This window comes from Myzus persicae, unplaced genomic scaffold (assembly GCF_001856785.1).
Source record: "Myzus persicae strain clone G006 unplaced genomic scaffold, MPER_G0061.0, whole genome shotgun sequence".
Lineage (NCBI taxonomy): Eukaryota > Metazoa > Arthropoda > Insecta > Hemiptera > Aphididae > Myzus > Myzus persicae.
This window is the reverse complement of record NW_019101928.1, coordinates 1-144,070: the sequence shown is the minus strand read 5'-3', so window position 1 is coordinate 144,070 and position 144,070 is coordinate 1. Positions and strand designations below refer to the sequence as shown.

At 31.6% G+C, this 144,070-nt stretch overlaps 3 protein-coding genes and 1 long non-coding RNA gene across 7 annotated transcripts; 2 read left to right on the top strand and 2 right to left on the bottom strand.

Moving 5' to 3' along the window:
* Positions 1 to 42,503: 42,503 nt before the first annotated feature.
* On the top strand, positions 42,504 to 104,867 carry LOC111030799 (LIM/homeobox protein Awh). 3 transcript variants are annotated; one of them, XM_022310484.1, is made up of 7 exons: positions 42,504 to 43,108; positions 60,550 to 60,651; positions 75,758 to 75,939; positions 96,256 to 96,473; positions 102,051 to 102,305; positions 103,202 to 103,339; positions 103,470 to 104,867. In XM_022310484.1, the coding sequence occupies exons 1-7, from the start codon at positions 43,046 to 43,048 to the stop codon at positions 103,550 to 103,552; spliced, it is 1,041 nt and encodes a 346-aa protein (XP_022166176.1). In that variant the 5' UTR covers positions 42,504 to 43,045; the 3' UTR covers positions 103,553 to 104,867. The 3 variants fall into 3 exon arrangements, with proteins under 3 accessions (XP_022166176.1, XP_022166178.1, XP_022166177.1); XM_022310485.1 differs by lacking the exon at positions 42,504 to 43,108 and adding an exon at positions 47,881 to 48,013; XM_022310486.1 differs by lacking the exon at positions 60,550 to 60,651.
* A 6,303-nt stretch (positions 104,868 to 111,170) lies between these two features.
* Positions 111,171 to 114,052, bottom strand: LOC111030801. Its single transcript, XM_022310487.1, has 3 exons — positions 113,398 to 114,052; positions 112,374 to 112,600; positions 111,171 to 111,471 (listed from the first exon to the last, which is right to left on the bottom strand). The coding sequence occupies exons 1-3, from the start codon at positions 113,435 to 113,437 to the stop codon at positions 111,352 to 111,354; spliced, it is 387 nt and encodes a 128-aa protein (XP_022166179.1). The 5' UTR covers positions 113,438 to 114,052; the 3' UTR covers positions 111,171 to 111,351.
* Positions 114,053 to 119,324: 5,272 nt separating this feature from the next.
* LOC111030798 (protein zer-1 homolog) lies at positions 119,325 to 126,472 on the top strand. The gene is made up of 10 exons (XM_022310483.1): positions 119,325 to 120,851; positions 120,930 to 121,069; positions 121,132 to 121,283; positions 121,359 to 121,561; positions 121,625 to 121,802; positions 124,931 to 125,092; positions 125,154 to 125,315; positions 125,375 to 125,524; positions 125,581 to 125,833; positions 126,046 to 126,472. The coding sequence occupies exons 1-10, from the start codon at positions 120,082 to 120,084 to the stop codon at positions 126,225 to 126,227; spliced, it is 2,352 nt and encodes a 783-aa protein (XP_022166175.1). The 5' UTR covers positions 119,325 to 120,081; the 3' UTR covers positions 126,228 to 126,472.
* On the bottom strand, positions 121,188 to 131,960 carry LOC111030802. 2 transcript variants are annotated; one of them, XR_002604135.1, is made up of 3 exons: positions 131,616 to 131,960; positions 124,491 to 124,668; positions 121,188 to 121,272 (listed from the first exon to the last, which is right to left on the bottom strand). It is a non-coding gene; the product is annotated as an uncharacterized LOC111030802 (long non-coding RNA). The 2 variants fall into 2 exon arrangements; XR_002604136.1 differs by lacking the exon at positions 121,188 to 121,272 and adding an exon at positions 122,280 to 123,698.
* Between the last annotated feature and the right edge of the window lie 12,110 nt (positions 131,961 to 144,070).

Here is a 144,070-nt window from a genome sequence, read left to right as displayed (position 1 = left end):
ATCAATAGTAGCTGCAGATTAGCTACACATTTTTTTGAAACAATAATGAGAATAAATACAAATTGTTTTATAAACTATAGGTAATAAATTATTACGAACTATTATAATTTATAACAAATAAGTAATAATTGTTAATAGTACGAGTACTTACATAATTTTTACTTTAAGTTACAGATATGACGTCTTTAAAATATAAGAATTAACCAAGTCGTTAATTTAAAATGTTTACACTGGTAAATTTGGTTCAAATGGGCTGTCTGAAAAAACATATCTTTTTAATTTTGGTACAAATGGCCTGTACCCAAAACGAATTAATTTTTTTTGGCGCAAATGGGCGATGTCCCGTATAATGTGTAAAATAAAAAATACTAGCCGAATGGTCGGCTTCGCCCTTGTGTATTTTTGTTTTTTTCATATTTACAATATATCCCTATAACAGGGGTGGAAAATCCATGGCACGCGTGCCCGAGGTGGCACGCGAAAAGATTTTGGGGGCACTCGAAAATTTTTACTATTATATATTATATAATATATAATATTATAGGCAATAGGTAAAAAGCATATGGCTTTTATCGGTCATTAACGATTAACTGATGAATGTAGTGCCGCATGTACTTAATTAAAAGTTACTAATTATATACAAAATATCAACGAATTGGCATCAAGTGTTCAACAACAAAAATCACATCAAAATAAATAATTAACAAAGCAATAATATTACAATTATTATGTACCTAAACTATAACCTTTTTATACTAATACCACAGATTATATTAATATAATCTGTGCTAATACATTAATTATAAAGTCAAATTATAGTATAACAAAATATAATATTTTTAATATATTTTTTCATGGCACTCTCCAAAAAAAAAAAGATGTAATTTTGGGCTCGCAGTGTTCAAAAGGTTTGTCATTCCTGCCCCTTAACTTCTCGGAACAATTCTCAACATTTTTGAAAATCTTTTCTTATCGCGCGGTAAAAAATACGAGAAGAACCTCTGTTCCAAATTTCAAGTCCATGCGTTTCGTAGTTTTTGAGTTACAGCGATCAGTGACGTGAGTGGTATTTGGATTTTATGTATTCAGATATCCGTTGGCCGAATAGTATTGGTAGGTATTAATCTGTTCGGCGCACATACACCTCCTATGCCTAATATTATACGACGACGTGTGCACTCCGGTCGAGTATAATATATATAGTGACGAATAGTAAAAAAAAAAAAAATAATAATAATAATAATAATAACAATAAACAGCTGCATCACCTCGTAATAATATTATTTTGTGTACCTCCTATATCGGTATGGGTACGTAGCCTCATGCAGATGTAAATGATTTTACGCTCGCTCGGTACACGCTTATACTCACATTTGTACGTATAAATATGTGTGTGCGTGTGTGTGTGTGTGTGTGTGTGTGTGTGTGTGAGTATAATGTATGTGTATAATAATAATAATATATATGTACCTAATAATAAGTATAACCGGGTCCCGCGTCGTAGTGTCGCATTCCTAAAATATTCATACGGTCATGGTCGGAACATCAATCATACGACGTGTGTGTGTGCGTGTGTGTGTGTGTGTGTGTGTGTGTGTGTGTGTGTGTGTGCGAGCGTAGTAAAGTGTAAGTGGTGCAGCGGCGAGCATTTGTCATCGCCGCCGACTGCCGGATAGCCGGCGTGTTCTCCGGGCGATCTGCGAGCACACGGGGCATCAAGCACGTCAATCAAAAACGTAAAATAAAAACGATAATAATAATGGTAAAAATATAAACATCACATACGTCTTACAATCCGCGTGTCCCACGGTCGCGCGTCTTGTATTATATTTTTCCCCGCAAAGTGTGTGCACGTATAAACGTCTCGACGATTCGTCCGTGTCGTACGCCCGCCACGCGAATTCCCATCCAAAAAAGCTGAGATATATATATGTATATTGTTTATACAGGTGAGCTCATCGCGCAATGGACACAAAGAGCCCCGCCGCCGGGACCCTTATTCGTCGAAAAATGTCCAATTAAAAAACGATTGTCCGAAACACGTTCAAATTCAAATCGCACATACTATACGAATGTATACATAATATATTATATTGTCAAGTTACCCGGCGGCTGGCACAATATATTATATTACGTATAGGTCGGTCGGTAAAGTGGACCGCACACTATATGTATGCATACAGATCGATATGAGTCGAGAAAAATATTTTACGTGTGAGCTCACACGTGTCTGTTCCAAGACGTTTTCGACTTACCTGCGATTTCGGACATGACAGACTATACGTATAATATATCTGCAGCTATTATATTATAATAGTAGGTCTACATCGAACGTTCTAGCTTTGTATAACATTTATAAATGTATTGAAAACTGGAAACTGTAGAATTTCTGAAAGGATGAAAAAAATTATTTTAATAATGTCGAAATCTTAATGATTTAATATTTTGTTAACTATAGAGCTAACCCAACGAACCGCATTGAATGTTGTCCAACAATCTCCAACAACCCTCTAACAAATTCCTTAGAGAGTTTCTGCATATGACCAATTCGTTTGAGTCTGGCATTTGGCATTTACATCGAGATCTGTTTATGATTTTATACACGTCTATATATTTTATTCTATCGTCTTATCTGTGTGTGTTTATATTTTGTGCCTGTTCATTAGGTAAATGGGCCTTATAAAGTCTTTTTTACATAATTATTGGCGGTCCGCACAACTAAAAAGTTTGGAGACAGCGGCTTTAGACTGTTTTAAAAGTTGACTGGTAATCTTATGCTGCTAAATGCACATGGATGCACAGCGATTTATCGTTCAGCAGACAGATCACTGCAACCGCGCTTCGGACTCAGCGAATGAAGTCTCGCCGGTTAACGGGTATTCATCGTATAACCAACTGATACCACAACCGCGGTAGGGTCTGCTGCAACTCGTCGGACACCTGTGGCTGTCGACTGTTAGCCGTCATCGACCATAATCGGTTTTCGCGACAGGCATACCTAAGTCCACCGTGTCTTCATCGCCTGTGAAAGCTGTGACGGACAACGCTATTGAATGAGAAAATGGGGAAATAATTAAGGAAGTATAACTGTCACTCGATGTACAGTAGGTGTCGAGAGTACTTCGTTCACCATTGAGTCTATTTTATTGTAATTGATATTACTTGAATGTATGTATCAAATTTGATGAATTCGATAATAAATTATTGTACACCTCGAAAAACGATTTGGAGCGGAAATTAATTTAGCAGAAAGAGTGTGGTGACTTACAGAATCAATAAAAAAAAAATAAATAAAAAGAAGTAGGCCGTGTCCCCTTTTCTGGATTCAAGCTATCTCTTACCTGATTTTATCAATATTGGTCCAGTGATCGACTGTAGACTGAGCTATACTTTTTTGTTTAATATAATAAGTATAGATTTTAATTATTTATTCTTATTAATTTGAATGTTCTGTAATAATTTAAGAAACTGAATAATTCGTTTGCCAATAGTGAGGAGATCGTTATTAATCGAAACACTGTGGCGCGTTATACGCTATACATTAATATCCATTCAGCGGAAATTAGCTTAGATAAATGTGCACGCATTCTGTTTCTATTTTTTATAGGCCTTGGCGCTTTAAGTAGGTGTCTCATTTATAGACGCTAGAAAATGTTATCGATTGAAATTACTTTTATACAAATTGCTAATTTTAAAATTAAATATATGCATGTAATTACGAATTTCTGTTAAACTAATTAACAGGATTAATACGTTTGATAATTAAAATCATCAAAGTGAAACTATTATTATGTTGACAGATTCTTTAAACTGTAAAAGACGCTGTGACTGTGCAGCGCGCTATGTACATAAAACGCGTTTATGCAAAACGATACTTATAACTTATTAGTCTGTGTTAATGTGCATTAACACGAGAGTAGAGTAATCGCCGTACATACCTCGTTAAATTTTAAAATGGTCTCTATTTAATATAAAATTTACTTAACGTTAAAAAAAAAGTGTAATTTTATGCAAAAAGTGTAATTCGTTGAAATCGTCGTTTGCAGTGTCGCTATTCATTTAAATCACAATTTTTTTAAAACCTTTCCACCGTCTGAAAATTGAAATAAGCGCTTTACAAACTGAATATCTTTTCGTCGCTGTTGACAAGAACACCAACGAGAATTCGAACAGAATCCAACTAGACCGCACCCGCACGGGCCGCAATAGGGATCCTGTCGTACAATAATAACTGGCAAGGAAGAGATCTTTTCAAAGACTTCGACATTATAATATTATACAATAGCGCGCGGAGCAGTGTAATGTTGATTGGTGAATATACTTACTTTACAGTATAATATTTCAATAATATATTATATAATAATATGTATACAGCCGGAAGTCGTCCTGAACAACGCCTCCGCAGACGATTCGACCGACTTATATTATTCCTCTGACGCGCCCCCCGCGCGCCTATCTCGCTGAAAAAGATCGCGACGACCGTTACACTCCACTCCCCCCTCACAAACTATACTCATTACGTATATATATACCCTCGAGTTGGGGGGGGGGGGCAACCGGAATATTTAAACCGAGCGGAACTTTTTCTCTTTACGCGTTCGTCATTAACGGCCCGACTCGTATATTTTATTTACGCAAATAACGCAATATAATATCGTATATAAAAGAAAAAGAGAGAGAAACGAGACGGAGAGAGAGAGAGAGAGCGAATCTCGATCAACGCAGGCGTTTTCGGTGGGAAGGGTTCGGTGTGCCGATTTGCATATTATATATACATCGCGGGTTTCGCGCCTCGGAGCGGTTTTTCCGACGACGACGATTCGCCCGTTTGTGCGGACTTGACGCGCCGCCGCCACTTTTTCCGCTCGTGATGACTAATTTCCCGCGTGACGAGGGACAAAGTTTTTCCGCTTCCCGCGGGTTCACTGGCATATCTATATATTATGTGTGAGCCCTTTGACAAATCTTTACCAGTCGACTCTCCGTCTGTACATCAGTCGCCGGCTGGTATATACAATATATATAAATGCCGCTCGTCGTACATATATATTGTATTATGTATCTGCCGTATCGAGTTTTGAATGTTTGCTTTCGGCGATTTCGTTCGTTAACTCTTCGTGCGACTGTTTATTTCGTCGCCGTGTTGTATACAGTGGGTTTGTGGGTAGGTACCTATATTATATATGTAAGCTGGCAAACAGACGTTTCCGCCGGAACGAAATTCAAAAAATCAATATAATAATATACGTATATAATATATATATTCTCACCATAATACATAATCCATACATGTCGCACCAATAAGCCATAATATATACATACACTTATACACACGTACTATGTAGGACATGTATAGGTACTAGAAAAGAAAAATAAATGTGTAAAGTACCTACACAAAAACGTTCATTTATTTTTATTTTGGATACGATTTAAATATATTTTACAAATTATTTGTATTGTTTGTTCAAAATGAATCACGAATTTTGATAAATGTTGCGTATTGTGTATAATTCAAAGAATCAAATAAACACTCGAGTTTGATGCATTTACAATAAATGCGTAATATGGGATTTATAATTGTGCAAGGTTTAAAATCTTTACATTTAGTCGAAAAACGGTTTCTCGGGCCCTTTTTTGTATTCCTTAATTATACATTTTTGAAAATAAATATAAACAAATATTTATTCATTAGTGGAATGTGCATATTTGCAGTGTTCAATGTGGGTGTGGTTGGGCCTCCTTGGGTAATTGTGGTATGGTGATATGGGGGGATACCATGAAACGATGTTGAATAATAAAAATATTATGTTCTTAAAATATTAACAATTGACAACGAAGTCGGTTGACTAAAATGTCTCATAGTCACTGAAGTTATAATTTTGCATTATCTTCAAAAACCATACGCAATCAACTATCAGTTTTCTTTTATAACTGAGATAGATTATAGAGCAGAATCATACCAATTCAATAGCTTTACTGGAGTCTATAGTCACGCACAGTATATAAGAATTAACTAGATTAGTTCTAGATAAACCTTGTTTAAATGTTTAATCATTAGCTATAAGAAATAAACACTTATAAAATAGTTTGCAAATGTTCATAATTTTGATGTACTTATTATTTGGTCAAAGTTTGAATTTAAATTCCTATAAAAAAAACTGTGCCTGTGTATCAATGTATCATTAATGTTTTCAAACAGCCATTATACAAATGTATGAACTTTGTACTATATTTTTAAGCTTTTTGACAATGCAAAATTTTTTTTTATCAATACTCACAGTAAAAAAGTGCCTATAAATGGCTCGGAGAGTCAAAATATTTTGAAAATTTTATCTTGAATGGGAAATAGTCATTTAAAATTTGTTGAAAATTTAAAGTAACTATGGTTTTTAAGTTATTACAAAAAAATAAAAACAATTTTATCAAAAACTCTAGATTTTCGTAAAATGGACATTTTTTTGGCCCCGATGCTTTGAAAACTACTGGTAACTTTTAAAAGTACCTTTTCTAGAAACCATCCCCAAAGTTTACAATTGAAGCATTTTCCGACTAATAATTGTGCACACAGACACAAAAAAAAAAAATAAAAATACACATCATGGTAAAATCAATACATTCACTTAGAATTTAAAACTGTGAATAAAACATTATGATAATTAATAAGTGAGTATTTGTTCATTTCTTCGTAAATACTAAATCTGTATTAATATTGTATTCTATATAATTTGTTTTATACTTCTAGCACAAACGTGTGGATGGCTTAAGGGTCAGTGCAAAAATTCTTTTCAGTGGTTTGTGGAAAAAAAAATTAAGAAAGTAGGTATCCCTACGTTTAATTGTGATTAATTTATCTAGTAGACTAAATAATAAATGTAAAAAACTAAATGTGGTTTGTGGTAGGGAATGTCGTAACAACAAATGGATATGCGATGCACGCATGAATATAATATTTTTTACCCTTTATCCCAACACAAATTTGATCTTAATTATTAAGCCACTGTTAGTACACATTCAGAGATCGTCACCGTGACCAGCAATCAGACAAAAAAAAAGGAGCACATATTACTCCTTCTTGGCGAAAAGGTCAGCCGTTCGATGGAAGCTATAAGACTGCGAATCGACTAACATGTAACTATAACAATAACTATAACAATAAAATATAGAGCCACGGAGGGATGAGTAATATATCTGATAACGAAGACGACGACCACTATGGACGACGGCGTGCGTCTGGCTGTAGGGTGTCGGACACAATATTTCGAAACTATTATTTAGTATATATAATATGTTAATATATATTATTATTCTAGTATATTATGGACCACCGCTTTCGCGATCCAAAACGAACGACCGCCACCCGCCGAGTCGTCGCCGCCGGCTGAAGACGACGAAGGACGTCGTGATATTCCCTCAGGACTTAAAATATATATACATACCCACACAGCTACATGCGTTGTCGAGGGGGTAAGGGGTAGAAAAGGGAGTGGTAGATGACTGTGGCAGGACACTAGCGGGAGGAGAGGGAAAAAGGTACTGAGGGTCGTCCCTTGATTGTCGCTCTTGTTCAAACCACCGCCGTCGCCTTTCATTCAATCACTCCAAACATCGTCCATAATCCCCCGGCTGCAGTGGCTTCCTAGGTATTATTATTTATATATATAATCGTATATTATACATCTCTTTCGTATTTTTTATTTCGTGGTAACTTTTTACACGGGCAACATTTTATTTACAAATATACATATGTAATGTGTTTGGAAATAAATTTGTCATGAATTAATGTATTATATTTTCAATGTTGAAAAATATTATAATATTATATTTTGTTAACATGGATAGCTACCTACCTATATTCGTTTGAATGTTTATTCATAAGTCCGACTGTAAACTTTGTATTAGTTCATATTTCGCGACGAGATATTTCTCGAATTATTTTTTTCATCACATACCTATTATATATAAATACTTTATTACAATATTACATTTCTTTATTGAAATCATCTGAAATCAATCTGAAATCAAAAACATGAAAACTTTTGCAGAAGAAAATGACGTTACTAAGCCAGTCCTTGGAGCTTGCAGCATCATATTGCAAATTCTGATTCATCGGAAGACAAAGAATACTGCATGGTGGACAAAGTAGCATAGACGCCAGAAGATAATGAACGCATGGCGGACGATCCTACACTGACCACGAGGCCGAAAATTGTGTGTGCTATTAGTGAGATTCCTGACCAACAGCTGACCACATAGACTTCGGCAGATTTCAAGATGTTGAACGAGCTGACTCAAGACTTACTGGTGGCCGCCGTTCAGAGATCATTAAATGTACCTCCCTTCTCTCTAGGTCCGAATGACGAACAGTCGTCGTCTATTTCACTTGATGATAGCAGTATTGTGTCATCAGAAATGAATGTACCTTGCAGTATTTTAACGAGGGTTTTGGACAAGTTTTGGTAGAGTTTGACGAAGTTTCGTCAGAAATTCGAAACGCAAACACAGATTACGGTAAGCACCTTCACCTTGACTTCTGTGTTCTGTGTCTCAGCAGTGGAACACTGCTTGAACACTTGTCACCAATTCACCAATTGCATGTAATATTGAAGATAGTTGGGTGGCATCTGACCATTTGACTATAATAACAAGCAACTTTTAACAACGACTGAGTGAAGAATTCACTTAACGCGGTTGCCATGCCACCCTATTCCGAGGACAATCGAAAGTTAACTGTACATGACCTCGGATACACATATATTACAGTTAGTTTTTTTTTCAATTCGTTGCTACGAGAACAAACAAATCATATATTAATTTAAATACTCGATAAAATAGCCATAGTACCTGTACGTCTGATGGCTTCGCCGATCGAAAGATTTGTTGAAAATACGCTTTCCAAAAGCTAAGCCCTCTGAAGCCAACTGTAGTAGGAGGTGTAAGTGTGGCTGGAGAGTTAGATTAGGGGTCCACATATCTTTTTCGCATTTCTTGTTCAGTAAGTTTTAGAAAAAAATGTCTATTTTATCCGGTCTGCGTGAACTAGTCGCTTTTAATCAACAGGTAATTAACGTCCGTCGTTCGATCCCCGGCCAATGACAAAATGTTTGCAATTTTTTTTCTACTAATTTTTTTTTTGTTTATCGATTGACGTTATATTACTGTTACGCTGTATGGTAACTATTAAAATGTTGCCTGTCTCGGAGGTACGATGATGTATCAGTGACAGATTAATACCAAACAGGGGAATATGCGGAAGGATTTTGATGTCAACAATATTGGAAATAAAATGTCAATATAATAATATACATTTTACTTTATCGATGACTTGCAGGCGTAGCAGCACATGGAGTAATCATTGAAACCTGCAGACTATTAATTTGATATCAGTTCCGAATAGGATAAGTATACCGGCCCACCGAGTTTTAGAACATTTACTGGCCCGAAACCTGTTAAATTGGATTTGAACAAGTAAGTTGAATACAAAATCTACCAAAATATAATCAGGCCCACCGAAATAGTAATAGTTACACGATTGTGTAAATGTACCATGAAAGTATGAACGCGTACTGCGTGCTCGTTGCATGTGGCAACGAACTTACTAGCTTTATTGCTCCTATATGCACATTATACTCTAAAACGGAATGTAAAAACGCACATCAAATAATGCATTGATATTTTCCAATGATGTCTTTTTAACCAACACTGATATTTAAGCGATTAGAGAGTACGTGGATAACGCTCTGCTGTACATTAGGTGTCTATATAGGGAGTCACAGTACAATGGATGTGTTGAATATTTGAATTCAAAGATAAACTACCAAAAAATATTATGAGTGAAGATGATCTGTCAGCCTATAATATTATTCAGTTGGTATATTTTAAGATATTATTGCGATATTAGAGTAATTTATTTTACTATGAGCCATTATAATTTATAAGTACTACGGTAGGTTAAATTAATTTATGTCGAAAAAATGGATTTTGAAAATAATATCATTGTGTATAATATATTGATATGTAATACTATACCTACTCTAAAAGTTCAAGTTCCCAGTTTCCCACGAATGATATTTTTAAACTACAACAAAATAACTAGAATCGTTATTCATGGGTGTAAAATGAAATTTCGTCCAAATTTGAACTTAAAATAAAAAAAACTGTGTTATATAATTTTTAGATTTTTTAGATTTATGGTTGTAGAACGAACTACTCACGTGGGACCTTATTTTAAATTTTCAATCCTTAGCTGATGTACAACAGACATTCAGTATACGCTTACCAAATTAGAGTATCTCTTATTATCGATTGTTGTCGTAGACCTTATACTCATTGGCTATCGGGTGTTGTACACATCTCGTACCTATGTCGTCCGACATTTTTTTTTGTCTAATTGTATTATAGAATAATTTGCATAGTGTATACTGTAGGCCGCGTACAGGAACATCTATTATTTGGGCCTTGGGGACGTCATTAATATATTTTAGAAACTCAGCGAGTCACTGGCCATAATATCATGTCCACCATGGTGTATAAGGGACAAGAAATATGCTCAATGATAAGACTGCGCATATTTTTTTAAGGGGCAATGTGTGATCAATATGATATGCAGCCTACAATAAACTCAAGGTGACTTTACCCGCATACATATTTTAATCTTATGCAATGCAGTGTGCACAAAAACACTAGACGACACACATGCACGAACTAGAACGAAAACAAGCTATAAAAAAAAAAATAGGTCCGTATCGAGCATACTTCTTATTAATTGATATACTACGATGTCTACTACACAACGCACACATGCAGTATGGTAATTGATTGGATTTTTATTTTACATTTGAATCCGTGTTAAACATCGTTAATACAATAAAGTGGCGTAACAAGACGATGATATTTTAGAAAAATATAGATTGTATAAATATGAAATATGAAATATTACTGAGGGTTACCGCCGCTTCATTACTATTATTGTATTTATTAATTACCTATATTATATTATTTTGAACTGTAATGGCCATCGGAGTATGTATTTGTAAAATTCAAGTTAAACGTTGGCATACAACGGCCACGTCAGTCCGTCGATTTGTATCTACTGCGTAGTACCTTTCTACTTACATTTCAGACGAAAATAATATCGCCCTCTCTATAAATAAGTCTCTGACACTAACTTTATATGTAAACAAACCGCCGACTTACTATATCATTTTTATATGATTGTGTCCCACAAATGATGATGTTAGTTCTGCAGGGCGCGAGCGGAATAAATATTATCGCCGGCGTGTGTGTGTGTGTGTGTGTAAATGTGATACATATTATGGCAGATGTCGTCGTCAATCGTTTAGTCGGAACTTTGCTCTATAAAAGGATTTGATCGTCGGACTGTCGACAGACGGAAGGCAAACGGCACAGAGCAAATAGAAAAGTAATAATCGCGTGACGATATAATAAATATATTATGTGTGTATGTGTGCGTCGTGCAATTGTATGCGGTGCAGTGCAAGTGAGTTTTTACAAATGTCCAAAATCGAAATGGTATGCACCCCAGTGCGGGCGGGGGACCGCGAAACGGGATTATTATTATTACCGGCGTGTATATATGTGGCGTTGTGTTGCCGGGGCCCTTTGAACTCTGCGTAAAAAAAGACCCCTTCGTCAGCGTACATATAGTCGGAGGATTTTCGTTTTTTATTTTTTTTTTTTTTTACTTGTAGTCCGCTCAACCGTACACGCGCGCCCGCGTCGTATTCATCAATCCCACTGTGCCGCCGTCCAATATCGATTCGCCGTTTCCTTTATTACAATTAGCTACAAAATATTTTGACCCGACTGATGTTGAAAAAAATATAAAAAAGTACGACCCCCCCCCCCCTCTAACTTTTGTAATTGGCTTTACGTATTATACATATAATACCGATTACCGATATATGCCGAGAGACATGCAGTGGGAGGTGGGGGGGGGGGAACAAAGATATACGTACTGCCTATAACTGTGTGACACAAGATAATTATTTTTACTATTTTCGCGGGAAACGGAACAATATTTAATAACGGCAAACGCGCACCAGACGATTTATTTAGTGATCGTGCTGTACATAAATATTTTGTAAAATACCTCCATGTTGTAGAGTTCGTTGCAAATATCTATAACGAATCTTACAATCACTCTATTTCTTATTTGTTTTCCGACGTCAACTATATACGCACTAAAGACACCAATAGATACCTCCGTTTCGCCGATTTTTATCTATCGCCACTTACAAGTTACAGCACTATATATTAAAAAATATTTTAAAAATGTATAAGTACTGCAGGCTATTTTTATTTTCATTTGTTTTTTTTTATTGAATATTACGCCTATTATTGGGGTCAACGCGGTGCATACAGCAAATACAATATCATACTTAATAACTGATTATAATGTAGCATGAACATTATGATGAATGAAAAAAGTTTAAATTAATATTTGTATTTAAGTGAACTTATATAAGAATGCGAGTAGACTCTATATTAGACTTTTTAACCCTGGTTTAGTCGTCATTAAAAAAATCAAAATGTTTGAACAAGTTGGCTGTATAGTCAGCATTCTATTAATTGGAGCGAAACGACTGTAGTTTACACTGTAGAAGAGTGTAGGAGTGTACAATAATGTACGTACACTTCCTCGTATCAATTTTCACCAATTTTTTAAAAAATATGTGTTAACAAAAGGGACATTCAAAGGTTTAGATTAGGCTTAGAAGTTCGGGACAGTCGATTTGAGAATCCAATAGTTTTGACACTATATGTAGTCGTCAAACACGTCTGGTTGAATACCACAACACGAATTTGTACAAATCACATATCGATAGTTGTATGATACAACTCGACGAACAAAAATTTATTGCAGTTTTCTCAAGTTTGCAGGTGAGTAGCAAACGCGATGATGACGTACGTTATTGAATGTGTTCAGGTGTGTAGAAAATTTTATCCGTTTCATCGCCAGGCGTTTTTCTGATTATTAATTATATTATTTAATCTCGGCCTGAATATTAACTGTTTTAATTCATTATGCATAGTAACGATGATATCCTTTATTAATCCTTGTGCGCCTACAACTGAATAAGTTTGCCGTGTAAATAAGCACAGTTGGGGAGCTCCGGCGCTCCGCCTATCGGGCTCATTCGAGAATGTAACGACTGTACCGGGTTCACACACACGGCACACACACACACACACACACACACACACACAGACGTCAAACACACATATATATATACGTGTATGCGAGCACACGCGATTTGGGTGCGAAAGTTTTGTCTTTGTTACTGCTACACATCTCCTCCGCTNCACACACACACACACACACACACACACACACACACACACACACATATATATATATACGTGTATGCGAGCACACGCGATTTGGGTGCGAAAGTTTTGTCTTTGTTACTGCTACACATCTCCTCCGCTACTCATCGCTTACACACACACACACACACGTACATATGTATATTATGTATACATGCGGGACTCGTCGATATGGCCGGGGAAAATCTGAACTCAAACAACCAAAGGAACTGTTACACTGTGTATAACCTTGTTTACTCTCTTTCTCTCACTCCATCACTCCCCCCCCCCTTCTCAGCCGGCAAACGTTACGCACAAATACGCGCATTACGAGCCCTAACTAGATATGAATAAACAATACTTGTATACACACAAGGCCAACACGCCGCATCGCGCATTTTGGGCGTTCTCGCGTTTATTCTTCTGCGTGTATATATATATATATATATGTATAATATGTGCTCAAAATAAACTATATATTTTATGTATATATCTATATATTATGTACTCTGGTCCCTTCATATATTGCAATACCGCACAATAATATGCGATGACATTGTATATGTGCATAAAACGTTGAGTATCGCGTTTTTAACGAATAAAACGAGTTAACGCGTTTACCGACACGTCGGAGACGATGATGATGTTGATTATTATTATTATTATTATTTATCATGTTATTTATTTATCGAAATCGTGACACGTCTGAGATGTCCGCCCCGAATAACGACAAACACGAAGGTCCAATGTAATATTACAGTGTTGTACTTATAATAATATGACGTAGTCTACAAGCGTCAATCACCACCTGCAGTCGCCACCACCCGAGATCGGGTCCGTTCCGGGATATCGATTTAAAACTTGCGACAGGTAAACATAACGAATAATACTCAGGAGTAGGGTTCGGGACTTCTTGCACTTAAGATTATCGAAATATGCATGGAAATATGCAGTCAAAATCGTCAAAATATGCTTTAAAATATGCAGCTAATTTTTATTTTGTTTTTAAAAAACGCATAAGGTATATTGTAAATTATTATTATAAAAATAAAAATTTAAAAATTAGGTAGGTACTTAATATAATAAAAATGTTTTTTACACGGGTTACTCATCTCCATCTGTATCAACCTAGGATTCATTAGGTTTTGCCACAAATATACAATTGTCGATATTGTCGATAAAAAGGTTGATTATTAAGCGATAAAGAGACTATCATCGTAAACGTCTGTGTTAGATACGAAAGACTACGACCATCCAATTATGATTTTTCCCGACAGTTTTACATTTATAAAAATATAAAAATGTAAAATATGCCCAAATATGTTTAAAATTGCTCAAATATTTGCTTTTCTTAAATACGAAATATGCAAATTCAAACTTAGTATTTAATTTCGTCATTTCATAAAACACATTTATAACTCACTTAGAATAGACTACGACTACTACAAAAAACATGCAAATGCAAGAAGTCTCAAACCCTACTCAGGAGTATACGGTAAGTGCGTAGACTTTGTTCAGTTGATTTTATGCGTACGAGGTACCTACATCTGTTTTTAGATTCTGAGCAGAGTGATGATTTTGTGTGTGTATTTTTTTCGTGTCTGTCATAACATTTAGGAAAAGTAAAAAAGGTTCAATCTTCGATTTCGAGAGTGGGTTCATTATATGCAAATAGGATCTAGTTGGTACTTTTTCAGAAGTTTAATATCCTCAGTACTTTTAAAATTAGGTATGGTACAATGGGAATATTTGCACAAAACCATGTTAGCAAAAATGTTATTTTATTGTTTTCAAAAAATATTTATCACAATAGGTCCTCACCTAGGTTAGGTTGAAACCTTGAAAACTCGAAATTTTCGACCATTATGTATATTCGGACAATTAAATATTTAAAACAATATTTAGAATAGTTTTGAGCTATTTAGAAATAATCAAATTAATAATACAACGACATTTACACTAATTACACCGTTGTACCATACAAATATATTATTGTTGGCTATTTAAGTTTATAACAATAATGCAGTTAAACTTGGTTAACTCTTACTTTTTTAACTCGAAATCGTCGATAACTCAAACTTTTTCCTAGTCCCAGAATTGTATTGTATTATTCTTGGATAACTCAAACTTTTTGGCTGGACCCTTCAACTTCGAGTTAACTGAGTCCGACTGTATGCGATATAATACCTATAACAATAATTATTACAGTGTATAATAAATCATATGTTTTTACCAAAAATTAGTCCGACCTACCGAATTACTTAAAGAAAAAAAAAATTACAAATAACTATAGAAATAAATTATAAAATATCCTTAGAATTATAGTGGTGATATTGCACCATCTCCTCTCACAGCCGTTTTTCGTATACAATGATTTTTCTTTGAGTTCAAATGGTAGCGATCTACTCAATGATGATGTTGGCACTATAGGTAGGTAGACTCGAAACTTACTATCGACTTATCGACTATAATGCAGAGTGACTTCTTCAGATTTTTTAATTTTATCATCAGTTAATAAATCATTAATTTTTATTCAGTTATAAATTATAATTCGTACTAATTACGTAATAATAAAGTATTTTTCAGTCACGTTTTATAATATTAAAATGTCAACTTTGTGTAAATCGGTCGATCCGCTCTGTAGGTACTATGCAAAATATCACCTATTATGGCATAATGTGCAATATTATTACCACAATATATTGTATATAATATATACCCTCTCCGTTGTCACTTGTGTCGTGTCGTCCGTCACATTCGCATCAGTTAACTCGTCTAATTTAATATTTAACATGATATCAAACATCTAAAAGCTGCGGTGTGACAGCAGGCGAGAACAGGAGTATATCGTGGGGTGTACAGCGCGGTATGGGTCGATCTATATGCTTATAATACAATAAAAAACCGCATCCGTGTGTGTGGGTGCACCTGAACTCTGGTCCTGGATTCGTCTCTGCGGATTCAAATGTATCATATCGCATGCACGGGTGACCGTTGTGTGCTATAAATATATCATCATACGCATCTCGTATATTATTATATACACAATAAAATACAACGCGCGTACACACACAGGTGGGCACATCGCGCGGTTTATCGGACTTTGGTATCGATATCGAGCGGTGGCCGCGGGCAGACGTAATAATACGGATACGGATACGGATACGAATACGAATACGAATAATAATATGTAAGCGCTCGGGACTTATAACGAGATTACTCGCGCTCAGGGCGAAGGGTGCGACTCGACCCTTCCGGACCCGACTAACACGCGCGACATACGCGACTCGTCGACGACGACGCCGCCGTGTAATCCCATCATTGTCTATACACAATATTATGTACAGTAGCCACACACACACACACACACACACACACAAATAAATATGTATATAATATATGTGTATGTATGCGTGTCGTGAGCAGGCCTTACCGCGATATGGTATTGTATGTGAATATTGTGTAATGCACTCGTCACCGTATATATATATCCGTACGTCGCGTACACGTCGTGTAATAATTATACATGTATGTGTACGACATTTATATATAGCGACAGGACGTTTAAACCGGTAGTCAAATAACATGTGCGTCGCGCAGTAGCCGTATATACAGTGCGGGACAGGGATGACGATAAATAGTATATATAGGTACACCTACGCGTGTGCGACGTATTTTAAACGATTTAACAGACGGCAATGGCAAAAACAGAGATACGCGCCGTATTCACGCATTGTTGTGTCTTGTTTGACAGCTATATATAAATATATTATGTATATTACAATCGTTTCTGGTGCAGCGGAAGCGTATACCTATATGATATCACACGTGTTGTAGAATGTGGACAACTATAGGACGAGGGCACGATACGTATATAGCTACACGGGGGGCGGGGGCGTATAAAGGCCCACTGCGGCGATGTTTTTCATCGTATTGTTATTCGTATCTGGCGCCATTATAAAGGAACTTTTTTGAAATAAATCTCTGCAACCTAATAAAGCAATATTTGCAGTATATACATATGTTACGGTCCTGGAGGACAAATCAGTCATTGTAATGCAATGCCCGGACATTGTAAACTGCAGTGTCCAAGATATTTGGACAAAGTAAATAATACATTTTTAATTCCCATATAGACTATAATGCCTGGTCATTATGTAACAATACTAAAACTGGCGTTGGCAATGTGAATATTAGTCGTTTTAGAGTGTTATATTTTATAATTTCTTTTTGGCACTAGCCGCGTCCGAATGGTTACGATAACTTTTATCAGTAGTGGCGTTAGTGTATAATCAGAAATTTGGAGGCATTTTCAAAATACCGATATACGGTATAAAAAAATGACGGTTATTCGTTGCCCATCAATAACGAATAATTTATATCGCAATTATTATTGTCTTGGGACCCCATGTGACTATGAAGCCATATTTACCATAACCGACAGTACCTATGTACTGCCGTTTAGTGCTGTGTTATGTAATTGTGTATTATTTGTGCGTGTTGTTTTTAAAATGGAAAATAAATTTATGAATCGTTTAAATAATATTTTAGATGTTAAAATACCTAACAGTACAAGTAAACTTAAATATGATGAACTTATATTAAATTTAAAAAAAAAACAGAAATTCCAAATTATTATAAATTGATTAAGTATGATACAATAAAAGTGTGTATTGTGGAAAAACTTGTTGTCCCGATAAATGAAGGTAACCAAAAAATATACTACTTGCATAATGACAAACTTTTTAACACCCTCCATTAAACTAATTTTTTAATCGGGCACGGAGGTCGTAGTAGTATATAAAAATAAATAGTACATGGTAAGGCTCGCCATTCTCAAAGTCAAGGATTTGTATAACGTACCAACGAGACATCGAGAATATGTAAGGAATATGTATAAAACCCAAAAATGGAGTGAAGGCATACAATTCATAAAATTCTAAAAAATCGAGCTTTTCACCATGGCATTCAAACTTCATCGTAAGAAGCTGTATGTTTGGCTCTAAGGCTAAAATTGGATTAAATAATTGTATACTCCTAATGCACGTAGTAGCAAAATTAAAAACAGAAAATGATTTAGAAAAAGCCTTAAACACTATTGAAGAGGAAGAAAAAAAATAAAAAAATAGGGAAGACAATGAAATGATTACAATAGAAATGAAGAAAATTACAATTCTGAGGATGTTTTAAACTGTAAATAATTTCTATTCACATAAAAAGAAATGAATCTGCACATCATTTAGAAATGTTAGCAACTAAAATAAAATCTATGTCTGAACGAAGATTTTGTGAAGGCAACGTTGGAGAATCGGTATAAGTACCAGGCGTAGATAGACCTTGAAGCGCCTTACGATTAATTTTGGTAGTAATTAATGTCTGGCTTGTTACTATATAAGTATAAGGTATGTACTCGTATATTATTATACCCAAAAAGAGGGAAAGTAAGTAACCGACAAAAGAAAAACAGAACATTTCAAATGCCTATTATAATTAGTTTAAAAAGAAAAAATCATATTAAGTCATGAAAATTCTAGTATGATGGTGAAGATTTCAAGTATGTACTGTTCGTTTTTGGATAACAACAAAATAACAAAATTGATTTGATCAAAAACCGATTTTGCTTAAAAATTCCCGTTTTCCAATTTCTAAGAAAAGTACTAGGCGTTTTTTACGTTTGACCACCCAAAAAAATCAAATTTTCTACCAGTATTTTCTAATTTTACTGTTCCAAAAGAACAACACCAGACACAAAAAACAACATACCTACATCTTTATAAATGTATTGTAAAATCAATACATTCATATCTCTCTGCTCAGAATCTAAAAATGTGTTATTTTATAAAAATTGTTTATTATATTTAAGTCAATGAACTAAATCAGGGGCTAAATAATACAATATAAAAAAAAATCAATAATATTGTGTCCATAATAGTATATACTCGAACATAATATTATATAAGAGTAAAAACGCATTGGAAAAGTATAATATGCATGATAATATTAATAAAAAAAAATATAGTTAATTATAAGCAGATTCTATGAGTATTATTCAATTTTATAAATATTGAAATTTCCACCCTCAAGGTAAGTGTTTTTATACAATTTAAAACATTTAGTCTAACAACGATACTATTATAATAATAGTATTTATACTCTAATTAATTAATTAATTTTAGTACTTTAGTACAAATCATCAATATTTATTAGTGCAGTTATTATCAGTATATGAACTACGATTATTATATCATTGTGATTCAACTCACGGTAATGTCAGAATCAATTTGATATCTTGATCCACCTTTTAGAAAAGAGGGAGGGTTATGTAATTCACCCATTTAATTTAAACAGTGAACCCGTAGTACACATTAGATCAGGCTTGTCTAACCTTTTGTAATTAGCGGCCAATTTACACATTTATTATCATTAAGGGGCCTCAAAAAATTAAAAAAAATATATTTTTATTCGTATTTTATTTTATAACCAAAATATTACAATGAAAAATATAATACACAAGTTATCAGACTATAGAATATGTATAGACGAGTACTGCCAAAGTGCCATTTCCTATCACTTGAGTTTTTTTTTTGAATTGATCACACTTTAAACGCTAAAATTATTAAATATATGATTCCTAAAGAGGGCAAAAAAGGCTTGGAGGGCCGCATTCGGCCAGTGGACCACCCTGTAATAGATTTTTCAATTATTATTAATTTTTTTATATTTGAAAATACTTGGACAAGTTCGTCGACCACTATAGAATATAATATAGGTAATAGGTATAACATGCTATTATATGAACATCAATTGACAATATGTGTTAAAATAACGTCACAAAATCAACAACAAATTGTAAGCCGCGAAAGACAAAAAATATTTTCAAAAATACTGTAAAACTATTGAAAAAGTGACTATTCAATATTATGTAACATTTATACACAATATTCAATATTACGTAACATTTATACACAGTATTCAATATTATGTAACATTTAAACACAGTGAGAACACAAAGTATAACTACAGGGATGCGTACACATTAAATTATATAATAATATATTGTGTATTGTCGGTATGGTTCAATAATACTTTTATTATCGAAAGAGGTATAGCTGTTCTACAGAGATCATCCCATGGCGATTTAAAAAATATTTTTCTGTTTTCATTTTTTTTTTTTATTTTTTTTTATTGTGTTCCTTTGATTTATGGCCAGTGTTTAGAGTAGAAAATAATGCGTCTTACGCGTGTCACGCTGTTCCAGGGCAAACAGACAAACCAGAAACCTATTATGTAAGTAAACGCGGCGTGTGGTCGCGGTTGAATGGGTTTTACTTTTTAGCCGAAAAGACCCTGCAGCAAGGCGCAATTGAATATGAATAATATATATATATATAGCTGCTATATACCTACTGTTTAAAATAAGATTTAATTCATACCACTATTTCGCGGTAGTTAAAGATACTCCAGCAGAACACTTTGCGATCCTGCTCTTCCAGCTGTACATCAGGCAATTATTTGCTATTTCATCATTCGAATCCTTTATATAGGTAAGCCTTATTTCTGCAGCAGTCTATCTTAAATTAAATGTACACGAGGACTGAGGAGTGATGACTTTAATATTGGCTATAATATAATAATAATATATAATGTAAATTTAAAACAGACTGCGCGAATATCATAATAGTTCGTAGTTTCTTATCATCATTAAATAATTAATTATTATTGCACATCGGCGCGGTTACATTTTATTGTAAAAACATATAAAATCAAAGCGCACGACAAATAATAAACATAGGTATAACTTAGGTCTTGACGTGGAGCGTGACAGCGCGGGAACTGGTCCACGAGCACGCGCACACGACGGGTCGACGGTTAACACTAATAACTAATACTGCAATTACTATGAGCACTATCACTTATTTACACCTGTTATCACTTCTTGCTACAATAGCTATAAGACAAGTGCAACAGTGACACAACAGCAGGACTCAGTAGAGATCAGAGTGTGCGGTCGCAAAGGAAATTCAAATTGATTTAATGAAAACTCGAAAGTGTAAATAGTATGCTTGTTTTAAAAAATATATAAAAAGGAGAGTACATTTGAGACCATGAGTTCTTTGAGTCTTTGACGGTCTTACTCAAAAGTCAAAATAGGCACTATTTGCTATATGCAGTGGTCGAAGTGGCTCAAAATAAGTGGAGCGATGATTAAATTTTTATAGTTTCCTTATATTATTCTACAGTTTAAGTTTATATATTATAGTTTTAAACATTTTTACAAACAACACATCCGAATTTTTGGTTTTTCACCACTAGCCATGGATATTTAGCACAAAATGTTGAGTACATTTCATTAATCCAAACACTTGTTTGACACGTCGAGTGTTCAAATTTAAATGAGTAAAAAAATACTTAATTCATATAAAAAAAACAACATTGTATTCTTATAAAAATAATTAAAAAATCATAGTAAAAAAATAGAATTTTTATGAAAAACACCGATATAAACCGATAATCTTTATATATAATTATATGGGGGATGCGTTATTTTGAAAAAAATAAAAGAAGGGATAGAAAATGCGAATTATAAAAAGTGGAGGAATGCCATTCCTATACGGGCCGCACATACAAATTTATTGAAAAAAAAACATTTTATGCAAATATTTAATTGTATTCATTACTTATATAATAATTATTCAATTACAGTTTATCAGAAGATAAAACAGAAAAGTAACATAATGTATACCTAAATCTCACTAACAAGTAGTTAGTTAGTTGTGACACGAAAGGAAAATTGTATAATTTTTTTTCTAATTCATTTTTCATTATAGTTGCTATCCGCGGGCCTTAAAAAAATTAGCCAGAAGTCGCATGCAATTGTATACAATATGCATACAAGTATCCGTACCCTTGTGTAGTTGTATAATACTTATTATACTCATAGGTGTTACTTAGGTACATCTAAATAATTATTATAATAATGTATATGACGTTCGGCTTATTAATATCGTAGATTTGCTAATATCTAACGCATTAAGCTTCGGTAAAATGGTTTCATTTTACGCTCCCCTAAAATATTTACAGTAAAATATAATTTTATATGAAATATGTAAATAGTATATACCTATTTGCTTTAAATTATTATTGTTTTATTTTTTAGTTATTACATCGTGCGAGTGTACTTATTATACATAATGTATAGTTCGCCATTGCAGGTAGGAGCAGTAGAGAAACCACATTTCCGACCTCCGGATGCCCTGCAGAGAAGTCGTATACAGTGGTTAGGGAAGCGGTCGAAGGGGCGGTTCAGGGGATTGTTTTTCCTTATAAATTTTCCAAATAAAACCACCGAGGGGGGAGTGGCCAACGTCCGGCGACAAAGTTACCGTGGTAACGACACGATGACTCTGTACACACACCTATATATACCTCGTGGAGGGTACGGTGGAAGGGGGCGAGAGGGATGGTTGGAGCGCATTCGGCCGTCCGTCGAGGCCGCCGGCGGTGTTTGACGTGCCAAAAACCGCGACGGCGGCGCTGCTGATGTAAATGAAACACGTCTTCCTGTATCGTCGTGCCCTTCGGCCATCATTTTATGTATATATTATATTTGTTTAAAATTCATAATAATAATAATAATAATATTATAATATATTCGGCGAGCAAACAGCCAAACCTCTGGGCGCGACGACGATTGGCGTTAGTGATGGGAGGAAGAGGATGCCGAGGGGACGAGGAAATTGCGGCTTTTTAGTTTTATTGTTTTTTTTTTTTAACGCACGACCGTAATCCCCTCCACTGTCCCCGAACTATCAATCGTTGCGGTAAAATATACATATATATGTACACTACCGTTTTTGTTTCGGTTCGAAATTATTTCCCTTTCCACGTATTGAATTATACTACGACGTGGCTGTAAAAAAAAAATAATTGTATTTTAATATAAACGACCCTCCCTACGCCAATTTTTTTGAGGAATTAACGTTTGGTGCAAAAAAAAAATAACCATTCGTCATTTTCAAGTAAAAATACTCGGGGTTTTTTTTTCGAGAAATATTAATTATACGAATAGATTTTAATATTTTACTGAAAATCGTACCTCCGTGTCAGACTTTTCATTTTTTTTCAACCCCCGTATAAATTTAATTTTAATTCGCAGTTTGTATTTTGAACTATTCGAATAATCGTCAAAATCGTTAGACCGTCGACCGCAGCTACTATTGGTTTTTCGTACACAATATTTCCGCACACAATTATTACAATAATGCAATACATTGTTCGTATAACGTGTGGTATACTGGTATTGGCGTTTAGCATTGTACACACTATAATATGTCTACCTAAAAATTCAAGCCTGAATGATGCGATAGGGAATGATATTGGTAATTAATAACAATTATAGGTGCTTCCAACAATATTAATTAATAATGATTAATTGTCAGGTATCAAAATTTGATTTTTGAATTGAACAATCGTAACCCTTTAAGGATATAACGCTCAGTCTCACTGGACTGATTATTCGTCGATTATTCGACTTCCCCTCTCAAATGCTGAACTTCCCGGAATTATATTTAAAAACCATACCATTATAATGGTTTTAAGTATATAAATTTATGTTCAATGAAAATCATTAATGTCAAATGAATATCCCCTTTTGTCATATGATTATCTTTTTTGTTTGGTTCACGCATAGGAAATAATTCGATTGTAAGGGATTAATAACACATAGGTAGATACTACATCAGCTTTAGTCTATTGTCAATACTTAGCCATTTTTAATAGCCAAGTTACTAGAGTAATTCATTATAATTATAAATTATACAATTTAGTAGTTAAATAAAATATAGGATATAAATTGTAATATTGTCAACTTAAGTTTACTTAATATCTAAATTAACATAATATTTTTTTTCGATTAAATTAATAGATAATTTTAAGAACTTTTTCCTGTTGTAAATTTAAAAAAAACTGAGGAAATTGAGTACTGAGTAGGTTATTTGAATACCTTATAATATCTACTTTCTTTAATATACAAATGCTACAAAGTATAGAAAGTATGTTAAGAAGTAAGAATCCAGGAAATTATCTTTCCAAAACTATTGTATAAAAGCTTATTAAAAATAGAAAATGGATTCTAGTTGTACTTATAATACTTAGTTTTTATACTTATATAGTTATATTTCTAATTTACTAAGTAGCTGAATTTTAATAAAAACTAAAGTACCTTGGTAGAATTTTTTTTGAAAATTGTAATTATATAATACAAACATTATTGAAGAAAAGGCACTTTTAATCGAGTATTCTTAGTGCTTACATTAAATGCTGGTGGCTAAATTGTTAAAGCTGGACTTATTTAGAACCATATAAAGTTGATATTATTTTCAGTTTTCCACCAACGCAAGAATGCAGGATCCACCACCAATATTGTTATTAACTTTTTATACATTTATAAATTATAAGTAAAGAATCATAATCATAAGTTATTACTTTTAAGTTATAAAGTCTAAGTATATATAGATTTACTTAATTGCTTTAATGTTTGGTATACCCACCAGGCCATCATACACTGTTGATTTATATAGTACTAGCTGAATTACCCGGCTTCGGCCGTGTGTAGTTTTTGTTTTATCAAGATTAAATTCTTAAATCAACACAAATTGTTGTGTTTTAAAGAATTATAAATACAACAAAAATAATAATAGTAGTAGTTACAAATGATACTAATGATTCTAATGATTTTATACACGTATTTTTATTAAAAAATGTTTCTATAATTATACATAACATTTTTTATGAATATTTACACATGATACGTAGTTGCTTAATTTTAATATGGCTCAAGTCTAAAACTCTTGGTATACCACATTTAGAGTTTTATTTTGTGGTGCATAAACGTACAAATGGTCAGGTCTTCCAACTCTAGAAAATTCCACATACAATTGTCCGTGTGAGAAACAGTTATTTTCTAAATCTATACCTCAATAAGTTAAAGTCTGACCTTGAGCTTTGTTTATTGTCATTGCAAAACAGACTTTTATTGGAAACTGAACTCTTCTAAACTTAACTGGAAAATCGTTGGGGTATAATGATATTTTCGGTAAAAATATTTTTTCTCCCTTAGCACATCCGGTCAAAATTTCAGCTTCGATTACATTTTTTGTAAGAGAAGTGACACGAAGCCTAGTCCCGTTACCGTTAATCTAGGAAAATTCAAACTTCTCAATAATATGATTGGAACCCTCACCTTCAGTGATATTTTATGAGGAGGCATACCAGATGGTGTTTGTGAATTTAAGAACTCTGTAGGAAAATGTACCGATTCTTCACTATCAATAACCGTATCGATAGAAAAGTAATCCATTTCTAGTGCTTGAAATCCACTAAGTACTAACTATTAGTGAGTTTATTGTGTCAGCTCGGTTATTTGTAGTTGTTAAACTAACGCGTTCGCATAACCATTCACTATTCAGATTTTTCAAATTCCCAAAATCTTGGTACATACTTTGTATCAGTTGTTCCAATGAATTTGTCGATACTGCTAGTTTTTTTACAATTGTTATGTACCCATCCTTATCATTTACAGTTCCACTACCAATATTTAAGAGTAATGTAGAAAATTCTCCTGCGTGTATATCTCCTGATAATTTGGTTCGCATATTTACAGTAAGAGACAATTTTTTTACTTTCAACCATATCGTAGATGATTTTATTATTTTTTATTAATATTATTATTATTTTTATTATTATTATTATTTATTATTATTTATTATTATTTATTATTATTTATGCCAAACTCAACCCTTTAAAATCGGGCGATATAATAGGTAGATTGTAGAATTTTACTTCTCTGAACAATTTATATTTACATGCCGATCAAACACAAAGTTAGACGAACAAAAAGTTATGGTTGCATGTCGTTATGAAACCCACAGGTCGCCAAACTGTAAAATATATATATAGATATGCAATTTGCACGTAAACAATTTATTTTGACAGATTTCAACCCTTTAAAATCAAAATTTTAAAAATTGGGCGACGTGGTGACACTTACGAAGGTATTTGGAACAACTTTGTGAAAAAAAATTGGAAAAAAGTTAAATAGCGTCGTCACAAAATTGGTACATAAAAAGGCCTGTTCTTTTATATATATAAGGATATTATTAAGTAGCTGGTCCGTTGGTGTGTAACATTCTTGTTAACTATTTAATGTTTATAATACACAGTTGAAATTTTTCATAAGGTACTTAATTATAATTCATTTATAACTACATAAGTATTATTTTTAAGTGGTGTAATGATATGTTCACACATCATTATAACAAATAACCCAACATTTAAAATGACTAATAAGTAACTGTTAGACTGTCGCACGTAGAAATAATAATAAACTTTTTACTACAGAGATGAGTAATGAAGTTTCTAAATATTTTAAGGGTGATAAGTTTATTTCCAAAAATGAGTATGCTTATCAAATTATCATCCACCGAAAAAAGTTTACTTTTTATAATCATCTAAACTTTAAAAGAGAGTAGGAAAATACTTTTTTTGTGGATAAACTTAAATATTGTTGTCTGTGGTTTCAGTAAGTATCTACGGTTTTATTTTTTTATTCGTTCAAACTTATTAGACATTATAGGGAAAGAAACTGTAGCACTAAATAAATAAAGTACAAAGCACCATTATTAATTTAAATTGCTTTAAAACACTGTTAACAATTTTTCTAACACTTCATAAAAAGATTTTCAACAATTTTAAAATGCTCATGCAGCTTGTCTTAAAATATCAAAAAGGCTATGTGGAGTCCTAAATAATATATTCTTACCTTTAAATTTAATACACTGCACATACACACATACATATACTAATTTCCATGCGTTTAAATATGAATGTATTAAATATTTTGGCTATTAGCAATAAATTACCAATCTATCATCATCACGATAATTTCTTAGTAGACAATAATATAAGATTTTCTCAAAGTGTTATAAAATTATGCGTGTCTTAATAAAATAATATAATGATTTAACAGGAAAAACCGGGGAAAATGCCTACCTTGGAACCCCTAAAATGACACCACTGAAGACATCATTATATAATATGTAAATTTTATAAAACGCAATATACTCGTCGGGATTGCTATAACGACAATAATATATTATATATATTACATAGGCGTGATGTCTTTTGCCGGATTGTCACCAATATATAGATTGCTGCTGTGTACACATGATACAGATGTGTGTGTGTGTGTGTGTGTGTGTGTGTGTGTGTGTGTGTGTTTCAATTACTATACAGTGTGATTGCTATATGTGCACATCATATCATAGTTGTATCTATATATATATATATATATGCGGTGGCACTTCGGAGAATGGGTTGAAAAACGCGAAAGGCGCCGAAAACAAACTGATGACCTGTGGTGTAATTGGTATTCCCGAATGACTGTAATGTACATGATAATAATAAAATATATAATACATCCGACTGCGTATTGATGCGTAGTATATACCATACATATATATATATGTATACAGACGTTAAGTATATATAGTAAATACAATATTATATATAATAATATTATGCGTGTATTATAAGGGTGTGGGTCTCGGACGATGTGCTTGTTATATATGAATGTATATCCATCGACCCTACGGACAAAATGTATACACATATATAGGATATTATATGTACGCGAGAGGGAGCTATGCAATCATGGTGTTTCGATTGACCCCGCGGTCGCACTCTTTCATTAGCCTCGGCGGGTTGATTACATTACACCGGAGACCGATCGTACATTTTTTCACTGACCGACACCACTTGTCGTTCCGTAAACCGTAATAATTGCGTATAATATGTGGGTGCATCGTCAAAAGCTTCGATACGACGGCCACGCATTTTGGGTGGACCGCTCGTATACCGCGTGATCATATCATATTATTTTGATAAATTTTTAGAGACCACGACGTCATACGGGTACCTATGTGTCATATACCCCGCGAGCGCAGTAACCGCGCGCAGGTACACATGGTCAAGTATATTACTATTATCAAGCCGTATTAAGAAATGTACGTCACGACTTTTCTAGAAATATAATATGCACCAGCACCGCATGGATCGCGAGGAAAATAAAATAAAATTAGCGAGCACGTTATTATGTATATGTAATGATTATCTCGACGTACGATCGTTGAACGGCTATAGTATACAAGCTGAATCGTCTCGGTGGTGTGCACTGTGCAGGCTATATTCACGCCCACGTAGTTATAGTATAAGTATAAGTATTTTATGCGGGAATAGGTAAATTGCGAAATCACTAAAAATAACACTCGTTTGTTTATTCTACATCAGCTCATCGATACCAAATGCTGCAGATTTACCATCAAACAAATACGCCATCCTGCAACTCGGCGTGTGCGCCTACTCGTTATTGTTTTATATACATTTTATCGCGGCGGCACGCATGAATTCACATTATTTTTTTAGCTATATTATTTAACTTTATATTTTAAGCCTACACAAGTACAAACTATGGAAATTCCATACACTATACACCTCGTTTTGGAGTAAACATATAGGACATGGACCTACAGGTATACTTACACGCGTTCCGACGCACCTACACTGACTCCAGTCTTACTCCAATGAGAATTCGGAAAACGTATTCGAATATACTATGAAGTCTATTTTGAACCCTTGGAGTGAGAATTATAAAAAAAGTGTATAACAGTTTTTTAGATTCTGAGCCATGGATTTATTGATTTTACAATGACGCGTTTTTGTTTGTCATCGCTTTTTGGGTCAGTAAAAATTTCGATTTTCTACTCCAGCATATTTTCTGGTATAGGAATGTGACTCTAGTTCTTACTTTGGAGCGGGGGGGGGGGCTCAATTGGCTTCAGAGGGATTAGCTTTCGGATAGCGTATTTAGTCACAACATCTCTTTACATCGATGATACCTTACAGACGTACAAGTGGTTCAGCTATAGGTTCATTGCAGGTATTTAAACACCTTTTATTTGTTCCCTTGGTGGTTAATTTAATAAACGATTTAAGTGTGTAAAATTGAGTAAAATATCTATACATGTATACAATAGCGAATAGCCGATGCAAAGAATTTTATGTTTTAGTCTCTTCAAAAGAATATCACAATAATGGGCTCAAATTTACGTGGGCCCGCCCACCCCTACACAGCCACTTAGGTCTACGGGCACTCAGTTACGCACTTATACCATGGCCGCCGTCAAGACTATTTTGGTTTCCGACGTCTAATGGATCAATCGGTCCTGCTTTTTTCCATTGAAATTTCTAAAAATCAGAGATTTTTTTTGAATTACAAGTGAGATTTTTTCTGCTATTAATTCTTATTAATAAATTTAAAATGTGGATCGACGGATCCAAAATAGTCTGTGTTGTAAATTCAAATATGTTTTCAAAATATTATAACCGGAATAACACTCAAGTCAGTACGCCGGAACACGTATTATATATGTGTATTTTACACCAAAAGACGAAAGTGTAGAATCCGGCCCTTATACTAACTATATATAATTATTAAACTTGAATAAAGTACCCCCTCGATTGGCCCATTTCGTCTCAAGACGGATTCGTCGATATGACGTGGTATACAATTTCTAGGCCATACACTCGGGTATTTACAATTTAATGGAATATAAATAATTATCCTCTAATAATACAACTGCGTGTAAATTCTGTAAATATATAATGTACATGGTATAAATGTGTACCGGTGTGTGTGGCTATGTAGACAGATGTACATGTACATACGGAGAAGTTTTTACGACGTAAAACGCGAAATAATAATAATAATAATAATAATATTATATATGTACACTTTGGTCGGGCACACACGAGGCAATAAAAATTGAAGAAAAAAAAAACACCTAACCTCGATTTCGGACGCGGATTGCGCGCGCACGGTAGCCGGAGTCGTAACAACCACTATATACATGTGTGTGTGTGTGTGTGTGTGTGTGTGTGTGTGTGTGTGTTTTTATGAATATAGTCGTATATATTGGTATGATAAGTACCTATGATGTATATATATTTCTTTTTTTTATACACAGCGTTCACATCGATCGGAGATTTATATTCTAATTTTATTTTCGTGTCGTTTTTGCGAGCGTGACGCATTGCAATGCGCGTGGGAACTTATTTTTCGACGATTGCATAATATTATTATATTATATTATATTATATTATAGACTCCGCGGGCGATCTCTCGATGTGCCCCGAGGAGTCGCGTGCGACTCCGCAGTCGGAGGCCAGCGCACGTCGTACACGGTTGGCAGTAGTCGTCGGCTATTCCTGCGTATCCTTTTTGCGCATAACGCGATCATTCCAGTCCGCCGACCGTTTCCCAGTGCGGTGACATCGCACTCGATACACATAATGTCACGTTACATGGATATGTGTGTGTGTGTGTGTGTATGTGTGTGTATAATATTCGGGGGACAGTGCAGGGGGAGAGGGTGGAGGAAAAAAAGAGACTTTTTCCACCTGACCTGAGTCTTTCGACGCGCGATTTCCGGCACGCACAGACACGTGCGCCACGCAACCGCCGCCGTATATTCATAATAATAATAATATAACAGGAGCTGCAGGAGTTACAATAATAATATGACGATAAATAATAATAATACGAGCGTGGTTTTTTACTCTCTTCAAAAGACACGTCACAATAATGCCGTAAATACTGCAATGTATATAATACGAGTATAATGCAATATAATTTAGTCTGCTAATCTTCTATGTACGCCATCCCGTCCTCCCCAATCCGTACATAGATGCCTACGTATATTGACAACCTCGTATATAACCACTCTTCGTCGTTCTGCGGGCTGTCTACGCATATTATAATCATAATATTAGTACCCTTTATACAGAGTGATTTTTTAAACATGACCATCCTATTTTTATGCTTAAATGAGGCATATATTTAAATTCAGAATTTCGGAATTTTTAAGTAGGTACACTTGAAGACCATTTTTTTGAATCATTCAAATGTTTTGTACCACTCAAAGATGATCCTGTGATAATACAAACTTCATTTGTCCAAATAAGAACCTCTCTATCTCATTTTTAATTATTAAGCAGATATTTTTTTGAGAGTTTTGATGTATTTAAATCAAAATCTAGCTGTAAGTAATTTTTGAGTTATGTAACCTTGTGTTATAAGGACTTAGGAAAATATGTCTAATGTCTATGGTAATGTATAAATGGATAGGACGCTTAGATAATTTGAAAAAGTTAGCAATTATTATTGATTTATCAATATGAGTAATTAATAATTTGTAAAAATGATCCAAGTATAATAAATATTGAATACTTCATCTAATACTGCATATAGTTTTTATTTTTATAAAATAATTTTTAAGGTTTATACTTATCTTCAGAATAAACATTATAATAACTCAGAAACTACTCATTAGAATTTTGATTTAGATACATTAACATTTTCAAAAAATAATTTTTAGTCAAAAGGGCAGGGAAATTTATATCCCCACTGGATACTCAAAAATATCAGAAATTTGAAACTATGATGTTTAGGTCTACCTAAAAATTGTAAATATCAGAATTTGATTAAATGTACTATTAAAGAGAAAAATTGGTGTTACTATGCTTAAGACATCACCTGTTTATAGCAGTCTATAACGCACAGCGTCGAGTCCTGCTCCTGCAATAACACTGCAGCAGTATATACTGGTGATACTGCGATAGGTATACGATTTAATACAATCATTAATCATTTAACAAAATCACGTAGAGATTTTTAATAAGAGATAGATAACTGGCCGTGAAAGATGACATTTTTTTAAATATAAATTCTAAAAAAATAAAAATGAAGGCTTATTGTTAGGTATAGCATTCATATTTGAAATATTTATTTGTATTTTTTTAATAATTTATGGTGTGGAACTAAGTAGAACAACGTAAACAACATTATTTTATTGATAAAAACTGTTAGGTTAATAGGTAGTTAATATTAGGTATACAAGGGTACAACACATTATCATAGTTAAACCACGTATAAGTGTATGGTTGCGGTATTTCGTTAAATTTTAAATTTTCTAGTCACGTTGCACTATTGCGCGAACGAGGTCTTGGATGTACAATTCACCGAAAGCGAATTTAAAGTTGTCCTGTAGACTCTCCAATTTTAAACTCAGTTATTTAGGATGGATGTTTGTTATTCAGTTTTGTTGCCAGAACAAACGTGTTCATCATAGGAAATACATTTGGTCTATTTAGAGGCTGGCAAATAAAATATATTTTGGGTGTTATGTATGCACTTGAGCTCCAACAGTCTTAAGTCTATGTACCTTGCTATTGTTTGTGTGAAGATTATATAATATAAAACTTTATACTCATGATTGGATAGAAGTACAGTTTTGAATAACACTTAAACGAAATATTTAAACACATTAATATAATATTGAGTAAAAACTAATAAACTGATAGCTTTAGTATGTAGGTAACCTAACCACATATACAATACGTAATTTATTCTAAAAAAGACTTAAGATTTTTTTATTTGACTATTTATTCATCTACACCTCTAAACGCTAATTTTAAAAGTTGACTAACATTTCGTTTGATTGATGAAATAGGTAGGTATATTAAGACTGACTTATTTATAAATATAAATTTAACATATTTCACTTTTACTAGAACGGCCTCTTAGTATTATGTACAATTTAATATATAAATTTACCATGGTCAGGTATAGGTGTAAATAATAAAATAGTATGACAATAATTTTAGCTCCAAGTTATGCTGTGCCAGATTTCGTGCAATCCAAGCATTGTGCTTTGTGGATTATACTTAATAATAAAATCCACTTTGAGAAAATAATCGGCAATTTACAAACGTTAACGATTTATTGATTAATGTGTATCCCTATTACAATATGTGGGTGAAATAATTAATAAAATAAATATGTATTACGAAATATTTAAGTGCATTCGACGTGGTGTACGTGTGATATTTTATAAATTATAAATTTATAGACGCATGCCACTTGACACTTATTGATTTCGGTTTTTGACGAGTATAAGAATAAAATAAAACATTTTTATATAAAATTAATATAATTACTATAATGCATCATTTTTAGTTTTTTTTAGTAGTAAATCATTGAAATATCGTTGTGCTAATTTTGAAAAACATACTGATTTATGTCTGCACTCCCGCTGGGTTTCCATTAATGTCTTTGTTTATATACATTCCGAGATAAAAACGATCGTCTCGTACTAGCACACATGTACATGTATAATATAATGTATCCTTTGTTCGTCTCGGGGGTTGTTTAAGTCGCCATTTTTCCCCTCTATCGGATTCTTTTTTTTTCTCGTTGTTTTCTTCGGTGTGCGTGTACACTGCATGTATACATGTATATAGTACCTACATAAGTATATACACAACGCGCGCGCGCACACACACACACACACACACACACACACACACACACACACACACACACTGGCGCGCACGTAAAGTTTTGTGCCCCGTTTGAAAACCCCGCGAAAAGGGACGAGAAAGAGAACAACCCCAGAGTTTGTGTGCCGGCAATCCCGTATTCCGAGCAAATCGCACGGCAAATTGAATCAACCAGCTCTGGGAAATCCGTCGAGCTGTTCGGTCGACTGGAAAAGGCGTGAACTAAATGCTGACGAAGGCTTCTGATACAATACGCACCGCGTGCTCTCTCTGCCGGGACATCCCGGCCCCGTATTTCCAAAACTCCTCAAAAACAAAATCATAATGTCGTTACCGTTGTACACGTGCCGGCGTAATGCGTGCGTAAGGGTCGAGGTATATGGACGTACGCGTAATAATTGTACTGCAAAATACGCTCGTCCGCATTATCTGAAAGAACGTAGGTATTATAATAAAATATGGTTGAGGCAATCGTTTCGCGAACAATCGCGTCAAGTACATTATAATTCGTATTGATCGGTCACTATCTGCAGTAACTATACCTCTATATAGAAAAACAAATACGAAATATAATATATATTTTTTTTTTTTGGATTAAGGCTTCGACTACTAAAGGTCATTAGCCTAATTATTGTATATAAATATTATATGTATACCTATAGCAGATGCGAATTCAAACTTTTTCATCTCGCCTCCACTACGGCTTCTTTGTGTGTTCTCAATATTTCGACGGCTCAAAAATTGCTTAGGGAAATTTAAAACAATATACTCGTACGTAGCTTGTACGGGTGATAATAACAATAGTTAGCAATAATTTTATTAGTATTAGATAAATAAAATTAATTCAAAGGGGATCCTGTGTTTCGTTATCGTTCCTTAATCGTTCTAATGATTAATATAATACTTACATTAATAATTTTAGTTTCCGGTTATTTGCCAACCCTCACGACGCCCCACGGTTTCGATACCTCGGCTGTTGTATAGAAACGGTTTAAAAATATTTTGAGTTTTGACGGTGAGTTATGATTTAAATATTTTATATAGTTTTTGCAAATATAGCAAAACAATGTTGTGCCTGAAGCAGTATTCTTAAACTTATACATACTTCAGGTTAATTATAAGGTATAATATTCCTTTTAGGAAAACATTAATATAGGTAAGGCAATTGCGTAAAGGAGTGAATAATAGACCGCTGTAGACGTACATTTACATTCCTACATTATTTAATTTCTTATTTCATATTTTATATTAATTCAATACATTAAATACTAATATATACTATAAAGTAGATATCCAATTAAAAACTCAAGAAATTCAAACTCAAACATTATTGTAATGGTTAAGAGATTTTTTTCAATTTTGTTGATAACATTTAACCGAAAATAGAGAAATTGCTTTGTTAAACTCATATAGTCATATATAATAACACATTTTATTTTAGTATTTTACTAATCGATTTAATTTTATATGGTTTAACAATTCAAACCAACTACAGGATTATTGAAGCATCTAAATAAACGTTCAAAATTCACACGGAGTGGCAGACTAAATTTTTTCATACGTTTTTTAAAATGTATAGATCGCAACGTTTGATTACTGTATTTATATGTGTCGAATTTCACGAGTAGTACTAAACCTGAGACGCAAATCGTAATCTTTTGGATCATTTCACGTTTTTTCAAGAATATAGTGCATACCAAAAATACCTAACACATATATTCAGGGATTGATAAAAAAGAATGTTTACGTTTTTTAAACTAAATTAATTGTAAATAATTTTTAAAATTCGTAATAACCCGTAATATTGACCATAATATTATGTAGTATCTATACTTGAATCTTCGTTTTATGTTGTGTACCAATATTGTGTAGTCTGGATTAATATATAACTAAACACCCAAAATATAATATTGGTATGCGAAAATGATAATGGCGAAAATCTAATTTAAAAAATATTTAAATAAATAAATAAAATAAAATCTATAAATAAATGATAATTTAAATATTGTTTATATTGAAATTGTTTCCAGTACGAATGTGAGAAATCCAAAAACTCTCTTTGGAGATATCCACGTAGTAACATTGCAACTTGTTTTTCGTTTTATATTTTAATACCTACCCATATGAGTTCTGTAGAGGTACAAAATATGTTGTTATACCTATAGGTACCTAAATATTTTAAAAGATGGTTTTAATCTTTGCATAATTTAAAATGGACCCTAAATTCTTTGCCATGTCTTTTAAACAAGTAAATAATAAACACAACATTCACCGTGGTCCGTGAGTTATACAATATTATACAATGTTATATCCTGTTATGGTACAATTAAATCTATTATCCATAAAAATGAATCAATATTAGCTACCAATAGTAAATACTCTGCCGAAGAACATATTTTAATACTTTTCAAAACCAATGTACCGTATATCCGTAAAATGTAACATATTATAATGTAACATATGTCGTGGGGAACCTTTATGCATATATTATATTAATGCGTTTAGTATATATATACCCATATTTACCGTATGGTACAATGCGGAATGAATAAACTATAAAGTAGATATATAAACAAATACACAACGTATAATATTATAATACAGCGCTTATAGAAACTCCCTTCAAGTTTCATATTATGATATGATTATTTATAAATATATCTAAAATACCTATATATTTACCATATTATAATATATTTTCTTAAAATCTGTCATCTCGAAGGGTTTTATACATTGATATCGTTGGTGACGAAGTGGGTGTTATATACTTATATTGAGTTATATGGGTATAGGTACCTCACAAAATTGTCATATACTCGCCATACTTAAGTGCTATAATAGTTACCATACCTATACTGCAAAGACCAAAACAAATTTAGAGATTTGTTCGCAGGTTATGTATAAACTACAAAATGGATACCTTATACTATACGCTTTATTAGTTTTATAATTTTATGGGTTACACTGCAAGTTTTAATATTTTAGGATTGTTTAGTTGATGAGTTGAGCGTGATTTTATTGATCGCAATGAAAAACATGGTATTTTCATAAGTACAATATAGGGCCCTGGCTAGCTAAGACATAGTATAAGAGTGCGATATATTTAGTATACTATAAAGAGTACGTGTAATGATGGGGGATCGATATTACTAGTTCCCCTTCCAAATTGTGGTCGACGACAAACGACAACAAAAGCTTATATGAACTACTATTGTCACCGCTTAACAATCGTGATCGTATAGCATATTTTAACTACGAACAATATCATTTATTAATTTGGTAAACATTTTAATATTTAAATAGGTACATGTTAAATATTTTATACTTACATCTTTTGATTATACAATGCCGGGGTAAATAAATTTGATTTTATTGGAATATATTTTCTAATTTTTATAAGTACTTATCTAGCGAACAGTTATTTGATATTCTCCTTCCCCCACACCATTGTAATGATAACAGAAAGTTAATATATAACAATTACCTACCTATACAATTGTATGACTGTTATTAAAGACATTTTCAAGAACATTGGAATCTAAAGAAATAAATAATAACAACTTATTTTATAAAAACTAATAAGTCAATATAAAGGTTTTTTAAAACTATTATTTTCATCAATCAACTAAAAAATAACCAGGCCTACATTCCAGTGTCAATATTAACATTTCACAAGTTGTGAAATTTTTGGAAAACACTGGTATAACACTGACCTCCCTGTATTATTATTTTAAAGTATTTGGTATATAAGGTATATATAAGTGGCCGCCAGGAATTTATTTTATGTTTACATATTAATTTTCTCATTTTGTGTAAGAATAGTTGACCCCTAGATCCCTCAAATAAAAACCAATCAAATCGAGCTCAAGGGTAAAATATATTGTTATTGATTACAAGGTTTGGCATGACATTGTATGTTGTAATTAATGTTAAATCAAAAATGTATTGACCTTGCGTGCACCTACACAAAACTACACTTGTACCATTGTATACTTCGCAGAATACTATAGGTTCTTCGTTTGAAGTTCAATATTAATTATTATATTATACTCCAATATGATGCATCTATGTCTTAATATATACAATATATGTAATATGTATAGTACAAATTAACTTTGTGTGAGACAAATGACAATGTGCAGATTAGAAGCTATACTGTAATTATATGTACTGCACGCAGTTCTATTACCATTATTAGTCAGGTACCTACCATTACAATTTGAGCTTAACTGCATAATACTATATATATGAATATTACTCATATGAGTATAATACTATAATGTGACGTTTCAAATGCAATACTGCTAAATAAATATTTTAATAGTCCGATCAGACTTCCGGATCATATTATTTATTGGCACTCCATTGGCCATCATATGGGTTAGCAGATAAAAAGCGTAACACATAAATTATTGCATTACTCATACCTTATGAGTTATAACTGTTTACTTTGGACGTGCGCGTTATAAATGCGTTATTAATAAGCCGATGTATAATATTATATTGTTATTCATTATGGTCGTCCGAACGTCCGAAACGCGACAAATCGTCACAATAAATTTATAAAAGCATATGCGACTGTAAACAAACGCTATGTTTTTATAAATGACAGCGAGATTCGTATGTCATACGTGTAAGAGACGATCACGCGGTCTCCCCCGAGGCTCAGTCGACCCATTTAACGGCTATTCACCGTTCAATAACACGTCGAGAGAGCACCACAAACTACACTGCTGCAGCTTCTCGGGGACCAAACGATGTATAGGGGACATTATATTCCGTATATACGTTTATGCATGTGTCGATGCACATTTACTGCACTGTGCAATTTGTGTTTAACCACCGCGAGCATGTGCGTTTAACGCGTCAAAAATATAATAATAACAACATATGATTTAATTTCACGCCAAATAATCGGGTACTATATGCATACATAGCATGGATATTTTAGATTATATTTTATGGGTATTGATGTAAGACACTCGTGTACTGTAGGCTTGCACAATGGTATGGTAATAAAGGTATATTATAGGTACCTATGTAGGACCTATATATAGTCAAATAATAGATGTATACAATTATGTAGAGCCCATACACATTGCGTATTACAATGTAATCATAATAATATATTAAACGTATAAAACAATGTAACATATTATATAGGTAGGTATATAATTAAGTATATAATATATTATTGCATGTAGCACCTATCATATCAATTCGTTGTTATATGGTCAAATAATATGCATAAATGCCTGATTTAAAGATTTTGGAAGAGCTGTGCACTTCTGTATAAATAGAATACTGTAGCTGTAGTTTTTTATTCCTTCAATTGAATTTTAATAGGTAGGTATACTTTATTTATATACATTACTGCGTGAACCATATAAAATATTATGTAGGAATCAGGAATGTATTTTTAAAAACTTATTTGTTAGGACTCATAAATTCATAATAATTAATTATATCGTTATGGTTCTTATTCAATCTGTTCAGTATAATTCAATTAATTTTAGTAATATTCGTTGATATATTCATCAGGTATAATATTGAATAATATTATATATGTATATATAGTGTATACATTCATATATATATACTTTTCTGTCAGTAGATTATTGCAATGAAATGATGCGATGTTAATATATAATATGTATAGGTACATGTATAAATAATAATAATAAATAATAAATAATAATATAATATAATATAGGTGGTTAATTAAATAATATATGTACCTATAATATGTACGCTTTTTTCGTTGTCCTCTTGTAAATTTGAATACTGATAGATTATTTATTGTTTATAATGTATTATAGGTACTTGGTATAAAGGGTGTGCCGTGCTGTATTTCAATTTATTTATTCGTGTCAAAACGACACACAAATCAACAATCGGATCGTCAAAATGTTAAAAAAGCGATTCGTGTAACTGTTTTATATTGTTCAGTTATCACGACGTATATACCTATATAATATTATTTTTTACGATTGAAATACTAAAAATATACATTTGAATAACAAATATTCGTTTCGCGTTTTTACTATTTACACTATAGGGGAATGTATTATCAAATATTGTGTGTATACACATATAGTTGATGTAGGTAGAGGTCCCTGTGTATACACAGCAAATATAGGTATATATATATTATAAGAATAGCTAAACGATGTGCCGATGTGAAATTATATACATATATATGGTTGCGGGGAGTGTTGCGGAAGCTGTGCAGTGCGGTGCTTTATTATAATCGAAAACAGAGTTTTACATATTATTATAATATTAATACGAATATACGATATTATAATATAATATTGTACTTGGTAAATCGCGATGTCCTTGTGCCGTTGCTACTGTAGTTGTTGTTATTCCACTGTGGCGAGTTTACTCGAAACAGTCTGACGTTTTGAAAACCGAACTCGCGAATCCTTCTCATCTCGTCCTGCATAGGTAAGTGTAATAAATATCAATATTTTATAGGTATTTGAATTCCTATACAGCCATATATATATAGTTAGTAGGTACTAATCTGGTAGTATACATATGGTGGTGTATATAGTAAGGACGAGGGTCTCCAGTAGTTACGTCCAAGTTAGTATGGGCACAGATGTGAATCATTACGAATCAAACGAAGGCTACAGAACTGACCGATGACGATTGATCAACGTATAGACCTAAAACCGCATGATAGCTAGAGACTTGAAATTTTAATGGTATACTGTATAGATACCCCCGGTACCATTGTAGAGATAAAGTATACTGAGAAAAGATTTCCCAAAATGCACATTAAAAAAAAGTGATCACACAACGATTTTGAGATTCACAATGAAAATCGAACATTATTTGTTTTGTTTGTAAATGGTTGCCAATGGTGGTTGAGACTTGGGCAGATTAGGTAAAATCGTGCATAAAATCGTCAAGTTTATGGCCTCGAATAAGGAAATTATATCTTAAAACAAATATGAAAGTTGAATCTAGGTATATACCTATGTCTGCCGCTTATACCTATACTAAAAACGGCTAGAATTTATGAAAATTTCAAACTGTTCTTAAATATATCAGGAAAGTTTATGGCGTAGTTCGAACCACGTTCGAAAATATACCGAGTGCTATAATATATGCAATCTGTCCCTGAGAAATTGTTCATCAAAATTTGTTCACAAAGCGATTGGTAGGTACACCGACGACGACGGTGACGTCGCGCCAATTTGTCCTTAATCTGATGTACGAGGAGTACACCAAAATCAAGCGATACACTTTGTATTTTATATTTATTAATCTTTCAAGGGCGAAGTCTGGTTATATACAGATAGTATATATTATACATGTGCCGTATTTTGTAGTAACCCACCCAACCCAGCTCAATCGAACATGTCTGTAGACGCCGTCGGAGGCGTTCATGAAATAATCGTGCCGATATACTAGCTTTACCTATATAATATTATATAGTTTATAATATTTCCCATTTTATGATGTACATACGCGTGCACACTTCTGTATAATATTATTTTATGTAATCCAATAAACTCGAAAACCGTAACGGCCGTAATATAATACGCTCTTCTTCATACATACGATGACACTGCTGTTACTTATATATTTATATATACTTTATTCTACATGTATTTGTTTGTTCTCTGACTTCGTAAAACACACATGGGCACGTAATACAATAATATTATTACTATTATTATTATTTATATAGGCGTGACGAGGGGCGAGGGAGGTGCGTGTGTACAAAATACATTACACGTCATCTTGTCTCGCGTAAACACTGCAGCTTATGTGTTGTATACTTATATATATATATTATATATATATATATTATATATATATTATATACATAATAAACGATCGTCCCTGCTGCATATGCTCGATGGGGCTTTTATATTTTTTGTTGTCGTTTTGTTTTTTATTCCCCCCCTCAGATCAGGTCCAAGAAAATACAATACGTAAGACACACAATACGCAGGTATGTGTATATATATAATATATTATATATATGTAGTGTACAATAATATATATATATACATACCCTATACCACCTAATATCCATATGTTTATAATGTGACGACTGACGTAGGTACCCATACATACCAGCACCTACTATAAGTCCTTACCGCAGTTACTTGCAGCTTCATGTCGTACAACATACGTACCTATATGTGCGACTATTACGGTCGGATGTGCAGGAGACACAGAGAAAACGGCAAAAAAATAAATAAAATAAAGGCGGTTGTTGGCCCAGTCGTTAAAATAGTACATATACCAATATACATATATATATATATATATATATATATATGTACATAGGTATTATATAATAAAAGCAATGATAATAATAATAATAATAATAATAATAATAATATTTTCGTCTGCGTCCGGTCGGAAGAATGTACGAGGAAACGAAAAAGAAAAAAATTCGTACGGTACCTACCTACCTCATCTATATACAATAATAGTAATAATAGTTGCTATATATATACCTTATAATACCTGTATATACCTATGTACATATATATATATCGGTTCCGGATCCTTTGCCGGCTCGCGGGGCGTGGTAGACGGAGCGGACCGAGACCACTCCCCTCCGACCAATCGGCGGCGATCCCCGTCCGCTAACGCCCGCCCACCGAACGGAACGCGCGCAGAATCCATGGCCCGCGTCCGCTACGCGGGCGCCGTGGTCATCTCTGCCGCCCGTCAGTTTGGATCGCTCCGCGGCGAACGGCCCACACACACATCGGTGGCGGCAGTGCGCGCTCCTTCGTGTACATTTAAAAGCGTATAATATTATTAATATTCTGTGCGAAAATTTGTAATATTGTATCATATTTATTGTTATACGATCAACCAAGTTTTTATTATAATACTGTAAACAATTGTAACAGCGTGTTCGCCGTACCGGCGTAGTGCAGTGGCGACGGCGGCGGCGGCGGGACCATCATCGTAGGCATATGATACAGACGAAGGCGTAATTTTTTTCACGCAAATAATTTTATTATACGGCATAGACGCGTGCGGGTTTTTTCCGTTTTTTTGCACCCAAAATCTTATTTCCCGTCGTGATTTTACGGAAATGTTTCGAAAACTCTTTTGAAAGCGAGGTCGGAGAGACGCGGTGCACTCTCAGCTGCAGTGGTCATCTGACGGTGCGGATTTTCTTCGGATTTATCTTAACGTCTTATAATATAATATAGAGTACTATCTATATTATATATATACTGTCCACTGGTTCGAATACACGTACAGCCCGACTGCAGATATGATCCAAGAAAACCGTTTCGAGTTGTGCGGTTTTCCGACTACGTACATCAAGAACATTAAGGTAAATTGTTTTGAACTTTTTTCACTCATTCACATGCGTTATTTGCTCTCTGCGAGTGAGTACATCTAGGCTAATCGCGCTATTAAATAATTAGTAGAAAATTACTGTAATATCGTCTACATATAGCTACAATATCTACATATATGTATATATACTGTAAACATATATATTTATACTATTATACGTTATTCACATTAATATAATGTAGGTATAGTGTTGTGTATATAGTGTATATACAATTTTTAACTAAATAGAGCTTAGATATACGTATTTTAAGTTAAATTTAAACATATTGAAACGAATGTTTATTAAAATTTATTATAACATCCAAATAGAAATTTTAACGAGTAGTTTCTGAGTTATTACGCTTAATGTAGATACTATTATAGGATAATAATATTATATTCCTGCTAAAAGCTATATAGTCTTAAATAAAATAGGCTGTTTAAAATCACGGAGGTCATGGGATATGTGATCATATATGACCATGTTTTTAATTCTTATACTCAAAGCTGTAATGATCGGTTTCCTCTGCAATAATGTAAGAGTAATGGATAATGATGTAACTCAAAGTGTCACGAGGGAAAATAATAATCAATGTTCCAGTAAATAAATAAAAGTATTAACTATTAGTTCATTATATTTGATAGTTAAATGTATTTTTTTTCATAATTTTTCAATGTGCTTATATAATATACCTGTGATCTTCACATTGCTCAAAACCACTTGAACATTGTACAAAATGACCTGGCTCTTTGAGAAAATAAAGACATTTTCTTACTTAGCATAGAGGTATACGTCAGTTTAAATCTAGGGCATTGTGCACATTACCCGGGCACTTCTCACAAAGACCAATGATAGTGACTTTATATACTTATGAGTTGTGGCACGTAACATATAGGTATGTATATAATACATAATATATAAGTATGTCTTATTATTTGTTTACTCTAAAATGATTTAATAGTGCATTTTTCACAACTTTTCCACTACGCATATATTGAAAGAATTATATTAATCGACTACAACTCAGTAACTGTAATTATAGAACTTAATATTTAATTGAGATCTTGGATTGATACCGCACGAGCTAAAGTTTGAGAGAACATTCGGGGAATCTATAATTATACTGTATATTAGAAATTAGTAATTAAATTTCGGAAATATAATATGAATAAAAAATATAATACAATGTTAGCAGGTGTCTTTGTTAATTTACTTATTATAGTAAGGATGATATAGTTTTAGAAAGTATTTTGACGAGGGTTGCCACAGTTGCCAAAGGGGAAAGTATATTAATATCTTTACTAATCTTCAGTATTTAAAATATTGAAACGGAAAATACAAAATAAATATTTCAAACGAGTAGACCAGTTGCAAAAGGTAATCTGATTTTGTCAACAAAAAAAAAAACATGGTCGATTACAGGTCTTGAGATTTGTTCAGTAGTAAAGACGACAGTAGAACTACCAATGTCAAAATACCCATTATAGATTTTGTGATAACGAACATACCTTTTGCATTGCCTGGTTGGCTCATGTACAAATAAAGATAAAACTTAAATGAAAAATTATAAGGGTAATTATAGTAATTACATAATAATTTAAATTAAAACTACATTTTTCATAATGCGGGTTCATAAGATGCCTTATTTACATATTATGTGAAAAGTTGCCCTCTGGCCACTAGTACTTTTTAGTTTTAAGTACATAGATTATACCTCCATTCTTGCTGATCTACTATTTAAATAGAAATTTACTATAGTACTATAGATAATGTTTTCTTATTGAACATATTATTGTGTGTGTGTACAGTAGGTAGGTATAGTGACTTAGATATAAATTATACTTTTAGTTTCTTCGAATATCTATCACAAATAAATGTTTATTCATTAATAATTTGCAAAAAAATATTTGATTGTCAGTAAGACGATAGACGCCTTAATTACTGTATTTTAATCTAAAAATGATTCTGGCTAAAATCAAGATATGATAATGTTAAGAATTGACATTTCAGTTGAACATTGGTTTGAGAGTAGGACAATTAATTAATCTTATGACCTTAAAATATCCTAAAAATTTGATTCGCACGTTTGCAAATTGCCAATTATGATTTATGAACCTATATATTACATTTGATTTGGTTTGAGTTCATTATTTGTGCTTTCGAATTTTGATCACTTTTAAATTTCAAAAAATAAAGTATACTGTATACTAATCTAGATTCATAAATATCTTAAATCAACGTACAAGTATAAAATATTCAACATACTTATTATCAATACAAATATTTAATTATAAGTAATATTTTAAATTTACAATTATACTTAAAAAAATAATTTTATTTTTTCATATAATCAATTATTTTTAGATTTTTTTACCTTACAAAATTGTGTCCATTGAGAAAGGTAGAAAAAGTCGTCTTTAGCTCATAATTTTAATTAGGAACCTGCTGATGGTTTTTTCTTAAATGTAACTCCACTATATAGACACTAGGTAGTAGGTATAAACATACAATAATATTATATAAGTTATAACTTATAGGTTTAAAATGTATATCTATTAATTACGAAAGTTAAATTCAAATATTATACCAAAATATACCAACACAGGCACACATTTATATATATATATATATATATATATATGGGTAGTTAACCTATTGGCTAGTTGTATACTTGTATGAATAAATTATATTGACATATTGTGATCTATTACCAACTAAAAAAAAATTGTGTTATTATATTATTTTCACAGACACTCACATTAAAAAAATAATACCATACATATTTTGCATTAGGCCGTATACTAATAGTATAATATATAATGTTCCTATCGGGTGGGCTATTCAAATATATAATACTAAAGAAACATGTCAGTTTGACATTTTTATTCTTAAATATTTAAATTGAACAAACCAAAGCCAATGTTTGTATTATTATTACTGAACACATAATGTACATAATATATCTATATATAAATGTATATATTAGATTTATTTACCTGCTGAACGTGTTAAATATATTTCTATTCGATCAATAGTATAATAGTAAAAACTCAGAATTTGAGTCTTGAACTGTTAGCATTTTAAGGAATGTAGTTTTGTATCAAAAGAAAAATACGTGTTATGTATGCGTTGTATTTGAATATCGATTTGTCAAACAAAACCTTCAGTTTTTTTGTTAAAAAAATAAGTATAACAATGTACAAAAGACAATAGCAAAGACAGAATTTACGACTACGCCTTGAAACTTATTATTTAAAATGTAAACCTCTTTGTTTTAAAGAAATATTTAAATTAATTCTAAATAACAACTTTTTTTCAACACCATGAAAACAAAAAGCTTTTGAATATTATTTCAATTTTCAATTATCATTAACATACAATCTAAAATATGTATTAATAAAAATGTATGTTGAACAATATAAAAATATTTTGAACTATAGTTTACATTTTAAAAAAAAATCCTTAATATTAGTCAATAATAATGATAATATAAGATTGATTGTATATTATAGAACTTTTCATGTTCAAACTCACGAAATATTGATAACAGTTCACAGTTGGATAATATTGTATTGAGCCAAGAAATACTTTTAATAATTATAAAAAATAATTCTAAAAATGCAAAATAGATTAAAAATGTATAAAAATAGTATATATTGATGAGCATTTTTTTCTCAAACAAATTTATAATACAATGGTTCGCAAAAAATAATTCATAATTAATGGGTGAAATGCGATTGAGGATGCTTTACCTTTTTTGCGATCCGATTGAGGATGATCACTGTAACGCAAAAGGTATTATTTTCAATTTTGTACTCAAAAAATTATACGATTCCGGTCAAAATTTGGTGAAACATTGCCAAGTTGTGCGTCGTAGTCCACCTACAACCATCATTAATTTTATACTAATTTTTCTCTTTAATGAGAACAAATTGTTTTTAAATACTTAAATACGTTTTGGTGATTTTTATAATCTTTATAGCTCTGAATAGTTAATTTAATTCTATCTTAATCTTTTTTTTCCACCGATTTTTCTCGAACTTTGATTATTGATGAAATTATTGTCAGAAATATAACAGAAATTACTTTAACATACTTCAATTAATACATTCAGAATTCCCAAATTCCCAGATCATCGAAGCATTATATATACATTTGGCAAAATGTGCCACAATTGTGTCATTTTCGGGGGTCCACTGTTGAATTTTAAACGTTCGTAATCATGTTATTAAAAAGGTCGCCCTGATAGATACCGTCCGCAATCGTGCATCACCGAAATGGTTCTCAAGTCCAATAAGATTAAGACGTGTAAGACCTGTGTTCTTAGTAATAATGTATAGGTATATAGGTAATAGGTATATATGTATATAGGTATATAGGTATATAGGTATATAGGTATATAGGTATATAGGTATACAGGTATATAGGTATATAGGTATGGGTTATACTGGTTATAGGTACAATAGGTACAGGTATATTACATATTAGTACATATAGTACATATTATGTAACAACATTTATCTTATGATTAAACAATGAAGTGACCCCCATATTTATCATACATTTGTGTAAATATTTTTTTAGTTATTGTTCATTTTTTTTTTTTTTTGTGACATTGTTTATTCTACTTTTTATTTCCGTTTTTTACTTAAATGAATTTTCCTGGTAGTTAAATACAAATTAATTTATGAATGGTGATTTAATTGAGCAATAATGCATTGTTTTTGTTGCAGTATAGCCAGCACAACCAGTTATAAAATATATATTATAATTTATAATATATTATCTTATGAAAGTAGTTATTAGTATCAGAATATTGTATATTACGATTTTTGACATCACACAATGCAAGTGAAGATGTGTAAAATTCAATGTGAGGAAACTACCTATAATGTTAACGTGAGTCTTTTATAAATTACTGTATATTGTATAATATCATAGTAAAACCACTAAAATCTAATTTTTTTTTAGCTTAGCAGACTATTAAAAACAAATTAACTCATTTATTTTAATTTATATTTAACATTATGACTAGAGCTTAAACAATTTGTTTACATTAAAATTGAGTTTCTACAAGGTTTTCATCAAAATTATTATTTTTACTATTAATTTTTTTTTATATACTTCAAAATCATAAAAATGTTCTATATTATAACGATATAGGAATATATTAAAAGCATTTAAAATACATAGTAGATATATAAACGTATATGATCATTTTAATAGTATATGGTTAGTATGCATTGTTTTACAGCAATCATTATTTATTATTAAATAATGATGAATAAAAAAATAAAACCATATAGTATTTATATATTTAAAGTCTAAAAAACAATCACATTATAATATTGTATATGTCCCACCAGTATGAAATAACTAACTATTTTAATTTTAAGTCAAATTAAGGTTCATATTGTAAAATATATATTGGTGCCATCATAAAAGAAATAGCTTTGGAAAACTGAAATGTAAAATATCAATATGTTTTCGTCAAGTTTATATTTGAATAGTATTCGAATGTAAACGCATTATTTTGATGTTGTGTATAATATATAAGTAACTCATATCAATATACCGACCTATAAGTACCTATGTAAAATAATAAACATGCCTATCTAATACTGCAGTTTCACATTGGCGAAACCACATCGGTTACGAATATAATATAATGTACATACATTATGCCTACTATCTAATTCCAATACTTATATGTATTAGACGCAAGTCTTCGTGAAAGTCTAAAACACACTATAATGACCGTGTATGCTCTCAGCGTATAGTATATTTTGAAAATCTAATATATTACAACAACACGACACGCGCCATTACGTCTGTGCGGAGGTCTATATATTATATGCTGTTAATACACGAGCTCGGTTTACTGGCTACTACTACCTAGGTTATAAAATGTATACCATGTACTATAATATATATATAGTATATACATAACCTATAAATATATATACTCGAAGGCGCCTTGGAATTATATACATGTACTATGTAACTATATAAGTGTGGATACGTGTTTTATTTTTTATTATAGTACCTAGTTGTATACTTATATATATGTGTATATATATATAGCCATATAGGTAATGTTACCGACGAAACGCGTATATACTATTTTATATTTTATCATTATTATTATTCGGATTTTCATACTTCACCGGACATCGTCGTTTTGTTACACTCGTCCGTACGACTACAATATATATATTCTTATGTGTATAAGTTTAAGCTGCAACAGTTATAGGTATATATATAATATTATATACTATGTACGTTATAACGTACACGCATAGCGTATACATACGCCAGTGTATGTATATACAATTGGGTATTGTACAGGACGCGCGCACTTGTTTGGGCGTGTGTGGTCGGCGTCTGTCCTTTTGTCCCGTACTATATTATTTATATTATATATGTATATACCTATATAGTCCTCCAGCACAATCGGAAAAAAAAGAAATTTCCTGCTTATAAAATATATTATTTAGTTCGGGTTATCATACATGTAGACATGTAGTGTTCATTAATTTTCCATTTGCGGCATCGCCGTCTTTGGGGCGACGCCGATAAAAAAAAATATTCTTTAGATTTATATATACTATAAACATATTACTATATTACTATCACTACTAATATATTACCATTACTATAAGTACTACTATTACTACAAAACTATCATAGCTACTACTACTACTACTACTACTACTATATATTACTATTACTATATCACCTACTACTATTACTGCTATGGTCTATATAATACTGTTAGTACTACTATAATATACTTATGCGGGCTTTATATAATATTATGTCGTGTCATATTTTGTGCTGCACAGATGGATATAAAATATGTATAATATATACCTATACAGTGGTTGTTTAACGATAAACGGACATAATATAATAATGTTTTCAAAAGTATTGAGTATTGTCAATCATTTTCAGTTTTCTTTTCGGAAAATCAAAAATTCAATAGCATCCGCTTATCTTCGAGGTATCTAAGAAAATCCGGTCGTTATATTCGGATGACAAAAACATATTGCACTTGAGATATAAAACCGACCAAGTACATATTTGGGAATCGTTTTATCTGGAATATCGTTGTTCATAAGCCAACATAATAGGCGGAATGTACTAAGTACAGTAGACGCTATTTAAATGACTTTAAATTTTTAAATAACAAATTCTAATAATTTCATAATCTGAAATATTAAATACAAATAATAGTAATATTAAACGAATATTTTTTTTGTTTTATCAGTAAAATAATAGCTATCGGAAGTTTGAACGAGTCGAGTAAAATTATAAGTGCACCACAATAAGTTTACGGGGTTCCAAAATACCTAATATACTTACCCCTCATTGCATTATCACATATTTCCATATTACCTTATTCAAACTTTAAGCAATACATGCACTCGATATTTATATACCCTATATCATAGTTTACGTATATGAATAAAGTATTATCCTTAAATATATAAAAGAACAGGCCTTTTTTATGTACCAATTTTGTGACGACGCTATTTAACTTTTTTCCAATTTTTTTTTCACAAAGTTGTTCCAAATACCTTCGTGAGTGTCACCACGTCTCCCGATTTTTAAAATTTTGATTTTAAAGGGTTAAAATCGGTCAAAATAAATTGTTTACGTGCAAATTGCATATCTATATATATATTTTACAGTTTGGCGACCTGTGGGTTTCATAACGACATGCAACCATAACTTTTTGTTCATCTAACTTTGTGTTTGATCGGCATGTAAATATAAATTGTTCAGAGAAGTAAAATTCTACAATCTACCTATTATATAGCCCGATTTTAAAGGGTTGAGTTTGGCATAAATAATAATAAATAATAATAAATAATAATAAATAACAATAATAATAAAAATAATAATAATATTAATAAAAAATAATAAAATCATCTACGATATGGTTGAAAGTAAAAAAATTGTCTCTTACTGTAAATATGCGAACCAAATTATCAGGAGATATACACGCAGGAGAATTTTCTATATTACTCTTAAATATTGGTAGTGGAACTGTAAATGATAAGGATGGGTACATAACAATTGTAAAAAAACTAGCAGTATCGACAAATTCATTGGAACAACTGATACAAAGTGTGTACCAAGGTATTGGGAATTTGAAAAATATGAATAGTGAATGGTTATGCGAACGCGTTAGTTTAACAACTACAAATAACCGAGCTGACACAATAAACTCACTAATAGTTAGTACTTAGTGGATTTCAAGCACTAGAAATGGATTACTTTTCTATCGATACGGTTATTGATAGTGAAGAATCGGTACATTTTCCTACAGAGTTCTTAAATTCACAAACACCATCTGGTATGCCTCCTCATAAAATATCACTGAAGGTGGGGGTTCCAATCATATTATTGAGAAGTTTGAATTTTCCTAGATTAACGGTAACGGGACTAGGCTTCGTGTCACTTCTCTTACAAAAAATGTAATCGAAGCTGAAATTTTGACCGGATGTGCTAAGGGAGAAAAAATATTTTTACCGAAAATATCATTATACCCCAACGATTTTCCAGTTAAGTTTAGAAGAGTTCAGTTTCCAATAAAAGTCTGTTTTGCAATGACAATAAACAAAGCTCAAGGTCAGACTTTAACTTATTGAGGTATAGATTTAGAAAATAACTGTTTCTCACACGGACAATTGTATGTGGAATTTTCTAGAGTTGGAAGACCTGACCATTTGTACGTTTATGCACCACAAAATAAAACTCTAAATGTGGTATACCAAGAGTTTTAGACTTTAGCCATATTAAAATTAAGCAACTACGTATCATGTGTAAATATTCATAAAAAATGTTATGTATAATTATAGAAACATTTTTTAATAAAAATACGTGTATAAAATCATTAGAATCATTAGTATCATTTGTAACTACTACTATTATTATTTTTGTTGTATTTATAATTCTTTAAAACACAACAATTTGTGTTGATTTAAGAATTTAATCTTGATAAAACAAAAACTACACACGGGCGAAGCCGGGTAATTCAGCTAGTACAATATATATTTCTGTCTCAATTTTTTCTTCTTTGCGTGTTTCAATCTTTCACTGGTATTTCCCTCCTATCACTCTTTTTCGTCTACAATATATTTTATTTCCCTTTAATATCTTCGTATTTTAGGACCAGTTCTTTACAGATTTATGATAAAAAGTTTCTTGCACCTTCTTTAGTATGATTTCGGTAACTGCTATCCATAAAAGCAAATATTATACCTACGTTTTCAGAGTATGGCCTTACCATTTCAAATTTCAAATTTCTTGTTTTATAGTAATATACTAATATGTATTATTGACCTTATTTTCTAATTTACTCGTTGCAATATACTTATTCGTTTCTTACTTTATCAATCTATCATATCTTTTGCATATTTTACCACACTGTAGCACATAATACCTCAAACGCTATTATTAATAAATTCTTCTTCGTATACTCTTAGTACGGCCATTACTCCACTAAATATATAATGCTGTCGTTAGGTTTCAGTTTATGCAATTAAAACATAACCAAGATTGTCATTCGACGGTAATAAGATTCGATAGTGCAGGTCTCAAAGTGGACAAATAGGGTTTATACTTAATATTAATATATATTATGTGTTGTGTCCTAGATTTGTATACTTATAGATTAAATTATATATTGGATTGACGTTTTATCCATCGACAAAAATTTGTCAAAGAAAATAACATTTTTCAAAACAACGAAGGGTATTGTTAAAAAAATTATCCTTTACCCACAAATTCGTTTCGAAACCATACGGTAGGTACCTAGGTATTGTAAAAATATATACATGATTTTGTAATACAAAAGTTTATTTTAGTGCTTAGTGCATTTGGTTAGATTAGGTTAGGTATAGTATGTGTGTGGTTTGATATAAATTATTAATTTATTATTGATTTTGTATCGAAAGAAACGTTATAATCGATGACCGTGGAAAATTCCGATCTATATTTGCGTAATAGAATATTAATATAGATGAACTACGCGTTTACCGTTTTGCCGTGGCTATATAATATATATATATATATATCATATATGAATGTATATATACCTACGCTGCAACGAAGGGCAGTCACATTGGTGTCGACCCTGGGGGGAAGAAATTATGTTTAGTTTCACAGGGGGAGATTTTGTGGGGCGTTTTTCGATTCCTCCCATTTTTGTAACCGGTCGTGTCTGTTTCATAAGTTCCTAAATGTACATATAAGTAGATACTTGGGGAAAAATACGTGCACGGCGAAAACATCGTAACGTCATTGCGTAAATATATTGTAATATAAATAATGTTACTCGTCCATTCTACATATTTTTTATTGCGAATATATGGTCCAAAAACTGAATGAGTGCATGACTATATATTTGTATGGTCTTTAAATCCAAACAATACAAATCGGTCTTTAAACAAGTCGTTTTCGTAACATCTGAACATAATATACAATATACGAGTATAGATACTTATAATAGCACCTAAACGGTAATTCAAAAATAATATTTAAATTACATTTTCATATTTTTGCAAAGAATTTAAACTTTATATCATCCCAAAAACTGTGTTTCAAGTTACGACTGCTCACGAGTTCTGGTGCAGATGGTGCGCTTTGACTGCAATGATTTATTATTGACTTAATGTATTATTCAACGGTAAACCATATAATATATAATAATATACACTGCAGGTACACTGCAGCAGGCTTATATTCCCTAAATAAAATATGTCATATGTACAAACTGGTGTTCACCTATATCAATATTTTTTAAATTTTTTTCTCCATATCACACCCATTTGATAAGCGCTTATAAACCAGTGGTGTCTAACGAATGCAAATCACGACTATAATAATATAATATGCTACATATAGCTGGTAGTTTGGATATAAAATACGTTGCAATGTTTGGTGTTGTAATTCATTTTCTAAATTTTATTATTTTGCTATGTTAAGATTCTTATACCCTGCGCGGCGACACAGTTGTGATTTAAACCGTCAAAAACGTTACGCTTATTGGTATATTGTAATATTATAATTTATAATATGCTATAAACATACACTCGTGTAGTTTTAACTTATATATATATATATATATATATATAGTATGTATATATTATATAGATAGGTAGGTTTTTTTATTTTTTTTTATCTCATATATATATTTCATGGTAATAACACATAGAATATATTTTAGTATTTTATTCCACGCGTTATACGTTTCAATTAAATCTTACCTTGGTGGCTTGAAGATTTGATAATGGACATGCGATTGTATGGTGTTTAATGTTCTTTCCTGGTTTCGTTTTGAGTAGATTAAGATCCAAGACCTATAGAATATAGATGAACAATCCTGAACTTGCTTAGACTATATAATAATATAGTAAGCATTTACTTATATCAATTAAAAAATAAATCATCACGTCTAAAAAGCAAACTATGTAGTTTAGTTAATTATTCTTACTTAAAAAATGTATTCGATACAATATTACGATGCTATGTGATAAATATTAGCAAATTTAATAGTTGGAAAATTTTTACATATTTGTGAAATATTATAATTTCTATTTTATCCCTATAAATCCCAATAAAATAATACTAGTAAGATATAAGTATTTTTAGATTACATTTTTGTAATTTTTTTACACAATAAGACACTACACTTAAAATCAAGATAATGTGTAAATATGCTCTACAGATCCTCAAAATCTTAAAATATTCAAAATACAATTTTGGCTTTATATTTCATACGTATCAAACGATATTTGTATTTTATACCATGGTATTTATTTAAATATCCAAAATAACCATGCTAATACTAGATTTTCTCAAGTCTACAGAAAAGTATCTATATAGATACACGGTCTATATGTTTGATTCCTACAAAAATAATTTAATTTAGTTAATAATATGTGATTTTTCAAATGCACAAGTATTTTAGCTGGTCGTTAAACGACAAACAATCGATCTACACGAAAATAATAATAGTTTTGCCAAACGATGAATTCTTTTCGAGGTTGTAGGTGATGATATTATATCGCCTAATAACCAACCTTAGATACCGACTTAATCAATATTATAGCAGACGCACGTGACGTTATATTTTAACTGCAGTAAACTTGAGCGTATAACAGTATCTATAATGTACACAAAATGCGAATGATTAACGAAATACAGACTAACCGTTTGGGAAAACCCAGAAGGGTAGTTTTTGGAGTTTTTATTATAATGTATTACCAATAGACCAATAGAAGTAGTTAGTAATTACTAATAGACTGTTAAGAGAAATTATATTATAGTCTCTGCTCGGGTGCGTGTCATGACGTACGGATTTGTCATCCATCCTCCCCGCGAAACCAAAGTGTCCGTCTCGTTGACTCCGTTTTACAAGCTGCAGTATATAGGTATTATTAGAGATATTATAATATATTTTATTATTGCAAGCACTCCGTGAGCGCATCATTATTATTCCGGTTGATAAGCCCCGGGATGCGTGTACAATAAAACACACACACACACACACACACACACACACACACACTCACACACACACACTCACACCTAACCCATGTATGTGTGTTTACAGGGTGACACGGTTGTTCAGCGGACCGTGGAGTGTGTGCAATATAGTCGTGTGTGTGTGTCGAAGGGCAGATGTTTAATCCTCTCGCGCTGTCGGCGGTTGTTATAATATCACGTGTGCCATCGGCGGTGGTGTCGTGAATTCAGTATACACATAATAATAATAATAATAATATGTATAATGTGTAATATGTATGTGTGTACAATAATGAATGGACCCCGCGATCCACGACGGCATCAGCAACAGCAGCAGCAGAAGCAGCGATACTTTGCGGCTGCTGCGAACGCCGCCGTCACATCTATACATATACACGTATGTGCATATACGAACAGAGCAAAGCGGAGGACAAAAAAAACGAAAACTTGAAAAAAATTATTATTATTATTATTATTATTATTACCGTGTTTTACAGACGGCTCGACAACGCTCGTATTATTGTACATAATAATAATAATATGTATAAACGTACAAAATGTTTAAATGTATATTATATTATGCGAGCGAGACAGTGTGTGTGTGTGTGTGTGTGTGTGTCGGTTACTCGGGTAGGCGTTATAGCTCTGAGATGTGCGTACACGCGGTACCTACACGTATATAATAGTGTGTGTTTGTGTGACACTGCGCTTGATGTGTGTGCGTGTATGATATATATGCATACTTATTACACTTACATACTTATAAATACCTGTGGCCGGTGCGCGCATATTATTATATACATTATAACCGCGTGACTCCTGTTCTACACGTCTTTAATGTGTTTGTAAGTGTGTGCGTGTGTGTGTGTGTGTGTGTGTGTGTGTGTGTGTGTGTGTGTGTGTGTGTTTGTGTATACGCCGCTATACACGCCTGCTGCACCGAAACGTGTGCTCTTGTGTGTATATACAGGATGTTCGCGCGTCGTCTTCCCGATTTTAAATCTTTAAGACGAAACCATACGAAACGTGCCACCGCCGTTCTTCGTGATCTCTAGGAACGTTGGTTGTCATAATATGCGTAATAGGTTGTCAATGCATTTTCGGTCATTTACCCATATACCTACACCCAACATTCGTACACCAAGGTATATTCTGCAATATCGCATTGTTTTTAGCATATTATGGCCATCCTAAGGCAATTTTAACAGTTTTCCAAGTCACGACTATATCGGTCTATATAAAGGAGTACCTATATGATATAATATGGTCTGTATATTGTGTAAAAAAACAGACGACGGCTACGACGACTCTTAGCTATATTATATGTACCTATGTTATTTTGTGAACGAAATAATATGATAACTTTCTATACTAACCAATGCTAATTCTATACCGTAGAAACGGTTCACTAGTACAATTTTATTTCACTTGTACGTTTTCCTAGAATTTTTGGAAACGTATCAAAGGTCAAATGAATGTCAAACATGGTATATACTTCACAATCCAGTCTACACATTATACGCGTATACTGTACGAAAATTATTGACCCATTGTTATTGCCTTTACAGCAACATCAAATGAGTGCCTACAATTATAAAAGTACAAAATGTCCTTAAAAAGTTACAGCATTGTTTTTCTTATTATTGACTTCGTGCAGTGTAATTATTGGTTGCAAGTCGATTCCGTTCGTATGAGCAGTGGATATCTAGTTTTTGTGGCTTGAGTGTTCTTGTATTTTTTCCCTTTTTTTTTTGTAATTTTCTTTTATTGTTCTAGAGCATTTGTGTTGCTTAGGTAAGAACATTTTTAACGTCATTAGGTAATGCATTTTATGTAGAGCGGCAGTTATGTAGTTGCATAGGGATCAGTTCCCTGTATAATTATATTAAATATTTATATATTATCCAACTATCTCATCTGAAATTGAAAATGTATTTTTAATATTTTATATAAGTCTTACCCATTATATGTGTTTAAATTATGTTGCAAGACTGCCAAAGTAACTAATACAAAATGTGTTTTTCAAACATATTTTTGGATATTTTCATGGGTTAGAGTGATCGCAGGAGTGCGGTATTTTTTTTTTTTTAATATTCCATTTTGGTGTGGACGGTGTGCGAACTAATCTCGTTTGAACACCCTGTATATACTTATAATATGTATAATGTGGCCGGTCCAATTCACCCGGGCGTCCGCGACGTTATTAATATTATTTACTGGGCGAACCGGTGTAGATTTTATTTATCGATGTCACCTTCTAGCCCGCGGCCGCCGTTTCTTTGCGGCTTTTAAACTGCGTCTGTAACGCGCCCGGCCCGGTGTGTTCGGAAGGAGGGAAAAAATAAGTGTAATAAAAATTGTATATTTAAAAATATTCAAAGTATACGCTAATAAGTCATGCTGCGTTCGGAATATATGGTACCGGTTGTCCACTGCAAGTCCCCGACGAAATATTGCCCACATCCTCTGCTTTTGTGCTATCACATGTTGCCGACGACGATTTTATTTATTATTTTTTTTTCAGCTCCTTTTTATTTTTATTTTTATAATTTCCTGTTTACGCGAAATAAGCATTTTAGTGAGGCTCCAACTCGATCTCCACCACCCTGCTCTCGCCACTACCCACCCCGTTCACCTAGCTCGACCGCACTCGCGAGTCGTTCCATCACGTTATTTATATAATTGAATTTAATCCCGAACAATATTATACTCACTTTACCTACCGTATTCCGGTACAATCGACCCGGTCAAACGTTATAACGATATTACAATAATATATTATGCGCTTACCTACTCATTCAAAACGTATATTACTATTATATACAGACGCTCGTCTGCACAGGCGCATCTTAAAACATACAACAATAATAATATAAATATAGGACAAATCGTATGCGAAAATCCGTAAACATCGTCGTGTATGCAGTAACGTAGCGGCTGGCCCCGTCACGTCTGGTTGTGTTGCAGTGTTTATGGGTGAATTAATGTTGTGTTAGGTATAATATACGTTTGCGCCGAAAACGATTATGTCGACTTTAGGGGCCCCACCCGTGCTGCAGCTCGGCAAATCTCAAAATATATGAGAAAATAAAAACACATTACACACAGATATATATATTTATTACACACACACACACACACATACATAGCAGACACGTATATAGGTATATGATGATATGCGCGCGTCGTATAACAACTAAAGTAAAACAGTAGTAGTACCGGTAGCAGTAAAACATTTAATGGGCACCATTTTAACAGCGATAAAAAAATATATCCAACACATTAAATTTAAATGTTTCGATTATATTGAAGTGTTTATGTATATGAGCAGTGTTTTGCACCTAGTTTATGATTTTTCGCCTCATTAATTTTAATATTGAAGACATTTTTTTATTTTTTACCTACCTAAATATTATATATACCTAACATATCTTAATTAAATGAGACGTTTAGTGAATATATTTTTGCATTTAATCGTAAATATCCCGATGACCATATACATTATACGGCTGCAGGGTATCTGTGTTTTGTTTTGAAATGTATATAAATCCAATGCGCCTATTACATTATTATATTAAATGTTTTTATAACGTTCATATTATAGGCGTACAACCTACTCGTTTAATATTGAACTGTTAATAATAGTAGACTGGACGTAATACAACTTTGAGCGAATTTCTAATAATTATTTGTCCATTATAAACATGCGTACTAGGTACCTACGCAGAGTAATTTTGTTATAATAATTGTATTGTGTGTGTAGTTAAAAAAAAATTAAATAATGGATCAAAATTTAATAATTTAAAATACGTACTATTAAAAAACTAACTCTGCTTGAAACATCATCATTTTGATTTTTTTCTTATTGCGTGAGGTTTTCAATATGTCAAGGATTATATAGTATTCACATAAATAGGTATTATTATATATAAATACTGTACAATCACAGGGGATAGGGAACATCGCGTATGATGATAATATGGGAAAATGCATATAATATGTATAGGTACGGATAAAAAATGGTTTTACTAAATTCGCGAATAGCGATGGAAAGTTTTGATTGTATTCGATTTAACCACAGTGAAAGGTGTGAAAAATGACTAGCGATAATGCGTGTATAGTCAATCTGCTGTGTTTGGTCTCTATAGATCTAAAGCTGATGTCAATCGTTCGTTAGTCTAACATGAATGGTCTACATTTGATGTTTTCCTTGTTCGGGCAATACACATAACATAATATACATTATTATAATGTTTACGTTCGGAGGAGCTAAGGGTCTCGCTGAAAACTGCTGGCAGAATCGTTAAAAATTTATAGCCGCGCGACTTACAATGTATATACAGACACTTTATTGTCGATACGTGAGCGTCAAGATTTTAACTTTGAGATTATTTTGATAATTTATTATGCGTATAGTCACGCGTATTATGTTATAATCGCGGTTATCTTTTACAGGTAACCGTGGTTACAATATAATAATATGCATCACGTGGGTGCAGATGTATACCGTAGTGTGTCCACAAAAACCGGGTACACTCAGTGCTCAATATATATTTTTGAATTCTGTTTGAGGGACGTGAGCCTAAGCTATGTCTTACAATTTTTCAACACTTGTATTTTGTGCACGCGCAACAACTTCGCTTTTTCTTTGTAGGTACCCTGTTTTCTTGGACACGATGTGTGCATATAAATATTAAAATATATAATGTCTGCGAGAATTTAATACTCTCGCATTTGCTATAATACTATTATATTTGTCTACGGTCTACCCGATTATTGATATCATTGACATTATAATAATAATAATAATTTGTTCCCTAAATTCTGTACACAGTACACAACCACCATGCATATGTGTTATATTATTCGAGGCGTCAATAACTTAATTATGATTGCAGGAGAAAACTGCTGACAAGTCAAGACATTTAGCGGAAGATGCTTTATGCGAGAACAAAAGTTTACACTTTCGTGAAAAGTACGAATTCGTCCAATACGTCAAGGTACGCGCAAACTGCACCGGTATATTTTTACCGTTACATGGACGATTTATACTGTCCTCAATGTAAAAATAAATAAATTATTATAATGTATACACACGTATATACACGAGTATCTATATAATATAATAGGCTTGTGAGGCCTATATGTTATACGATATAGTACACATATTTATATAATTATATACGTTTATATACCGACATATTTCTAAAATCTACATACTTTAATATACGTATATACGTGTGTACGCACTTTACAAATTTTGAGGTGCCTTATATATTATTAATATAATTATATGTTATTATATTGTTGGTGCAGACGATATTAGATGATTATTATATGTCAATAATTATAATATTAAGTAATAATTAATTAACCTTAAAGTTTTAATACAAATTATTGTATATTTAAATTAACAGCAGTGATTTGGAAGATGGATAAATTATGGTGCTTTTTTTATATTTTCATAAGATATATAGTTAATGGAAAATTAGTATGATATTGCTTTAATAGCGGATTGTTAAAATAAAGGAGACTTTATTGCAGGGCCGCAGTTATATCATCAATAACCGTGTGTTGTAGACAATGCAACATTTCTTATAAACATACAACAATATATATTATTTGGTTTTTTTTATGAATACTTTTAGATCCGTCGATGAAAGTTTTGTATAAGAGTAGGGAGAAAAACATATTGAACACTGAAAAACGTTCATTGAGTGCCTATCTATTTTTCACCGTGTAGGTTACGGTGTGTACTAAAATGGGCGTACAGGAGGGTACCTATTAGCTGACTCTCCAATATAGAATAAGGGTTGGTGTTGCCATAGATGACCTGGACCTGGATACTTTTATCTTTATAATTTATATCTATGCTAAGTAGTTCTTTTCGATAAGCATAATATGGTGGTGGCGGGTATATGTATTTAAAAAACGTTCTTGACGCCCCCGACAGAATAACAGTGTGCGCCTGCACTGCGTGGGTATTATCCGTTTCGCTAAGGCTATATATGTTTTCGTTCACACATATAATAAATACGATTGTTTGTCGATATTTGCGTTACGGTCAGCGCAGCTTATACGATGCAGGTCATCACTGTCATCGCGCTGTTGTGATCTGCAGACTATATAATACGACTATATACCTGTTGTACTATACGTGTTGTAAAATGTAATTACCGTACCTACATTACTATATGTGTATATAATATATATATATATATTGTTATTATTATTTTCAATTTAATCGATTGTTATACAACGTGTTTACGTGTAATTCGTTAGTCTTCTACAATAATATAACATGCGGACTATAAAATGAATCCCACGATTGTATAATAATAATATACGATAAGTTTATATAGGTACACTATCATCGGTATACAGGCATACACACACAAAACATATATCGGGCATGTAGAGCGTACGTACACGATATCATACATTATAATATATAGGTACACACACACATACACACATAGATGTATAGAGGTATAGAAATCTCGAGATGTCTATAATAATTCATTCGGATATGTCATCGCCGCCCTCCCCCAGAGAGGCCGCCGCCGCCGCCGCCACCGCCACTGCCGTCGCATTAAAGCGGTTAGCTCGTAATTATTCCGCGTCTTTGACTTTGATCGCATGTATATACCCATATATATATATTATATTAATACATGTCGAGAGACTTATGTCCACGATATTATATTGTATATATATATATATATACCTATTATACCTATATATTATGCGAGTGTGTTTGTAATAATATATAACATAATATAACATAATAGAATATAATAGAATATATACAATATGCGTGAATATATGTACCTACGTATTATATATATATATATATATTTATATTCTCCAGCAATATATATTTAAGCATAAACGCCGGAACAACGTCGGGTCGTCTCGCCATCTGCTAGCGTCCGCATTTATAGGAGGTGTATTATAATAATATTATAGGTACCTATATATATATATATGTGTGTGTGTATGTGTGTGTATGTGTGTGTGTGTGTGTGTGTTTGTGTGTAAAATTTGTATGCCAAAAAAATAATAATCGAATAAACACAAAAACGACGACGACGGAGTCCGCGAGTCAGCAGCGGTCCCTGAGCCCATATATACATAATATGTTTTCGGGTCTTAACCGATCGCCGCGGTCCATTGTCACGCGTATTTGTAACGTCCTTTATACATACTATTATGTACATAATACATAATAAACGCGCGTGTATATAATAATATGTAACGATAATGCGGTTCGTATATATATATATACTATACAGCACAGACGCGCGCCCGCGAATTCTCGGTATGCTGTATATGTTATGAACACAATGATAATGTATGATATTATTATGTATATACATGCGTTTTTTTTTCCTGAATAAAAAAAAAAAAAGTCAAAAAGCCACTCGTCCCGGCGCCCTCCCGCAGCTGATGTCCGAATCGTATTTTTACACAATATTATATACGTTTTTAATGCACTCGCCGCCTCGCCGAAGTACGCATATAAATTTACAGCGCGTGTGCGTGTATAGCGGTGCAAGACACAATGCGCACGCCCCCTATTCCGCCCATACGAGACTTGCATTTATGTACATATGTGTGTAAGATAATAGTAGTACAATGATGATGCAACGGTAATGGTCTGCGGTTTGTGCGCATGTGCATATATATATATATATATACGTAATATGCACACACGTGTACGTATTATTGTAAGAGTCGAGAGAGAGAGAGAGAGAGACGCGAAAAAAATTACACATTATTATTATATTATACGCACAACAATCGTTTGCCAAAACACACACCCTCTCGAGTGGCGAGCGCGCGCGCCCGCGTGTTTAATATTATTATCGGGGTGAGTTTATAATATATATTATTATATAATATATACGTATATGCGTTTTGTCCGACACAGTTTGTAATTTAATAAAATCCGCGACGTGCGGTTGTGTACCTAAACCAAACCGTTGTTCGGATGACTCGTAGAATAAAATGTATACATATTATATTTATGCCAAAAGCGATACATGATGTCCCGTACACACTATTATATTATATGCGCGGTGTTTGACTGTCTACACAGCGACGAGGTCAATGCATATTATTATTCTATTATGAAATATCACTATGTGTGTGTATGTGTGTATGTGTGCGTGTGTGTGTTTGTGTGTTTGTGCAATGACGCGAGGGGTGTCCCGATGTATGCACTTGGGGGCAGTTTCACACATTTCGAGTGTACCCACTATATCCACACGACGTTAAGTCACTGTTTAAACAAATACCATTATAATGTTGCCCTTATTATGGCCTTAACAGTTATATCCACATACATGAGTAAGCTAGGTAGTGTATGCTCATATTTTCAGTCCCTATAATATACCTACACGATGAAAGCCAGGTTGTATATGCGAGTGTCGGTGTTTGTGAAGTTATTTTTAAGAACGAATTAACTAATGCTAGTACTAGCCTAGTCTAACATGATATTTCACTACAACAAATTATTCTATAAACCATACAGGCAATGTAGTAGCTCATCACACTTACGGTTGAACTATATAAATGTTAGGTATAGGCGTACAAGTATAGGGCGTAGTAGAAAAACCTGACAGATGAAAATGAAAAATTCAAATTGATTTACTCAAAAAAATTATTGATATTTTAAATAATTGAAAAAATAAACGGGTGACATAAATAAACGTTATTAACATACATTTTTTTAAAATTAGATTTAAAGATTAACTACTTAAAATTTTTTCAAAAAATTGTCACAAACATTTGTAATTTTTATTTTCAGTATTAAAAAATTTAAATAAAACATGTTATACCGTACTTATAGCGCAAGCATCGTTATAAACTCTATAAAAAAGAAAAAAACCTTTTTTAAATATTGATTAAAACGAAATTTCCAATCGAATTCACAGCACCGTTCTCCTGCAGCGACGCGTTGTATCCCGCGTACTTCGCAACAAACACCTCGTAGTCCAGTGGACTGGATGGGGGTCCGTTCTGTTCCAGCACTACTAGCCTACTGTATACTACTTGCCTTATAAAATATGCACTTCATTACCCTTTACAAATGCCAACTCTATATGAGACTCGCTTGTGATAATGTAAGCAGTATATTATCAGGTAGGCTATCTACCTATGGTGGATTGCGGACCCCGCTAGGTGCACACTCTATATGAATAATATGTTTAATTTTAATTTTATTAATTATTTTGATTGTGTACATGCCGATGAGCGGCTATAAGTGTAACTCAGCTGACAGCCACCTTGGTAGGCAATGTACTAAAATTCGATTTGATGCATGCTTAAACCTGATCTGCCAGATTTACCAATGTCACCCAAAAAATTTTAAAAAATTGAAAAAGATGAGAGGAAAATTAGTTATTAATTATAATAAACGTGTAAATTGTGTCGTGTTCATATACATATATATATAAAAGAAAAAGAAAAACAACGGTGAGAATAAATTATGTTTATAAAATCAAGTTATCAATACACAGTGGTCATATACTTGGTGGGCGTAGTTCAAAAATCACAGATAATGTTATATTGTTATTTAATTAAATTAATTATAAATTTATAAACAGTGCTATATCAACTATTATACACGTATTCTTATAGATCTCGTAACTAAATTAATTCATCTACATACTAATGAATAATAATAGGTACCTATATGAATTTATACATTTAAACAATTTCAAATATAAAAATTTTAACTTGATCATCATATTTAGGGTTCAAACACAACAAGGTCATTCGAGAATAACCTTTCTATACGATAAGTCATTAATCGTTATAGACAACTGTTGGTGCTCCAGATATTTTGTATCAGGATAAATAAAGCTCATATTATTTTTTTTTAAATTAAGTTAAGAAGGGTTTAATCCATCATAATGCCTCTCCATTAAATTTACTGATCATTAGAAATTTTATCAATGATCCCTAAGCAAAACATTTGATTATTTGTACTGTATAATATACTATTTACTATACCCATACTGCATGTATATACTTATATCACATGCATCACGTACATTAAACTAATACAGTATTACACTATTATCTATACTCTATAGGCAGGGATGGGCAACTCAATGGTATACTAAAAGGCCAATTTTGAAAATGCGAAAATCTAGAGGGCAAGAGAACACAGAAAGCAAAAATAAAAGCTATGTTAACCATATGCCCGTATAAATATTATTATAGGTATTCAGACATATTTTAATAGTTCAATATTATGTTTTACGATACACATTATATGGATTTTAATAACATATTTAAAATTATATTGATTTTATATTTGTATTAAGCAATTTGTTTCATTGCCTATTATTACGAAAGCGATACTCTTTTAAATTTTATAATTTTATTTGATTTATTTTGTGTTCACTAAACTGGTTGGCGGATACAATATTAATATATTATTTCGTCCATGCAAATATTTATACATAACTAGGTATACAATGGCGTTGCTATTTTTATTTAAATGTGTAATATATTGTGTGTGTGTAACCTGGAAGATGATATGAAAACAATTATTCATATATTTTGTTTCAACTTAAATCATCAAATTCTTCAGATTTACACAGTATGAACGTAAAAACGGTGGCATATATACATACCGATAATATACGTTAAGTACACGCACTGTTCCGGTTTGGCATATAATATGTTACACTAATAATATAAACTATGTTCTAGGTACCTTTAAAATAATATATATTTATAAAGTGTGACGAGCATGTGATGGGCGTCGTCCTTGAGCAACGGCGAAGACAATGACGGCCATATTGTTTAAATGGTGGGATAAATTGAGCTCGCGCGCGCGTGTGTGTGTGTGTGTGTGTAGAGGAAAAAAGAAATGAAAAGGAGGGTAGAGACAAAAAGCGGAAAAAAAAGTACGGTCGAAGAGGACCGGTGTGAAAACAACGATAATTTGTTGTCGGTGAAAAGGCAACTGTTTGGTCGTCGGCGGCGGTGGCGCGACGATTGGACGGGGAGGACGGAAGGACGTGGCGGCGGCGACCTGTCACCCGGTCCAACGTACCGTGACACTGCTGCGGCTGCTACCGAGAGGACAGGACGTGCGAGTTCGATAGAGAGAGCGAGAGAGAAAGAGAGGGGCAGAGAGACAGTGTCGGAGAGAAGCGGACCCGTGAAAGGGGCAAAATGCTTCTCACATGTGTGAGTAGTCGCTTTCCCCCCTCAGAGGTGTATTATTATTTTATCGTTGTCGAAACGCGACAGTCGCGACCGCACATATTTCTCACATGCAGGAAAAAACGTATTTTTCTTTTCGTAACGCGTCGTCTCACGTTTGCAGTCTGCCTCTCCAGTTTCCATCAAAGTAAATTTTACCATTATACTTGGATGATGTTCTTTTGTCGTGGACCAAATAATAACTTAGGAAATATAAGGAATTTAAAAATAAAATGCTGATCTAAATTTATTATTTTTATAGTAAACTGCAGTTAGACTGTAGAAAAGTATATTGTTCTTAAAATTAAAATAATAAATTCTTGCCATACTTACCTATTTGCTAAGATATCGCCTGACGGCTTAAGATATAAAAAAGAATCATAATTATCTCTGTGTACTTTAATTGCTGCCATAAAAATACATTACACTCGTATAAATACATAGCTGTTATTACGTTAGAGAACACTAGTGGGCCTGACAAACTCGTGGTCCTTATCACATTAAAGAATATTTCATTGTTGCTCCATATAAAAAAAATAACTATATTAATTGTATTGAATTTGAATTTTTATCTTCAATACATATTTTGCACGTCCTCAACACATTATTTGCAGTACGTATATTTTTGAGGGCCACACAAACTTCCCGATCAAATTTGTTGCCAAATTTATTTTGAATGAGTCTTACATGCTTGCGAAGGATACTTATGGGGCAATATACTCAACACTCAATAGTATAGGAAAAATAAATAGTAAATCCCAATCAATAATAATAATAATAATAATAATACTAGATAATCGTGAATTCGTAAGTACAATTCTACTAATGTTGTTCTTAAATTGACATAAATCAGAACTTAAATTTTGCTATCGAAAGAAACCCGTTATTTCTCACGTCTGATTTTGGTAAAAAAACTCATTTTTAGAGTCATTTAAACTTAGACAGATTCTATCCTAACTTTTAAAGACACGTGTGCATCGAAAAAATGATTATTAGTTATCACTAAAACTTACAGTATTAAAAACGCATTCGATATAAGTATATAATTTTGAGGTACCCCTATTCTAATAAACCCAAATTATACATCCAAGGTCATCTGGAAGAGAAATTTTGTGTTTTCTATGTATTCATCAATACATAGCACAGTGTACACGTATTACGTATATATAACAGATACTTACAATATACACGATATGTCGATATACGTATACAATATACATAAGTCTGATATATTTTGCTTGTATAATATATTATTACAGCCATATGGATACCATAGCCCACTGTTAGATGTGTAATATTTTATAATATATAGGTACGTATGGTATATATATAAATATAGGTAGTAGTAAGTAGTAACGATTACAAGTCCTATATATGTATATATATATACATACGCTTTATTTCTTTTGTCTTAATTTATGTAAAGTGTACTGCACAGTGAATTTCCACAACAATTTTTTTTATAGTTTTATTTTTTTTTTTCAAATGAATATAGTTGTATGTAAATTTTAAAAAACTATTAAAATATATTATTTACCTCGCTTATTTAGTAAACGAGTTCTTATGATATAAGTAACTCGTATAATTTCGTAGTTTAACTTGTACATCATTGTATACATTCGCCTTAGTGCATTGTCAAAAAATAACTTGGTATTTTAACTATAAATATTATATTATAGTATAATTTAAATTACACAAAACAAACATCGTTTTCAGTTATTTATGTGGCTTTTGATTTTCAATTAAAATTTATTCTAAATAGGTACATCAGCTACTTACTAAATACCTATAGGTATTGTTTTAAATATGTTAAACATAATTTTAAAGCTATTTGAAGCATACACTTATGTACGTATTGTTTTCTTATATTCATAAGTCGTATATTTATATATTTTAATTAATTCCACTTTGATTTCGAAAATGTACTACACATATAATGTTAACATTGACATAATATTGTAGATAGCTAGTTTTTTTTAAATTTAATAAAATATAAATAACTCAACATTATTAAAAATGAGCTGTTTAATGCAATTTATTGGTTTGCGGTTGTTTAAAATACATTTTTAATTGCAATTATAAACTGCACAATCGTATATAATAGGAAGATACTAGAAGTAACTCGATTTGAGCATCGAATATGATAATATACTTATAAATTGTTATGATCGATGCCTATACTATTATTATCATATGATTTTGAATATTTTGTAAGACGATCTAGGCATCTATATATACCTACATAGATACGCGTTCTTATATTTATAACCAGCGATCGTGTATTATTATATTTTTGTGTTTGCGGAAGAAAGAGAATAGTATTTTACATATTATACGAGACGAGCGAAGTGATATCTGTCGGTAATAAACGAAAACGTATTGTACGCATATATTATTTTTTTTATTTCCACTACGGCTTATAAAAAATTTCACAGTTAAATTCGATTTTACGACCCGCGTCATCGCGACCAGTCGCCACCGTCCAATTATGAATCAAAAACGGGCTCGCTTGCTCGCACACACACACACACACACACACACACACACACTTAGTATAGACCGTATTATTATCGTCGGGCCTCACATAACATAAATGTTCACATATTTATATTACGCATAATATACATCTGTTTATCTCTCCGCGTTAAGTGTAATAACTTTTAATGTACGACGAAAATATAAAGGATGAATGAACGCACATTTCGAACCGACCGAGATATAACCGGTTCGACCAGCTTTTTCTCGTCCAAAATATATGTTTCGAGCAATACTTTATGACAATAAACGCTTTTCTAAACGGTCGTGGCCCGTGTGGATTTCAGCCGTTTAAGTCTGATATCGAGTATCCAGTCGTGATATGAATGAAATCATATTTACACCGTCTCGGTGCAAAATGCGATCGATGGCACGATTTGGTGTTAAAACATGAGTGAGGGCGTTCCACTAAAAGTTTCCGTGTATTGTCGTTGAACATAAAATAATTGCAAAATGTCTACCGTAATGTAATGTAGTAATGTCACGCTAATCACTGAGGTCCACAACAACCACCTGCAGACAACACTGATAACTGTATTGAAGCTTATATTATGAAAACGCAAAATGTAAGAACTATAACTGCGTATCAGTGCCATCGCGTCCGCTTATATTTCGGTGCACTCCGAACAGTGTGCCTACTCACTCGACACTACAAAATAATAGAATAGTTATTCGAAAGTTAAGACTGATAAACACCTGTAAAGAATGACCGGTACACCACAAGTCCCGCACACAGATTAGTATCAAACATATAATATTATTATAATGAATGGAATGGAACGTGTGGCGGATTACGCGCTACTGTTTCGCCGCAGTCGTCTCCGGCGAGTAAAACATTTATTACGTGGATTTTTATTTTTTATTTTTTATAGTAGCCTAGCCGATATTAACGACGTTAATAAAAACTTTTTTTTAGATCGGCGTATAGATATTGATAGTTTTTATTCACTTTTCCGACGTCTGTGCCTGCACGAAACGCGTATACACGCAGTAGGTACAGGTTTCTCTATATTATATGGGCCTATAAAACCGTTTTAACTTCGACGCGTATTGTGTACATCGTGTTCAGTGACAGCGAAGAAATCGTATACTTATTTTGATTAGGGCTCGAGCTTAAAATGCTCACCAAGAAAGTATGTACTAAATAAGTATATGCTACCGCAGCAGTTATGCAAGTAAAAAGCAAAAGTATATAAAGACCGAAAAAACTGAACTTATTTTTTACCTAATCATTCTTGAATTTTTTTAATATTGAAAACCATAGCCAATTTATATTGCTTTTAGGTAGGTAGTATAATATACCATATATTTTCGTTTTAATAATAAATTATGCCCATTTAATAATAACGTGATTTTTTTCACTGCGTTTTTTTTTTTAATAGTATTTTTATTTTTCCATTAAATTACATTTATCCGATTTTTGTGACTCGCTGTGGTATCCACCACCATCAGTGCGGAGCAACTAGTTATATATCAAGGTTCTATCCAACAGGAATTTACATTAGATTACACGTTTTATAATTTTCAAAATAGAAAATACATTTTCAATCGATTAATCGAGACCTTATGACACGGTTATACCTACTGCAAAAGATTTAAACTTAGAATGAATGTTTTTATTTTTAATTTGCAAAGTTTCATCATATTAGTTAGTTAGTATGTATTACCTATTATTTATGACTACTATTTTAAGTTATAATTACCAACTAAAATTTTGGTTCGTCATTAAATATACATTAATAACATCAAATATTCAGTAAAAAGGTTTGCTATATATCTGAAATTAACCCGTTGGAAGAGCCAGACTATTATTAAATGGTTAAATGGTTTGGTTTCTGGATAGATTGTTGATGTTCACTTACCTTTAGGGTTTCAAATCCTGAGAATAACCCGATCACAGAAACCCTACTACTTAGTTTGTTTAATTACAAAGTATCTAAAAGTCGTAAAAGATGACCCATATTATGAAGAGCTGTTTAGTTAGGTAGGTATTACCAGTAGTATACTACAATGGTCACTTTTGGCAAGTGATGAGCCTCATTTATAAATGTTCTAGTATTAATCATATCGAATAATCTATTATTAATTTATCGCTTTTGAAATTTACCTCGTTGTATGTATTGTGTGTACCTTTACGTTGATCGTAATGTCAGAAGCCAAAAAACGTAGAATCCGGAATATGCCCATAAAGTTTAAGAATGTCTGAACTCTAACTCGTAACTCTGTAAACCTGCAAAAATATTCACGTCTGGCTCGAGGACTTGTAAATACGTTTTTAAAAACGAGTGAGGGAGAGAGATAAAAAAAAAAAAACAAACACAAATCGATTTGTTTTTCAACTGTGGCGACCGCACAATATACAACTACGCGGTATATAGGTATAGGTAATAGGTACATATAGGTAACCAGCCGCGATATAATGTGACGTGTTAATATTGTTTTATACACAGAATCCGCGGGGGTCCAATGTAATGGTCTTGCGTTGTGTTTATTTTTTTTCCGTTTGTTTTACATTTCGGAGTCACTAAACAGAATGTTAATATACTTATTAACGTGACTACGTATATACAACCTCGTATGCGCATCGCACAATATTATAATAATAATAATAATAATAATAATAATAATAATAATAATACGACGGTGTCCGAGCGGAAAAACATAATACAACGGTAGGTCGTTCCCGTGGACAATATAATATAATACCGTCCATCTCTGTATTATATGGCTATTATTACCTATAATATATTATATTTGAATAAACGCTCGCGCGCGCGGACTCCGAGGCAATTTGTTTCGGTTTTTATTTGACACGAGCGTTATCCCGCGTCCGATCAAAATATGTAGCGCCGCCCGTGAATATCATAACGTATCGCCCGTGTAAATAATTAATACTCGGCGAGGAAATGATATGATATGTCCCAGCGAAACACACGCACGCACACACACACACACACACACACATAATATGTATAGTTTTGGATTTTATTCGTATAGATATTTATAGTATATAATAATATGTTGTGTATACAATATACTAGATATCACGTTATATTATACTTCTCGTGACTACGGGACGTCGTCGCCCCCCCCTCCCTCGCCCACCCCGCTCGTGGGTTGCGACGTGCCCCTCGCGCCGTCGTCGTCGTATATAATATCGTTATTAGGATTTTTTTCCCCTCATCAAAAATTCGTCTGTCCGGCGGCGGTCGATGCCTGCAGCCATATTATATCACCGTCTATAATGGTGCCCACAATGTCGGACATTCGTACGAGCGATAAACGTCGACCGCGTGCGCACACGTGAGTCCTATGCGTGTGCACTAGGTATATATGGGTAAAACAAAGATGTTTCGAACCGTAACGTTGTCGTGTGCACACAGTGGTCGTCGTAATATACGATGGAGTCGGTGCGTAGATACACGGTCGTAGGTACACCGACGTGCATTGACGTTTATTTTTTTATTTTTTTTTTTCTGTGTGTGTAGCTTAAATCTCCCGATAAAATTCAATATTTATCTGTGCGCGCCGAACGTCCGAATAATCGTTATCATCGTCAACTAACGTTGGCAATAATTTGTTTGACACGTTATCATTTCGACGCAAACGTGAATTGAATATTTTTCTAAGATTTTTGTTGTTTTATATATATATATATAATAACATCTATAATGGCTCTTTCACGTTTTATGATTTAATCATATTGCAGTATAATAGGCGTATACGCATACTGTCCGGGGACCCCGTGCCCAACAGTAGGTATTCGTTGTTTATCGAGCTCTGACAAATACCATATTACAATAATATGTGAACCATAAATTCATATTTTTATTATAAAATTCAAACACTCGGGCTGGCTTCGGTCAATTTTGTGTTAAAGTTATCAGACCTACAACCCGCACATAGTACATACCTATTATACCTATATATGTACATAGAACTTGGTAACGACTTTAATGAGTTCAATCTATTAGAATTGATTTTCATAATTCGAAATTATAGCAATTATATTTTTGTGTGTTTTAGTTTCTATACTTGCATTTTGCATGTGATAGCACCTAGAGTAGCAAGTATAGCAACAGCAACAACTATACACTTACCTATTAATCGTTCATAGCTGTCTAAACAACTAGTAAAGGGTGGATATTTGATATTTTACCAATGGTGGATAGGAGAGGAAAGGAGTAAGGGGTCCATTATCACCAATGAATTAGTATTAATTTGTATTTTTTACATACAATCTTTTTATTAAAATCTGTACAAATTTAATACAAATCAATCAATTACGTAAATTAGTCGATAAAGTATATAGGTACTTCTCAGAAACCAATTCGGCAGATTCGTTCTATCATTTGCAGTTGTGATCGTTTTGCAAAAATAATTGCAATAATACTAGTTTTCGTGTACAATTAATTAACATGTAGGATTTCCAAATCAGCTCTTGTCAGTTGCAAGAAAAAATATCAGCAAATGAATTACAACAATAATAAATGACGTTACATGAGATTAATAGGTCTGTATGTCTGTGTCATAGGCGGGCGAGATGTCAAATTCGAGCATCCGTCGCGGGACAATGTGTCGCCTCGATAAATTTTTTTTTTTCACATTCAATTCTACCAATCAGTGTAAAATGTAGACGCGGTTTCCATTTCGTGAAAAGTTCACAAAATCCCGAGCGTGTACGGCTGATGAACAAATATACCGCAAATGAGTATACAACAATAGCTGAAAAACGCTTTAATGCGTCGTGGCACATATTATAATACGCCACAGAATTCATATCGATATACCTTGCGACGGGAACGCCGCTGTTGAATTGTACGGGCACAATTATTATTATCATAATCGACGATCGTCCTGTCGATTTATTGTCCGACAAACGCGAAATCGTAAATAACCCGCTCGGCTACAACGTTACAACAATATTATATTGTACACGGGTAGATGCGCTGGCCGAGACGTATCGCGCGGTAGTTACGAATAGTTTAACCACCCGCCGATTTATATATTAATATGGTATACAAAATATGCATAATAATATGATAAAATTACGCGTATCGTGTGTTTATAAATAAATGTATTTCGAAAAGCTATCCATAATATTATTATTATTATTATAATTATTGTATTATACTGTACGAGTCTAGTGCCGCACGTGTTTTATGTGCCGATAATTCTATATCTATATTATATACGTGAATGTGACATATTATTATACATTATACTTATGTAGATATTATATATTTATAAATACATACCGCATATCATCGTATATAGTACCTTTACATATATACATGTAATATATATATCATATTATTATTATACGAAACGTCCAATACCAATAACTATGCCGCGTGACATCACAATTTGTGCTCAAAAACACCAGGGGGGGGGGGAGCATATATATATAATTGTTAGTTGTTCAGTGTACCCATAAATATATGATATACATACATTATATACACACGATATCGGTAACCCGAGTATTCGGAGCTAACACCTAACATCGCAAGCGCATATTTCTTATTATATTATAATAATATTACGGTCTACCGTTCTTCTCGATTATCATAATATAATATTATAATGTAGGCAGTTAAACTGCAATCGTGTACACGTGTATTGGTTTTTTTAATCGACTGCACGAAGCGATACACGGTAATTAAATTATAGTATCCACTTGATTTCGAGTTATGTAATTATATTATAATTACCAGTATAGTAAGTACGCATATTATAATAATTATTGCTCAAGCGTAACACGATCGATTTGGAAGGTTTAGATTTTTTTTCACAGATTATGGATACGAATAAATCTCCATTTGTAAGAAATGTATTTCGATAAAAATGTGAATGAACTATGTTGACTTATATAAATATATAATATGATAATTATTAATTAATACGAAAAGATTAAACAGTGATAGACGTAGTTGTAAGTGATACCGAAAATCAACAATGTCATAGACATCGTATGTTTAATTACCTAGATAAAAACATTTTATAAAGAAATATTTTTTTTTAATTACTCATATTTTGTAAATCGTCGATAAGTTTGTAAACAATAAGGGCATTTATTACTGATAGAAACAGCACATATTTTGAAAATATATTACTTTGTAATGATTAAAATAATGTGGAAAAAAATTAAGTTAATAAAATATATAGTAGCTATATTAAAGTGTAATTACGGTTTAAACAATAATAATATAGTTTCAGTATAATGTAGAGTAACATCAATATAATATAACGGGTCGTTTAGTGTTTTAATATTTTATCACAATATTGGAATTTATTTATTTTATACGAATCAATCATATAATAAGTTGTGTTTATTTGTTTTAGACTGAATCGTTGCAATGTCGAGGATGCTCGGATCCAATTACGGATAGGTTTTTATTGAAGGTTTCTGACAAAATTTGGCACGTGTCATGTTTAAGATGCTGCGTGTGCAATTTGGTATTAGAGGACGAACCGTCTTGTTTTATCAAAGATGATTCAATTTATTGCCGTCAGGACTATGCCAGGTAAATTATTTTTAATTTTACACAATTTAACAAGCGCGAAACGACCAACGGAGAAATATAATATACTTATAAATAAAATTATACTGTGTCTGGTCACTATTGCGAGTATAAATGTAGTAAACAAATCACATCATTTAATAAATATCGTACCCATAGGTTTTTTTTTTAGAACTATTAGCATGCCTACAACTATATTATACTGTTTTACCTAAATGTTAACGCTCTACATTTGGATTAAGTTAAAATAACAGTCCAAGTGATTTTAACGTTCAGATTATAACTCCCCAAACGTTTAGAGGAGGATATTGGGGGTTACAAAAGAGAGGCATTTAATATTAAGTATACCTTATAACTTATATAGTATTGGTATAAAGATACCTATATATCAATATATCCAATATAGCCAAGTAGGTTAGAATAGGTTAGAACGTTAGGTTAAGCATAGTACTATAATAATATAGTAAATATAATTTTTAATTAAAATATTACTATATTGAAGTGTTATTTTGTTTAAGAATAATATAATATATTAAAAAAATAAGACCCACAAAAATATCACTTACTGCAGTTCCTATATAATACATTGTACCTACCCATATATTAGCACATGAATCGCATATTTTTTTTCACAATCATCAGAGTTATATAATATATACAAGTATAAATTAACATTTTAAACTTCATTTGAAAACTGTACTTACGCACGGTAAACACTGAACACACATATTTAACCGCATATGAGCGAAATTATATGTTATTATTATACTTTGCTCATTTACTGTTCATATATTTAACAAAGAGTGTAACTCCTTCTCCTCCTCCGCAGGGAACCGAATGCATAATTTCCCTAATGCAATGTAAACCCAACCATAATTCATTAATGAGCACAATTAGAGGTCCGAAACCGGTGAACAATTCAAACAATAATAATAATAATAATAATAATAATAATAAAAAACACTTCTGCAATTATTTATTTATTGAAATCAACACCGGTGTGGCCAAACGATCGGTCACACTACGCCTTATTGTCACTCGGAGACATGACGGAAAATGAAAAAAAAAAAAGGTAGAAAAAATGTATTATTATATTAAATATATAAATGTGGTGTTTATTGGTGTGTTTTGATGTACTACCTATTGTAAACCGATTTGGAGAGGTCACGGCGCGAGAATATTATATTATGGGAGCCGCGTGTTTATCATTAACGCCTCTTTACAGACAATTATTATTGGCCAAAGTGTGAAGAAGGTGTCCAACATACGTCTCGACGTGTATAATATAATATATACGCCGTTGACATTATTGTTTATTTAAAAATTTATGACCCCCGTAGAAGTGGCCGAATTTTCAACGTGACTCGGGTAAATATACCTGTATATATACTACACTGTGCATACTGGTTTTAAAAAAAAAAATTGTTTTTTTATTTTATTTTCTCCGCCGCCCGGTGATTTATAGAGGGCCCAGCGAGAAGACAGAAGCGGCCGGTCGTATAAATCATAAAATTAGACGTGTTTCGAAGATACCCGTTGAAGACACCGTGGCACAATGCTTCGCACCTGTTAATGTGACACTGTGACTTCTGTAGGCCAAGACGATTTTTTTTTCATTTTTGACATTCCGCCGCCACCCCCACGCGTACCATGTTATTATAATAATATGTAGGTATAGGCTTGTACATTATATTTAACCGAAACTAATATCGCAAGGGCTTTATATTATATTATGGTGTCGCCTATTTGTCTCTAGATCTTCAATGGCGTTTTATTATTATTGTGTTTTATATTTTCTTTCTCGAGGGGTATGGGGAACGGAGTGATGAATATTTGTCATTAAAGAGAAAAATAATAATAATAATAAACGGAACATTACACCTTTTAGAACGAAATCTCAGTTCGAAACTCGAATAATAAAATATTATTATTTAAAGGTCTTCAATGGTTATTATAATTCGTTTCGCATAATATTATATTATTATAAACGTGCGAGTGCGTTATTACACCATCCGTGTAAATTCGTCTAATTTATACAAACTCAATGCGAGAAAATATTAGTGGATACTTTTATGGGCTGAAAACACTGTAGTCGCGACAGTATTAAAAGTTAAAATTACGTTTATACGTCACGAGTGTGTATCATATCATATTAATAAATTTGAGCGTATTATATTTTATTTTTATTGCGCGTTCGTAATATGATATCATGTCACATAAAATATCGTCAAAGAATATCGCTTGAACATTTTCGTCCGATCCATTAAAACGGCGTACGATGATCGTCTTTAGCCTATAATACCATCAGATCACTATTGCACACAATATTTATATTATTATTGCCTATAATATGATATGATATGTCGTATAAGTTATTAACAAATTTACTATTTACAACTACGTCTTCCGCTACCTACATGAAACCCAAGCTGACTGCCAATATTGTCACTGTATCGGCGTCTACCCACGCGCTCGGATTTTAAGACTTATATTTAAAGAAAAAACAAACAAACAAACAAACGAAAACATTAAAAAAAAAAAAAAAATACCCAGAAGAACTTGAAAACTCGCTCGTTATATGCGAGTATATGTGTATAAAAAACGACACGGGGCCCAATTAAACGGCACGTACCGTCCAATAAATCTGCCAGTCGATATGGCGTACGACAACGGAATTAATTTCTACCTACGCCAGTGGTGGTCTTCTGCAGTAGGTTTGTATTTTACTTTATTATTATTACACGGTTGTTAGTATTTAAACAAAAAAAAAAAAATCGAGAAATAAGATAATCTACTATACATAATATAGTAAAACGTCAGTGCGTCGTCAAACGTATTTTACGCATGCAATTGAGTAGGTACCTACTTATAACTTATGAATTATAATAATATTCATACCCGTCAAAAATCCCACATTTCAAATATAAGTATTTAAGTGTTACGACGTATCTACAAGGGCTGTTCAGAACCGAAAGTCTGGGATACTTTTGAAAAAGAAATTTAGTGCATAGACTTAGAATAGAATTTCGTATTCGTATTATCAATATCTATTTGTATTTATTAGTTATTACTTATTAGTCTAAGGTATACACGAAAATAGTTGCAGTGCTGTAGCTTATAAATATTTAGTGTTCTTTTAAATTATAAAACAATAAGCTTATCTTCTCCAAACATATTTTGAATACTTTTTTCTGAACGTATAAATGGAATGCAAAAAAACTGTTCATATACTTATCATGTGTGGAATTTGGATATTATATCCATATTATAACCCATTATGAGTTTACTAATCGTGGAGACTATGTTTGCATTTTCGAAATATGCATTTAAACGTATACTGCAAAAATACTGATTTACATTAAATATTATCATTTTTAGTAAAGACAAGTTGAAAAATGTTATATGGATCGAAGAACATAGAGAGTCCGTTTATGTGTGTGATAAAATACATAAATAATTTTAGTATAGGTTTAGAAAATTTAAAAAAATATAATTATATATTGCGAATTTTGTTGGTCAATAATTCTATTTCGAGCGTTCATTGGCGTACGATGTGGAAATCCCGTAATTCGTTTAATTGTGCTTGTACTTAAGTATAATTGTATCTATTGATCGGTTAGCCGAGATAAAGGCGTGTGTATAATATATAATTCGTTTCCGTTATTTTAACCAATGTTTTATACTTAAAAAGATCATTTGCTTAGATATTTTGATAATGTATTTAAAATCTAAAATCTGGAATGAGTTTCAAAATAATAATAACATTAGCATAATATGGCTTTTAGTTTTTACACACACGATACATAGATAATTGATCTATGAAGCACGAATAGAATAAAATAAGGAACAGTCGTGAGTTTTTTTACTATATAGTGTGTTTTATTAATAATTATTCAATCCTTTTTATGCCCCAGTCATTGCTGTAAATGGGCGCGATGACATTAAGACGGTACATTAATGTGTTTAAAGTGCGAGAGTAATTGTAATTTGTAAACATAACAAAATTTAGGTACACATGAGTAACAATAATATTGCATATTGGATGTGAGATTAGTGTTTCGATTGGTTTACTAAAGAGGTGCTAGTCGGACATAACGTTACGTAGGTACATGGGACTTTTATTGGCGAAAAAAGTTGCTGGTCAGTAAGTTTCGTATTTCTGAGAATAATATTACATATTTACATATAGGTATATATAATATATAGTCTCGGTCGCGGATAAAAAATCGGTTTCGATAATTCTTCGGTGTTGATGACCTCAAACAAGTAACGTTTCGGGGTCAAACCTCCGCGTGTTTCGATCAATACGAATTATTACATTAATAATAATAATGATGGTGAAAAAAAAATAAAAAAAAATTGATCGTAATATTGGTCGATGGCCGCAAGGTCGAGTGGTTCACACTTGTATATATGGTACGTAGAAAACACATCGCGGTCGGTGTCCCTGTAGAGGAGAAGAGATGACAAATGATTCCTCGAACGTCCGATCGTACAATAAAGAAAACAAAATAGATAAAAAAAAAAAAAAAAACAAAATAAAAATATACCGAGAACATGCCTACTCATCCGAAGTGTTTATATTATTTGTACAAAGGTTACACACACGCGAGGCATATATATTTTATTGTGATATGCGCGAGAGAAATTAAAACTCTTTACACACACACACACACACACACACACACACACACACACACACACAGTTTGGTGTGTATTTATAGCTATAAGTTATATATATATATATATTGTAGTATTATATTATTAAGGAAGGGTTATTATATTATTATTATATGCATAATATATAGGTATAGAGTAATGTGTCGGTAGTTGGTGATATATACTGCGCGTGCGCGACTAATAAGATTGATTTATCCGGACCGTTTTTTTACTGTCATTATTGTACACATATAAGCACGGAGAGGTGCCTGCTGCAAACCCGTAAACGTTTCTTTTTATATATTATAATATTATACGTATTGTTAAAAAAACGTTTTCCATATCTATTATCGACCCGATAAAGTCTCTCCAAACCCGAACTCGTCCGAGTCGATGACATTACATCATCGCGCGTTATTATTATATTATACCACCGTAATGATAATATTATACCTAGGTATATATCGGTACCTACCGCGGTAGGCTGTCGAACAGATAACCGTGGTACCAAAGGTATTATGACTTCACGCTCACATCGAACGTCCACTTATATGTTACATATATTATTATATCCAGCAGACGAGCTACGGGTTTCTATTTAATATTATACTATCGAATACACCCCCCTGCCTTGTCGATGAATTTTCATCGACGAATAAAAATATGTTTGTTAACAATGAATGAGAAAATCAAAAGTTAAAGGTTTATATGCAACAAAGTATATTTTGTTCGAAATCGTTTAGCCGTAGATTCTCAAAAACTTTTTCGCAAATCGTGTTTCAATAACCTCGTCCGAGTTTCATCTGCAGTGTCTACAACTTCCGATCGAAATGGAGAAACTTTATCGAATTTCCAAATCAAACATTCTGTGCGTATGGTATATTAAATTAATAGTAAATCTTACACTAACACGTATTAAATATCACAATAAATTAATTAAAAATATATATCCTTCATTCCTCCATTATAAGAACAATAAAGCTTATACATATATACATCCATACTCATTGCTGCAGTTTGGAATTTATTAAAAAAAAAAAAGTTCTGTTAACATTTCCCCGAGACAAGACTATTCAATTATTAATGATTGATTTTTACGTGTGAAAATTAAAAAAAATAAATAAATTACTCATTTTGTTTTAAATAAGTTATATAGTCTTCACATAGTGTCTATACATAATAATCCAGTTTAAAACCGGTTTAACGGCTATATTATGGTAAATTGGCGTCCAAATTTTTATGTGAAAATGTTTATCTATATATAATATGTATATAAGCATATACATATACATATATTTATCTAGTGTTTTTTTATACCATATTATATAAGTTAAGCATTATACTCGGTAGCAGCTGTAACGCGTACCTATATTTATTTTTAAACGGGACTTTATCATAGTTTAATTATCACTCTGCAGTGACTTACAGTTTATTTCTGATATTATTAAACTGCAGCAGACGAATTTTATTTCCATTTTTCCATTTCATTCTGTCGATTTTTTTGTTTATTACATTTTCTATTTCTCTTAAAAGGTTTAAATTACCTTATAACGAATAATTATTTCTACCCACAAAATCAGGTTTATTCAATAATATATCTATAAAGGTATGGGTTAGGTACCCACATTATATATTTGTGTACATTTTTTGTTTTGATTAATTGACGACGAAAATGGAATTCGAAAATCATTTATTAAGAATTGTATATACCTATATGACAGTATGACACCTATATGTATTTAAAGTTGTTATAAAAAGACTGAGTAAAAAATGATAAATTACGTAAAATTATTTTTAACGAGATTTGTTGTGATACAATGATGCATACAATCAATTGCATTTTTTTCGTATTATTGATTTTTATAAACAGGTATACAAGTATTTAAATAATATATGCATACAATCAATAACAATAAAAATAACTTGGAACGTATTCCTGTACATTTTAAGTTGATATAATGTATTGAATTGTTTTCATTTATTTTAAATGTTTTCGTGACTGAAATATTTACAACTTTTTGTGTCCGTGGAAAACAGTCAAAACAATTATTTCGATTTATTGTTATTATTAATTATACATTTTTTTTTTTTGTAAAAATTATTTAACACTCAATTTTAAATTACCCATTATCATATGGAGTCGTAATAAATTCATAGTTAATAATTTCCATTAAAACTGTTTTTGCCGTGTTCGTTAAAAGTATTATTTTTTCCCGGTTTTCTATCGACGTTGTGTTTATAACAATATCATTCTCGAGTGGCCGTTTTATTATTTCTGCAAAAACCGAAACCCCCACAGACGACTGGTGTTAAGTGTGACGTTTTACATCCAGCGGCGTACTATAATAATTCTCCAACTTCGGTCGTGGTACCTACTCATAACCTGTACGTAATATTACCTATATACGCTTTACCTATATTACCTGCAGTACGGTTAACGGTGCGGAATCGGGAAATCTTCGATCTAAATATCAAAATAATAATAATATTTTGCTCCGTATTTTTTCTTTTTGTGACTTTTAACGCATTTTCTAATCGTCACATTATGTTTGGTCGAGCAACTACCGAACCATTAGAATACTCAATTCGAACGGCCGCCGCGTATATACGACGAATATAATATACATGTGTACATTTTTTTTTATACACATATACAAGCAGCCCTGAGCGAGCAGCGAAATTTGAATACATTCGTTCCGGGCGAAACGACGACGACGTCGCGAGCCGACGACGGACGGACGGTGGACGTGTGACAAATCATTATGTTAAGTCCGGTTGTATTTTTTTTTTTTTTTTTTTCTTGAATTTTTCATAAGTCTCCGGAGCACGCGTGTTGTATAGACTCGACCTTCTTACACGGTGTATTTTTTTCTTCGTATTTTTAATATTCCTTTAAAATAATAATAATAATAATAGTAATAGTAATAGTAATAATAATAGTGATAGTAATAGTAATAGTAATAATAATCGTATGTATGACGGTGTGCGTGATTTTTTACAAAATGTACATTACCATGCGCCGGCCGGCGAACACACAAAACAAAACTTCTCATTTATTCCGCCGGTCCCCGTTACTAATGGGCCTAAAACTATAATCTGTCCACAACAAAACAAAAAACATAAAATAAAAAAAAATACGTTCTTTATATTTCGTCTTGAATAATGTATATAAGCGTGTCTTTTGAAAAACGTTTATATTATGCCGCTCGCCCGTACTGCTGCACGCTCGCAAGCAAATGCCGGATACCGCGGTCGTTGGCGTTCGTGTGATAAAACAATAATATAATATATAACGCGTAGGTTATAACCTTATAGGTACCTACATGCCTAAAATTATAATATTAACGTTTAAATATTATGTATATAATATGTCATGTGAGTATAAACCGGTGGTGACCACGTCGAGCTGGTACCTGCTGTTACCTATATAGCAGTTCCTATCTATTTACATTTTGAAAAGTAATGCTTACGTGTGAGTGTACGAAAACTATTTAAAGTTTGAAAGTTTTCTTTCAAATCGTCGTCACGTCCATGCGATGTTATTCAATTTATTTTGATTACCGAAAATCGCGGCTTGGAGGATCTGGGACGTCTATTTTCAATGCAGATGGTGCAGTTTTTGGCCGTCACATTCGTCCCAGCATCTCCTCTCATGTTTCATTGCAGTATGCACTTCGTCCTCTCGGATAACCTCTTTTAGATCGATCAATATGGGATCAATACACATCGTATACTTACGAAATTTTATATCGCCTTCAAGACGAGAATTTCGATAGATGCCTAAAATAAAATATGGCCAAAGCCCACGAACATATTATCATTGTTATAATAGTAAACTTTACCTATACGTGTTTTTCAAAATTACCTTCATGCGACTCGTGAGCGCTACTTTTTTAATGGCAATACTCAAAGCGTGGTCACTCTGTATACTATTTATACATACATAAAATGTACTACAGAAATATTTGAATTATTTTGAAATGTATGTGCTCACAAAGAAACGCCGACCATGTTTCAGATAATTATAATACGACACTATTAAGAGAAACTGTCTTAAAAATTAAGTTTAAAATTACACAAACAAATCGACAATAACAATATATTTAGTAAAAAACCATACTAAAAACACTATTCGCTCTATCTTCACTTTGTGTTTGTGACTCAGCTTCAACGACGCTATACTTTTATAATTATTATTACCTATGGATAGTATTATGGTCACGCCGATCACAATTATCAAATAATAATCAAAAATCATAAATGTTAAAATATATGTCACACCCCTATTATACGAGTATTTTGAGAAAGCAAAACCCCTACAGTTGGTTATATATATATATATAATCATAGTATTTAGTACTAATATTAAGTATAACGATATTTGCTTCATACCATAATGTCCACTATACAATGAAGTGTTTCCTAAAACTATTTTGAAGAGTTCATGACATATTATGGGTTGCCAAATATGTTTGACGGAAATCGGTATCCCTGCAATGTACGAGATTTTTTTATTGTTAGAAACACACGTAATGGGACTGACAAAGATGATAATTTATTCCTGTTCTATATTTATAGAATCTTATAGTCCATAATAACATTATAATACAATCAAAATGTGATATCTTGCATCGAGAATTATATAAACTAAAAATATTCGATGGCTGATGGTGAACATATAAATATTTTAACGATAAAAGTATGATAAATGAACATCAAAATTAAATAACAAAAAAAAATAAATAATTGGGCACAACAGTTGCAAGTTACGTTTTTAGATACAATGACCTATATGCATATTATGTTTTTAAATATTCCGTTGTCGTTAATATTCTAGCGTGCACTGCTGGTTTCTAAGTCTTGTTTGTTATTACTCGAACAATGTTTTGATTTTTTTTCCGGCCAGCTCACCAAATCCGTTAAGAGTTGTGTTTCACTTGTAATTCTACGAACCTCAATAATTGCTCAACTTTTGTTAACATAGATGTGCATTGTAATCATCATAATTTTCTTGATTCGTGTATATGTGGCATTCAGAGTTTTATATGTTGGATCAATGAATAATGATAAATATTCAAAGTCGGATACGGTTTATAGAAAATTCAGTTGCGACGATTAAGCAGATAATGGTGTCGCGCATGAAAAATATAACTAGGTATACAAAAAGAAAGAAGAATAATATGCCTAATAATGTTGTACATTGATTGACAAACGATCTTTTGACTGTTGAAAACGTAAATTGCGTAAGACTTTGTATATATTTTTTTTTTCGAGGCAAATTGTATTTGAACTGAATAATAATTGTAATTCGGTAAACAATACCAACAATGTTCGACACTTTTATAGATAGTACCCCAAGGTATTCCTAAGAACGAAGATGGATTGACCCGATGAAGATTTTTAATAAGACTTTTAGACGCTAAATAAATCGAAATAACAGACGATCATCCGATGGCGAGATAATATGATATAATATACAACCTAACCTATCATCCATACCTATATAAAGAATCAATAACGAATTTCTCATTCTTCAAATCCGTGTAAATGTGTGTGTGTGTGTGTGTGTGTGTGTGTGTGTGTGTGTGTGTGTGTGTGTGTGTGTGTGTGTGTAATAATATGATCATTGATCATAGGAATATTATGTTATTGTATTAAGATAATAACTTTAGTTTTTAGTGACATGTGTATGTCGTCTACACATCGAGTTTGTAAACACAATTAATATAATAAATAATATAATATGACGTCATTATGATAAGCGCGGCGTGATTCATGATCGAACTATGTTTGGCGTTTGCATTGAATCGACGGAGAAAGAATTAAATATTATGTCTATGCGGGTACGCGTTTAAGTACCCCTGACGAGCACAATAATATACATAATATTATTTTACGAGCACCTATCTATATATGCACCGCGTCTGACGCGCTCGCGTAAAGATGGCCGTTTATTTTTTTTCTCTGTCCTATTTTTATTGGGTGTCTAAACAAACGGGGGGTTTGTTTTGATAACGATTTTCCCACAGCCACTTTGTTATGATTATAATATTATCGCAGTCGAACTTTTTTGAATAAATAATAAGACGCGCGTCTCTTGAAAATATCAATCCGACGGAGTATCTCAATATACCTAACTGGTCGTTTGGTCGTTATTTTATTAGATCACATATTATTAGTTTGTGTATACGCATATATGTAGTGTGTATAAGATAATATACTTATTGTAATATAACGCAGGTACATTGTGCACCATCATACGTGTTGTTATCATACGTGAGTTACCAAAATATTTGAACTCAATTGGTAATAATAATAATAATAATAATAATAATAACAATAATAATAAAAAAATACAGAAAAATAATACAAAATAGACATTTATAATTGTTGTATTAGAATTACGCACGTTAATAATTGATGAAAAGCGGACTGCTCGTAGAAATAAAAAAGACGCAATTTGTGCATTGTATTCTAATTGCGTGGGTATTTATAATAAAATTACGATTTTAAACATTTACTTTTTGGGTCTTGGAAAGAGAGAATTTTTTTAATAAAATGAAAACAACCTCCGCTTCCTCGGGGCCTATTAAATTAACTTCCTGCTGTATAGTGACGCAGCGTGCGACATTTTATTTTTAAATGTATATGTACGGCGTGTTCATTATAACGTAGTATATACAATACATAATATATTATTATATTATATTATAATGATATTATTATGGTGGCAATAATAGGGGTGACGGAACTTACTCATTTTTGACACTGTTATAATCGAGTTGTCATTATAAATAAACGTATTGTTGTGTAGATACACTATGTATTTATTTCGTTTTGTTTAATTTATTAGACGTTAAAACATCGCGCATTGGCGCTGTGTTTGAATAAATTACGTGACGTGGTGGAGAGGGGTGGATGGTTGGGTACCTATTCTTTTTTTTAAATTAATTTCTACTCGTAGAATATCGTACTCTTCTAATAAGATTCGTTCATAATATGTATCATAATGCTATTAGACCTCAACTGAATTTTAAATCTTGTGTACAAACAGGTTACGCGAATAGTGTTTCTAAATAAAATAATTTAAACTTTAAACGCGGAGTGTTGTTTAGCTATTCATTCGAGATATTCGTCTTTTTTTAATTTGAAATATTTTTAGAAAAGTACGGTCTCGTCGACAGACACATTTTGCGTAAATAATGATGGTAAAAATAACAACAACTTCGGGATAGAGTGCAGGTGCATGAACCGTCTAAGGAGACAAAATTTCGAACGACTGCGATAGTGGGCAGGACTACAGGAGAGTTCCCATAATCCCTGTCAGTACATACGAATAGTATTATATTTATGATTGAATTTGCACACTCGTCTCAGAACAAGACTCTCGTACGCCGCGGCGGCCGTCTCTCCTGTATACGGTCTCGAAGTTTCGATCAAATAATAATAATAATAATAATAATCCTAACAATATAATAACAAGTAGACTGTCAATCAATACACAGGCCACGTCCCGCCGAGGTATAGAATAATATTATATTATAATATGTCTCTCGTCCGCGCGCGAGTTGTACACACAAAAGTTCCCGTCGACGGAAAAGTTTCGATATTATTATTTATGTTTTGTTGTTGTTTTAAAGAACGGACCCGTTCGAGACGACGAGATGAAAAGAATAATTCCGGTCACGATTCTAGCTCTCTCTCCTCCCCCATCGCCCACTCTGTCTCTCTTTCTCTCGTTCGTAGTCTGTCGTTTATATACATATATATATATATATATATATATATATATATATATATTATAAATAATATTTGTTATTCGCACGTCGTAATGTCATTATACACGCAGATCCGCGGCGGGCGAGCGACGGCCTCGGAGCTCGGATCGCGTAATATAATAATCTCGAAAACTGTAGATACTGCAGTATACTGTGTGTGTGTGTGTGGGTGGGTAAACCCGGCCACGACTTTTTCGTTTGTCGTCGATACGAACATGATATTATTAAGTTTTAAAGGAGGACGGTCGCCTCGGTAGTACGTTTTCGTCGACACATATATTATAATATATATATATATGTAGTTTAGAGTTTGGGTGTTATTCTGCTGGTATATCATATGTATATATATATATATTATGTATATCGTGTTATATCAACGTTTGCGCTTCGTCGGTACATAAAGTAATAATAATAACTTACAGAGAACTTGCAGGGTATAATGACATTATATTATATCTGTACCACTGCCGTACAGCGTATGGTCGTATCTTCTGCACACGTGTTCAATATATTATATTAGGTATAATCAACCGCATTCCATTACAATGTGCATGTCTGCGCATGAACAGACAAATTTGGTTAACTTAAACACATGTGGGCACAATATTTAAATTTTTATCCTAGGAGAGGCTGTACAAATTTAAGCCGAACATGCGCACGTAAGGGACAAAGCGCACCGCCCCCTTAAGTGCACATTGAACAGCTTTCATAGGTTCTTACACTATTATTTAGGTACATAATTAGTCTTGAAAGTTTTAATTTAAAAAAAAAAACACATAAAAATGTAAATAATAAAAACAAACCAATTTATTTCTTTTAATTATATATTATAGTCTTAATTTTCAGAGAAAACACATTATTTCACCATTCATCATGCTTAAATAAAATTACTATTATACCAACAGGCTACAATATTAGTATATTAATAAAAGAAATGATAGTTTTTGAGATTTTACCACTAGAGTTAGAATAACCAATTGCGTAGGTATTTCGTAGGTGATACTACACAATACATTTAAAAAAAAGAAGTAATTAATGAAAAGCAACCATTTATTTATTTGTTTAATAAAAATCCTACCAACCCTTATCTGACCACGGCTAATTGTTCAAATAATATTTTGTTGTAAAGGAAATGACGTATCTTATGTAATCAATTTTTATTGCTTATAGAATTTATTAGATTTTTACTTTTTCTCTATACGCTTAAGAAATTCTAAATTTTAAATTTTAAAGTTGTTAAAATATGTCATAAGTACAATTTTTTGATAGATTTTTATACTCAAAAATATGGATAGTCATATTGTTATGACAAAAAATTTTAATTCAATGAAAAATCATATAAAAACTGTGACAAGTTTAGCTTGAACTTTTTACTGGTTTCCGAGTGATAATTTCTTATTTAAATGATTGAGAAAAATCGCATTTCACTTGAGCGTTTTCTTATAAACAACTTAAACGTCTCTAACTCTAAATTTAAGCATATAGAAGGATTGTACCTAGAGTTTTGCATATTTTTTTGCAGGAGCACACTTAAGCTTTTAATAAAACCAAATGTAGTATGATTTGAGACAAATAGGCATTATTTTGTACTTCATTTTCATTTTCATTTTGAATTTTTTATTCATTTCTTTAATCTTGAGCCCAATTTTTTCTTTTATTAAATATGAGTAAATAAATAATTTTTTTTTTACAAAACACATTTTTCCTTCTCTGTTATAAATTGCATTTATTCATATTATACACTGGTACATAAATAATACTATATTTAGCGGTCAGTAATATGATAATAAAATAACCATCGTTATTAAATACATGTTTGTCATTATTAATCGATAGCAAATTAACATTTGACATTTATGGACATCACCGTGTTAAGTATGTTAATTAGTTAATCGTAAAAATTGATGACTCGACCATGCGATGTATTGCATTTTTAGTGCAGATAAGTAACTTCTTATAGAATTGACATTTAAATTTCTTTAAATTGTTTTACATTTTAATATTACGTTTTTAAAAACATGTAAAAATGTACCTACTTAAAACAAATTATTTATTATTTTGGAAACTCTTGTGAGACAATTTTTTAATATTTTTAGATTAAATGTTTTTTTAGTGTATAAAAATCCGAAACTTAATTATATATAATTATTTATATTAAATGATAAGAATTTATATTTTAACATTTTTTTGCACAACTTACACCAACTATCGACAATTAAAAATAAATCTCGATGTTTATCTGATTATTCCATACACATATTAATCAATACAATTGTTTCCGCATTCCGCCATAGGCAAACACCGATATAAGGACTTATTTTGTCACTTTGTGTTCGATTATCTAGGTACTCAGTTGTTTTCAGAAATTCGGGAAGTGTACAAAAGTTTAATATTGAAATCGGTGGCTCGATATATGGCTTGTTAATTAGGTAGGTACTTAACGAAAAGTAACGGAAAATCACAAAGAATCTATCTGATGTGGGTCGGCGAAGTTAAAGGCAGAACAAAATGAACGCTGCAGGGATGATATACTTATATCTCGCTGTGCCCATGCAACCTGTAGTTCCTCCCCGCGATCTCTTCTCTCCAAAGACCTAAAGAATCGACCGAGTTCGAGCGCAGTCCGCGTATGTATATATGCTGCAGTTAAACACATGACTTATAAACAATCTTAAAGTATATTCGTTTTCGGGAAATCTCGACCGAATCACGCGTACGCGGCTATCTCCTATACTTACTATGTGAACCGTAACGTTTATATATTATTAACAGGACTTGTCCCAAAAAAATATGACGATCCGCGCCGTGTTTTCGTATATAAATTCACGCACAGTCACGCACGTCGTACACACATATATATAGGTACAGACGAGCGTCACCCAGTGCGTTTTTGCGTCGTCTTAGATTATTATTTATCCCCGTTGCAGCTCGGGTGGTTTTCGTCGAGGTGGTTGAAGGGGCGGACGGATACGGGGCCGGTCAGGCGGGGAGGTAGTCTTTGCCGGAGCTGATTGGACGGCCAATTGGATTAACCGCCTTTGCACGCCCGCACACGCGCTCAACCGGATGAAACTTTCCTACCACGGTTCTGTGCCCTCATATATACGATCTTTTTTCCGTCCTCACCGAATTCTCTCTCACTCTGCCCCACACCCTCTACCCTCTTTCTCTCTGGGGTATTTTTTTTTTTTGTTGCAATCGCAAGGTTTGTTTCCTTCCGTTATTTGCATAATACGAGGACAATATAAACATTCCCCGAACGCAAAAAAATAAAACTCTTATTTTTTCTTCTAAAAAAAACTTACACAAAAAGATTTCCTCTTTGTCTATATGATATCAGCCGTTTTACTACGATTCCATCGCTTCTTTCCATCGAGACTGTATAATTACTTCATTTTATAATAAATAATAGGTATTCCATATATAATGTATTATATTTTAATTTTCCGCTGATAAAAATGTTTGAAAACCTAATAATGTATAGATCCGTCTCTTCAAGCTCTATAAAGCTGTTGACCAAAATTGTAACTGTATCCTAATTATGCTGCTAACTAATATGTATCATAATTCATACAGTGAATGCGAAAAAACTAAAACTAAATATTTTGTGTGAAAAAATATCAATTTATAATTTGTAGACACCTTTCACAATTCACTGATGGCGGTCCTGAATAAAATTCACCATTATTTTCTGTCAATCACACAAATCAAGAATTATTATTTATGATTGTATGGGTATTAATGATAAAAACTTTTAGTATAGTATGATATTATATTCTTAATAGGAATAATATTTTAAAAACAGTGACAAAAATTACAACCTGTTTTTTTTAGCTATTTACATTTTTTTTTTCATCGCAATCCTATATATATATATATATATTTATAACGTATTGTCACTCGCCTCTTCCGGTCACGCCCAACGCTATACGCCAAGGATGAAATTTTTGTCAAATACGATTCAGAATAGCTTTAAAAAATATTTTATACAAGAAATAATAATGATATTGTAGTTTAAACACGATCTGATCGACTGACAGTTTTATTTATATATATTATATGTTACTTAAAACTCTATAGTAAACACCGTTTATATGACGCACGATATTTTTCTAGTTAATATTCATATACCTATCTATTTAGAACATCTGGGTCTTAAATTAAATAGATACTTACGTTGATACTGAAAATCGTTTTCGATAATTGTTTTTTTAATGAGATATTTTTCTTTTTTTGAGATATAATACGCCTTTGATATTGGCCCACAAAAACTGTCCTCGAAAATCATCACGAGGAGGTATATAATAACTATATGTACATTATTTTGTATAGGAAATTTTACTTTTTTATTTCAGACGTCTATTTAAATAATTATTTTTTATTCGGTGTGCGCTCTAGGCCTCCGCGGATAGGCACTTTCGTACTACATCGTCACTACTCGTACCTATTTATCGTGCATTGTGCAATATATTATTATAGTAACATATTATAGACGGACGCGCCACGCACGTAAAACATATTATACCGAGTTCATATTATAATATTCGATCTAGAAAACCACAACCCGACGGCCGTTCCGCGTACCCACCGACCATTATCTACATAATATTATATAATATATATATATATATATCATTATCATCATTATACACGACCCGTTGGATATTCACACCCGGGCCGGCGGCCTTTATGACATTTGCGAATTGTTTGTTCGGTTAAACGGGTAAAATCGACGTCGAATAATACAATATAATACATATAGGTACGTGTACGTATTTAACGAACGGACGATGGTGGCCTTTGTGCAATTAACTACTACACCGATGCAGTTGACGCGGAAACGTCAAATCGTGTTATGTATATATATATATTGTATTGACTGGTACTGTGTGCGTATAATATTATGTATGTGTGCGGTTCAGAGCACGTCGGCCACGGCGGCTGGACGTCGATTTATGCGATTAACGATTATATCGTATAATTATGTGCGTTCTGCAATCTGCGGGAAACTGCGACGACGACGACGACGACGACGCGGTTGTGTGCGTGCTGGGGTGAAAATTTGAAGGGCTGCGATAGAATTTGCAACGTGTCCGAGTTAGGTTATAATAATATATTATTATAGGTCTATGCGGTTCACTCGATATAGTATATACGTGTATGATACGTACAAGCGATGACAGGCCTTTACAGGCGACCGATATCGAGAGTATAATAATATATACCTATATCGTAACAATCGATTTTCGACTATATCCGTTTTGATGATATGCGTACAATTATTATTGATTTGTACATGTACAAAAACTATTGAAGAAACATGCGGTATTGTATGGAATAATAATCATAAAAATATGCATCAAATTATGCTGTATAATATAAGTGGAATATTATATTATAAGTACCTATGCGATAAATATTAAATATACACATTTTAGCATTTATGTTTAAAACTAAGATTAACCATTATAAAGATAGTTTAAAGGTCTTTTTTCTTTTTTTTCGTTATAACCGACAACGGCGGGGGATCTGCTTTCGCGGCGCAAAGTTTGGTAGCGGTGTCGTATGCTATCTACGCACTGAATACTAGTGTCGTATGCTATCTACANATTTAACGAACGGACGATGGTGGCCTTTGTGCAATTAACTACTACACCGATGCAGTTGACGCGGAAACGTCAAATCGTGTTATGTATATATATATATTGTATTGACTGGTACTGTGTGCGTATAATATTATGTATGTGTGCGGTTCAGAGCACGTCGGCCACGGCGGCTGGACGTCGATTTATGCGATTAACGATTATATCGTATAATTATGTGCGTTCTGCAATCTGCGGGAAACTGCGACGACGACGACGACGCGGTTGTGTGCGTGCTGGGGTGAAAATTTGAAGGGCTGCGATAGAATTTGCAACGTGTCCGAGTTAGGTTATAATAATATATTATTATAGGTCTATGCGGTTCACTCGATATAGTATATATACGTATGATACGTACAAGCGACCGATATCGAGAGTATAATATACCTATATCGTAACAATCGATTTTTGACTATATCCGTTTTGATGATATGCGTACAATTATTATTGATTTGTACATGTACAAAAACTATTGCAGAAACATGCGGTATTGTATGGAATAATAATCATAAAAATATGCATCAAATTATGCTGTAAGAAAATGTGTACTACAGTAAATTATCGACAGCACTATTCAAAATTATCAAGTTTTAACTGAAACAAAGAAGAAATATACGTGGAATATTATATTATAAGTACCTGTGCCATAAATATTAAATATACACATTTTAGCATTTATGTTTAAAACTAAGATTAACCATTAAAGATAGTTTAAAGGTATTTTTTCTTTTTTTTTTTCGTTATAACCGACAACGCCGGGGGATCTGCTTTCGCGGCGCAAAGTTTAAAGGTCCATATGGGTATAAAAGTACATTTTCTATTCTTAATTATGTTCAAATTAATTATTAAGTGACAAGCGATAGTCAATATTTTCTTTGGTGACACTATGACTAATATTTTTAATTTAAAATGATNTATTCTTAATTATGTTCAAATTAATTATTAAGTGACAAGCGATAGTCAATATTTTCTTTGGTGACACTATGACTAATATTTTTAATTTAAAATGATTTTTCGTGTTCAACTCAAGTTGTTCAAGCATAGGTACTTAAAAGAATTATACTGTCCATCAGTAATTGTTTAAATATATTCATTTTTTTTTCAATTCTTAAACACCAATATTACACCGAATATTAAATAGTTCACGATAACTGATCAAAGTTTGAATCGTTTATAAAAGTTGGCATATTGAACGGAGTCAGCTATAGTAAAATATAATATATTATGATTAATTAGTGCGGGCGAGCTTTTAATTCCTGTGAATCGAATCGATATAAGGTTTTAAACTCGAATCGCTTCTATTTATTGCTCGGCTTGCGTATTACCGTGTTTATATACATCTGTGACGATTGGCTACCTACAAGGGCGGCAAATGCTGCTGCAGAGAATGTGTTCCAACTAACATTCATATTGCAGTAAACAATGTAAAACAAATTATAAATTTAAACGTAACGGGAGTTTCCGTTGTCGGAAGACACAAAAAGTGCCAAAGCGAGATGAGCAAAAATTAGTAGTACCAAATCACCAACATTCCATAGATATCTGTGACAAATTTATAATCTGATTTCGATGTAGAGTTTTTATGTTGTAACTATAAGTAACGGATTTAAAAATTCCTAAGCAGAAAAAACTACCGAAAAATGGTTAAAAAAAATAATCGAAAATGCCTTAAAACAATTACTGCGATAACTCCCTTAAAAATACTACAAATTTTGTTTATAGGCACTCAACTGCGCAACCGTTATGAAAACGATGGTTTAACTTTTCTCGTTCTTAACAAGTGCTCACTATCTTAACCAAACTAACAACAATACAAAAACCGAATACTCCGAACTTTGCACACGCAATAAACAGTATACAGGAAATAAATGCGATTGTGATGTATCTCCAACTGCGGACCAGTATAAGTGATTATACTATTATAGTTATTAGTTTGAGTAAAACACCACTCGTCCGCTCCGATAATAGCTGGCTATATGGATGGAAATGTAAAAAAATATTTTATTAAAAGATAAACCATAATAGAATACGCGCAAAGGATTCTTTGGCACTCATTTGGGGCTCATTGGGTATGATTTTATATTAGAGCTACCCATAATGTCCTACTGAACTTGGCGGGAATTATTATTACAATAATTATGTAATTTCAACACCTATATTCGAAGTTTATGTCACGATAATTCACCCGTTTCCGTACGGCGTGCAACTGTAGGTTTAATTTTTCCTTGTTTGTGTTCCAGGAGTTTCGGTACCGTGTGTTCAAAGTGTTCGAAAGGCATTTCCGCTTCGCACTGGGTGCGAAAGGCCAGGGACCACGTTTACCATTTGGCTTGCTTCCGGTGCGACGCTTGCGACCGTCAATTGAACACGGGCGAAGAGTTTGCTCTGCACGAAGGTCGTGTCCTGTGCAAACCTCACTATTTGGACATCGTGGACGGCGGCACCACAAGCTCGTCAGGTACGCCTATATTTTATTATTATTATTATTATTATTGTAGTATTATTGTATTATTGTTAACACAAAAACAAAAAATGTGTTTGCCGGTGATTTTTTTCACCGTTTTGTTACTGTTCGTTCGTCTCATAGTAATAATAAACACATTGAGGGGCCTCGCTTCGGCTATTATTTAAGGGGCTATATTTAGGCAATTTATAATCCCGTCTTAACCGCCCGGGATCTATGTGTTAGTTCAAGTTGTAAATGATTATTAGTGTGAGTGCAATTCTATGCGGACACCACTCTCGTCAAGGCTGAACCCTGACCCCCCTCCCCCAAAATTTCTGGCTAAGGACTTGACTCTCGATGCACATGTCAATAAATCAAAAACATAATAAAATTGGATAGGTATACGAATTTTAGGAAAGCTTACTTATTGTTTTGACAAAACTAAAGATAGTTAACGTTATCTGATTTTGATTCTGAAAAAATATTTGAATTTAGCAGAAAAATGTCTGTAGATGGTATGAAACATTTACCTTTTTTAATTTTGGTTATGATTTGAAAAAGTTCATAATTTGAAATTTATAATCACCGGCGTACAATAGTATAAGATTTAATTTTTAACTTCTATATTCACTGTAGAGTTCAACATTTTTCAGATTGAAAATCGGACACATTAAATCAACTTCAATTGTATCAAAACTAAGGGTCTTCTGAGCTAAAATTGACGGCAATAGCTAGGCCCCTTAAATACTCATATTTACAATTTATACCATCTACATATAATAATATGACCAAGTCGACGTAGAGAGGCTTGAAATAGAATTCGTAGTATAAATGTCTCATTTGAGGCAAATCGATTTCCGTACAACAGTATTGAGCGCATATATAGATAACACGAACACCTGACTGCTCAGTATGATACAATACATAATTAAAGGCAGAGTCGGTCAAAGGCTATAATTTTCACTCACAAACACTATTAATTATAGGTATTATATTGACATCCTGTTTTCAAAATTGGATCTAGGTCACTCAAATTGAGTCCATTTAAGTGCATTAAATAGAACTTTATGGCTGCAAATATACCATAACATTTAAAACAATTTGCAACAATACACAATTATTAAATATGCCTAACCAATTGCAGCTTCGCATAGGGCTTTTTGTATACGGAACTGGAAATTCGGTTCAAAGACAATGTAATTTTCATTCCTCGTGAATGATAGCTATAAAATCGTGGAAAAATACCAAATCGGAATCATACATACCTATTGTTGAAATTGTGTTTTTAATGATTCATATTTCTTTGGAATCGTAGTTCGTTCGAAATATTTTTATGGTTTTGCTTTTTCCGATAATCCCAGGCCCTTTGCGGCCAACACTGGTTTCTTCCACTCTCCTCTGTTACATGCGTCACTTAAGTCTCCATTCTATTGAGGCCTCAGATCAGTAGAGAAAATATTATTGTGTTGATACTTGATGGAACTGTAATGTACTGAATAATATTTTGTCCGAAGCGTATTTTCTCAAAAACTTGTTTTCGAGAAAAATATCTTGTTGGACGTATATATATTATTATTATTGAATTACGGTATAAAGTTCCAGGGAAGTACAATTCCAACAAAATACGTTTCTGAACTTGTACTATTCCGAAAAATTGAGTTTCCATTAAATATGCGGTTCTAAAAATAATGTTTTCCGACAGCGTTTAATCTCCAAACGTATACATTTCCGAGTAAAAATATTTTTCGAAACGAAATACGTTTCCAAGTAATTATTTTTTGAAGTACCTATTTTTCCAAATTTATATAAAGTCTCAGTGGCGGCTCGCAAGTAAATTCATTGGGAAGACTGAAAATTAAAAAAAAAAAAAAATTGAATACAAACAATATAAAAAAAACTTAATTTAATTACTACACGCAGCTATACAATGTGAAATAACTAAATTTAATAGTCTAATACGGACGCACGACACGCTGCAGTTTTCGTGTTTACAGAAAAATACGTGACGACCGCAATGCGAACGGCAAAAACTTTGAATGAGTCTAGTCTCAATGTACTGAATAACATCTATAAAATCTATCCCCGTCCTCCGCCTTGTCATGCATATGAAATTTGTATACATAATAATTGAGTCTTTCGGACGGCAGACTCTCGAACTAGCGCCGCCAGCGACCGTCGTCGTTATCGATATATTTTATATATTGTATTGTTATTGAATGACACTCTTTATTAATGTAAAAATAGAATACAAAATATTATCAATATTAATATCGAAAACCATAATAATTATTTTCAGAATGGATAGAACATAAAAATATTAAATTATAATACAATTTTTTTCAAACTTTTACATTGCGTTCCTACTTTTTATTTTTGTGGGGAGTCGCCGTCTCAAAGACTCCCCTGACGAGCCGCCACTGTAAAGTCTTAAATAAATGCAATTAAAAAAAATATATTTTCCGAATTTCACGTATATAATTTTGTCATCGCAGTTATTATTGCCTGTACAGTTATTCGCTAAAATGACGAAATATATCACCGTTGCCACTATAGCGCCGTCGTATACTTACATTTAACATATTATCGTACGATTGAACTCGCCTGTTTGCCCTTTGATTCCGGTCTGATTTGGTCCAATTAACTACATGTCTTATTGGTGACGCCGCCGTATCCGCTCGTACCAACCCTCCGGCGACCCCGAATGTGCGTTTAATTAGGTCAATCTCGTAGTCTTGTATGCATGTGTGTGTGTGTGTGTGTGTGTGTGTGTGTGTGTGTGTGTCTGGGCGCGCGTTAAGGGTTCGTGATCGGATGGGGTGGTCCCATTGTTTATCCGTCAACCGTGAAATCGCCGCGCCAAATCGAATTTACCCGCGATAATCAAATATTATATAGTTCCGACGATAAAAAATATATATATATGTGCATAAGGTCATATAAGGGAGGAAAAACACCACCCCGTGCGTTTGCTCTGGCCTCGGCCGCCCACAATATATGATGTCATCGCCGCCTTTGCGAAAGAATATATATCGTCTATATTTTCTCTCTCTATATGTATATATACACGGCGTTTTTCTGATTCGATTCCCACCGACGCCGCCTCTGTATAGTCTTTCCATAAAATACGCAGTATACCGAAATCACTAAAAGATCTGTGTAGAATAATATTTCGAACATGTGCATCGCGCATGACATGTACCGTGCTGCCGTCCTATATAGGAATCACGATGATATAATATTGCAGTAAACGAGTTCACGTTCGCGAACGACGATCGCGTCTGCACGTATATTATATCACACTCAACACACACATCACAATAATATTATACAGGACGCAGTTGGTGTTTCTGTGGGTGCCGACCTGTGTGACCTGTATGCATATTGTATAATATGTGTACCTGGCGATTCTACTGAAATGATAAATCACTATAGTTTTCAGTTCTCAGAAAATCTATAATTTTTTTTAAATAATTAAAACTATATTTTTCATTTATAATATTATGTTTATATATAAAATATATCGTAAATACGATTTATATTACAAACAACCGCTTTTATTTGCAAGTCATTTGAGAATTATATCTCTGCATATTTGACGAACATAACACATCACGTCATGCCGGTGAAAGACATATGCGCCAAAATGTGATAAGAAAAAAAAAATCGTACCTTACAAAAGCGCCAAAATGGTATCGTACATAAGCGCCAAAATGAGATGAGAAAAAAAATCGTATTTTACAAAAGCGCCAAAATCGTATCGTATATAAGCGCCAAAATTCTAGGTACCTGTGTGCTACGCAGTGGCGGCTCGTGCCTAGGTGTGCAAGTGTGAGCTCACCACATATATTAATTAGATATAATAGTGAAAATGTATAATAATAATGCATTTATGTATAATAATAAATTAATTTTAACAAATATCTGTTTAACTGTATTTATTATATAAAAAAATTAAATTTTAAAAACAAACAAACGACAATTATTATTATACTCCGAATTAATATTTTTTAAAGTACTTAATATTATTTTCTAAAACTGTATAATCTCAAAATTAAAAATGCTAATAAATATTTTACTAATTACATTTATGCTTAAAACAGACTAATTTTTTTAAAATAAACTTTTGCAATAATTACACACCGCCTACTTTGAACACCACGAGCCGCCACTGGTGCTACGGTTAAAAGATATTAAATAACAGATAATATTATAATTAGAACTATATCGATCAAAAACTCCAAACGTTTAATCTTAATCGATAAATGTATTATTTTACAAAAACTCAACCAATTTATTAAATTTATATTTATTGCATGTATACATACCTATACTCATATTATATTTTAACAATTTATTATTGAACATTTTTTTAATGTAATATATTATATGAAATAAAATATTAAATTTGGCGCAAATGATAGGTCATTATTATACCTTTGGCGCTTATGCCATGTGTTAAGTACAACAGGTATACAATATTAGATTGGCGCTTATGTCATACAAATTTTGGCGCAAATGATAGGTCATTTTTGTACCTTTGGCGCTTATGTCATGTAGCCCGTCATGCGTGCATATTAATTGTTAGGTAATGGCCGACGCGACTTATAATATTTTCACGATTTATACGATGGCATTTTCTTGTTGTTTTTCTTAATCTCTATTACTTTTTGACGCTTTTGCTCTACTGTTTTTCAAACATGGAATATATAGTGTAAATATTTTATTGTATTCCAATTTCCAATATTGTCTTTTAAATTTAACATACATTAGAATTAGTTTTATTTCGGTTTTTTCTTATACGCGTACATATAATACAATATAATAGGTATAAATGTGTAGGTCACCTCATAATATATATATATATATACCGACATGACGTGTTAGTTGACATTTCAATATCAGCAATGTTCATCGCCGAATGCGTGTCTGTTTTATTAAATAAATCGCGTAGAGTACGCATATAGATTTGCGCGCGGTTGGTTATTCAAATCACAGTCGCCGAGGTCGGATATATAATGATTTTATAAAGCGCCCCGAACATCCGGCTGAATCGCGCTCACAAGGGTTAAGTCCTCCTCTGTAATTACGATTCACGATACGTATATATCCTTCAATCACGGGGGCAAATACTTTCGACTGTTGAAATGATCTTCTTCTGGCTTTTGTCCCTACTCCCTGCAAACCGACCTAGCTGCTGCAAGACTCGGCCATTACATTAAACATTACACAATATAATATAATATAAATATTATAATTATAATATACGTGGTGTAATATAGTCACAAAATTAACTATAACATACGATTTTTTAAATATAACATAGTGCGACGGACATTCGAAATGAAACCGAGTTAATTAAAATAGTTATAACAACCGAGTTGTGTAGGTAGGCATACATTTTTGGGGGCAGAGACTGCGGCGGTGAAACTGCTGTTGCTGCTGCGTTAGTCGTGTGATGTTTTAATAGTAAATATAAATATATAATTGTTAAATATTTAAACGAAAATATGACTGGATATGGTATTGTGACGTTTAAATGATATGTATAATAAGTAAAAAATTAATTTTGTCAATTTTTTTTGTCTCCAGAGGGTGGAGATTCGGAAAGTTATCACAGCAAGAATAAAGCGAAACGAGTACGGACCACATTTACCGAAGAACAATTGCAGGTTTTGCAAGCTAATTTCCAATTGGATTCGAACCCCGACGGGCAAGACCTAGAAAGGATAGCGCAAATCACTGGACTGAGCAAAAGAGTTACTCAAGTGTGGTTTCAGAATTCTAGGGCGAGACAAAAAAAGCACTTGCACACCGGAAAAGTGAAAAACACTCCATCCGGATTACGTATGTATTTCGCAACGAGTATTTTAAAATTCAAATATATATTATCATACCTCCCTGGCTAACCTGCATTCGACGACAATATATTCTAACTGTATTCGCCTTTTATGCAAATATCGTAATTTATAAAGCTCGTGATTTTATACAAAATAGTTTAATACTATGTCGTTTACTTGCGCAGTGTAATAGCGTTACAGCCATATTAGAGTTTAACTAGGAGTAGTGAAGGGGAGTGTTAGAAAACCAAAGCTCAAAATTCAAATATAGATTCGAAAGACCCCCCTTCCCTTTTGTCGTAAAAATCAAAATTGTGAACAACGAAATACATTGAGTATTTGTTTTTTATTCTAGATAAGCGCATTTAATATTTTAAAGTCGTATAGTACCTACGCCTAATTGAATACTTTTCAAATATATTAGTTACCAATGACAAATGGTCATTTATTGTAGTATATAATACCTTGATAATTCATCTGATATTTAGGTTTTGGCTGGATCACTGAATCTACTTTGTGACTGGATCGATCTTATTTATGTCTTAATCATCTTCGTACGTACATGGAGAAGAACAAACCTTAGTCTATTTTTTTTTGTACGTCGCTACAACTGTTTCTTAGAAAACAAGAATAACCAATAAATAATATTCTCCATAAACCTCCAAAATATTAATGATGATAATATATACATTATACTTATTATCATGATTATGAATTTTTTTTTTTTGGTAAATTACCCGAGGGGGATAAAGACCTATGTGGGAGGGTTTAGCCCCCTCACCAGATACACCGATGAGATACTAAAGGGTATTTCATTATGGGATATAACATATATACATATATATATTACATGCTCGTTCAGACTAAGATTATAAAACATATTGTCGTTTTGGCATTTTACAGTTCACCATCAACAAAACGGTTCGGAAAACCATTTCAACCGGCACATAAATCTACACCTCACATATTCGTTTCAACAGCCTCCTTCGTCAAACCATTCGCACCAGAGGGGATCTCCTATTTATATACCCCAAAATCCAGGTAAACAAAAACTGTCGATTCTCGACACCGCCGCCGCTGTAATAATAACGACAGTTATAAAAAATATTACTAAAGTGATCAACAACAATGTTTGTAATTTGTACTAACTGTTGCTTAATGTGCGTTACAGCTTCGGAAACGTCGTCCCTAGACGACTTGTCTCAGGATTCCATGATGATGTGTTCGGTGGGCAGGAATAGCGATCCGGTATGAGACGAAGACCGTGGTGGGGCCAACAACCATCCACCACGTTGACGACTTCCGAAACAATAGTTATTGTCGCGAAAAATAATAGCGTAAAAGAATAAAATGTTTTTAAATAATTATTTTTACTGTGATACAATCATATTTGATATTAATTAATGTCTGATTTCCGGATCGAAGCCCGTGTTGCGTTTTAATCCGTTCTTCGAGTTTCGTGTTAGAATCTCTGTGGACGGACAACTTACTCTCCTCGTCACACATGTACAAACACTTAATTATCTTATTCTATTATCATTATTATTATTATTATTATTATTCAGCACGATTTAGTCTGTCGGCCCGCAACTTATGTTAATAATATTCACATAGTTACCATTAGTTAAGCTCGTCAATATATGTAGGCAACAACTACGCGATTTAGCGCCTTCTTGCACTGTACTACCCATCCATGATATATTCGCATCTTTTCACCGTTTCGTATGTTCTTCAAGCTCCACAATATTACTGCAAATGATTCGCTACGACATTTTTTTTTCCGCTGCATAGCCCATTATAAACGGACCTCATAATATTTATCAAAAGCTATGGATTCCGAGTAGGCACTTACTACTTTGTGTGGCTATTTAAATATATTATTATTAATAAATTCAGATAATATATAACACAACACGATTCCAGCGGCTTGATCAAATCCTCCCCAAAACTGCTTCTTCCTCCGTCCGTTACGGTTTTGATGCGTTCCTATATTATAAGCGAATTTTACATTTTCCAAAAGCCACTAAAAATATTTTATTGTTATCTAAATGAAATTAAATGATTTTATTAATTTTTAAGTATCTTTTTATTATATCACAAAAATAGTATCTCACGTATTATTACAATAGTTATTATTATTTTTTTTTTTTACTTTATCGCATACCACACAATGTTATCATTTTAGCAACATTATATTGTAATCCTTTTTAATAATAGACAATTATAGTGTTTATATATTATATTAAATATATCTTATTTGATCAGATCGTGTAGGTGTATTCAGATGCTTGAAATTTGTTATTATTATTATCTTTATTATTATTATTTTTATTATTATTGTCATCATTATCATTGTGAAAATTTGATTTTGTATGGAATGTAAATTTGTAATTTATATATTATATTGTAAATACAAATCCTGGGCCAGCCCAAAATATTCTGCCACCCTAGGCAAATATACCTGATCTGTAACCGCCACCCTCCTCTCCCATCATAATATAGTAATATTATACCTATTTCGTTTACAAAAATGTTTGTACATATATATATATATATATAATGATATGTATCTGAGTGTAAGAATTATTTAGAAATAATATTCAAATAAAATGTACTAAAATATATATATTTATTTACCCTTTTTTCTACCTGTTTACCTATGTATAAAAATTATAATCAGTCATGTAATCAAAAAATATTAAACCAAAATATTATAAATAATTTTAAGTAGGTGTACTGCCATTACCTTTCACCAGTCACCACTTATAATAGTGTATTAAATAATTGTTGTACTCATTGCAGAACGTAACTTCGCCATTATATATATCTGCAGGGATTCCCAAACTGTAGGTTGCCGCATACAAAAGTGGGTCGTCGTTACGATATTTTTGGTTGGGTTGCGTCAAGGTTTGAGGAGGTCCATACAAATGGCAGACGCGGGCAGTGCAGAATCGGTGACAGATACGGTTGAGCAATTTTTCACCCTTTTACCATCCAAAAAGACTACACGATTGCGCATTTTTTACCTTTTTATATTTGAGAAAACAAAACATTGCGCACATAAACATTTTATATTGTTGTTGGATTAAATTATTAAGAATTTAAGAAATCCATCGATATTATAATCAAACTATATTCAGTACCTACATGTACCTAAATATTATATTTCTATACCACATTACCGCGTCGTAATTGTATGGTAGAAAAATGCATTTAACCAATGTACCATAGTTCGGTGGTGCTGAACTTCAAAGAAATCAGTATGATGGCAATATTGACGAATATCAAAATTGAATAGTACCCTAACAACCCACCTACCATTTAATGTACCCAGGCGGAGAACGTAGATAATTCACTATGGCACTCTCCAAACTTGGACATAGGCCATAGGGTCTCTGTACTGATGGCTAGCGAAAAGAGAGCCAAAGTAAAATGAAAAATATGCAAAATAATAACGTACAATTACGTACAATAATGGCAGATTAAATATTATATGGCATGTCTTCACCTATTGTTTGTCATTATATTATGTATTATTTGTACCTACCTGAGGATGCGTTTCACGATAAGACGCGAACTAAAGTTTGGCCACCACTGCTATAGAACACCTGCAATCACGCCCGGTATAATAAACAGTAAAATACTTCAGCTAACGTACAATAAAATGTATAAAATATATTTGTTATATACAAACACTAAGTGTTACAATTCAAATATTTTGTATGTTTTCTACCATGTAAAAAGGTAAAAGTGCGCAATTGTATTATGCATGTGTTATGTGTACCATCAATCGATTGAAGTGTTTTTTTCGGGAACCAATTCGTACACTTTAATTGACCCGGGAACCAATTCCACGTTCTCCGTCCTAATAGGTATATATTTACTATTTTATTATATTTAAACTTCCCTTCACACTTTTCAAGGCTATAAAGGACTGACAGTATTTTTTACTGGCGTGTTTAGAAACTTATTATTATTATTATTATTATAAATAACTCATATGATAATAATATATTTGTCAATCACATTACATAATAAGGTACTCTTTTTTTTTTTTTTTAAACCGTATTACAAATATAATAAAAAATGCACATAATAATACATTTGTCGATCACATTGCATACTGACATATAATACTAATACTAATATACATTACCAATAAACATATATGTACATAAACATAACCTTATTCTAATTTTTGAATAATAGCTATTTTTTTTAAGTATTTGACTAAATCATTATCTATTTCATACTCTAATAATGTTTTTTAATTCTTTCGTCTAATTGTTGGTACATATTTTTTCTCTTTTTACCTTCCATATTTTTTTATTACATAATAATAATCCAATCATTTCTTTGGTACAAATTTTGTCACACAGCACGGCGTCTTAGATATGCAATTTAAATGCACCTACTGTGACATACGATACGTTAGTCGTCCCATCAATGATTAGAGCGTTATTATATTTTTCTTTTTGCTTTACGTTTGTAATTTATATGCATGTATGTATGCAGTGGCATACCCAGAATTTTGGTACAGTTGTTTTGGCTTACTTACGAGAGGCAACTGTGTAGGAACTTCAAACAACAATGTGTTACAAAGCCGTTCGCGATTTACCTTATTAGTTACCTATTTATATGTTATATCACATTTTGGTGCCAACATTTAATTATTACTATATGGCATAAGCCAAAACTAAATTTAAAATTTACTTACAAGCTTTAGGTATTATTAACTAATTGTTTAGTTTTTATTTATAGCATCAAAATGTAACTTCAATCAACAAATGTACATGAAATATTTAAATAATTTTGAGAAGGATTTAACACATTTAATATTTTAATTTTATACGTTTATTTGTATTTTATTTATTTTAATTGTTTCCAGAACTCGAATTGGAGGGGGGGGGGTGCCGAACGGAGCGCACTTTCATTTTTTCATACGTTTCAGTGTTCCTCTTCAATTAGTTAAGCGAGAAACACTAGAAATGCGTCTCCCCGAGAGGTGTCTACTTTTAAATGGTGTATTTGGATTTTGTTTTCATTTATTTCTAGCAAAGTAATGGTTAATTTTTCCTACAGTAGTTTTCAGCAAAAGTGGCCTTCGACAGTGGCGCAACTAGTGACTCTATTTCAGAAAACAGTGGTTCTTCACATTGGCAGGTTATTAATGAGTAATTAATTTAAATTTGCTGTGCTTTGTTCGGCACATGTTTAGTAGCCACTGCGTAAAAAGTAAAAACATCCACCAGTCGCGCTAACGTCGAGGGCCACATTTGATGAAAACTGCTACAGAACACGGTTATCGTCAACGACAGTCAATAATAAGGTACCCATAATACCTACGTTCATAGTTCTTGACTTGTCAAACATATTGTTCATTCATAATTTTACTATAAGAAAAATTAATTAATAGGTACTTGGAAAATAGGTTATATATCGCTGTTGATGACGTTCAATGACTGTACAAAGTATACGTATAAATAGGTATAACACAGTATGGTATTATTTTGTTTTCATAATTTTACTATTCGACGTAATCGTGGAACTAATTTCGAATTCAAAGGCAATGCACTATATTTCTAAAATGTATAATGTTGTGTACATTTTTAATTTGTTACATATATATGGAATTCCTCGCAAGTTACGGTACAATTTATAAGCTATGGAATGGTGTTTTCAGAACTAAAATCAACGTCCGCGTGTCCTCACTTTTTATTCCAATCCGAGCACTGTTTGTTGACCGACGGCACTTTTGATTTTTGAGTACTACAGCACGAAACATGCATATTAAATCATATGATGCATTTGTCTTTACTGTGTCCCGTCAGTACACACAAGTACTTAAAACTATGGTCCAAATTTTGAAAAATAATTGTGCGAATAGATGATAAAATAAACAATGAACATGAACATTCTTAGAATTAAACATATCCACATCACACAATAAATGTACATTTTTTAAAACTAAAAATATTTATAGTAGGTATATTAGGAGGTCAAATGTTTAAGATTTTAAATTGTAGTGATTTGATTTGCATTATTTAGAACTCAAACTAATATAATAATTATAAGCTTTTATCTTGCAAAAATAAAATTGCTTTTAGTTTCTGAGCGGAGCGATGAATGTATTGATTTTACAATGATGTGTGTTTTCAATATTTATTTTTTTGTGTCTGTCATTACGGTTTCAAAGTACTGGTAGGAAAGTGAATCTAGTTGGTGCTTTCGAGAGGTCAACATTTAAAATTGCCAATAGTTTTCAAAAGCGACAGGAAAAATAAACAACAAATTAAGGAAAAACTGGAATTTTTAAGCAAAACCAGTTTTCGAAAAAATTGATTTTGGTTTTAGTATAACTTTAAAAAAAAATGAAAATAAATACATGGCGTTTTCAAAATATTTTGACTTGTGGTGAAGTATTTATAGGCATATGACATTTTCAATTGTTATTTGTTTTTTTTTAAACTTATGTCGATAAAACATTTCTTGCTCCGTCAAAAACCTTGTAAATGTAATACAAGATTTCTCGTAAGTTGTCATTAGTGTAAATTAAAAAAAAGTTGAGCGTAAATACGCAATATTTTTTTATGAGCATTTGAACTTAGAATTTTGACAAAATTCGTAAGAATCACAAAAATTAGCAATTTTTTTTAGTAAAAAAATCATAACATTTTTTTTTATACGTAAGATTTAAAAATTATTTAAGATTCCTTATAAGTTTATCTACCTTTATCATAAAGAAAATTTCTACCAGAAAGTCAAATTAAATATTTATAAGCGTTTGAAGTTGAAATTTGTATAACATTGGATATTCCACTCGATTTCTCTTACAACGATTTTCTATTTTTTGTTGTAATTCAAAATCGAATTACTGTAGACACTTGAAATGTACACAAAATGTTTATTTCATCAATTTATATACTTGTTATAAGTTGTTGACGGACATTTTCAGTTTTCATTTTTTTTTCTATAAATATCAACAAAATTGTATTCTTTAGGTCAAAAAGCATGAAAATTGAATACAAGACTCTTGATAAATTTTTACAATAGCAGTTGAAATTTTTTTTTAAATACATATTCATGATTTTTTTATTATATTAAAGAACAACGTTTATCGTTTATCAATTTGTTGTGATTCGGTCCCAAAACAGCTCAATTGTACATAGGTATGTTTAATATTTTTCAACATCACTGATAATTTAAGAATAATATTAATTCAACTTACCGGCTACCATATTAATAATATTAAAAGTAATAACAATATAAAATATCCTAAACTGACATGCCGTCTCAGCTCAGTGTAGTTTTTCGTATACAATGATTTAATATCATTGAATTCAAATTTAATACCATCTATTACAGCGGCCTTTTAGACTCCTAATGTACAGCAGAGCAACATCCACTTACCCGCTTTTTTATTTAATTTAAATAGATTATAAGTAATAATGTGCTCAACGACCAATGATACATTTTAGCACCAGGAACAAAATGTTAAACTGACCAACGGAACTTCTAAGTACCAAGGTCATACCTCAAATTTGAATTTGAAAAGGTGCGCTTATTTATCAATAAGTTAGGTTATTATGTAAAAAAAAAAATTGTTGACCAACAAAAGGTCAACAACAATATCTGTAGAAAAATATTCTAGAGCCTGTACATTTTATAAATTATTATTATTTTATTATTAATTACATTGCATAAGTTTTTATCAAATAAAAAAAAAGTTATGTTATTGTCATTTTGAGGGACTACACTTTACTGGGAAAAAAACTGAATACATATTGTATGTATAATTGAAAGCATTTCGACCAAAAGTAAGAACAATATATTTTATTGTTTCATAATATCGTAATATATGAATGTTGAAAGCAATACTGCAACTATATATGTATATTAAATGTATTATAATTAGGCACCTACAACTAATATTTCTTTTAATTGTTTTTTATAATACCCTTCTACCGTTTATTAATTTTAGTAAGTTAAGTGAATCGTTTTTTTGGAAAATACACTATACAAAAATGTGAATTTCTTAGGCGATAATAATAACAAATGTAATTACAGTGATTTGCTCATAATAAATTGCATTGTTAAATTCATGCCTCATTTATAAATACATGTGTACATACAAGTTTTATATTTTATATTTATACTGTACATTGAATATTGATTAATTTATAAATTAGGAAAAATTGACCATTTAATGGATAAGCTAAAGAACTCAACCTGCATCCTTCTGTAGATGGACAGCTTGATATTAATATTCTTTTCTTATATAAATCGTTAAATAATTTAATTGATTGTCCTGAATAACTAGCTGAAATGCCTCTTAACATATCTCACCATACTTTGTACAACCACAAAAGCAAAATTATAGTCATTATGCATTTATGCGTCTTTAAATAGAAATTTTGAGTTATTTTTTGATCCAGCAAATTGATAAGTTCTATATTCTCTGATATATTATTTTTATAATTTATAAAATAATTAGGTATCAATCTATCTTTTATTTTCCACATTTATTAAAATAACTACTAGTAAAATGTTATTTGTTTCTATAATTTTAAGATTCTAAGATTTATAAGGGTATTACCTACTAAGTGGTTTTACGATGATACATTGATGCTTGGTATTCCTTTTTTTAACTGTGAACAACTTTTCAAAAAAATACTTGATGTAATAATATATTATGTACCATGGGTATCCATTTTCCAGAATCAAATTTTAGGGGAGTCTAATATTATCTAATATTAATTTTATTGTATTAAGGAAATATTGTAAGAACGATACAAATGAAAAATATGTAGTTATAACAAATTTATAAAGGTATGCAAATTGTTAGCATTTAAATAAAAACAAAATTATTTAAGGTTTAAAGAGTTTTTAATATAATAAGTTTTGTATATAATATGTTTTACATAAAACAAATCTTAATACAATGTTTATTTTGACATGAAATAGTATTTTTTATTTCATGACAAAATAAAAATCGTAATTACAATAGATTTAGATAACAATTAAAAATATTATCAGTTACCAACATTTTCATGTTAACATTCACATTCACATTCAAATTCACCATCTTCATCATCATCAACACATTCAAATATATCTTGTTTATCAAAGGGATAGGGAGGTGGAAATGCATTAAAAAATACAAATTTGTTTAGCTGAAAAAATTTTAATATGGTTAATTGTGAAATTCGATATGTACTTTTATTAAAATACCAAGTATTTATTAATATATTTATGATCTGAAATTAAAATATCCGTGTGAATTGCAAATGTTAGTACATAAATATCATAAGTACTATCTGTATTGGTTAAATTTTTATTTTAACAAGGTGGATACATTTTAAAATATTTATACCATAATTAAATTAAAATTGAACAAACTTAACATATCTTCAAGAATAAACTTGGATAACCAACCCCTAATAATGTAAGTAGATAACTTCCATTAATTAATTGTGTTGTGATAAAATAGCAATACCGAACAAAATTAAATATTATTATTACCTTTGAACTTATTAATTATTATTAAAAATAAAATTTAATTTTACATCACTACCTACTCCTTACAAACCTAATATTCTATAAGGTATTACCTATGTCAATATTATTCACCCCCTCCTTTTAGACTCTTAAAAATATTATTAGTATGGGACGTACCAATTCAATCAATGTTGCAATAGATTTATTAGATTATAGATCATATAAGTATAGATAGGTAAGTGAAATTTTAGTGCCTTTGTGTATTGAATAAAATCTTTAGTAAGTACTAAAATCATAAAAATTATGCTACATAAAATTGCAACTATTATTGTTATTAAACCTATTATATTATGTGTACTAAATAGTAAATAGTTTGGTAGTACTTAAACGATCTGTAGTCTGTACTACATGTCTTAATGGGTTCTATTATTATATGGCATCAATAAATAAAAATTTTCATAACTAGTATCATATTAAGTTAGTAAACTACATGTTCAAGTATTGAACTTCTTAGTTTGTTATCAATACCTATGGTCGTTTAAGAAGAATTCATCTAAATTATTTAAATTTGACTTACAACTGCAATAGAACCAATCAATGAAACCAAACCAAACAAAAATATTAAATTGTATTTTTTGTTTCTTCTTTGATATTGTTCTTTCCAATTACCATACGGCAATTGCATATCATCCATAGTGAGTATTCTGTAATGTACTGGAGGACAAATACACTCGCACTCTGGTTTTTGCTGTTTGGGCTTCTCTTGTTTTCCATTTCCATCCTTCTTACCACGTAAATGCAGAACTGTGAAGAAATATTATAAATTATAATATATTATGGCTGTTGAAAGAGGAACGTTATTTTGTTGTCTTTTCGTGCATTTTCTACTAATAGGTAAGCAGAAGAAAAAAATATATATACTTCCAGAATCAAAATTTCAATTTTGAAAAAATATTTGAATTCTTTATTCTTTTTTCTAGGTTATATTTTATACTTTTATGTAAGAAATGAATTTTCGATTTTTAGGACTACTAATGTAAAGGTGAATTAAAAAAAAAAGAAAATTCATTTGACGCTATATTAACTAAACAATGCAAAAAAATCGAAAACACATTTTATACATAACCTAGAAAAGAGAATAAAGATGAAGGAATTCAAGTATGTTTTCAAAATTAAAATCGAGCTTTTGATACTGGGGAAGTGGGGAATTTTTCTTCAGATTTTCTGGACTTTCGTATTGAAACTTTATTGATCGCAAAATAATAACCTTTGACTGCGCGTATGTACGTTACAGATTTCCAAGAATCTTAGCCGTAGTTTGTCTTTAATTACATAAATCGCTCAGGTACTCACGCACGCTAATGATCAGTCACTACACACAGTCACGCATCACTCACGATGGATGAAGGATATTACCTAAATCGGCTAAATCCGATGACCCCTTAATAAAGATTAGCTTTCAAACAGCTTTAATCACTTGACTACATATTTCTATAACTATCTGTGTAGTCTACCTAACAATATTCTTATTTCTTAGGCAATGAATTATTAACACAGAATTGTATTTATATTCATCCAAAACTAAAAAATTTAACTCTTACCTTGATTCTGTAACATCCTTGGACGGAATTTGCGGAACATGATTTTGAACTTAGAATTTATGCCGATACTATTCTACTGCAATAAATGTGGTGGGCCGTTGACACAGTGACGCGTACAAAATAGAACATACGAATAAGTGTACATCTATATTCTATAATGATTTATGACTTTGCTAATAAAATTGACAGGGATGTTACCAAAATAGGCATCGTGACGTATAGTTCAATAGTTGTGCCTACCACGGTTAAAAGTACATATCGTGGTAGGAATGGTTACCTAATCTCAATTCTGAACCACGGTCAGTGTGAACCATAGAGTATACGTCATATATTGTGTGTCGTGTGATCACACGATTTAATAATAATAAAATTATGAGAATATGAGAATATGAGATACAATTTTTACACTCTTGAAGTCTTGACGTGACGTTTCCTCTACAACTATTCTACTTCTGTGTTGATTATTAGACATTTAGTATATTATCTTATTATTTATTATATAATATTATAATTTATAACTTATGGTTTATGGAGTTTAGTAATTCTGTCTTCTGTACGGTAAATGAACATTTCTCCCCTCCCACAAATGTTTTAGGTGTAATAGGACATTTTTCCCTAGTACCAGTGGTCGTAGTGGTGGGGGGGGGGGGTTACGGAGGGATGACATCCCTCTGCTTTTTTGTATTTACATTTTTCATCCCTCTACTTTTATAATAATAATAATAATAATAAATACTAATATATTTTGTTATATTACATATTAAATTGTTAGTATTAATTACAATTTACAAATTTAACTATATAATCTAAAATTTCCACAGAAAAATATTATAAATAAAATATTTTATCAGTTTTTTTGCTACTAAATTTGAAAATATGTTATTTATTTGTTTAGTTTTAAAGATTATTTATGATAGAAAAAGATTGTAGTATTCTGATGCAGTGGCGTACACACGGGAGGGGGGGGGGTGTTCCAAATATTTGTATTGATTATATTTTATTTATAAAATATTTTAGCTATTATATAATTTCATATTATATAGTTACTTACTTAATTTGTTTTTAAACGTTGCTATTTATTTTTTTAAATAGAAATATTATATTATATTATGTTTCATTTACTAAAGTATTTATTTTAAAAATTTGAAATTTTTGTTTAAAAATGATTGCCCTTGGTTACAGATTATAATAACATTAGTAGAAATTATCATAACTGCATAGGTATTTGACAATACTAATTTCTGCTTACAATGGATTACCCAGTTACCAAAAAACTAAAAAGTTATTTAGTATAGTATTACATTTATAATTCATAATTGTATTATTGACACTTAGAATTATAGTTATTAGCACCTATTTACAATTTGTATATCACCTACTTACATTGGTATTAGCAGGTTATTGCTTATATCAATTATTTACTACTATGTATTATGTATTATGTATATATATATATATCACATATTCACATTTATTTAGATATATTTATATAGAAATATAACAATTACTTTCTGAATGTATTCTTAAATATTTACAACTGACCTTAAGTATTACTTACTCAAATAAAAAAATAATTTTTAAAATACAAAATTAAATACCTAGTTGTAACTTTAAAATAATTATGTTGCAGGGTAAAATCATTTTTCTCTTTATATTAATATTTAATACAAAAAACAAATATATGAATAAGTAATACATTTAAATAAAACAATCCTCTATCTTTATTAAGATATTTAAAAAAAAAATGTATAAACTATTAACTTATACTCCAGTAGTCCAGTATAAACATAATAGGTAGGTAAAAACATAACTATAAATATTTATAAAAACAATAGATATACCTAAATACCTAATAAACCATTTGTTAGTAGATACTTTAAAATAATAAATTGGTAAAAATGTATAAAAATGTTTAATCAAACAATCTTCCTTTTAGTTATTAAAAAAAAATTGTACAAATACAATTTTTAAAACAAACATTATTAAAATTATTCATAATACCAATAGGTATAACTAATAATAATTATTTGACCCAAAGTAAATTGAGAAGTACCTCTATGTTGCTATTTACTTGTCAATATTAATGCTACTCTTATATGTTATACACATGAATATAGCACCAATATGGCAATATCAATAATCAATATCTATATTGTCACATTAGCTGCTTGGACCAATGCACTTTTTGTGATATTTTTTATTACATGTGACACATTTACGATTTACCTATTATTTTTGAATGATTAGCTTCATCAGCTACTGATTGTTCAAAATAATTAGGTATTTCAGGAGACTTGAGTTGGTAAGATTGACTTGTAACAATGTCACAAAATTGATTTTTGATAGGAAGAAATTTGGAAAAAAATTTTTTACAACTTTTCTTTTATTTACTGGTGATTTATGAGGTTTTCTTTTTCTTTATATTCTTTTGAAGCTAAGACATTTTTAGTTTTGGGACAAAGAGAAAATCCTGTCACCATTGAACAATCTTTTAGAATCATTCAATTATCCTCCAAGTATTTATGTACCTAGTAGTATTAGTATAGTACACATAATATTATTTACTATACACATCATTCTATGAGTACGTTTACTGAACACTTCACATCGTATATGGCAGTGCCATCTAGTTGCAAATTACGAGAGTGTGCGAAAGTCATGAACAGTAAGTGTTTAGTGCAGGGGCGGCTCCAGGGGGGGGGGGGGGGGTGGCAGGGGCCCCCCCCCCCCAAGTCCGTATTTATAAAAAAATTATATTGTTAACAAAAAATGCATATTATAATATTGTCATAATATGGACTATAATAAGCCATAGAGCCTACGACGGTGTATACGATGTACCCGCTGGTTGCTATCTATTCTTACGAAGAACCAATAATTCTATAAATAAACTATATTAATATAAAAGCTACTATGGTATGATTATGATACTATGATATTATTATTTTATTATGTTCAAAACATGAATGTTGAATTATTGCGTAGCACACATTTCTGTACGGACTACAGAAATACTAAGAAGTAAGAATATTATCTTGATAAGAATTGTTACAATCTAATTCTATAAATAATGTAGTAGACAGTCGCGCGTCGCGTCTTTGCCCAATATCGCCGATTGAGTAAGCAGTTTACTACTTTACTACTTTACTAATTATAACTTGCCCCTCCCCCCCCTAACCTAGGCTCTGGAGCCGCCCCTGGTTTAGTACTGGCTTTGCAAACATTAAAAAAAGGTCCGGGGTAGCCGGTATAGCTGACAGGTGGCACAGCTGTCCGAACTATAGTTCGGCCCTCGGCCTTCGATTTAGACAAGTATCTCTATTCTATGGACTAAGATATATCTTAAATCTTGGTCCGCAGATTTAGGTTGGCCAGAGCCTATTTTCGTGACCGGAATCCGAATATAGCGGTTGCCAGCTCGGACATAGGGACATAAGTATAACATAAGAATGTAGGACGTTTACCCCCTGATACAATGGACGTTTCCCCCCGGACAAAAATAAATAAATATTAAACAACAATAATATACAATGCAAATAAATAAATGTACAAATGATTAAATGAATGTATAAATACAATGGACTCCGCTTATAATACTCACATTGGGACCAGCACAAAGTGAGTCTTATAACCGAATGAATCTTATAGGCGAAGTGGGAAAAAAAATTAATTACATATTATTTATGAATTTTATTTTACTACATATTTTTCTTTAATTTTAATACTCTAATACATATTACATATTATGACACACGTATTATCGAATAAATTTAAAAAATTCTGATAAAAAAAATTAAAATTACAATAAATGTAAAAAATGATTATTTGCATTAATAAAAAATTATAAAAGATGTATGTATAATTGTATAATGTACCTATTTATTATTTATGAAAAAAAATTGTGATTTTGTTTTTTTTTAGTTATAAACTAATATTCCGGAAATATATTGGAAAATGTGAAAGACGATACAATTTGTTGTACATACACACATAATAAAGCAAAAAACATTAATTTATTTCTAAATTTTGACCAAAAATGTTTATTTTTGACCATTTTTTTTACAACATTTGAAACTTATAAACGAATTGTTGAGTCTTATAACCGAATTTTTTATAACGTATTTGGATACGTCCGGACCGTGTCAGACAATTTTGAGTCTAATAAGCGACTGAACCTTATATCCGTGAGTCTTATAAGTGGCATCCACTGTATATAATGAATATAATAAAATAATAATATACCTAATAAATATAATTGTATAAATGTATATTTTTATTTTTTTATTCTGGTAAGATAGCTCACTGAAATCAAAAAATTTAAAATATCATCATTTGAAAAACTTTCACATAACTTTTTTAACCTATCATCTTTACCTAAATTATTACGAAAAGCTCTTGCTCTATAATTTAAAATTTTGATTGATGCACTTGAGTATACCGGTCACTTTCAACTCATTTAGTGGCAATATGTGCATCTATATCTGTATATTAAGAGGGCGCCACACCCGCNACCATCAAGTTTCATAATAGGTTAATTCACTCTAATTTTTATGCTAACGGCATAAAACTTGAACTGCTGAGCGTAAATTTGGTATGTTACTCGTTTGTAAGACGGAGACAACGCATGCGGGTGTGGCGCCCTCTTAAGTATTATATATTACAGTTATAATAAAGTTTATTGCTAATTTTAAATAATAGTATAAATGCAAGAGAAAAATAGTATAATTATTAATTATGTATAAATAATGTAGTAGTATAAACTATAAATATATAAAGGGTTTCAAAATGATTAAGTGAGTTATAAAATAAGAAAAAAAGAAAGAAAGAAAAAAAACACGTATGTTTATAAAATAAGACAAGATACAAAAGTTACAACAAACAACAAAACAAATTTACAATACTCACAATGGGTAATCTACTAACGTATTATACGATTAATCTAATTTATACAAGTGTTTAATATCGTTTATGTTACCAGAAATTAAGAAAATAAATCTAAATGTGTAGAATTACCAATTGACATGAGTATATTTTTGATGATGAATTTAATAGATTAAAAATAAAATAATGGTTTTGTTCCTAGTTCTAGCAGTATTTATTTTAAAATTAAGGTTTTCTAGTTAAGGGCTACAATCAAATGAATACAATAAATGGATTATGATATTAATTAGAGTGCTGTCAATTGTCATCCGAATTTGAGATTTATAAAGTTACTTTATCGCTCATCCTTATAAAGTATGTTCACAGAATAGATTAAATGCTATATATGTACATCTCGTAATTTTATTGCTTGTGCTAATTTTGCTTCCAAAATGTATTATGATGAGCACATAATATGATGCCCATGACTAAACCATTAGCCACGATGATACCAATATACCTACCACTCTATTTTACAACTATCATGTTTTTAACTTTTTCGTTTTTTAATTTTTAAGTTCATTAGATAAATATTATTCGAATATGCCTGTCTGCTTTCAATAATTGCTATACATATTCCATTGTGTTGGTGTAATGTTCTGTACCTGCTTTTTATTTAATATTTTATTATTTTAGTCGTTACTGTAGAAAACTTGTACAATACTGCATCCGTACTTATCATATTATTTTATTTGTTAGCTCAATCAATATCATTTTATTTTTATCGTTAACCTTGAAAACCTACACATTCCCGTGTCAACTGTCAGTAGTTTTTGTCTTTATTCGGTAGTTTCGGACCACAATACAAAATTCTGTATCATATAATCTCTATAGTTGTTGAATATCGACGATAATATCGAGATCGAGACCTTTTTAAAAATATCTGAAGTCAATAAAGTGCCGCGGTCGCTGGTCAGTAAACTGAAGTCTGAACACATCGAGACGCTTGAATCGCGCGTTATTCCCATTCCCAGACGCGAAGGTGAAAGGGATTTTCGGCGAGTTATTATTAAACGGTCGACCTTTGGGAATGCACTGTAAACACGATGTGTCGATGTGGGCCAAGGACCGTGACCTGTGCGGCTGTGTATATTATACACTTTCGGACACCTTCGGACTCCCAGTCCCAACGGCTTTTAATGGTAGAATTCAAACTTATCACTTTAGAAAGATAAGTACGACAAAGGACTGCTCTCTCTCTCCATCGCCCAGAGTTCGCATACTGCGTCTTTCTCGGGCCAAGGTGTTTCGAGCAAGACATTTCACGTCGCTTCACCGTCATCACTGACAGCCACCGTGATAACGCGGACAGCTGATTAATTGTTATTGTTCGCGAACGTTCGCATTTTATTAATAAAGGAAAAAAACTAGGTAAGGTATACCAATAATTCTTGTTACTCGTTAGTGTTATGTTTTGCAATAGCAATATTTTCCTTTCTACCCGACCAAAATAGTCTCGCCAATAATATAGACGCGATTTTTGACAGTTCGTAACAAATAATAATCGACAATAGTTTTTCAAACCACCAGTAACATGGCATTCTAATTTTGGAGTCCGCTGCACTGTTCACGGTTTCAAATCTCTACTTACAAGGTTTGATTAACTCGATACATTCCATTAATTGTCGGACGAAAGCGAAGAACTTATTTTTTTTGCTCTCAATTTTATTGTACTTAACCATGTTCAACGATTTTTCGTTCTTTTTCTTCAATCGTTCCGATCGACTTACTTAGGTTGCGAACAATTTGATCGTTCTCAATATTATGTACCAAAACGAGCTCCAACGAATTCCGATCAAGTTCAGACACAAAGAAGAACGGGTTCCAGAATCATTGTTCTGCCTGTGTCTGAGATATGTGGCAAGAAACTTGGACACACTGTGTACGGAGACGCCTGATGGTTATACTCTACACGATGGATTGGCTTTGCCAAGCGCGATATGTGAAGCATTCATCAAGGTTTACCAGAGCAACGGTGGTGAGATTTTCGACCATTTTGCTCATCTATTCTCAGACCTTAACAGGACGAACCTGACATCGGTACACATAAGTAACTCGAGTATTACAGATGAAGGGCTTGAGTACCTGTTGTGCCACGACCTATATGAACTCACACTCACTAATTGCCAGAATCTCACGCACAAAACTTATATAAATATATTCAAACATGCAGTCAACCTTCGTTCGTTGACCATTGGTCCCAATGTACAAATAACTCCTTACAACAAGCTGTCAAACTCTTCACTATCTCTAGATGATCTCCCCTCAAGAATCTACAAGAAGGCTCCCAATCTTAAACGTTTTATATTGCGAGCAATTGCAGAATCACCATTTAATAGTGACAACATATTTCTGGGTGTCATGCTTGATAATCTCGTACAACTAAGGTTCTTGGACCTCTCGTATTGCTTAGGTGTTGGCAATCTGAGTTACTTGAGTAAACTCACCAACTTGCATACATTGATTCTTTTCGATGTGCCTAATTTACAGAACGATGAAGCGATAGACAGTATCTGTTCCCTGCAATCACTGGTGTGAGTATCTTCTATACTGTGATAAAACAAAAAAAAGTCATTTTCATTATATTTACTAATTCCAAATTGTGTTTCTAGTGTTTTAGATATATCCCAAACTGAGACTTTCCCAGAACAAGGTATTTTTACAGACGAAAATAAAGTTTTAGCACGAATTGTGAAATGTCTACCAAATCTTATGTCTTTGGACATCTCCGGTACAAATTTGGCTGGAAAAGGTAAGTTGAGTAATTTATGTTTTTGATACTACATATCTATCATGTATATATTATGATTATAGGCACTGCAGAACAATCTACATGTGAGTCGTTGAGTGGCAGGAAGTCGGACATTCCTGGTTTAGAGTGTCGAGTAGATAATCCTTTAGAATTTTTAGGATTATATCATACTCAGCACAATGCTTGCAGACGGCACGATATTCCTGCGAAAATCGTAATACAATTAAAATTAATTAATCCATTAAACTATTATTAAATAACATGTTTATATTTGTGTTTCTTTTCATAGATTAGTGGTGATGCTAACGAAGAACAGATTTTCAATTCTGCTGCTTCGTGTATGGACAAACCAAAGTTACTTCAAAACATTTTAAACGACCTTTATCACTTGTTGAGGTATGACCAGTGTACACAAATTGATCAAGCTCTTGACATTGTACTTGAAGCTCTTACCAGATATGTTAAAGAGAAACTCATTCAAATTTCTGGGAGGTTAGTATTCACTAATTTGCCCTTTGAAAAGAGAAGATTTTTATTTATGAAGTAATTTTTTAGTGCAACACTTTTCTATATTGTGAAGAATAAAGATCGGCCTTTACTATTAAATGATATAACAGTAAAACGACGTATTATCACTACACTATTAACTGGAATGGACTATCACAACTATGATGAAACAATGATGCGAAATGGATGTTTGACTTTGTGTCAGTTGCGAATACCTCAAGATGTGGTAAATTCAAACTATAAATATTACAAATATTAAAAACTGAGGGGGATCACTCTGATATATAGTAGGTTTCGAGTTTACCTCGTTATTGAATAAGTCAATGTAATGAAAGTGTTCAATATGAATTAAGTGATAAATTATTACATACAAAAAATAGTTCTGAAATTGGAAACTGGATCAACCTCTATTTCTTTCAATATTTTATTGTTTTATAAGTTATTTATAACACTATTAATGATACATTTTTCTTTTAGTAAAACTTTATACTGAACTACAAAATTTCAAACCCTTAAAAAAATTGTGCTAGAATTTTTTGTAAATTAATTACTGTATAAACAATTTAAGAGTAACGTTTTTTGGATTTAAAAAAATCAATTTTGTAAGAAATTAGTGTAACTTAAATATTACTATTTTTCCATAATTTAAAAAAAAAAAATTCTATTTGAAAAGTAAGATTTTTCTACTTTTAATCTCCCAATTTACCTACTATTTTCTAATAATAGTAGATTCAAATTACTTCATTTTATTGAAATTACGTAAATCAATGTATTGTTCCTAAACATGATTAATTTATTGAAATATACAAAAAATATATATGTGTTTAAACATCATTGTAAATCAATAGATTCATCACTTTTCTCAAAATCTAAAACCAAAATATGTATACATTTTTAATAAATTAAAAATATATTTTTTAACTTGAATCAAATTAAATGAGCATCAGCCTTAATGTAGAATAAGATTAAATTATTATGAAATTATTAATCATGGCAACTTGTTTGAGAAAAATGTATGTGTATAATATATATTATAATTAGGACCAGGAAGTTTTTTGAATTATTTTAGATTGTTTTGAGCAATCTATTCTTACCCAACAATTTTTTACTGTTAAAATAACATTTTATTTAGCTCTTCAAAGTTTTCTTATAATATCTGTAGGTATCAATTTTTCTGAATTTTGGTTTAAATGTGAGATAAGCTGTATCTTTTTCTTTCACACTAGATAAAGATTTTGTAAAATGTATTTTATTCATAAAGTTTGATAACTAAAGTATGGATGAGCAAAACAGATGTCTGAACTTAATTAAACAAACTTAAATTTAATTTAAATATAATTTCTCAAATAACTTATAATATTATAATGTAAGTTTAATAACATTAATTAGAATAAAGATTTCATAATATATTCTTACTTAAAGACAACCTAACCTTGAATTTTTATTTTGATTTGGAAACTAAAAGAAATGACTCATATTGGCATGTATTCAAATTGATAACCATTTTATTGTATACACACGTATAATACATTATTTACTTTCTCAATTCTAAACTATATTTCGAAATGTCTATTTTTTCATGTATTTGTTTTTAAAAAGATCTGTATTAAACTATTATTGTTATGTTATGCACTATGGGTGATTATTTTAGATAACTGATAAGTGATAATAATCAATGAGTAACACTAGTTTTGAAGTAAATATAATTAATTTATATTTTGAATAAAAAGTTATCTCATAAATGTTTATGCTTACTAATTAAAATTAACAGGTTTGAGCTGAGATATAGTATATAATGTGTTACAATCTGGAACTATGTCTCAGACACAAAAAATCTGATTTTTTTTATTATTATTTAAAATCTACAACTTAGAAATACAAATGGTAAATGTGTTGATTCAATGTAAAAAGTATGATTAAACAATTGGTAGTATTCATTGAAGTCCATTAAAATATTCATTTTACCCAAAATCGACTTCACTCTTTCATTACTTGTGTTTATATTTAAAACTTTCAGCAGTTATAGATTGTTGTTTAATTTAATGTCACTCGTTTATATGACATAGGTATCTATAATGATGACATTTTCTTGTGTTGTTTTATGAATCTGCAATTGTTGGTGCTATTCAAAAACATAAATTTGGGTCTTGTACAACTTAGTAACATTCTATAGATTTTTAATACACTTCACATATTTCATCTGCCATGATCAACTTGTACATTAGAAAAACAATTATTTTATCAATTTAAAGTTACTCATTTTTCATTTTTCTTAATATTTTGTCATAAATAAAAAAAATTATATTTTGTATTCATGTTATTTTTATATTTATTTATTTATTTTTATTATTTATTACTTTACACTGTATGCAAAATACATGTACATTACCCAAAAACTAAAATATTTAATGTACTGTAGTCTTGAATGAATATAGCCGTTTAAAACTGATATATTCTACCAAATTATAATCTAATAATGCCACTACTAACTACTGGGATTATGGTTTAGAACTTATAACCAACAAATTCATTTGAAAAGTTTAGGTTTTAGTTAATTCCATTAAAGATTCTGAAGTCCAAAAACTTGTATAATAGTGAGTAATCATATATTAATGATTTCTCGTTATTATTATTAAAAGTGATAACTATACAAAATATTTCATAATTTTATGATCAATTGTAAAATTCAGTTTACGTCAATCATATCTACTTAGTCTCACAACATGTTATTATTTATTTTAATTTACAGTTTAAAAAGATCTTACTCTAGTCTATAAGAATTATCTAAGATTTTAGTATTTTATTGTAATTGTATGTACTTAACAGACCCCGGATATACAAATTACACAGAATATATTTTTATTATGTTTGTTGTTTTATTTAAAAAAAATATATTTAAAATATAAGTTATTACCAAATATTATGTGATAAATGCTCAATGCATTTGTATTTCCTTATTGAAATTCATTATATTTAGAATTTTGATTCTCATCTCTGGACGTTCCCAACTTTTAATACCTGTGTTAAATGTATACATACATTACTCTCTTTGTCCATGCCAATAACTGCTTTTTCATACAATTTTTTGAAATCTGTAGTGATGAAAATATGTTATTATTTTAACTATAACGGATAAATATTTATATAAACCAACCATAAAGTATAAAATACATTTAAGAGAAACTTTTGTTGATATAAAAATAAAAATATAAAATCATGTATGAACATTTTAGTAAAAAATATCACTGTGTTCTTCAGCTGTAATTAGTAGAATTTCTTTAAATAAATACAAATTGAAAAATATAATATCCTATCAATTCATAATAAGTTTTAAAATTATAAATTAATTTCTAGATGTTCGAGTTTAAACGTTTAGTACAAATGTTACTACACATTGTATCTACTAGTGACCACGAAGGGTTTGTACAAAGAATTGGTATTTATTTACTGAACTCAGTTGCATGTCAAGTGAATAATAAACAAAAAAATGAACTTGGAGATGCTGGGGCAATTAAGGTAATTAAAAATAAATTATTAATATCCTATTATATTCATAATTAAAACATATTTTATACAGAAAATGATGGCAATAATCAAAGATAGGCTTCATCGGAGAGTTTGTGATGATGTTCTTGAAGTTGCTTGGTCAACCATGTGGAATGTAACAGATGAAGCACCAAAGAATTGTAAAAGGTTTCTAGATGGAAATGGAATGAAATACTTCCTTGGATGCTTAACGGTAGGTATCATAATACAAATAATAAGATACTGTGACTATTAAATATTGTCTGCTTGTAGACTTTTCCTGATAAAAATGAACTGATGCGAAACATGATGGGGTTATTGGGCAATGTTGCTGAAGTGAGTGAGCTACGATGTAGACTCATGCAAGGACATTTTATCAAAGTATTTTCTGACCTTTTATTTTCAACGCAAGACGGAATTGAGGTATACATACAAATATTTACTTACATAACAGAATGATCAAACTTTTTTTCATACAGGTTAGTTACAATGCTGCAGGGGTAATAGCACACTTGGCATCAGACGGCCAAAAATCGTGGGTTATAAAAGCCCCATCAAGATATAAAGTATTAGATCGTATGACTAAAGCCATTCAAAATTGGAACTTGGATGCTGATCGAAATATTAATTATCGTTCCTTTGAGCCAATATTGCAGCTTGCACAAGTTAGGCACACACCTCAATGTGCTCATTGGGCAGCATGGGCTTTAGCAAACCTCACTAAAGTTTACCGTAAGTATATTATTGTTAAATTAAATTTTTTAAATATTTTTTTTTAAAAAACCTTTAATTATATTCTATAATTGTTAATATTTGTGGATTAAATGAAAATTGTATGCAGTTTAATTTGTTTTGCTTTTTTATCATAAATTTTAAATTATATATTATATCTGAATATTATAATGTCTAACAAATTAAAAATGTTTATTAATTTTTTTTTCTAGCCGAAAAATACTGTTCGATTGTTATAGCTGAAGGTGGTTTGAGAATCATGAGTGAACTACTCGAAGAACACAGTCAACTTCAAAATAATCAGCCCGGGGTTATACATAGCCTAGCTCAAACAGTCATTGACCAATGTCTGATGTATATGAAAAACACTATAGATGAAGTGAGAAATCAGTAAAAATATTATTTATCTTTTCTGCCGTAACACCCATACCTATAAATTCTACTAAAATTCAATGTTTAATTTATACACTTAAACCTTAATTATTTTTGAGGGATGTAATTATAACTATTGTATTATTTCTCATAATAAAGTGTTTAGGGTATCCAGTTATTATAGTTGACATTTCAATAATAATTTAAAAAGAAAAAAAAATAGAACCAAAAACTAACTAAATTGGTAAAATTTAATTTTTTTTTTAGTACTTACATGATTATTATTATTATTTAGAAATGGTATGATGATATTTAAGATACATACTATATTAAATGTTAAATGTTTATACGTGTATATAATATATATTTATATAATATATACTATATGGATATATTATAACTATTTTTTAAGACACAATGTCCTTTATATATTATACATTATATTATGGTCTAACCAATCTTTGAAAATTGTTTTTTATTATTATTATATCTATGTATTTAATTATTTTGTTTTTATATAATTTAAATGATTGTGATTACCAGTAAAATATCATAAATTAATTGCATTTTACAATAAAAAGTTAACACGCTATTTAACATTGTAATATTTTCCAAAACGAATTGATTTTTATTTAGTCAATAAAACCAATGTGTATATTAGTTCCAGTTTGTCTCTAGTGAACAACATAACAAATACTATGAGTACATTATTGTGTTTGTCTTTGTACGTTCCTGTCCTCCACATATAAATAATATAATTATTCTACACATATTCTGTCTAAACTTTAAAAATTGATTTATGTTTGCTGAAATTAATAGTTTAACTCTAAAAATGTTAATTAGATTAAAAAATTAGCCACTTGGGACAAACGACTTGTAATGTACATGTAAAATGATGGATTAAAGGTATCTTATTAGACGACATAGAAAAATATCTTGGAATTCGTTTTGGAATATACAAATTTATTAATTGGCATGTTCAGCCAGATTAATTTTACATTTATAGTTCACACCTTAATCATAATCCATTTTAATCCTTTTAAACATTGTTTTTAAATGTTAGGGTTTGAGCTTGCTAAAAGTATTATTCCTGTTTTCACATTTCAGTTTGATTATGTATTTATTATTGTTAGTTATTTATTCACTTGTAAATTAGGTATTAAAGGATGTATTCATTAAGTACACACATTATACAAATTATTATTATTTGTGGGAATTTGAAAATGTGTTTAGCCTGAGCTTTTTCAGATCATACAGATTCATGCCCTATACGACTACTCAACGTATAAGTTACTTAGTAATTGATTTATTTCAGCTCTGGAATTTAACGAAACAATGTTATAAATAAATCTAAATCTTTTACTAATAAAAGTTATAACAAAATTGTTACATTCCAATTCAGGTTGATAGTTACTTTTTGTGTTTTATTTTAACTGTATTTTGTCCAAAAATTCTTATTGATATATTTTTTTAACTACCTACTTAAGGTACTTTAGTTAGACAACTAAGTTGTACAAGTGTAATATGTAACTAGAAATTGTGTTTTCATTAAGTTTGTTTTGTTTTTATTTTTTACTCATATTGTCTATTGTCGATAAGGTACAAGCTCGATGCGTATATTGTATTATACTCCTTAATGGCCTCACTAGCCATTGACTGCCACTTAAAAATGCTTTGTATATGACAGTTATTGTATTTAAATGTGTTATATAATACATCATGTATACATTTCAAAATTAAATAATTGTTATAAATGGAGATGTTGAACTATGTAAAAGGTCTTGAAAATTATATTTGGATGTTGGTACAAGGTTTATAATATTGGTATAAAGTAAATTATTTGAATCAATTGAAATAATTTGTTCAAGGTTGAAATTTATTAAAATATTTGAAAATTTGAGGTGTCAAACAGAAATATTACTACCATAATTAAAATTGACTATTAAAATAAAATAAGTAAATTTCTCCTAGTTATTATAACTCATTAGATAATATTCAAATTACATTATTTTTACTTTAAATTAAAAATATATCAGCAGTAGTTGCAGTACACACATTTTATTATTATTTAAATCATGAACTACTAACATATTTTATTTAAAGAAGATAAATATATTTTAAATTGTCTGTACACGAAGGAAACATATAAGAAGTACTGATATTAAAACGCACTCTCTCCTGCTCAGAATAGTTTCTTTTCTTTTATTTGAATCAGTAAGATTACACTGTATTGTATTTATAATATATAGTTAAACTTAGGTATGCATACAAAATATATCCATGCATATTAAAGTATTTCTATTGACCTATAACTAAAACTGTGATTGTTGGTTGTCACAACCTTAAATACTAGTATAATATATTTTTAAAAATAAATTTGGTCAATTATAAATATTTTTATAAACTCTTTGTATTGCTGAAACATTTAAAAAACAATTGGTATTCGTATAGATAAACTACCTACTATTCATCTTTAAATTGTAATTTATTATTGTTTTAGATAATTATTGTATCTATAAATGTTGTTTTATTTTATAGATTTGTAGATAGATACCTACCTAATAATTAATATTACTCGTAATATTATTGACATAATATACAACAGTTATTCTGTCCAAAATCATGTGACTGAATATATATCGGCTTAGTAAGTACAGTAAGTAATAACATTATCATTAAAAGTATCAAAGCTCAACAGATGTTTTTGTACTTCAGGTACCTACTTATTTAAGGTATTAGCAGTGTTTATGGCGATTGTATCTTATAAATATAATTTTAACTATTACATATATTTTTAATATTATGTCAAACATAAGGTATATTGTAATTTTTAGTTATTCTACATTGTATATAATTATTAGTCTTCATTTGTTTAGTTAAAAGTTAAAACATATAGCTTAAATAGATTTTATTTGATTGTTGCTTATCAGTTATCATTGATATTATATTTAACTATATTTTATAGTGTAGGTAAATGTAAATAATTTAAAAATATAATATAAATTAAAATCCTTTCAAATACCTAATTATTATTTGCCTTCGAACGTAAAAAAACATGTACCTACGCCACAGTCTACAGATATAGGTAACATAAGTATGAAAAAACAAAATATTCCGTTTCCATAAATACTAGGAAGTACCTAGTTAAGTACACAATTTAAATCATTTGGCACATTCCAGATCATAGTTCAGTAAGTTTGTGCAATAGTTAAAGCCAATCTATAAGAGTTGAAAACAATATCTATCTTTATTTCCGGTTTCGACTAAAGTCCATAAATAATAATATTCTACTAATATTATGCACAATTATAATTTTTTATCTTTTATAATTGAATGTGAAAATAAAATATAAATTAACATTAAACATATTTTTGAATATTATAAAAAGTGTTAGGTTCTAGTATAAGGAACAGACGTTTTTGGGAATACACGATTTTATGAACGCATTCTGAGATATTCCTAAGTACTTTATTAAAAGGAAAAGCTTAGTCCTCAAATTCTAAATTAGCTCACTCGAACAAATTACAATACACGAGCTATAATTCGTGTCTATGCATAAGTACGTTTTATATATTTTTCTGGACCTACAAGGTTATACTATACCTTACAAAATTATAGAAATATAAGGAGACCGAAGAACCCCCATCGCCTAATAATGTTGCCTATTTTTTCCACTGCAGTGATCCGCCAACCTGTGAAGATCATTGCGAAAAATAGGTAGGTAGCTTACAACGAAAATATCCCGTACGTACTAGAAGCATTGATTTTATTTTATAATTCTGTTACAAAATCAATGTCGGAAGGATAAAACGATTGTTGAGGACTTTGCCTAGTAAATAGGTACTGTGTTTTCTTAATAAGTGACATTACTTGTTAGTATTTCAGTTGATATGCCTACACGGCTAGTGGCTACATATTTTTTATCGTGTGACTATAATATTATGTGTCATAAAGAACAATTCATGAGCGCGTGGAAAATGGAAGTATTTAAGGCATCCATCAGATTTCATTTTTTATTCCTGTATTTTGTACCAGCATTTAAGTATTGTTTTTATTTTATTACCTAGGGGGCTATAGGTACTTTATTTTCTGTAGGTAGGTAGGTACCAACTATTTGATTTCGGGGCGTTATAAATAAACTATTATTAAAAAATACAATGTTTATTTAATTGTAATTTCACACAAACGATCTTAAGATATTTAAAATATTCACCATAACCATTTTTTTAAGTACCTATTACACTGACAACTGGCCTTAAAAGCTTTTCAAACTACCTAATTTTATACTTTTACGGGTAGAAACCTATGCCTACTTCCTATAAGTCTGATAATGTATAGGTATTAGGCAGGTAATGTTGGGCGTTGGATAAGTTTAGTCGTATGGGTACTGACTACTTTAAAAAGGTTCCTATCTAAGATCCAACCAAGTTTAGTTATTCATAAGAAAATAAAAAAAGTAGGTACCCTATTCATTTTAATATCACATTCACGCTACTCTCAATTGTCATTCAAAAAATAATGCGTTATAAGCAAATTAATTTTTTTTATGATATTTTATTTCCTTATGTAGTTTATACTGAATTGGATTTGAATTTGAATTTTTAAAACGGTTTCATACAGGTAACTACGAAGCTATAATAGACGAGGCGGCAGCTGGGAATGTTCCTTGTGAGCAAATCGCGCACTTGTCCAGATTGTTTTCGAAAATTAATTTTATTCAAAATATCGGCTGCTACTCATCCATCCATAAATACTAGGATACTTGGATACCTAATTTACTGCATGTCTTCGATGGAATGTAGAATGCTGGAATTTTAAACTACAAATTATTTTTGAAGTAAATGGTTTTCTATACACAACATTTAGGTATAACGTAACTACGTAACCCTAGCTTCTATCACAAATCTTCACTGTAGATAGTTAAATAAAGTCACTATAATTTGTATAAAAATTAATTATTATATCATGTTGTTTACAAATTGTTGTTGTCAAAGACCAAAGTAAAATGACTAATGACTAACCAGACAACGAGTGACCATTACCTACGTCATTACATAGTAGGTACCTCTTCCTAGTTCCCATGTTCGAACAATAGATACATAAAAAGATATTAATTCTAATTAATTCAAAACCAAAACGGAATATGCGAAAATATACAATTTTATACACAATGTAGATCCATACGTCATGACCAGTGAGTGCGAATAACACATCGTTTTTAATAATATGACGCATATTACTGTATAGAATACATCAGGACGTCGGTGTTTGTATTTAGCTGGTGATGTACACAATATTAAATATACATATTATTATATAGAAGGTTTAGAGTATTACCCACACGGACATATTTTAATTACCTATGTCATTATAATCTATATATTATGCATTTTACACGGAATGTACCTACCTATATGTGTGTGTGTGTGTGTGCTTGCATTTCCAAAACATGGCCGGCTTTGGGTGGATCGCGAACACGATTTTGCATATTATACCGAGAAATTACAATAACTCACGATTCGCCACCGTCACTGACGAAATCGTGTATATTAGCCGGTATACGTACCTCACACGTCGGCGTCAGCTACACTGGTGCGGTGTCAATGTGATGTCATCATCATCATCGTAATTCGTAGTTATAATGAAATAATAAATCGCAATAAATCGCTAATCGAGAACAAGAGTAGTGTATAATATGGCATATAACGATATTGAGTAGGAATAAACCAAGACGGTGCCAGAGAGACAGACACAGACACAGAGAGAGAGAGAGAGAGAGAGAGAGAGAGAGCGACAATTTGAACACAACAATAATATAATATTATTATATCAAATAATATAAGACGTCGTCCGTCGTCGTACATTGAGCGCGCGCACACACACACACACGCACACACGCACACACACGCACACGCACACACACACACACACACACCCACACACACACATCGAGTGTATAATGTATACGTGTACAGGGTGTATCCGAAGAATAACTGTCGACGGTCAGACGTCGGAATGACATTTGGACAACGCGTCGTCTTCCGGATACACCCTGTATATGCGCGTATGTATATATATATATATATGTACATAACGACGAATATTGGCTCACACACGCACACACGCACACACTCTCGCCCGCCGGCATAAAGACGCGTAATACGTACTTATCGCGTGCGTGCGCGCGCGCTCGTGTAATTCGTGTTTATTGCTATTCCCGTCGGTCCATTTAAAAGTGTATTCTTGACGTGTGTCCCCTTTGCCGATCCGCGCGGGTCAGTTTGATAGCATTTGCCGCGCGCACGCAACGCATCTCTCACTCGGCCACGACGGATTCGAGACGATTTATATAGGTACTCTCATCGACACAACACAACACACATTGTTGTTATCGATATCTCATTTGCGATTCGCGCGCGTATATCGTCGACGTTTTATACAATACGTGTATACACATATATATTATTTTCGATTTGTATCCGTTTTGCACGTCGGTCGGCCGTACCGGATATATACGCCGTCGTTTAGTATCGGGTAATAATATTATAATTTATTAAATATTATACAGCGGTCGGCCGCCAGGCGACAGATTTTGGTTTCGTCTCCGCGGAGAGAAGAGACTCGTGTCGCGGCTCGTTTCCGGCGCGCGATCGGAATTTCGATTTTGTTTTTGTTTTTCAAAAAAAATAAATAATTTCCACCGTTCGGTACCCGTCGCGAGATCTGATACGCCATAATACGTTATATAAAATATTATATTTACGATTTGCGTTCAGTACAGGTGTCAGTGCGCTTACCGGAAGTCGAAAAGTCGCTTAAACAATACACGTCGATCCGCCGCCGTCTTCCAATCACCGTGGACCGCGAACGAGGACTGAAACGCCGCCGCCGTCACTTGGCCGTAACGTAGTCGTCGTCGGGTGATGTTCAGTAGTAAGCACACAAAATAATAGGATTTTGCCGTTGTTGTACACCTAATTTTATTACCACGTCTTATTAATATATTATATACTGCTGTTATTGCGACGAGTGTGAAGCGACCAGTCGTATACAAACGGCAAGTAATCCCTGAATTCCGCGGAAAACGCGATATGACTTGTATACGGTATTTAGGTAGGTATACGACTTGGGAACCTACCCGCACGCGACCCGTCGGACGGACGGACGCGATGAAAATGCGCCCAAGGCCGCGGCGAGACGTTTCCGTCGGCCGGCGACCGTTCGCCGCTTTTGTTCGAGCGGGTTGGCAAATACGCATAAAATAAAATATCATGCTCGTGACACCACCGAAACCGTAAAGTTTTACCCACGATTCCAGTTCGCGTACAACATAATAATAATATAATATTGTACAATAATCTATTGGTAGGTACATGATATGTTAAAATCTCATTGCAACAGGTGCATAGTTTTTTAGTACCGTTTTTATGGAAATATAATTCATAAAATCTTCGTCTGACTCGTTAAATATTAGTGTTGTAAAATTATATCACCGATATGGACACGACTGCACGAGTTACTGTTCCACTGGTCTAGTACGGCTTCGATGGGGTGTTCGAATATTATGTATGAAATAACTGCAGCGGGAAACGAAAATCGACGAAATCTCTTCGCGGCGTAACCCTTGTTGTTGGTATTGTTACCCCTTTGCACCCCTTGTCTATATATGCATCCTTCAATTCGAATTAACTCGATTCGAAATGAAACAATTCAAATCAGGTACAAATGTATACATACACGTCTAAAACTGTATATTAGTATTATAATTAGGGCTGCGAATTTGTAGGAAAGTGCATTTTTTTTTGTGATTGTGAAACGTAGCTTTGTAAGTACATAATTTGAACTATGTAACTACGAATCCATTTTTGCAACTTTTATTTTGCATTTTTTGACATTTTTAATTGTTTAGGTCATTTTTGTGCATTTTTATGTCATAATTTCCTTTTTTAGTTCATTTTCCAGTATTATTAATCAAATTCCGTCAATTGACGGAAACAATTTTTGAAAAAAAAAATTTGTTTTTATACACTGGCTGTATATATGTCGATAGAATAAGGCAATTGGTAGATGACTAAACCACATTTTTATAATTTTTTTTTTTATTAAATAAACACTGTTTTAGGCGTGTAATGTACTAATGTATAATATCCTGTACTTAATATTAATATAAATATAAAAATTAAATTAAAAACTATTTTAAATTAATTTTATACTATAATTTTTGGCATTTTATATAGCATTTTTTGCATTTTAAGTGCATTTTTTAAGGTTCTTTAGTGCATTAAATTCTCAGCCTTAATTATAATACACTTCCACGAAACCAAACTGCAGTTATCATTTCAACGTTTACGCACGCACAGTTTAAAATTTAAACCAATTTACCCCAATTCGAATTAATAATTTCATTCAGTTGTTGTAGTGCGATCCGTTTGTACATGCGTTTTGTTCTACCGTAGTTATTTTCAATGCGCATTGCATATGCGAATTAACTAAACCCTTTTTTAGGTAAACCAAATTGATATTAAACCGAATAGCCGTTCACATGCATATGCATTTAATTTCGGGAGTTTCGAATTGAGTTGAATCGGTTTTAGCTGTGATGCATATGTAACCGTAGTAACTGAGATGTTTTCGAAACTCCAAAATACTCCATTAACATGTCGGTAATGGATATCTATTGTTTTTTTTTATTTATTCAAAAGGGAATTTAGAAAACTTGGTTGAGGATTATGGGTTAGCTTTCACCCACTGCAGTGAATCAATTTATTATACAAACACCTCTGTGGGATAGATTAAGACTAAGTATACTACTTTATATCGCGTTATGGCGACTAGGATTATAGCTACCTAGCTAGCTTAACTATTGTTACTTAAAAAAAAAATATGACACGGTCACACCTTATTTGAGCTTGATAATTTGCATCCCCTCGCTTACCATAGGGATCCATGAAAAAAGATGACATATAGGTACCTAAGTTTCATAAAAATAGGTATAAAGTACATGTTATGAATTTTCTTCATAAAGTTCCCCGAGTTTCTCTTGTGTCTACCTATTTTAATATGGAAAATATTATGTAAGATGAGTAGCCACAGAACTACAGTACTACATTTTAGGTTTTGTCCTATTAAATCTAGTATTAATTGAATTCTAAAATGTTCAGATTTCGGGACCAACTCAATGAGTAATGGATATATTTTCAACTTTTTTCCATCCATAATGAGTAATCACAAATAATAAGTTACAACAATATGTTGTATATTGGATATGCATACCTTAGTCTTATTTAGTTGTTTATTAGTAAACAACACTAGCTATTATTTCAAACATAAGCCGATATAGGTATTACAATTTTTTGTTAAATAATTTTAAAACCAATAACATTTGCCTAACATAATCAAAATCGAACGAAGTTTTTCATCATATTATAATAGAGTAGTATTATGTGTAATGTACAATCAATGTCTAACGTCCAATTGCGTTTAATCTAGAAAAAATAGCAATGACTAAATTACAGTAATATTTTATGCCTTCGATTTTTAATACCTACTTAATATATTTTATATAGATTATTACTTCTATCGTTGGTCGTCGTTAAAGAAAAACCATGCAAAAATAATAGACTTCAACAATTTTGTTATTATCAAATATTATGTCATACAGCGATATCGATGTATAATATCTGTTTATGGATTTATGAGAATATTAAAATATGATAGTGTTTTCTGAAAATTATAACTGTAAAAAAAATTGCGATTCATATAATAATAAGTCTAAGTCATAACAAAATGTTTGTAAATAAAAATTTAAAAAAAATCAAGGTATTTTCACCAAACGTTTTATTTGTTTTGATATATTTTGTTTTAATAATCAACATATTTTAAGTAATATTATAGCTAAATAAAATGAAAACATTTGTTAAACAAAAAGCACTTATACGCCTAATTATATAGATTTTTTTTAATCACAGTATTACATTAATGTACTTAAAAATAGAATATCATATAGTATATACACTTGTTGATGCCCATCACTTCTTCCTTTTAAATACTCAATTAATTGTATTTATTCAAATCATCTGGACTGAGACACTGGTCATCGATTAGCATAACTTATAAATTAGTGTAGGCCAACACTCATATGATTCGTTTGGACAAGAATATAGTGATGGAAAAATACCCTCGTTATTTCAAAAGAGTACTCAATATTTTGATAATTTGTTTTAAATACAATTAATTATATTAAACTCATATTGTCGAATTATCATTATATTATTATACAATTTATAATTTGTTAAGTTGGTTGTCGATGTAATTATGTCCATAAAAATATGCTCTATGGGAATAATTATGATCTTGTTCTGTAAAACCAACCAAATTTAAAAATTTTCTTTTAACTATTAGATGATAATATTTTACAGGCTGCACTTAACTCCGTTTTTCAGTATTTTAATCTCAAATTTAAAAATATGTCTTCAAAAATAATACAATCATTTTAAGCTTTTTTTTACAAACTATATTATACCATTGTTTGAAATAAAATAAGAAACCGGAGTTTAATGTGGCTTGTTGGAAGTTTTCTTCTTTTGGATAAAAAAATAGTTATCAAAATCTGACAATTCTACAAGACCTGAGAATTATTGCCACGAATCAATATTACTTTGTCGACCCCTTCAAAATAGGTATCAGACAGTAGATTAGTGGAAAACTGGGAAAGTATTATAATTATATGTCTATATAATATATAAGAAGGTAAAAACTAAAATAGAATTTTCAATTTTTATAGAATTGAGGAAAATTTGAAAACCAGCACCGAGTCACTTACTAAAAAAGAAATAAACTATTCATAAACTCGCGCTACCGCCGCAGAAAAAAAGTGTGTATATAAAAATTGTAATATCTAAATATGGAAAGGGTGAATATGATTTAGGTAAATATCTGGACGAAATAAATGTCGACCCGTTGCATGTCATTTAGTCCACACTTTAGCGCTTCACTTTGTAAGCCTATATTGCATTCTCATTTCCGAAGAGCATTATTCGATAGGTACTTTCTTGACAAATTATTTAGTTCACACGCGGACACGCATCATGTCGTCACAGATTTGTCATGTATCACTTATATTTGAATTTCACACTTGGTATTTTAGTCACCAAAACTCGTTTGTGATTGTAATAATTATTTATCCCTCGAGGATGTACAGCGAGATAAATATAAAAAAAATATAATATTATATATTTTGTTTAAATATTTACTACCTAATAGGTATTCGCATTGTAAAATCGACAAGATATAATATTATAACGTTCATATCTTAAATCTTGTATTATATGCTTCCACTATCACTATGTTCTCAAGGTTTTTAAAACTAATTTGATAACAAAAAGTTATTGTTAAATATAGCTTGCGCTGATGAGGGTTAATTTCAAAAAAAAAAAAACCGTTAGATTCACGCTATTACAATAATCAATATTCTTCTTTGAGTAGTTGGTATCGAAGTATTTTCTTAGTAAAAATGTTGATGCGATTTCACATACCTACCGCATTAATGAAGCTCATACGTTTGGCACCAAGACATTCAACCTGATATTGCATTACATTAATACTTGTTGATTTTACAAACAGTCTAAATGTAAAACCTTATCCTCGCCTTGCCGAAATTTTCCTAAGTTATATAATTTAATATAATTTATCTTAACTTAATTCATATTAACGACCATGGTGCAATTATATTCCTATCGATTTCTCCAACATTATTACATTAGGTATTTATTTTAATTCATATTAAATTAGTATTGTAAAAAAGTTCTATCAGAACCAATGCGGGTTAAGGACGAAATAAAAATTCCTAGAAATGAGAATCTAACGACTCTGAGTCCAATTAAGTGAGAGTAAAAACATATTCTTAGAATTCGATATAGGTAGGTGTCGTGTAAAAATGTAATGCAAACTATTAGGCTCTCAATCTGACCTAGAATTGGGTTTGATGCAATGTATACCAATAAAAATATAATTTAAAATCAATTGCCGAACAACAATATTAAAATATATATTATTATTATTGCAGACCGATTTTAGGTGGATATTAAGAGGGGGCTTCAATCTCCCCTCTCAGAACTTTAACCAGTCTCCCAGGAGTCTTATGTGTTTAGTCTCTCTATACATATAAAGGTAAAAATGTCAAACCCTCCACAAATTTGACAAAATATCCACCTATGAGAACAAGTATCTACGTCCAATAAAGTATAAGGGATGGCTGTCGTTGTGTAAGGTGTCGATTAATGATTATGAATTTGTTAGGTAAATTTGTTGTTGACGGTGCACGGGATATCTATAGGTATAAATCATTTAAAAGAATCATTATATTATTATCATATTATAACTATTAATGATATATAAAATATCTGAAATCATATAAAATAGCTAAACTAGGAATTTTTAACTGAAAAATTCATAATATTATATTATTAAATCTCATTATTTTAATTACGATAATAGTTATCGAATATATTATTATATATATACGAATTAATCATTTTAATTAATACCGATTAAACTTCAAACGTATATCATAACGAAAAATAAAATTATGCATTTATGTAAATATCGTTAGATGAACAGTTATTAAAATATAAGATTTTCGATCACTCACTTCTATAGGTCTGTATAGGTGCCCATATTATTTAGGTACACGGAATACTCGTTTTTTTCTTTCTTTTTATTTATTTAAGCTTCGACAACTGAGGCCATTAGCTGTAGGTTGTGGTATTGTAAGGTTTTGGAACTGTATAGGGTTCCATTTAAAATTTTTCTTATTATAGGTATAAGTTGTGCATTTGTCCAATATTGCCGAAGAAAATCGATATTGAGTACTGAGGTCCTCACCAGGCTCGGGTTGACGGTAGCCTTAAAATATGCAATTTATACTGATGTACCGTTGCACCTAGACGGTACACACTGCTACAAAGACCATTATAGGATGCATATTTCAAGAGTTAATTATTTGCACTTTGTCTTACAACCATTGCATGTATTTCAAGCAAAATGTTTTGACCAATCAAAAATTTCATAAATTTATATTTTCCTAGCCTTTAAATTTATTCTACCTACCTACTTAGGTACATCATTATAATATACAGTATTTAATCGATGACAATCTAGAAATAAAATAGTAACTAACGTAATCAGGAAAACACCTCAAACTTTAATGTTTCGTATATCTAGATACTGTAGTTACAGTACTTATAGCCTATAGGACTTACGAGACACGGGCGTTGAATTATAGATTTATTACTCGGTTGATTTCGTCATACTTCTATATCTTTGTGCAGCAATTAGAAAAAAAATCACCTTTAAACTTATTGTATACAATGCAATATTATTATTACACATATTATAAAATACTATTTAGCTGTATAGTTGAAAGTTTTGCTCATATTATAATGACGTCCTTAAACCAGTGTTTCATGATATAACTTTAGGTTCACTACAGATTCTGTGTTATTTTAAAACGCCATACACCATTAATGCATTATTTCACATAATTTCCATGTTTTAATTTGTAGGACCGAAAATGTCTATGAACAAATATTGGAAAACGAAATTTTTTAAAAAAAAACACCGTGTTTTTTTAGAACGATTGAAGACATTTTGTGGTGGTCCGGACACGTGCCGCAGCTGCTCTTCATATTATTATTAATCTATTCTAAAAAATTCCCGATGGGATCAAATGAATGGTGTTCGAACGTAAATAATATTATAGTTTATAATATTATATTATTGTTATCTATATTTAATGGCTGCATGTGGCCGATAAGAGAGCATCGTGAAGAACAACAGCTCTTTCGCAGCGCGTTCTACGAACTGTAAAAATGTTCATGTTTAATATCATATTAAAATAATATAGGTACCTATCAGCGTCCTACACTGAACACATACGCTTACAACATTAATGACGTTGTGTAAATATTGTGGTGAACATTTAATATCATATGAAATTTGTATTCGATCGAAGATGTCAATTCGATTAATCGCAATGCAATAATAACAGCGCGTTTTATAGTGCACCTCAATATAATATATACCGTTGCAGTAGGCTGCTGCACACCCACGAGAGATGGGTAGTTAAGTACCTTCTTTGCCGCCGAATTTATCAAACCTCGCGTAGGGGCTTATCACCTCTACCCCTCCCCGACCATCGAACTCGCAAATCACCCAACACCCTTAGCCGGGGGACAGGTGCAGAGGCATCACCGTGAAATACTTATTAATTATTATTGAGCTGCCATTGAACATAATATTACCATTGTATTTTATCAAAACAAATATTTTATGCAGGAAATATAATGGCAAGGCGAAGTGAAATATTTTATCTGGTAATTGATTTTTTGAATGACCTACCACCCCCTCGAAGACTACTTAATACTATGCTTATGTATTGAAGTTATTATTATTCATATTAATACGAAGTTAGACTTGTACTACAATTTCTCTCTAAATCCAGTAATCATCGACCTCTTTAAAATTATCGCTGCAACTGAAAGTCACTGCCGAGATTAGCAATAATGGACACCTATAACGGTTTTGCGATGCGAATATTTTTCGTTGTGACTTTACTGCAGTCGCACGTGATCCTCTAAATCGACTGTTGCAGCAAATTCGCACCACTGAAATTGCTTAAACAATAATTCTTGTAGTACAGCAATTACGTATATAAAGTGTACTATTATAATGTGTCGTGATCATAAATCATAATAATAATTATTCGGCGGGAACGACAGATTTCGCAAAGTTTTCGACTTATCGACGTGGTCGGGATAGTTGTGAAAGTTCTAGAGACGTACCGACTACACTCTGCTATAATATATATTGTGTTATGTGTATCGCACGTACAGATGTACATCTGTATGGGAATCATTTAACATGATTATGTACATTAAAATATATAGAATATTATGTTATTTACGTTACCCATTTATTGATGAATGTTGATTAGTGATTACATAATAATACTATTATAATACACGACTATATACCTATATGATGTGTATATTATATATATATTGTAATAGAAATATATTAATTATATAAATCAGCGATTCTCAGATCGATTGTCGAGACCTATCGGACGACCTATAAGTTCCGTCGACCCATAATATTTGTGTACACACGCACACACGCTCACGCGCACACACACGCACACACACACACACACACACACACACACACACACACACTCACTCACACACAAACCGTGTAATATCAGTTATATGTTATTATGTACCCACCTACTTTAACGAATGTTTAGTCGAAAAACGTATGCTAAACACGTGTTCGGCGAGGGGAAAAACAGCCGTCGCAAACACTGCCGTCAAACGAGCTGTTTCTCAACAACGATGATTTTACTTATATACGCATTTGTGCACAAATAATTCGTTCCGATACTATACACACATCACGTAGGTACCTATATATACGACTCCGTCGCATCATCGCAGAGTCATCGATGACTAAAAGTTAAAAATCATAGTCATTATCCTCCGTGTGCGCGCGTACGACTGCCGTGACGATACAATTATTTTACGTCGAGCTTCTCAAAAAGTGTCTCGCACAGCGAAATAATGCTACACGGGCACTAGGCATACCGTTATATTAGTGAGTAGGCTGCATAATATTATAATATACAATATGCGTTGGGGCAGCGAGCGGGATGACGCGACGAACAATTTTCTATTATTATTATTATTATTATTATTATTATTATTATCATCATCGTCATTATTATTGTTTAATAATTGTATCGTTACGACGGTGACGTTATATATACATACGCGACAAGTGCTCTTTACATTACAAATTAAAGTTAAATTGCGTCCATTTAGGTGTACCCGCGCTGTTTGCTATCATAGCAGTAGCGGTGGTGTGCAGTATGTATATACTGGTCGCATACCTATATGTACATATATGTAATCTATTATCGTAAACGACATGCTTTATTCTTAAATAAAAAAATTGTACAACAATCATCATTTTTTTTTTTTTTTTAATATTCTAAATAATATGCACGACGATTAAATTGAAGTTAATTATTATTATTATTTTTTTTTTTTAAGCGAGCCATTAAGCGCACCTAATGTAGATTTATCTCATTTGATACCTATACTACTGCACTGCAATAATGTATTAATGTGTCTTAATTGTTTGTGCATAATGTTCATTAATAGTCAATTTTTAGCTAATCGTCTTTATTTATAACATTCGTGTTGATTCACGCGAATAATGTACATAACAAACCTGTATCTGTTTTATGATTCGACAAAATAAGCATAATATCATTAAGATTTTTTTTGGAATTAAATTAAACAACTTAAATAATATGTCATTTACTCTAAAGATGCATAACATTATTGTTTATAGTAATATTAGAGTTGTTTGTGTTCAAATTAAATACATTTATTTAAAAGATATATTATTAAATTACTCATTTAAGCAATTCAACGACCTATTTAATTACTTAATCTATTTTCTAACATCACAATACAATCTTTTTTTAAAGAAAAAACTATTACACATTAACTATAAATATAAGTTATAGGTATACTATGTACATTATGTATTATAAATGGATGCAGCATTACAATACTTACATTTTTTCAAGTTTTTAACGACATGAACAAACACTGATGGGCGTTTCTTTATTATAATATTATGTGTGTTATACACTTTTATCGATGATATTAATTATTAATGACTACGCATTTTACCATATTATAATTATAATATCGACCTCAGGAATATTGTAATTTTAAGCGTTCACTAATTTTTGGACATAGTGTAAAACCCCGAATCGTTTTAAATGATATAAGAAACATTTAAAAATGAAACTAATTATACAGTAGTTTGTTTATATTTTAATGATTAACGTATTCCACGCGATTGGCAATCTAGTTCTTGTGAATATAGGTACAGATTTTTAATAATAATAAACTATCACGGTCAATATGTACTATCATCGTACCGGAGGACTTTGGTCTGATAGAATCAGAAAAATATCAAAAACACACTCAAATGATAATATAAATATAATAATGTGGATGAACATAGTGTTACATTTATTTTAACTTTAATATTCGGTTAATTTTTAGTTGAAAAATAAAACTGAAACATTTTACTAAACAATAAAAAACTGGTGTGCCGAGTATGCATTTTTTCCATTTTTTTGCTGTCATTAAATATACTACAATTTCCGACTTAACTGTTAATTATTTTAACGTATTATTTAATATTTTATTAGTTATTACCGACCGCTGACGATATATTGAGAAATTTCGATTTTGGCGATGTAATAAAAAATGCTAAAAAGTAAAATAAAAATAATATAATATTATGCAGATGTGAAATATATATTATTATATTTTTTATACTATACGTTTTTTTATCATGTTTGGTACAATTAATATATTATTTCATATTTTATTCAATGAAAAACAATAAATTGCGTATACACACGCCGCGGTCTGCAATTCTTATCGAACGTACCTTTTTATCGACACGATTACTCGCTTGTATACATATATATATACTTATACAGGGTGATTTTTTAATACTAAACAATAATTATCACAAACAGCAATAATTTTTTGAAAACAAATTTCAAACGAGTGGTTAATTAGTCGTAAGTTGTAAACTGCAGCTATACTTATTACTTATAAGTATTTAAAGTTTTGACGAACGCGGAACCGAAAAGTTGGCCATAACTTTTTCGGGGTACTTACCTACTTATCCAATGTCGGGCCTAACTTTACCCCCCCCCCTTCTACTCAGATCTTCTAACATCAAACTTACTTATAATACTAATTAACTAGGTAC

Bases quoted from the DNA above. Each gene is read 5' to 3' on its own strand.
- LOC111030798 (XM_022310483.1), top strand. From the start codon at position 120,082: ATGTACCAAAACGAGCTCCAACGAATTCCGATCAAGTTCAGACACAAA. The intron at 121,284-121,358 runs GTAATACAATTA...TTCTTTTCATAG, and splicing joins ACGATATTCCTGCGAAAATC to ATTAGTGGTGATGCTAACGA. The intron at 125,834-126,045 runs GTAAGTATATTA...TTTTTTTTCTAG, and splicing joins AAACCTCACTAAAGTTTACC to CCGAAAAATACTGTTCGATT.
- LOC111030801 (XM_022310487.1), bottom strand. From the start codon at position 113,437: ATGTTCCGCAAATTCCGTCCAAGGATGTTACAGAATCAAG. The intron at 112,601-113,397 runs GTAAGAGTTAAA...ATTTCTTCACAG, and splicing joins AAGGATGTTACAGAATCAAG to TTCTGCATTTACGTGGTAAG. The intron at 111,472-112,373 runs GTAAGTCAAATT...AAATTTTTTCAG, and splicing joins TGATTGGTTCTATTGCAGTT to CTAAACAAATTTGTATTTTT.
- LOC111030799 (XM_022310484.1), top strand. From the start codon at position 43,046: ATGATCCAAGAAAACCGTTTCGAGTTGTGCGGTTTTCCGACTACGTAC. The intron at 60,652-75,757 runs GTACGCGCAAAC...TATTTGTTTTAG, and splicing joins AATTCGTCCAATACGTCAAG to ACTGAATCGTTGCAATGTCG. The intron at 75,940-96,255 runs GTAAATTATTTT...TTTGTGTTCCAG, and splicing joins TGCCGTCAGGACTATGCCAG to GAGTTTCGGTACCGTGTGTT.